This window comes from Rana temporaria, chromosome 1, assembly GCF_905171775.1.
Source record: "Rana temporaria chromosome 1, aRanTem1.1, whole genome shotgun sequence".
Lineage (NCBI taxonomy): Eukaryota > Metazoa > Chordata > Amphibia > Anura > Ranidae > Rana > Rana temporaria.
In genome coordinates, this window is record NC_053489.1 from 271,232,671 (window position 1) to 271,357,846 (window position 125,176).

Consider the following 125,176-nt stretch of genomic DNA (forward strand, 5'->3'; position numbering starts at 1 on the left):
TGTAAAATAGTAAGTGACCGGATTTATATTGTAAAAACGCATGATGAAAGGACATACATTTAAAAAATGCTAATTGTGGTTGGAACTCCGCTTTAATAAAAAATAAATATAGGAGACCTCTAAGAATAATATATTTATATATATATATATATATATATTATATATATATATATATATATATATATAAAAAATATATAATTTTTTTTTTTTATAAAAAAATAAATAAAAAAAGGGGGGTTGCCGTCCGGAGCCCGGGGGCCCTGGAGACCTTTGAACCCCTTAATAATAATAATAAATATATATATATAAAAACATTTTTTTTAATAAAAAATAAAAACAAAGGTGGGTTGCCATCCGGGGGCCCTGGAGACCTCTGGACCCTTTAATAATAATAAAATATATATATATATATTTTTATATATAGGGGGTTGCCATCCGGGGGCCCTGGAGACCTCTGGGCCCTTTAATAATTATATATATATATATATATATATATATATATATATATATATATATATATATATATATATATATATATATATATATATATATATATATATATTTAAAAAAAACATTATTTTTAAATAAAAAATAGATAAAACAAGGGGGCTGCCGTCCGGGGCCCAGGGAACAGGGTTGCATGGAACACATGTGCATCCCTATGCAGGTAAACACGGCCCTTACACGAGGCACGAATACATACGCCCAATGTAAACAAGGCCTAAGGGTCTATTAAAAGAAGAAAATGCAACTCAAACAAAATCTAAATAAAACCATTGTGTATTTTAAATATTTAATGAAAAACAAAGGCCTTTGCACACATGAAATAGATCAAACATAGCTGATTTACAAAACGGGTCCACATCTTGTGGCTTTACATAAAAAGTAACCAGTGCATTAAAAAAGAAAAATTTGTCTTTACAATGGGCCCTGCAGTCACCACCACACACAGACCAAAACCACACTCCATGGACGATGGATTACAGTGTCTTTCCGCCGATTCCTTATACCAGTTTTACTGCAGGAAAGTATTTGTGTGCAGAGAAATCAAACTCGGGTGGAATCTGCATAAAACAATATGGGAAAAAACAAATTTTATTAAAATGAAATACCTTCATTAAGTCAGCAAAAACTCATTAGTTCATTTAAGGCATAGCAACTGATTCATGGGGCCTATACTCATGCACCAGGGGACAAATGGAAAGGCTATTTGTAAGCTCTAAAATCAGTCGGATTAGAACTTATACAGGGCTCACTACCACACTACCACCCTATTCCCCCATCAACCGCACTTGGGTTTAGGAACTGTCCACTCAGCAGCCAGTGCTGCATAGTGGGAGGGTGGCGAAAGTCAGGACGGGTCCACACTTATGTGAATTGGATGCAGGTTTTCCCCCACATCCAATTAGCATGAGAGGAGAGTATGATCGGCTCTCAATGGAGAAAGTCCACACATCTCCGAGGCGGCCACGGTCGGCATTTAAAAAGGGTCCTGTGTATCTTTTGTTTCCGATTCAGGCAAAAATTTGGACCCAATTCGCAACTGAATCTGAACAGGGACGCACCAGACCCCATGCTGTGAACCAGAGCCGCAGCATGCACCTAGGCACTACAGTCACCCAAGAAGATTTATTTTTTCTGCTTTCTGATCAATTGAGGGACACAGGACATCTTAAACCTTCGGAAGGTCCAAATGAAGGATGGGCAACATGACAAACAAAACACTAAGGCTTGGTTCACACATATGCGGCCACGATTTCAGGTGCACATTTTTACCAGAAATCGCAACTGAACTGGACTCAAAATCACAAAACCCTTTTTTAAACTGCACCGTGACTGCCCCACACCTCAGATGAAAAGGCTGTGGTGATTACTAAGGCAGTGAAACTGATCAAATCACCTGTGCAAAATAATGGAAATCCTGAAAACCTGACCTGTTGGGGGGGCCTGAGGACTGGAATTGAGAAACACTGGGTTAAGCCAAGCCCTGTTCTGTGTCTTACAGACACACAGAATAGGGTGCGGGAGCGAGCATGTTCAAGTGTCCCTATAGCAAATGGCTTGCAATGGGGTCATTCAGAAAAGAGGTGCAGCTGCAAGGAGAGCCAGCAGGGGACCTTAGAAGAGGAGGATTGGGCTGCTCTGTGCAAAACTACTATACAGAGCTGATAAGAATAACAATTTTTAAAATTTTAGCCTTTAACCACTTCCCATCCCACCCATTGTCATAGGACGCCCGCAGATGGGATCTCCCATCCTGGGCGGGCGTAATATGACGTCCTCTGCTTTCCGGCTGTATAGGGGACGAACGCCGATGAGAAGCCGATGCACGTGCCCGGCTGCCGAAATGTCCGCCTGGGAAACACGCTTTTGCTTGTGACAGAGTAGGAGCGTAGATCTGTGTGTGTAAACACACAGATCGACATCCTGTCAGGGGAGAGGACACAGATCGTGTGTTCCTAGTATATAGAAACACTGATCGGTCTCCTCCCCTAATCGGTCTCCCCCCGTTAGAATCACTCCCTAGGGAGCTTTTCATTCAAAAGCAACTCCTGGACTGGCGTTCAAAAGAGCAATTGAGGAGTCTGAAGTTTCTCTTGCAGAAGAAACACATTGGCCTGAAAGGAGTCCAGGGCTCTACCCAGACACTCCAAATAAGTCAGTTTCTAGTGATGATCTCTGAAGGTTCAAGATCCACCCAAATAATGGTGACATCTAGACAGACTATAGGCCAATGGGTATGGGCCACAAACTAGTGGTGTAGGAGCTTCATAGAAAAATGCAGGAAATGCTGGTGCACTAGTAACATGGGGACATGCATGTACACGTTACCAATTTCCACAGAAGCTCAACAGTATCCTGGTGAAGGGAGGATATGACAGGTTTTGTGGATTAAATGCAGAATTTCTTGGTTTGAATGAACTCATTCAGAACTTTGAGATCCAAGATAGAGCAGATGCCACCTTTGGGCATGGGAATGGTGAACAGGTAGGAGTAAAAACTCTTGAAACCACTTTAGCACAGAAAATGGGTCAATAACCCTTGGTCCAGAACACCTGAGAGGGCTCACAGATCTGCTAATCTGTGTATTGATACAGGTAGGTTCAAGGTGAGAAACGGATGAGGGGGCATGGAGCAAGACTCCAGTTTCTAACCCCAGGAGACCAACTCCTGAACACAAGCGTTGCAGAAATCAAAGTATAACTAAAGGCAGAGCGGAGATGGCTTAGAATACCTGTCAATTTTTATTGCTGTCTGAATCCCCAAAAATCACCCCATTGGTCCGCAATACCCAATCTTTATAGCACTGGGGAACAGTTTTGTGAAAGAAAATGTTGCCAAGGTTGGGGAGGTGACTAGGGTGTATTCCATGGCGTGTGATTTGTTCTAGCAGTAGCTGCTGTTAGCGCTTCAATCATCCCCACACCATGGTTAAGGTGTCAGGATGATTGAAGCACATTATTTATATTACATTGTAATATAAAATGAAATGGCTCAACTCACCATAGTTCAGAATCAGTGAGGCCTGAGTGTGTCACTTGCCACCTAGATGCAGTGTGTCACTACTTACTATGCTTCTGAAAGCCTCTCTCCAGCAGCGTCCGAGTGGGTAAACTTCCACATGGGCGGGAAGTGAGAGACAACATAGCCATCTCTCTGCTCGCCTGCAGCTCTGTGAGTGGCGAATCAGCGTTGATGCAAAGCGGGCAGTTAGAGATGCTCGCCCCCCACACCACTGAACAGCAACCTTCGCAGCCCGTATATAGAAGCGCCATGGACCAGTTCGCAGCCCGGGGGTTGGGGACCCTCACTGTATACCATTAAAAGTGAGAATAAGGCTGCGTTAACACTAATCTAATTCCAAGTCAGGAGACTGCGGAGTGAATTGCACAGGAGTTCTGTGCGTCTTCAGGTCTGTTTCAGGTCCAAATTCAGCCAAAATAGACTATTTTCTTCATTAACAGGTGCACCATCTAAAGCCTCTACAACATACAGTATACAGCACTTGTTCCAGCTGTGGGATGCAAACATCTCATTCTGCACCCCAAAAAAAAAAAAAAAAAAGAAGAGTTGGGCTGCGAAGAGCTCAGCCATTCATAAGCAGCTTGTATTCTCTGAATGAATACAAAGCTGCCTATGAATGGCTGAGCATCACAGCCGATTCAATTTTGGTCTGGGTGTGGGACAGAAAGTTTGCATCCCACAGCTGGAACACAAGGCTGCACAGTGAGGCTACATACAGTTAACACAATAAACCCAGCTTCACCCAAACTATATAGGCCTCATGCACATGAGAAAACAACTCTAACGTTACAATATGTCTGCGCATATGGTGTTTGAGCATAATACATTCTACTGGCCAGAATAGTTATTTATTCTGATCACTGGAATACAATTATGTGCGTTTATGCACATATGCACTTTTTTCCCTGCCCAAAATCTCCCATCGGTGTGGCTTTTTGTGGGTTATTTTCTCTGTCTTTAAATGCTCATGGGCAGAGCTGCTGTTACAAGAAAAAAAGAAAGCAGAACGCCTGTATAAGCGGAGTTTAAGCTCTGTGTGCACAAGGCCTATAAGTCACAGAAAAGCTAGAAAGCTGCTTCAAGCTAGCCATACACTAAGAATTTCCTTGAAAAACGTTTGGAATATTTATTCTATTTTTGAATCAGAGTTGTCAAATCTACATTCGTTTTCAATCTCAGTGACAAGTAAATTTGAAGGAGCAGGATGGAAATGTATTCTTGAACAAACAGGTTCTTAATAGTGTTATGCCTTGTACACACGATCAGAATTTCTGATTGAAAAAATTCTGTTGACTTTTTTTCATTGATATACCAACCGGGTGTGTGCCCCATCTGAGTTTTTCCTTCGGAAATTCTGACAGACTTAGAGAACATGTTCCCCCCCCCCCCCCCCAACAGAAAACATTTCTATCAAATATTCCGTTCGTCTGTATGGAACTCAACCACGCATGCTCAGAAGCATTAAACTTAATTTTTCTCGGTTCTTCTTAGTGTTGTACGTCACCCCGTTCTTTCATGGTCGGAATTTGGTGTGCATGCAAGACAGCTTGAACGAAATTCGGTCATAAAAATCCGGGGTTTATCCCGACGGAAATGCCGATCGTGTGTACAAGGCATCATTTTTTTTTTATTTGGAATGACATTCATTCCAAAATCTAAAGTTAAATGCGTACAACGTTTTGAAGCATTTTTGAAGGACATTCATCAAGTCAGTGAATGTACAGATAATAACTTTCATAAGAACATTTGTTTATGAATCTACCATTGTATGGCCAGCTTTAGTTACACTTTACAAAAATGTTGTTCGCAGAATACATTTTGCTGTATTAGCAAAGAATCTGATTAGACGGGTGTGCATTACTTCATATCCATGTCCAGCAAATGCTAGAAAGATGCTCCACTATAATGCCATAATACTTTCATATCGTTTGCTTAGTATTTGTCTATTAACCAAATTAAAGCCCTCCAAACAGTTACAATTACATGAAGAAGTTTTGAAATGTCTATTGTCTATGCCCCTGTTGAATTATTAACTACTTCCTGTCCCCGTAATACTATTAAAGATGAAAAAAATTATGTCCAACACTTCTCTATTCAAGTTAAAAAATAAACTTATCTTATCTTCTTTGTCCTTGCTTTCTGTATGTGTCATGTCACCAAGACAGGATGTGAGGGACACACATCACATAAAAACCTGAACAAGACCTCCGTTCAGAGCTGACAGACGTTTATGAAGCATCACATCAGAGGGATAATAAAAACTGTGTACATTAAATCATTATCTAAATTCTCAAAGATTACCTTTGAATCCTTTTTGTGGCCACCAGCAAGTAATTTCATCACTACGATGTTGTTTTTGGCAACCTTTAAAATCTCATTGACCTGAGGAAACAGAAATCCATTTAAGGCTTCTCAAGAAAGGAAGTGTACATTTTTTTCTGTTACTATAAATCTGAAGAAACCTAGACACCTTTATGTTTCGAGAGCTACATTTGTATAATAATGTGTGTACCGCCTAATGTGGCATTGCATCGTGAGATGTAGCAAATAACCCTTGAAATAAGTTTAACCAAGCTTTGACATACGTGGAGCCTCCGCGCAAACAAGGAGGATTGTGAAATCGTGGCACAGTTAAGCAAATCTAACAAATTTCTGCAAGACTAAGCTACATACTGGTTAAAATGTTGTAATGTCCTTGGTATGACCTAAAAGCACTCCTTAATCACCAGCCTGAATCCAGCTCTTGCTTAAGGTGATCTTGTATGGAACAAGCTTGTTTTAGAGGGATGAGAAGGCCTTGTGTACGCCAGATGTTAAAAGCTGAATGTTTTCCAAGTTTATATATTGCTGCTTACTATTATCATCCTAAGATGTAGTGGCTGCATTTGTTTTTTGTAATATGCTTGTAAACCTCTGGAATATAGATAGAGATAGAGATAATAGAGAGAGATAGAGATGGAAATACTAGAAATAGAGATAGCGATGATAGAGATAGAGATGATAGAGATAAATAGAAATAGAGATAATGGTAGAGATAGAGATGATAGAGATAATATAAATAGAGATAGGAGATAGAGATAATAGAAATAGAGATAATGGTAGGGATAGAGATAATAGAAATAGAGAGAGAGATAATAGAAAGAGAGAGAGATAGAGAAAATAGAAATACAATAGAGATAATAAAAATAGAGATAATATAAATAGAGCTAGAGAGAATAGAAATTCGAGATAGAGATAATATAAATAGAGATAAAGATAGAGATAATATAAATAGAGATAAAGATAGAGATAATATAAATAGAGATAAAGATAATAGAAATAATAGAGATAGAGATAATAGAAATAGAAATGATAGAAATAGTGGAATCTCCATAATGAAAACATGGTTTGAATGGAAAATATTATAAGTAAAACAGCACTTCACAAAAACACATGGATACCACGAAGTACAGAGTATTGGATTTAGACACGCACAAATTAACAAAAAAAAATTCAAAATATGGGATTTAATTTACAGACAGAATAAATGGACTTACAACTCACCTTTAATTCCACTTACGGAAACTATTTTTTTTTATACCGGGGAAAGGGACTCGGTTGGGAAATATAATGGGGCATCACAAATAAAGGATATCACACAACAGGATATAAAGGAAAAACAAAAAAACAGGTGGGATATCAATGAATAGGAATACCTACAATTAAAACATCTGGTAAACTCAATACCCTCACCTATAAGAGATGGAAAAAAAAATTAACAGCACTAGAAAAACTATGCACTATACAAACCCCACTAAGGCATGTGATATCGAGAGTATATCGAATTTTGACAGAATTAGAGCTACAAGGAAAACCATATTTTATAGAAAAATTTAAAAAATAAACAAACAAGAAATTTGAGGATCAACAAGTCGAAAGAATAATAGCATCTGTACATAACACTGCAACCGATATGAATACAATTGAAATGAACTATAAATGCATTTCGAGATGGCATAGGACACCTGAAATGATTGAAAAATATAGTAAAGACAAAACCCCATTGTGTTGGAGAGAATGTGGTCAGAGTGGAACAACTACACATATATGGTGGGACTGTCCAAAGATGAAAAGGAAAACTGGCAGGAAATATGGGAATATATGGAAGTGATAATGGGAGAAAAGATATCCAACAGCATACAAGCTTGTTTCACGAATCAAAAGAATCAAATATAAGCTATAGGAAAACATTAATTCCACCACTGATAAATGCTGCAAAATGATTGATACCAAAAAACTGGCTAAGTACAAAAAAAACAGGAGATAAAAGAATGGTTCGAAAGAGTGGAAAACTATAATAAAATGGAATATGTATGTAGTTGCGATGCAGGCCAACTCAATAAATATAATCAGATGGAGACAGTGGAAAGATTTTAAATAATCATTGCTCACTTGGTAAAAATAATAGAGGATAATAGAAGATGAAAGGAGGGAACAAAACAGTAGGGGATAGGGGTGGGTATGGTTTATAATTAATTGATTGGTAAAATAATAATTAACAAAATAATGAAGTAAAAGATAAATATATAAATTAGTATTCAGAAAAAAATAAATAGAAATAGAGATAATAGAAATAATATAAATAGAGATGATAGAGATACAGATAATAGAAATCAAGATAGAGATAATAGAAATGGATATAGAAAAACACGCAGGCACAGTTTACCTTCTATTTTCAGGGTAAAAAAGTGAGTGTTATACACCAATAAATACAGTATATATATGATAGAGATAAATGGATACAGTGTACTTGTCTCAATCCATAGATGGTTGGAATCACAGCCAGTTCAGTAGGTATCAGATAAGATTCGAACCATGTATAGTCAGGCTGAATGTACCCAAGTTGATTGATCTATCAAGTTGGGTACAACCAGCATGTTGGATTTGACATGCAATTATTGCTAGCAGTAATCAATGTGTTCTCCCGAAGGGGATAACACAATCGCGCCGTGGGAGGGATTTTCCCCATCAAAAAAACTCACTGTATTGATAGGAAAGCAAAAGATTTTCTTTCCTGAAACCACGGGTTGCAGGAACTAAAGATGCTTTGTCTATGGCCTGCTTTACATTTCACCTTTAAAAGCAGTGATAAAAAAAACTAAAAAAAAACTGTGCTTTAAAGCTCAAAACAATGGATGCATCCAATACATCTAATCAAGTCAGCAGAAACTATTTTAAGAACAAAGCCACTACGTATTCTGTCTGCCTCCATCATGTCAGGGTGGTACAAGGTGGCAGTCTCATTAATCACTAGAATTTAGAGTGCGATCAGGGCCGGCGCAACCACCAGGCAGACCAAGCGGCCGCTTGGGGCGGGCAGGTCCGCAGCCTGGGATGGGGCGGAAAGATGATTTTTTTTATTTTATTGTCCGGACTCCCGCAGACTCGCAAGCGGCGGGCGCGCTGCACACAGCCGCAGAGTCCGGTCCGCGGCGGCGGCGATCTATAGTGGTGGTAGGCACGGCTCAGGCTGCCTGCGTCCAATAGCAGGCTCCACCGCTGCGGCGCCGTCCTCCTAGCCTTTCCCCTAAAGAAGGCGACGGCAGCCCCAGAGCATGGCGGGAGTTGTAGTTCTCCAACAGAGCACAGGCACACAGACTTCACTTGGCCCTCTGGTGCCTGTGCTCTGCAGTGACTACAACTCCCAGATTGCACTGCAGGGCACTCAGAGAGAGGGAGAACGTCACATGTTGCTTCTCCTGCTGCAAGTAGGGAACCAAGTCACCGAGGCGAGGAGCAGGTAAGTACATTTACTACACACATGCTGTCTGTCTGTACTGTGCCTAATCTCTCTATTGCTCTCATCATCATTGTCTGTACCCTGTCAGTGGCAACTTTTGATGGGCACAGTGGCTGCAGTTGATAGGCACAGTGGCAGAATTTGATGGGGCACTGTTGCTGCCTTTGGGCACAGTGGGGGCATTTGATGGGCACAGTGGTTGCGTTTGGTCACGGTGGCGGCGTTTGCTGGGGCACAGTGGCGGCGAAAGGAAAATATATTGAAATGTGATGGATGGGGTGTGGGGGGCAGTGCTGTGTGTGTGTGGGGGGGCAGTGCTGTGTGTGGGGGGGGGCAGTGCTGTGGGGGGACAGTGCTGTGTGTGTGTGGGGGGGGCTGTGCTGTGTGTGGGGGGGCAGTGCTGTGTGTGTGGGGGGTAGTGCTGTGTGTGTGGGGGGGGTAGTGCTGTGTGTGTGTGGGGGGGCAGTGCTGTGGGGGGACAGTGCTGTGTGTGTGAGGGCAGTGCTGTGTGGGGGGGGGGGGGGCAGTGCTGTGGGGGGACAGTGCTGTGTGTGTGGGGGGCAGTGCTGTGTGTGGGGGTGGGGGGTTAGCGCTGTGGGGGGGGCAGTGCTGTGTGTGTGTGGGGGGGTAGTGCTGTGTGTGTGTGGGGGGGGGGGGGGTAGCGCTGTGGGGGACAGTGCTGTGTGTGTGTGTGGGGGACAGTGCTGTGTGTGTGTGTGGGGGACAGTGCTGTGTGTGTGTGGGGGACAGTGCTGTGTGTGTGTGTGGGGGACAGTGCTGTGTGTGTGTGGGGGACAGTGCTGTGTGTGGGGGGGAACAGTGCTGTGTGTGGAGGGGCAGCGCTGTGGGGGGGGGGTAGCGCTGTGGGGGGACAGTGCTGTGTGTGTGTGGGGGGCAGTGCTGTGTGTGTGTGGGGGGCAGTGCTGTGTGTGGGGGGGGGGTAGCGCTGTGGGGGGTAGTGCTGTGTGTGTGTGTGGGGGGGGGATGTGTGATGGGGAAATACTGTGTGGGGGGGGTATGTGATGGGGGGCAATAATGTGTGGGGGGATATGTGAAGGGGGGTGCATTACTGTGTGGGGGGATATGTGAAGGGGGGCATTACTGTGTGGGGGGATGTGTGAAGGGGGGGGGGGGCATTACTGTGTGGGGGGATATGTAAAGGGGGGTAATACTGTGTGGGGGGGATATGTGAAGGGGGGCAATACTGTGTGGGGGGATATGTGAAGGGGGGGCAATACTGTGTGGGGGGATATGTGAAGGGGGGCATTACTGTGTGGGGGGATATGTGAAGGGGGGGGGCATTACTGTGTGGGGGGATATGTGAAGGGGGGTAATTATTGAAAGAAATATTTTTGCAAGGGAGGTGGGTGGCCGTTGGGGGGGGGGGGGGGCGCCAAAATGGAGCTTCGCTTGTGTAGGCAGAAATCCTTGCACCGGCCCTGAGTGCGATAACCATTTAAACATGGGAGATTATCCCACTAACAAACAATATTGTTTAACACAATAGAATGTGGCCTGGTGCACCCCGTGAAGTGCCTCCATCCCTTCATTAATCTCTCCATGCAATCAATTTATTTGGTCTGAGACTTTAAATGAGGCACAAAACATGTATTTTATTGGGATTTTGTGTGATAGACCAACAAAGTGGCACATAATTGTGAAGTGAAAAGAAATGTTTTTCAAAATTTCATGCAAATAAATGTGTGAAAAGTGTGGGGTACATTTGTATTCAGCCCCCCTGAGTCAATACTTTGTAAAACCACCTTTTTCAGCTGCAGTCATTTTGGGTATGTCTACCAGCTTTGCACAAAAGTGACATTTTTGCCCATTCTTCTTTGCAAAATAGCTCAAGCTCTGTCAAATTGTCTGTGAACAGCAATTATTAAATCTTGCCACAGATTATCAGTTGGATTTAGGTCTGGACTTCAAGTGGGCCATTCTAACACATGAATATTCTTTGATACAAACCATTTCATTGTAGCTCTGGCTGTATGTTTAGTGTCGTCCTGCTGGAAGGTGAACATCCGCCCCAGCCTTTTACAGACGCCAACAGGTTTTCTTCTAAGATTGCCCTGTATTTGTCTCCATCAATCTCCCCATAAAATGACCAGCTTCCCTGTCCCTGCTGAAAAATGGCATCCCCTCACAACATGATGCTGCCACCACCATGTTTCACAGTGGGGATGGTGTGTTCAGGGTGATGTGCACGGTTAGTTTTCTGCCACACATAGTTTTGCTTTTAGGCCAAAAAGTTCAATTTTGGTCTCATCTGACCGGAGCACCTTCTTCCTCATGTTTGCTGTGTCCACCACATGGCCCCTCGCAAACTGCAAACGGGACTTCTAATGGCTTTCTTCTTGCCACTTTTCCATGAAGGCCAGATTTGGAGAGGGCACGACTAATCGTTGTCCTGTAGACAGATTCTCCCCCCTTGGCTGTGGATCTCTGCAGCTCCTTCAGAGTTACCATGGGCCTCTTGGCTGCTTCTACGATTAATGCTCTCCTTGCATGGCCTGTCAGTTGGCCATGTCTTGGTAGGTTTGCAGTTGTACCATACTCTTTCAGTTTTCCGATAATGGATTGAACAGTGATCCGTGAGATGTTTAAAGCTTGGGATATTTTTTATTTTATTTTTTTAAAACCTAACCCTGCTTTAAAACTTGTCTACAACGTTATCCCTGAGCCATCTAGTGTGTTCCTTGGCCTTTATGATGCCGTTTGTTCACCAAGGTTCTTTAATAAACCTCTGAGGGCTTCACAGAAAAGCTGTATTTGTACCAAGATTAAATCACACACTGGTGGGCTCCATTTACCAATTGGGTTACTTGTGAAGGCAACTGGTTCCACTAGACTTAAAGCGGTTGTAAACCGCATAAACTTTTTTTTTCTTCAAACCTGCAAGGCAAAAGGCATAATCAGCTAGTATGCACTGCATACTAGCTGATTATGAAATACTTGCCTCGGAACGAGGTGAAGAACACTTACCTTGTCCACGCCGAGCGAGATGTAATCTTGCTCCGGCGTGTCTTCCGGGTATCGCCGCTCCAGCGCTGTGATTGGCTGGAGCGGCGATGACGTCACTCCCACGCGTGCGCGCGGGAGATTTAAAACCGGCAGGGTCCGGCGGATGCCGGTCCTTTCGCCGTGGATTCCCCCCTACCATTTATCATTTTCCTTCCACTTCACAATTATGTGCCACTTTGTGTTGGTTTATCACATAAAGACCCAATAAAATATATTTAAGTTTTTGGTTGCAACATGACAAATTGTGGAGAATTTCAAGGGGTATGAATTATTTTTCAAGGCACTGTACCAGTAGGTATGTTACATGCCTGATGTTTTATCTTAGCTACTACACATGCATCTACTCCTGAAGAGCGCACTAAGTCACAAAACCATGGATGCAAGGTTTGTGTTAATCATGTATTGCCAGTGGGATTGTCTATGGTCATTATATTCAAGTGCAAATACTCTAGAGCAGGGGTGTCCAAACTTTTTTGAAAGAGGGCCAGATTTGATGACGTGAACGTGCAGGAGGGCCGACCATTTTGCCGGACATTGTTCGATCATTTAAAATTTGGTTTAAGTGTGTTCTTCCAAGCACTAATACACGGCCCAACAAGAATTCCATTTGCCTTTGTGGCTGTGTGTAGTAAAGAGATGAGATTGGGCGTTTTATTTGGCTATACCATATTTAAGAGGGAAGTTTCAGGAAAAAACTAACATTTTAAATAAAGAACTGTGAAGCAACATGAGGGTCAGTGCCCATCAATACAGTCCCACCGTTGCCATGCCTTACCAGTGCCATGAATGCAGCACCCCCATTACCATCAGTGCAGCCTGATCCATGCCCTTCTGCAGCCTTAGGATGGGACAGGGAGGGGGTGGGATGAGCACCAACAGATTACATAAAGGAGAATGTTTTCTCTGCGGCCTCTTTAATACAAAGTCCCGCCTCTTATGATGGACAGAACAGTCGTCCAATGGCAGCGCAGGAGACGGGACTTCCTATTACAGAGGCCACCATGCAAACAGGAAATTGACCTGTATGTACGGCACTCGTCCCGCCCCCTCCCTGTCCCCTCCAAGGCAGCCAGCATGTATATCTTTTGTGGCCCCGGCATTCGGGGATTCGTTGGGGGCCACAAAAGATATACAGGCGGTTCTCAAAAAATTAGCATATTGTGATGAAGTTCATTATTTTCTGTAATGTACTGATAAACATTAGACTTTCATATATTTTAGATTCATTACACACAACTGAAGTAGTTCAAGCCTTTTTATTGTTTTAATATTGATGATTTTGGCATACAGCTCATGAAAACCCAAAATTCCCATCTCAAAAAATTAGCATATTTCATCCGACCAATAAAAGAAAAGTGTTTTTAATAAAAAAAAGTCAACCTTCAAATAATTATGTTCAGTTATGCACTCAATACTTGGTCAGGAATCCTTTTGCAGAAATGACTGCTTCAATGCGGCGTGGCATGGAGGCAATCAGCCTGTGGCACTGCTGAGGTGTTATGGAGGCCCAGGATGCTTCGGTAGCGGCCTTAAGCTCATCCAGAGTGTTGGGTCTTGCGTCTCTCAACTTTCTCTTCCCAATATCCCACAGATTCTCTATGGGGTTCTGGTCAGGAGAGTTGGCAAGCCAATTGAGCACAGTAATACCATGATCAGTAAACCATTTACCAGTGGTTTTGGCACTGTGAGCAGGTGCCAGGTCGTGCTGAAAAATGAAATCTTCATCGCCATAAAGCTTTTCAGCAGATGGAAGCATTACGTGCTCCAAAATCTCCTGATAGCTAGCTGCATTCACCCTGCCCTTGATAAAACACAGTGGACCAACACCAGCAGGTGACATGGCACCCCAGACCATCACTGACTGTGGGTACTTGACACTGGACTTCAGGCATTTTGGCATTTCCCTCTCCCCAGTCTTTCTCCAGACTCTGGCACCTTGATTACCGAATGACATGCAAAATTTGCTTTCATCCGAAAAAAGTACTTTGGACCACTGAGCAACAGTCCAGTGTTGCTTCTCTGTAGCCCAGGTCAGGCGCTTCTGCCGCTGTTTCTGGTTCAAAAGTGGCTTGACCTGGGGAATGCGGCACCTGTAGCCCATTTTCTGCACACGCCTGTACACGGTGGCTCTGGATGTTTCTACTCCAGACTCAGTCCACTGCTTCCGCAGGTCCCCCAAGGTCTGGAATCGGTCCTTCTCCACAATCTTCCTCAGGGTCCGGTCACCTCTTCTCGTTGTGCAGCGTTTTGTGCCACACTTTTTCCTTCCCACAGACTTCCCACTGAGGTGCCTTGATACAGCACTCTGGGAACAGCCTATTCGTTCAGAAATTCCTTTCTGTGTCTTACCCTCTTGCTTGAGGGTGTCAATGATGGCCTTCTGGACAGCAGTCAGGTCGACAGTCTTACCCATGATTGCGGTTTGGAGTAATGAACCAGGCTGGGAGTTTTTAAAAGCCTCAGGAATCTTTTGCAGGTTTTTAGAGTTAATTAGTTGATTCAGATGATTAGGTTAAGAGCTCGTTTAGAGAACCTTTTCATGATATGCTAATTTTTTGAGATAGGAATTTTGGGTTTTCATGAGCTGTATGCCAAAATCATCAATATTAAAACAATAAAAGGCTTAAACTACTTCAGTTGTGTGTAATGAATCTAAAATATATGAACGTCTAATGTTTATCAGTACATTACAGAAAATAATGAACTTTATCACAATATGCTAATTTTTTGAGAACCACCTGTACATGTCCAAATTACCAGGTGGGTCGTCTTCAAAAACCAGAATGCGTGCCGCGATTGGCCCGCGGGCCAGACTTTGGACATGTCTGCCCTAGAGTAAAAGTGGCATTTTAAAGATAATCCCAGACATTACGTTGCAAAAAAGTAAACTAAAAATGTACCTCTTGGTCTTGATTTGGAATATTTTCTAAAATCATCTTTGCTTGTTGAAAATGTTTGCTTGCTGCCATGTACAAATCTGAAGCCTGGGGTGGGGGACTGTACTTGTTTAAATCAGACATTTCCTTGGAAGGGAAAGCAAGACAGATCACGTCAGACCACATTTCAGCAGGGAAGTAACATTTCATAAGGCAACAATTTATGTGCATAGCTAAAAAAAATAAAAATCGGAGGAATAATTTATCTACCTTTCACAGTGATAACACAGAGCACTTAATTACCGTACATAATCTAAGGCCTTGTACACACGATAGGATAGCCAGGGGACACCGGTCTGAAGGACCGTTTTCATCAGTCCAAACCGATCGTGTGTAGGCCCCATAGGTTAGTTAACCTTAGGTTAAAAAAATGAGAACTTGCTTTAAAATTTAACCGAAGGACAGGTCAAAACAGATCGTTGGTATGCAAAAGCATCGGTTAAAAGAAGCATTGAACTTCGTTTTTTTTCAGCACGTCGTGTTTTACGTCAACGCGTTCTGACACAATCGTTTTTTTAACTGATGGTGTGTACGCACGACGGACCATCAGTCAGCTTCATCGGTTAACCTAAGACAACGGTCCTTCAGACCGTTGTCCTCTGGCTATCCTATCGTGTGTACAAGGCCTAATACACAGAGCATTCTGTGCAGCTACCCCCAACATCCAGGGACAGATCAGTATTGATGTATATGATAACACAATGGCTAGCACTTTTTCCTTGCAGCTCTGGGGTCTTTGATTCGAATCCCACCCAGGATACTACTGTGATACATTTGCCTATATGTCTCAGTTTACTGCTCCCTGCTAGCCAGGTTATTGATGTGCTAATGTCCCCTCACTATTTCTAAAGGTTAATTGATCTATTGTGTTGTGTGAAGGAGAGCTGGGTTTAAGTGGCTTGTGTTAATTATTCTGATTGCTTCATTGTGGTAATTATCTCTCTATATGCGGGGTCGAGCGGTCTTGGTTGATGTATTCAGTACAGCTAGTGCTCAGCGTCATTGATGTCATTGTCTAAAGAAAATGTGTTTCAGCATCGGCCCCGTCGTGTCTACCTACTCATCTGTATGGAAGCCCCAGTGTGAGGGGGGCGGAGATTTGTCATTGTAACAGTTTTGGAAATGACATATAAGCTGTGTGTTATGACATAAAAGTCTGTGTTGTTCAAGCAGTAAGCTGGTCTCATGTGTGGCTTTCTGGGCGATTCCAGGGATATCCCTCCTCGTGGAATATTGGGGTGATTTTCGTTATGGGAAGAAGGGAACGTTGACGGGGATATCATACCGATACCGTCACAATTGGTTGGTAGCAGTGGGATTTTTCCCTTCTATTCCCCTTCACACCTGGATTCCAAGCAGACACTGGAAGAACTACTGGAAGTTCGTGGAAGGATTGCTAGCAACAAAACCAAGCGGGTCATCATAGCAGAATCAATGGAGCTAGACCAGGAGGACGGGATTGCAGCAACGCCAGCAGTACAAGAGATGGAGACACCAGTGATTCAGGAGGAGGAATCGCCAGCCAACAAGCTAATGAGAGAGAAGCTAGCGTGGTTCGGCCCGAACCCAACGCCAGATGTGGTACTGAAAGTGATGGACCTGTTAGCAAAGGAGGCTAAAGAAATAAGAGACGCGGAGCTACAGAAGGCTAAACAAATAAGGGACGCAGAACTACAGAAGGATAAACAAATAAGAGACGCAGAGCTACAGGAGGATAAACAAATAAGGGACGCAGAACTACAGAAGGATAAACAAATAAGGGACGCAGAACTACAGTTAAAACTGGCAGCAGTCCAACAAGCAGCCGCACATTCTCCAAACAGTGAGTACAGCACAGCAGACGCAAGGAAGATTCCGTTTAGCGCTTTTAAAGCTTTTGATGAAAAGGACTGTGAGATTGATAACTTCCTGGCGGATTTTGAGCGACAATGTAACCTGCACCGAATAGCTAGAGGAGACTGGGTTGCAATATTGTCAGGCAAACTGTCAGGCAAAGCTTCTGATGCTTTCCGGACCGTGCCAGATCAGGATATTCATAGCTACGCCCGGGTTAAAGAAGTGCTCCTGGCTCGTTATGCAGTAACCCCAGAGTCCCACCGACAGAAGTTCAGGGACTCACGCAAAACCACGAAAGACTCTTATGCGGAATGGGCATGCCAATTGTCCCGGTCGGCCTCTAACTGGGCTAACAGCAGCCAGGCCACCACCGCAGAGGACATTTTGCAACTAATGCTCCTGGAGCAATTTTACAATCACATCCAGACGGACGTCAAAGATTGGGTGAGAGATCGCAGGCCCATGACTCTACCAGAGGCCGCGAAGTTGGCGGATGAATATGCAGATACTCGCAAGACGAACCAGGTCACACCACAGGAACAACCTCCACCACAAACGGTGCCCTCACACCCACCAACCGCTAGATACCAACCTCCTAACAGACCGGTGACATCTAGCCCTCGCTATCATCGCCAGGAGGGCAACGAACAACGCTGCTTCCGGTGCAAACAGCTGGGTCACTTCAAGCAGAATTGCCCCATGAATGACAACACCAGGTCAAATTGGTCTCAACCTGGGTACCGCCCACCAGCAGCAGCCCATTGTGTAGACTCGGCTTGGGATCCAAAGGAGCTGGGTCAGGAAGAACCATTGGGCACCCCTTACGAAGCCCTCATGGTACAATCTGTTATTACGGACAACAGGGAACACCATTGTCAGCTGGTCATGGGCGACAGCCCTGAGCCGGAGGGGCCCTGGAGGGAGCTGGGCAGAAAGAGGCACCGCCGGCCACCCTTCAAGAAGAAGAGGTCCTGGAAGCCGTATAACAAGCTGACCTGGGAGGAGAAGAAGCGACTGGAGGAGAGGGAGTCGCAGCGGGCGTCCCAGATGCGTGCCGAGATGTTCGCCAAGGGCCCACCGGTGGCCCCTTACACCACCACCCAGTTCCTGATGATGAAGGACCACGTGGAGAGCCTGCAGGACATGAGCAAGCAGGAGCTGATCCGTGAGTACATAGAGCTGGAGGAGTGCATAAGCCGCATGGAGGAGGAGAACAACCACCTGAGGTCACAGCAGCATGAACTGGAGATGGAGCTGGAGAAGCTCCAAGAGGAGAACCGGCAGCTGCGGAGGGAGCAGGGGGTGGCTGACCTTATGGGGCTCTGATTCCCCCCCCCCCCCCCGGACTCTGAGCACCAGTGCTACAGCATTTCAACAAATATAACTTTTTCTTTTTATGAATCTCCTGGGATTGTCACTTCAGAGCCATAACCTGCCCCCTCCCATAGCGGGACACCTAGACGGCGGCGCACAGACCCATTCGCTGTCTTCACACTGACTTCTGGTGACTTTGCAGATCGCACAAAGACTTGGGGACTGACCGGCGTGTGATCTGACGACCCGGTGACATACCTGAGTCTGAAGCAGTTGCCAAGGGAGGTCAGTCATGCCAAACGGAGTTAACCTCTGACTAATAGCTCTGAACCCGTCAACCCTACTGGACCAGGGAAGGTCCAACCGGGTTTGCCGGAGCAGGGAGCAAAAGGGGGGCCATTGTGATACATTTGCCTATATGTCTCAGTTTACTGCTCCCTGCTAGCCAGGTTATTGATGTGCTAATGTCCCCTCACTATTTCTAAAGGTTAATTGATCTATTGTGTTGTGTGAAGGAGAGCTGGGTTTAAGTGGCTTGTGTTAATTATTCTGATTGCTTCATTGTGGTAATTATCTCTCTATATGCGGGGTCGAGCGGTCTGGTTGATGTATTCAGTACAGCTAGTGCTCAGCGTCATTGATGTCATTGTCTAAAGAAAATGTGTTTCAGCATCGGCCCCGTCGTGTCTACCTACTCATCTGTATGGAAGCCCCAGTGTGAGGGGGGCGGAGATTTGTCATTGTAACAGTTTTGGAAATGACATATAAGCTGTGTGTTATGACATAAAAGTCTGTGTTGTTCAAGCAGTAAGCTGGTCTCATGTGTGGCTTTCTGGGCGATTCCAGGGATATCCCTCCTCGTGGAATATTGGGGTGATTTTCGTTATGGGAAGAAGGGAACGTTGACGGGGATATCATACCGATACCGTCACAACTACCTACACAGAGTTTGCTTGTACTCCCTGGGTGTTGATGTATGCACATAAGTTAAGGACTGCAGCCTGTAGGTGCCTTGAGGGCAGGGACTGATGTGAATGTACAATATGCAATACATAAAATTGTCACTATACAGATACTACTAACTCCACAAATACAGCCCTTGTAGTTTATGCTCTGTACATAGATCTATATCCAGCATGACAGCGAGTCCTATTGATCCAATAAAAAATGTCATTTTGTTTTCATTTACTCTCGTATCAAGGAGGTAGGCTCTCAATACACTGGAACTAGTAAAATACACAGTTAACACATTAATGCATTTTATTTTACTTAGCATATAGCACCCTTCAACTGCTGTAATGGAGGGCACATACCTGAAACACAGGAAACAGCCAGCAGGATAATATTGTACCATGCTTATAATGCAACAAAGCTGCCCACCCCCACCACCTTTAAAAAATAAAAATAATAATCACACACACACACACACTTTAATTTTATTCCAGCCACACAGTAAGTAGTAACAGTTTTTTCATAAGTCTGGGGTTGGCCTGACAGAAAAGTGTGGGTACTTAGGACCAGTCTGAATAATCTATCTCTGTTACCGACAGGAAAGTGGCATAGTGCACCGCAGCAGGCCAGGACAGATGATAGGTTTGAGCACCCACACTTTGACACTGTGGGGTTTCAAACAATAAACCCTCCATTTTTAATTAGCATATTTATGTAAAAATAGAAACTTACTTTAAACTGTAAATAATGCACTGGTGGTGGAGTGATAACACTGTTGAATGGTGCAAATCTGTGTTCATACCGAACTTGTTCACTGTCCAGCTCAAATTTGGGTTTTCTCACTTTGCCGTCCATGTCAAAGGCAATCATTGTCTAAATAGCAAACGTAAAATTTCACACAATTAAGAAATCACATTTTAGATCAGATTATATATTTTTTTTTTTAAATGTAAACCTCTGAGTTTATCATGGCTGTCAGTAATCCATTTGTAAAAGATTGCTTACGTCAAAAGTGGTTTTAGACCAGCTAGAAAACAGCGATAGTGAATTAAGTGAATTAGAACACTTGTAGAATTGAGCGATAGTGATTCGTGGGGAAATTTGTCATCAGACACCAAAAGTGCCAACAGCGACTGAGCAGATTTCAGTGTTTTTGACTTGATTACATTATTGAATACATTTTTTATAATTATTTATAGTTATTTATTATATTTTATTATGGGTTTCAAACTATTATACCCAGGATGTCTACTAGACTTTTTTGGACAGATTTAAGTGAGCTATTCCTAAGAATTACAGGACTACAATATAAAACACAAAATTGCTATGCAAAACATTGTACCACTTTGACATTCAAAAATCTGACAATCATACTGCCAGGGAAGATAAATATGGCTTGTGCAGCAATCGTATGCGCTATATTTTGGAGTTACCCTTTTGATACGGGGGGGGGGGGGTTACACGCTGCGTATATCTGACAACCAGAATCCTGCCTGTCAGGTGAATGCATTCCCGTGGCTGCATTGCTGCCAGATTGCTTCCACACACCCCTGGTAACAGGTGCCCCCACTATGTATCCTGTGCCGCTCTTGCACAGTTGCGGACCTAGGACTGGCATAGTGGGTGCCACCGGGTAGAGAGGAGAGAGCTGAGCTGACTCACGTCCGCTCTCCTCCCTCCCTTGTTGTCGACTCAGAAAGCAACATCTTTGACTGTCAGAGTTCTCGGCCAGCATTGCCGGGAAAAAATGTAATGCAAGGTGAAAACCATAATTCCCATACACATTACATACCGCCATGAATGCTGGAGTAAAAGCAATATTTCTAGCACCAGACCTCGTCTAATGTTGAATTTATGACCTGTAGGGGCTTTTTAAAGCATCACCAATGTACTGAAGTTTATCTCCATTTCAAAAATGTTAGGTTTGACATGTTGCATATTCATTTACTTGATGCAACCTCATCTTTATTTTGCAAAAAAAATGGGCAATTTACTACTTTTATTACTTTTGTGTTCCCCAAAATAAACTTTAGTGTTTTTTTTAACTGAAATTATGCATTTCCTAGACCTCTGCGGTAATATTGTGTGACATAAAAAAAATAAAATAATTGGAACTACCCCTAATTTGTTCTCTAAGGTGTCTGCTTCCAGAAAATGTATAATGGCTTGGGGGTTTTATATAATCATGATACCCAAAATATTTTTTTTTAAACGTGTGCAAAATTAAAAAACTGCTCTGGTAGTGAAAGGGTTGAATCTTCAGGTCCAGCCAAAAGTTATGCAACTGCATATCCACCCACTAAACGTTTTTTTGTGATTATCTGTAGGCAAGTAATCTTTACAAGAGCAAGAAATGCATGTACACTGTATGTAAACGTGGTTACCTCTAAGCACACAGCTTCTGTTCATAGCACCATCTAGTGGTTAAAGGGGAAATTCACAGCCCTCCTTTACTGAAAGCAATACATATGAGGCCAGGTTTCATTATTTTTGGATAAGTTGTACAAAGATACAAACCATGGTGTATTGAGGTAGAATAGTAGCCATACAGAAATTATACAGTGGGGCAGATCCACGTACCTGCGCGTAATCTTTCGCCGGGCGCAGCGTATCTAAGATACACTACGCCGCAACTTATTTTTTTATTTCGAATCCACAAAGAATTTGCGCCGTAAGTTACGGCGGCGTAGTGTATCTCTGGCGGCGTAAAAGCGCGGAATTCAAATGGATGTAATGGGGGCGTGTTTTATGTTAATACGTCGTGACCCGACGTAAAAGTTTTTTTTTTTTTTTTTTTTTTTTAACTGCGCATGCGCCGTCCGTGGGGGTATCCCAGTGCACATGCTCGAAATTAACCCGGAAAAAGCCAATGCTTCCGACGGTGACGTCATTCTACGCAAATCCCTATTCGCGAACGTTTTACGCAAACTACGTAAAAATTTCAAAATTGTACGCGGGAACGTTTAAGGGGAAAGTGACAAAATCTCTTCAAAACCCATTCACCACCCCACTTACACTCATGTTCACCTCACTTTCCTACTGCTCCTTCAGAATCCTAATGCCATACCCGGTGCTTTTGAGTATGGGAAAGCACGGTAAACTCTTCCCATGATGCAGTGCATGGGCTTAGTTGCCAATCACTAGGCCCGTACAGTATTATGTGAAAATGACAACACTATTATCATCAACGGCATAATATACTGGGTTGACCCTTAACCACTTAAGGACCTTGGCTGTTTTTCAGATTGGGTGTTTGCAAGACAAAACCCCCAAACATTATATATTTTTTTCTCTAACACGCTAGAGAATAAAATGGCGGTCATTGCAATACTTTGTGTCACACCGTATTTGCGCAGCGGTCTTACAAGCGCACCTTTTTTTGAAAAAAAAAAAAACACTTTTTTGAATTAAAAAATAAAACGGTAAAGTTAGCCCAATTTTTTTATATATTGTGAAAGATAATGTTATGCCGAGTAAAATGATACCCAACATGTCACGCTTCAAAATTGCGCCCGCTCGTGGAATGGCGTCAAACTTTTACCCTTAAAAATCGCCATAGACGTTGTTTAAAAAAATCTATAGGTTGCATATTTTGAGCTACAGAGGAGGTCTAGGGCTAGAATTATTGCTCTCGCTCAAACGATCGCGGCGATACCTCACTTGTGTGGTTTAAATACAGTTTTCATATGCGGTTGCTACTCACGTATGCGTTCGCTTCTGCGCGAGAGCTCGACGGGGCGCATTAAAAACATTTTTTTTTTTGTTTTCTTATTTATTTTTACACTGAAAAAAAATGGATCACTTTTATTCCTATTACAAGGAATGTAAACATCCCTTGTAATAGAAAAAATCAGGACAGGTCCTCTTAAATATGAGATCTGGGGTCAAAAAGACCTCAGATCTCATATTTAGACTTAAATGCAAAAAAAAAAAAAAGTAATTTGAAAAAATCACAACTAGAAAATATTGCTTTAAGATGCATGGGCGGAAGTGACGTTTTGACATCACTTCCGCCCTGCTATGCTATGGGGACGGGTGGGGGCCATCTTGCCCTCACTCGTATCCCAGCCGAGCAGGGGACAGGACCCGATTGCCTCCGCCGCTGCCGACGGCTCCGGTAAGCAGCGGAGGGCGCGGGAGGGGCGAATCCGCTGCGGAGACCACCGGTATCGTTTACAGGACCGCTCAAAGAAAAGGTGGATATCTCGGTTGTGCTGCCGTTACCGAGATATCCATCTTTAAAGTACCGACGTAAATGTACATGAGTGGGTCCTTAAGTGGTTAAATAACAGAGCAATGTGGGAGGGTGGGAAAGGAGTAGACTTAAAGACTCACTGCCATGAATAGACAAAAGCAGAGGGTCTTCTTAAAGTTAGGTTCACACTGCACTGGTGTGACCAGAGCCTAAAATAGAATTATGGCAAAAGTATAAATTCACATATGTAGGCTGTCCATACCAGTAAAGCCAATCATACATGGATCGGAATTCTGCCAGTTCAGCCAGGACCAGCCAAATTTCAATCTATGTACAGTGGTTAAAATGTCAGGTTTCTTTGATGTAAAAAAAAGATAATTACATAACTTTTTCCACCTTTAGCCCAGGTTCACACTGCAGGTGCCAATCACATGCAATCTCTGAGCAATGCGAGTTCAGCCATACAGTTGTATGGCTAAACTTGAATTAGATTAACACAGAAAGTAATGCAGGGATTTGTTTTTTTCCCCCGCACTAGAATCGGATCCCATGGGTGTGCTCACCTTTGCGATCCGATTCCTGTGCGAGTTCACAGTTCGCACTGCGATCTGTGAACAAAATTGGGTATTAACTTTGTTAATGACACCCGCAGCGGTTCGCACAAGGCAGTGTGAACTGGAGCAATGCGGGAACCATCGCTGTAATCGAGCTGGTTTCCGCATCGCATCAGTGTGAACCCAGGCTGAATGTGACCTATAAACTGTACAACTCAGTTGGACAACAAAGTGAAATCTTTTAGGGAAAAAAAAAAAAACACTACAATAACCTTTATACTAATATTTTGTTGAAGTGCCTTTTGATTGTATTACAGCACTCAGTCTTTTTGGGTAGGAGCGTATCAGCATGGTACATCTTGACTTCACATGGGCAGGGCATCTCCTGTGCACAACCCTCTTCAGATCACCCCACAAATTTTCAAATCGGATTCAGGTCTGGGCTCTGGGTGGGCCATTCTAAAACTTTAATTTTCTTCTAGTGAAGCCATTCCTTTGTTGATTTGGATGTATGCTCTGGGTCGTTGTCATGCTGAAAGATGAAGTTCCTCTTCATGTTCAGCTTTCTAGCAGAAACCTGAAGGTATTTGGATCTAATCATAATTCCCTCCAAGTTGACTCAGCTCCAAAGCATGATGCTGCCATCACCGCCGTGCTTCACGGTGGGTATGGTGTTCTTTTGGTGATGTGCTGTGTTTTTGCGCCAAACATATCTTTTGTAATTATGGCCAAAAAGTTCAACTTTGGTTTCATCAGACCATTTAACACATTTTCCCACATGCTTTTGGGAGACGTCAGATTTCTTTTTGCAAAATTTAGCCAGGCTTGGATTTTTTTCTTCGTATGAAAATGCTTCCGTCGTGCCACTAATTCATAGCCCAGACATATGAAGAACACGGTAAATTCTTGTCACATGTTTCACACAGCCAGTACTTGCCAGATATTTCCGCAGCTCCTTTAATGTTGCTGTAGGGCTCTTGGCAGCCTCACTGACCATTTTATTTCTCATCAATTTTGGAGGGACGTTGAGTTCTTAGTAATGTCACTTGTGCCATATTTTCTTCACTTGACTAGGTCTTCATTGTGTTCCATGGTATATCTAATGCCTTTGAAATTCTTTGGTACCCTTCTCCTGACTGATGATATTTAACAATGAGGTCTCTCTGCAGACCATGGCTTTTGCTGTAGGATAAGACTAAGAAAATGTCAGGAAAGACCTACTAGAACAGCTGAACTTTATTTGGGGTTAATCAGAGGCACTTTAAATGATAGCAGGTATGTACCAACGCCTATTTACCACAAGTTTGAATGCGATTACTTAATTCTGAACACAGCTACATTCCCCAACCACAGCTACATCTATATTATATATTAGTTTTTTTTTTTTTACTCCCACCCCCCACAAAATATTTTTCTTCAATTGAGTTGTACAGTTTATAGTTCACATTAACACCCCTTTCACACTGAAGGTGCTTAACAGGAGTTTTGGCACTAAAAATAGCACCTGTAAACTGTGTCCCCAGTGTGAAAGCCTGAGTGATTTCACACTGGGGTGGAAAACAATTCCTGCAAGCAGTGCAGGACTTTTTGTCCACAGCGCCCCTGCCATTGTAATCAATGGGCAGTGCTTCGGCAGTGGCGCTTTTAACCCCTTGTTAACCCATTCCTTGGGGTTAAAAGCGCCCCACCCACACAGAGTCTGTGCTAATGCAGCCCGCGCCCCAGTGTGAAAGGGCTCTAAAAAGGTGGAAAAAGTTCTGAAATGATTTCTGTGTCATTTGTTTTACATCACAGAAACCTGACATTTTAAAAACCGAGGGGGGTGTACTTTTTACATACTATATAGGCCAGGGGTCTCAAACTGGCGGCCCTCCAGCTGTTGTTAAACTACAAGTCCCAAAAGGCATTGCAAGACTGACAGTTACAAGCATGACTCCCACAGGCAGAGGCATGGTGGGACTTGTAGTTTTGCAACAGCTGGAGGGCCGCCAGTTTGAGACCCCTGATATAGGCTAACTGGATGTGCACAAGTCGATCAACTTGTGTACAACTAGCCTGTCAGGCTTTTCCCAATCAGTGCCACCGACTATAGCCAGCAACATGTCAGGGATGAGCTCTTAGGGCCCTTTCACACGGGCGGATCAGTAATGATCTGCTCCGTGTGTCCGCAAAAGCTCAGCGGGGATCCTCCGTAAAATCCCCGCTGAGCTGACAGGGCGGTCCCCGCACACTGTGCAGGGACCGCCCTGTCTTTCCTCCGCTCTCCCCTATGGGGGATTGGATGAACACGGACCGTATGTCCGTGTTCATCCGATTCGATCCGGCAGACGGAAGAAAAATAGGATTTTCTACCGTCTGCAAATGCGGATTTTTGCGGAGGCGGACGATTACGGGTGTCAGCGGATGGTCATCCGCTGACACCCGTAATCATATAGGGACCAATGTATGTCCCGTTTTCATCCGCAACGGACAGATGAAAATGCGGACATACGGTCCGCACGTGTGAAAGGGCCCTTAGCATCTCTCTTCTCTATGCTCAGCTGTCGGATAATTGTCAGCACACATTGATTCCTCAGTGGCTCACCTGGTTATCATCTGCTCATCGGTACAACCTACAGCCAAGCCCCTTCTGGCTATTTAAAACTGCCTTGTTCATTCCTTTCCTGCCTTTGCCTGGTCAAACATTCCTGGAGTTTCACTGCTGTGTTCCTGTGAAAGATTTTGCCCGGCTGACATCCCTTCTGGTTCCTGTTCTTCTGCCTCAGACTATGCTGATCTCTGGTTTCCTGATTACTTTGCTGGTCTGACTACCCTTGCCTTGGTTTACGATCCCCGGCTTAGTGGGAGTGATTCCCCTATCTATATCGAATGTGTGTATGGGGGGGGGGGGGGAACTGGTTATTGTTTTATTTTCTTCAACACGCTGGTTGAATGAAAAAAAAAAAAAAAAAAGTTTCTCAGTACTTCCTATAAGAATTTGCAAATATATGTTGATTCTGCTAGAACAATTGGACAGAAACTTCCTTTATTAGGAAGACAACACTCTTTCTGCTATAAAAATCACTGCAGTGTTGTCAAGATGTAGCTACTAATGCTGGCACCATTGATATCCCTCTCAGAGAATAGCTATGCATAGCTCAGACCACAGGCCTTAAGAGTAATAGCACATTGCTCCATCAGCAAGACCTTAGGGAAATGTAACAACACTGCTCAATCCCCCCCAGGCCTTTCAGAACTAACAGGGTGAAGGATTAATTTGCCATTACAAAAAAAGGATATCTAAATGAAAGAACAAAAATATGATAAAAATTGTGGCATATTGGCCTTCGATGCGGTAGCTGCATTCGTTTTAGGTTTCCAGGCGGAGATATTTTTCAGCAGGTACAGAAAAACGTAAATACTTTCCATTTGCCCACGCTTGGATTATGAACGTCCTAGTTGAAATAAATGCTCATACAAATACACTAGTACTAAGAAAAAAAACGGAAAAAAAAAAAAACACACACACATGAATATAAAACTAATAAGGCACCCACTGTTACAAAGGTTCTATAACCTTATATAATGATGTTCAAAACTCAGAGTGCTGCCAATTCAAATACAATATATTAACAAAATACAGATTAACTTCTAAATCCACCTTTGATCGGTGTTTAATGTCCTAGAAAAATACTTGCTGATCCTGGTAACAATCCAGTGTTCTTGTAATTTCCTATGCATAGAACTATAATCTCAAAATGTCATCAGCTTCCCCAACTACAAAACATCTCCACCACCGCTATATAATGAAAATGAGGAGGGAAAGGTGTTTATAGTCCAAATCAGGAGGCTGACAGCGCTGCATCCCAACAGACAGTACAGAAAGTGTGTTACTGTCAAGATCAACAGGTGAAAAAAAATGCAACTACCATATACAAAGACTGGTAAAGAAAATCTTTTTTATTTTGTAAATGCTTTTAAGTGCCAAAACTAGTGGCTGTATATGGTCCTTAAAGTTTTAATGAACAAGCCAGATTTAAAATGTTCCTAGAATATATTGTTATATACAGTACATGTGATGTACATAGCTTCTAGGCAAGTGAAAAGAACACTATAGGCATCTCATTTAATATGCAACATATAGCAATTGAATCCAGAAAGTTATACCAACATTCACAGTTCTAGTGAAGACAGTAAGGTGAAAGACTACACTTACCTTGTACATCCCTGCGCACATATTCTGGTAGGCTTGGCTTAGTGTGATCTCTCTGCTCAGAGGCCGAACTGCAAAACCAGTACCATAAAAAAAAAAGAAAAAGAGAATAAAAACACTACTTGCGACTCAATCTTGGGGAAAAAATAAATACAAAATAATCGGTTTCAAGGGATAAATGTCCTATTGATTTTAGAATGCATTCTGTCATTTTAGAAAAAACACTATTATGTAACTAAATGTTTTTTCCAAAGCAAGGATGAGTACACTTAAAACAATTGTACATTTACACTAAATGCCTCTAACCCACCTTCTTTAAAGAAAAAAAAAACAAACACACCAGCATCAACATCCTTGTCAGAGCCACATCCTGTGCAAGGTCTTCTCCTTGGGCAAAGATCCTTTTAGGACCTTCTAGGCTAGCATGGGGCCATGCTAGATGGTGGAGTCGCTATCCAGGACTGCCCCAAGGAGGATTTTTATCTGATAAGAACAAAGGTAAGAAATTGGGTAGAGGGTATTATTGCGGTTTGTTTGGGAGAATGACTTCGAGGAGTTCAGTATAATAGTGTAGTGCACTCTACCATATTTGGTGTTTCTGACACCAATCCCAGTGGGGGAGGTCAGAAGGGGAAGCTGTCCCAGCCAAGAGAAGACAGTGGTTATTGCTAGCGGCTATAACAGCCGCTTGTAATAATCACATGTAAAATCCAGCAGGCTGGTTGTACCCAAGTTGATCAATCTGACCGAACAGAAGAGCGAGAGCAATAATTTTAGCCCAAGACTTACTCCAACGCTAAACATGTAACCTGTAAAAAAAATTAAGTGTCGCCTCTGGAGATTAAGTACAGAAGTTTGGCGCCATTCCACGAGTGTGTGCAATTTTAAAGCGTGACATGTTAGGTATCTGTTTACTCAGCGTAACATCTGTCACATTATACCAAAAAAATTGGACCAACACTACTGTTGATCATCCCCTGTACAAACGTTTGTACTAAGGAGTTTGAAGCAATAGGCCTCTGAAAGAAGATTGCCAAGGCCGAAATTTGACCCATAATTGTATTTAAAGCCAGATTCATATCCACTTTTTGCAGAAAAGCCAGAACTCTCCTGATTACATATCTATGGGGGTGCCACCTCCTGGCCTAACATCAGGCAATATAGGATTTCCAGTCTCTATAGTAGATACTCCTAGTAACCTGCTTTCTAGAATTTAACATTGTAGACAATACTGGCCCAGAAATGTTGGGCTTTTAAAATCCTGGTAACAGCCAAACTGTTCAATTTAAAGACCGTAAAGCAGGGTGGAATATTGGACCCTGCGAGAGTAGTTCCAGATGGAGTAGAAGAACCCATGGGTTTCCCACCGCCAATCTTACAAACTGTGCGTACCAAGTCTTTCTGGGACAGGGTGTAGCTACTAGTATCACTGGCTTTCTCTCTTCCTGTCCCCTGCGTAGTAGGCTTGACACCTGCCGGATTGGAGGGAAGGCATATATCAGGGAAAACTGATCTCACAGACTTACCAAAGGCATATCTGCCCTTAATGAAAGGCAGCAGATCAATGCAAAGATTTGGGGATTTAGGGATCACTCCCCTGGAAACATTTGCTGGCGGCTTTGAAAGTTCACCTGCCAATACTCCACTCCCGGAAAAAAACACTGCATATAGGGATAGAACAAATCTTTCTGCCCAGGTCAGCATGTGATCCACTTCTTTCTGGGCTGTATGACTTCTGGTGCCTCCCTGGTGATTGATGTATGCCACAGCATTGTCTGACTGGACCCTCACAGGACATGCCTGTAGTCTGAAAGTCCAGAAGCTTAGGGCCAAGCGAGCTGCCTGAATGTTCATGGGCAAGCTCTTCTCCCTCCAGGACCACCCTCCCTGGAAGGTGGCCTCCTCTAGGACTGCTCCCCAACTAGAGAGACTGGCAACTGTGCTCACCACCCTCCAGACCACAGGCAAAAAGGACTTTTCTTTTACCAGATTCTTGGTCATCATCCACCAACTGAGACTCTAATGCACTTTCAGCCGAAGAGACATGTGCAAGTCCAGAGCCTGGACAGTCTTATTCCAGACAGAATGTTCAGTAGTAGAATTGTGCATAAGGGACCGCTTCAAATGAAGACACCATTTTCCCTAGTAGCCTCATACATAGGCGAATGGAGGGATATATTTTCCCTTTTATGACCTGAACGAAGTCTTTCATGGCTCTGACCTTCCATAGTGGCAAAAATAAATTTGCCTTTACCGTGTCTAATATTAGCCCCAGATACTCTAGGCGTTAAACCGGCTGCAATGCCTATTTTGACTAGTTCCAGAATCCAACCCAGACGTTCCAAGAATTGAACCGCCCGGGCTGCGCGAATAGATCGTCCAGGTATCCTGCAACCAATATTCCTTGAGATCTTAGAACTGCCAATACCGGAGCCTGTACCTTAGTGAATACATGAGGTGCTGTTGCTAACACAAAGGGCAGCGCCACAAACTAAAAATGTTGGTTACCTACTGCGAATCACAAAAACCTTTCATGGGATCTGCAGATTGGCACATGTAGGTACGCGTCCTTGATTTCTATGAACGCTAAAAATTCCTTTCCGTGCAAGGAGGCTACAACTGAACAAATTGACTCCATCCGGAAAGAGCGAATGTCTAGAAACCGATTTAGAGCCTCAATTCGGCTTTGGAACCATGAAAAGATTTGAGTAAAAGCCTCAAACCTCTTGTTGGCTGGAAGCTCTGAAATCACTCCTTGAGACCTTGGATGATTTATTGCCTGAAGAAAAGACTTTACCAGATCTATGGGGATGTTGAACCTTAAGAACCGAGAGGGGGGAAGCCCCCGGAATTCTATTTTGTACCCCTGAGACACCGTAGAAATAAAGAGATTTTTAATACAGCTTACCTGTAAAATCTTTTTCTTGGAGTACATCACGGGACACAGAGCGGCATTCATTACTATATGGGTTATATGGAGTACCTTCAGGTGATAGACACTGGCAATCTCAAACAGGAAATGCCCCTCCCTATATAACCCCCTCCCATAGGAGGAGTACCTCAGTTTTGTAGCAAGCAGTATGCCTCCCAAAATGGTCCTCAAAAAGAGGGGTGGGAGCTCTGTGTCCCGTGATGTACTCCAAGAAAAAGATTTTACAGGTAAGCTGTATTAAAAATCTCTTTTTCTTTATCGTTTCATCACGGGACACAGAGCGGCATTCATTACTATATGGGATGTCCCAAAGCAATGCTTACAATGAGGGGAGGGAGAACATCTCCAAGACAAAAGGATTTAATTTAGAGGTATACTCAAATCATAATAAATCCAACTTAGTTGAGAAAAATAATCTTAAATTTAACTCAAAAAAAGAGGAGCCCCCGGAATCCGAGGGTCTCAAACTGCAGCCTGCAGCACTGCCTGCCCGAAGGCAGTATCAGTATTCCTTCTTACGTCCAACTTGTAGAATTTTGTAAATGTGTGGACAGAAGACCAGGTTGCCGCCTTGCAAACTTGAGCCATAGAGATCTGGTGGTGTGCTGCCCAGGAGGCGCCCATGGCCCTAGTAGAATGAGCCTTTAATGATACTGGAGGAGGCAACCCTTTCAAGCCGTAGGCCTGAGTGATTAATTGCTTAATCCACCTAGAAATGGTGGATTTTGCAGCTGCCTGCCCCTTCTTGGGCCCATCCGGTAGAATGAACAGCACATCTGTTTTCCGGATCTTCTTTGTAGCTTTAAGATAGGCCTTCATGGCCCTGACAATATCCAAGGTATGCAGCAACCCTTCCTTTCTGGAAGTAGGTTTAGGGAAGAAGGATGGTAATACCAAATCCTGGTTCAAATGAAAACTGGATATAACCTTCGGTAGGAAGGAAGGATGAGGGCGGAGAACGACCCTGTCCTTATGAAAAATAAGATATGGTTCCTTACAGGATAAGGCCGCCAGTTCCGAAACTCTTCTTGCGGAAACTATGGCAACCAAAAATACTAACTTCCTTGTCAGTAAAACCAAAGGAATTTCAGCCAACGGCTCAAACGGTTGTTTCTGTAAACTTGACAGAACAAGATTTAAATCCCACGGACAAAGCGGGGATTTAACTGGAGGTTTAATACGTAAGACCCCTTGAAGGAAGGTCTTAACCAGCGAGTGGGTGGCCAGCGGCCGCTGAAACCACACTGACAGGGCAGAAATCTGTCCTTTGATTGTGCTTAATGCCAATCCTTTATCCACTCCTAGCTGGAGAAAACTTAAAACTCTATCGATGGTGAACTTGCGAGGAAGCCATAGCTTGGACTCACACCAGCCTACATAGGCCTTCCAGACCCTGTGATAAATCACCCTAGAGACCGGTTTCCTGGCTCTGATTAGGGTAGAGATTACTTTCTGAGACAGACCTCTACCCCTGAGAATCAAGGATTCAGCTTCCAGGCCGTCAAATTTAGATGCCGTAAGGCAGGGTGGAGGATCGGACCTTGCGATAGCAGGTCTGGCCTTAGAGGCAGAGTCCAAGGGTCTCCCACTACCATCCTTAGGATTAGTGAGTACCATGCCCTTCTGGGCCATGCTGGAGCTACCAGGATAACTGGTATGTGCTCCACCCGGATCCTGCGCAGCAGGCGGGGTAGTAACTGGAGCGGGGGAAACGCATAAAGAAGTTTGAACTGATGCCAAGGGCAAACCAGCGCATCGGTTCCGCAGGCCATCGGATCCCTTGAGCGGGACATGAACCTGTCTAGCTTTTTGTTGAGTCTCGATGCCATGATATCCACGTCCGGCACTCCCCATTTTTGGCAGAGTGCTTGAAAGACTTGTGGATGCAGAGACCATTCCCCCGGCCATAGAGTCTGGCGGCTTAAGAAGTCCGCCTGAAAGTTGTCCACTCCTGGAATGAATATTGCCGATATGCAGGGCACATGAGCCTCTGCCCATAGGAGAATCAAGCTCACCTCTCTCTGAGCGGCTTGACTCCTGGTTCCCCCTTGGTGATTTATGTATGCCACGGCCGTGGCATTGTCTGATTGAATTCTCACCGGGAACCCCTGCAATTTTGACGTCCAAGCCCTGAGGGCTAGTCGAGCAGCTCTGAGCTCCAAGATGTTGATGGGCATCTCTGGCTTTGCCCAAGTACCTTGGCGAGTGCAACCATCCAAAATTTCTCCCCAGCCCGTCAGGCTGGCGTCTGTGGTCACTATCTTCCAAGCCACTGGGCTGAAAGACTTCCCCTTCAGTAGATTCTGGGGGTCTAACCACCAACACAGACTTTGTCGGACTCTTGATGAGAGCGGCAACGGGATATCCAAGGCCTGTGGCCTTCTGCTCCATGCTGACAGGATGGCTGCCTGTAGGATGCGAGTGTGGCTCTGGGCGTATGGTACCGCCTCGAATGTGGCCACCATCTTGCCTAGTAACCTCATACATAGGCGAATAGTTGGTTCTTTCTTGCTTAGAACCAGTAGGATTAATTCCTTGATGGCTTTGACCTTCCTCAGAGGTAGGAACACTCTTTGTTGTTCTGTGTCTAATCTCATGCCAAGATATTCCAACTGCCTTGTGGGCAGGAAAGCTGACTTTTCTCGATTTAGGACCCAGCCGAACCTCTCGAGGTATTGGACCGTGAGGGCCACTGCTCGCTCCAAGCCGGGAGACGAGTGGTCTATGACTAGGAGGTCGTCCAGGTATGCTAGGATCGTGACCCCTTGGATCCTTAGCTTGGCTAGGATTGGAGCTAGGACCTTCGTGAACACCCGGGGGGCCGTAGCCAACCCGAAGGGAAGCGCCATGAATTGGAAATGACGCGAAGCCACCATAAAGCGTAGGTATCTTTGATGTGGCTGATAAATTGGAACATGAAGGTAGGCATCCTTTATGTCTATGGACGCCATGAAGTCGTCCTTTTGGAGTGTGGCAGCTGCTGACCGCACGGATTCCATCTGAAATGAGCGGACCTTTAGGTATGCATTTACCATCTTTAGGTCCAAAATTGGCCTGACATCTCCATTGGACTTTGGGATGATGAATAGGTTGGAGTAGAAACCCAGCCCCCCTGTGGCCACTGAAGACCGTACCCACTCGTCGGGAATGCTGGCTTCCCAAATCTCTGAAAAGAGTCGCAGCCTTCCCCCCACCTTCGTGGGTGGGGGCGCCCCTTCATAAGGTTGGCTTGGGGGCTGGTTTTGCTGGTTTGCGAAACCACTGCTTTCTGCCTCTAGCAGCCTGTCCTTGTGACTTGCTGTTGAAGCCGAAGTTTGCTTTTGCAGGAGGCCGTCGATACTGCTTGGCATTAGAGGGCCCCTGCCCAGGGGAATACTGTCGTTTAAACGCAGGCCCCTGATCCTTCTTCTTAGTTGGCAAGAGAGTACTCTTGCCGTTTGAAAATGGTCTGAATGTATTTATCTAGGTCTTCTCCGAAGAGTCGTCCTCCATGGAAGGGGAACCCTACCAGGAGCTTCTTGCATGGGGGCTCAGCCTCCCAGCTCTTTAACCATAAGAGTCTTCTCATATGGATAAGGGATAACGATAAACGTGACGCTTGCTGGATAGAATCCCTGATTGCGTCTACCGTAAAACATATGGCCTTAGGGACATCCGAAAATTCTTCTGCCTGCTGGGCAGGAATAAGTTTAAGCATCTGCTTAAATTGATCCGATAATGCTTGAGCGACCCCAATCGCAGCCACAGCTGGCTGTACTACTGCCCCTGCAGTAGTGAAGGAGTTCTTAAGTAGTGCTTCCAAGCGCTTATCAACTGGATCCTTGAGCACCTGTATGTTTTCTACAGGGCATGTTAACGATTTGTTAACACATGAGATGGCTGCGTCCACTGCAGGAGTAGCCCATTTTTTGGAAAATTTATCTTCCATAGGATATAGGACAGAGAATCTTTTAGGTGGTAAGAAGATCTTATCTGGCTTGTTCCAATCTTGGAACAAAACTCCCTCTAATAGAGGATGGATCGGAAACACAGCATTGCTTTGAGGCGCCCTCAGTGAGCCCAAAGCTGAAACCGTCGATACCTGGAGATCTGGTACTGGCAAGTTGAATGCCTTATGGACCAAGTCCGACAATCCTTGAATCCACCAGCTCTCCCTCAGGGAGACTGCCCCAGACTCCTCTGTATCCGGATCTTCGATCCCTGAACCTACTTGGTCCTTGTCCAAGAGGTCGTCCAATTCCCCTGAGGAAAGGACCTCCTCTTCTGATTCTTCTATTCCGCTTACTGCCCCGCATAGCTGCGGCTATCATTTTTCCCATGCTTTTCTGCATCTCTTTTAAAGAGGTGAGTAATACCTCCTCCGTGACCATCTTAGGGTTGGACTGACCCGCGTCAGCTCCAGCCCCAGATCCCGATGGCCCCAAGGCTCCCTGTGGGGAAAGCAGCGGCATAGCTTTGTCCGAGACCTCAGACTCTCTGGGGGAATCCCCACCTCTTGTACCCTCTGACCCGGATGCCATGGTACAATACCGAGGTACACCTGCTAGCTTGTTGGTACCTGGGACTATAAATAGTTAAATGCCCAAACACCTGTTTGGGGGATAAAAAATGCTTCCTCTCCCCTAGATGACACTTTTTTTTTTTTTTTTTTTTTTTTCAAAAAAAAAAAATCTCTCTCTTTTTCTTTTTTTTTTTTTTTCAAATCTAGGAAAGAAAAAACATTCTGTCCCCCTGAGTAGTATTGCAAGAAAAAACTATGAGATGGAAAAGAAACAGCCTATTCCTAGGCTTGAAAACAGTCTTCTGAAGACTGCAATATTCTTTCTGGCCACTGTGTGTCCTCGGCGCCCCGTGCTGCCGCTCTGGTCTTTCCTCCCCAGTTCCAAAGTATTGAAGCTGTATGGAACAAACAAGGAAGGGCCGCCCCTTCCTTAAGCCACTGACCTGCCCTTCCCCCCCAGCAATCTCAAACAGGAAATGCCCCTCCCGACAGGGGAGGGGGGAGGGGGGTGTTGGGAGGAAGGAACCTCTCTGCTCCAGCAAACTGCAGCCTGCAACCACGAGGAGGTCAGCGTTTTGCCTGCTTTGCAGGCTCTGAGGAGGAAGACTGAATGGAGCATCGCCTGGAGGCTTGCAGGTAAGCACAGCTCTCTGACACACACATATATTTTTATATCACACAGGCCCCACTCAATGCTTTTCCAACACTACAAGGGAGGTCACATCTTATGGGGAATAATACATATAGAGCCATCCTATCTTTATGATATGTGACTAGTTTGCCAGATGCAGTGCATAACTTTAGGCATGTCCCCTGTGACCCCCCAGAAAAAACCTGCTAAGAACCAAGTTCCGCAAGTTTTCCCCTCACTTACCTGCTCCATGCCGCAGGACTTTGCCAAGCAAGAGGCCCAATCTTCCCCCATCTCGGTGGGGATGTCTAGACCTTCAGGCCCTGGGTTCCTATGAAGGATCCACTGTCCTGGGCCCATATAGCACCCTGGCAACAGAAAACATTAGGTACCCAAAGGTTTTCTAAGTTCTGGGCCCAGGGTCCAGCTCTCTAAAAAGAAAAGCATTATGGGCTATACCCCAAGGGTTTGGGGTCCGGTTACTGACCACTTTAGCGCTGAGGCTTTTTTGGACAGAACCGGTTAGCTCACCTAATCCCAAGGATGCGGAGGCAAGCTAAACCATGACTAACACCTAAGACACTGGCGTAAAAACTGAGGTACTCCTCCTATGGGAGGGGGTTATATAGGGAGGGGCATTTCCTGTTTGAGATTGCCAGTGTCTATCACCTGAAGGTACTCCATATAACCCATATAGTAATGAATGCCGCTCTGTGTCCCGTGATGTAACGATAAAGAAAACCCACTTGACTCTTATCTCTTCTTCCCAGGCGTCTGAGAACTCCAATAGCCTCCCCCCACCCGTGTCAGATGGGGGGCCCCTTCATAAGGAGGGCTTGGGACTGCATTTAGGTCTCTGGACACAGGACTTTTTCTGCACTTGGCCTTGATGCTTTCCTCTAAACCCGGGTGGCTGAGGCCGTCAAAACTGCCTGAAATTGGAAGTGCTGGGTACTTAAGAGGAGCAGACAACCTTCCTTTAAGGTGTCTAGTGCTTAACTGGTAGAAGCACAGTTTTACCCCCTGAAATCTTCTGGGTATAAATTAATCCAGATCTTCTTCAAATAACCGCTCCCTGTGAAATGGGAAACCAGCTAATAATCTTTTGCAGGTAATTCCGCTGACCAGTTTTTTAACCAAAGAATCCTGCGCATATGTACCGATAGCAGGGCCAACCGGCACACCTGTTGTATGGGCAGTTTAAAGCCGCATTCACACCTGAGCGTAGCGTTTTCGGTTGTTTTTTCTGGCGTTTTGTCGCGCGTAAACACGTATTCGTGCGTTTGCATACAGCGTTGTCCGACGTTTTTGAACTTCGTCGGTTTTTATTTTAGCTGATAGGAAAAATGCTCATCTCTTTCATCATTTGTTGCTATGTTTGTAGATTTATTTTTATCTTCTTCCTGGGTGAATATTCTATTTCACAAAACAGATTAAAGCGGCGAAACGCTCGTTGTCACGCTAGACGCTTGAATCGAGCGTTTCCATTAGTTTCTATGGGAATACAAATGTTTAAAAAACGCCCAAATCAGCCCGATTCGCGCGACAAAAAAGGGTCCAGACCTTGTTTGAGCTTCAGACGTTCGGCTTCAGGCGTTTTGGAGTGGAGATGTGAACCATCTCCATTGAGAATAATGTATTTTTTCCCGCTCTAGCGTTTTATAGCTTCAGGCTACAAAACGCTCAGGTGTGAATGCAGCCTAAGATAATCTACTGCGAAACATAAGGCACGAGGTAACTCTGCCAAGTCCTCAGCAGACCCCTTTTGTTTGGGGACACTCTTAACTACCCATTGTGACGTAGGTTGAGGCAGAAGCATTAGCTGTCACTACAATGCCCGACAACCGTAATGGCTCAGACTGGTCAGTTGCCTCAGATCTTTCAGGAGAGTTAAACACAGCAGATGTAAGGCTAGCATCCGCCAATACTGATGGTGGTGCACTGGTCGTATAAAAACTAAGAGGCTGTGAATTAGGGAACCAGGCTGTGAAGCCGCAAGGCTACACTTCCTGATTCCCTTACCGAAGATGGCGGCGCCTCCACCCGAGAGCCAAGGGACAGATCGGCTTAGGGTGCCAACATCACGAGCGCCCTGGACAGGCAAGGTTCCATATTTAAAAGTCAGCAACTGCAGTATTTGTAGCTGCTGACTTTTATAAAAAAAAATAAAAAAATCTGCTTTAAGCAAGTGCAAGAGAGGTTATAAAAACACTTACCAGTCCGGCTGCAGGATTCTGCTTAAGCACCCTGCTGGATATCCTTTGGGGTATTTTCTTACCAAGGGTTTGGATCCCAGGGTCCAGTGCCCAAAGGGTCACATTACAGGCAATTCCTCGTAATCTTATGTAGAAGAGGTACGGGTACTATGCATTTTAGTGTATCACCATCCGGATGGATCCGATTATATAGTCCTTTAAATCCTTCAGGATCTGTTCCAGGACCATTCATTTTGCTAGATCATAGAGAGCTTCTCCAACCATGACCATCGCCTTACAAGACAATGGTGAGAAAACTGAGGTACTTCCTATGTAGGAGGGGTTATATTGGGGAGGACTACCTGTCTTTTTGGTTTGCAGGTGTCCATTCACCTATAGGTGGCGTATAATTATGGCTGCTCTGTGTCTATGATGTACGATAAAGAAAAAGGAGTGCTGAAATTCACGTTGTAGGGAAGTGGCCAAGATGCAAATCCAAGAGTCTTAAAAATATCCATACTCCCCGCTGCTACCAATTGTGTGTAGAGAGTTCCACAGCCTTATTGCCCGATAGTGAAAAACCCCCTGCGCAGTTTAAGGTTAAATCGCTTCTCCTCCAATCTCATTGTGTGGCCCTGTGTCCTCTTACACTCCCTAAGATTTTATAGTCTCACCATTGAGGTATTTGTAAATCACCAACATGTCCCCTCTTAAGCATAGCTTCTCCAGCAAGAATACATTTTGTGCTTTTAGTCGTTCCTCGTAATTGAGGCCGTAAAGTCCCCTTATTTTGTTGCCCTTCTTTGGACTCTCCAGTTCCAGCACATCCCTTCTGAGGACTGGTGACCAGAACTGAAGTACTCTAGATGGGGCCAACCAGAGTTTTATAAAGTGGTAGGATTATCGTTTTATCTCTGGAGTATATCCCTTTTCTATACATGCCAAAATGTAGCTGGCTTTGGTAGCTGCAGCCTGACATTGCATGCTATTGCTCAGTCTGTCATCTACTAGGACCCCCAAATCTTTCTCCATCCTTGGTTCTCCCCCTAGTGAGTAGTTTGCATTTTTGTTTTTTGCCCCAAGTGCATTACTTTACATTTCTCCACATTAAACCTCATTTGCCATGTAGTTGCCTGCCCATTATTTTATTCAGGTCTGTCTGTAAAAATGTATATATCTTGATGTGAAGTTATTGTCCTGCTTATTTTTGTGTTGTCCGCAAAAAAATGAGATTGAGCCATTTCTCCCATCCGTTATCATTTATGCATAAATTGAATAGAATTGGTCCCAAGACAGAACCTTTGGGTACCCCACTCACCACTCCAGACCAGTCTGAGTGCACACTATCACCACCCTTTGGACACGCCCCTGTACCCAGTTTTTTACCCAAGAACAAGCTGTAAACCACTTTCACACTGGGGCCGCAGCCGCATTCGCAGTAAAGCGCTGCTCGTTTTAGCTGCGCTTTACTGTTTAAGCGGCGCTTTTCACCCCATAAAAGGGGCTAAAAACTCCCATTTTGCGGCGCTTTCAAAGAGCTGCCCATTCATTCCAATGGGCTGGGGGTGTTTTGGTAGCGCTGTATACAGCACTCCCAAACCGCCCCAAAGATGCTACTTGAGGGACTTTTTCCCATCCCGCAAATGAAAAGGCAAACTGGAATGAATGAGAGGCGATTTGAAAGGCAGTGTGAACGGGGTCCTATGGTCCATGCCTCAGCTTGTAAATTTAGCATTTATGGGGAGTGGCATTAAATGCTTTTGCAAAATCCAGATACACCACCACAGGCCTTCCCCTGTCTAGATGGCAGCTCACTTCCTCGTACAATGTTAGCAGATTGGTCTGGCAGTAACGACTTTTCGTAAACCCATTGCTGATTACTACGAACGATACTTTGTAGTTCAGTACATTTTTGGATATAGTTGAAAATAGTGGTTGTTGAAAATAAATATGTTGCAGGATTCAAGATTACAGACAGGGTTACACATTTACAAAAAAAATAAACAGAGGGTGAATGAGAAATGGTGCTATGCTCACAAGCAAAGAAGTGCAGTCAGCGTGCTTGAAATGTGCAAGTTTACATTTTTTTTAAAATAAATACCTTTCTTTTTCTTCTTTGTCTTTTTGCTGCTCCGCCCTTTCTGTTGCTCCTCCAATATGCGTTCTTCTGCCATTTGTGAGCTATCTGCCCTACTCAGTGTAGACATCAGCCATGCATATAGAAATTCAGAAAGATACCTGTAAAAGTTTACCAAACATGTGAGTTGCTTAAACAGGGGGTATTTGCAAAACATGTCCAATCAGAATATATACCTGGATTCAAAACCTATGTTAGCGCAAAAAAAAAAAAAAAATCTGCATTACATGTTTCAATATGTTCACACTGCAGTTACACAAAAAAATGCTGATGTGCCAGAAATAAGTGTGTCCCTACCTTCCCCTTTGACATAATACAGTACATCTTTAGGTCAGAATTTCAAAGCATGTGGTGTCAGCCCTGCCCACTTCATTTCTGATGCAGTACAAAGAACCAATACCTCTTATTCAACCAACCCCCCCTCTTCCAAACTCATTTCCCTAACCGCTCCTTGTGCACAAGCAGACAGGACGTTATCAGCTTATAACATTTTGGGGAAAATCACCAGGTATATTTTGCACTTTTCTGAACAGAAACATCACAAAATCTTAGTCTACTGAAGAAAAAGGGAAGTTTTAAACCTTTAAATTATGCCGCCTACAGGAAGATTGGACACTGGCAAAAAGAAAAAAAAAGGAAAATAAAGAAAAACTGTGGGCCAGTCCAGGGTGCCCCTCTTGGTTCCACGATACCTCAGTTTGGTAGCAAAGCAGTACCATGAGCATGATCATAAAACAGAAGGGTCGGGACCTCTGTCCCTCAATGAACTCCAATGAAGGGGAAATTTGACTTGCCTTTAAAATTCCATATCTTGTATGGATACAGGCAAAGTTTTCATAGAAGCTGGGTTAGGCTTCTTGCACACGGTATTGATGTTTGAGCATCTGCTTTTTTGGATATAATTTCAAGTGTTTGTTTTGCGTGTATTTGCGCACACAATACATTCCTAGAGAAAAATAATGAATATTTACGCTCATATGAGTGTATTTACACCTACTGGTGCAAAATACTGAGCTGGCGCGCAGATTTTTTTTTTTTACTCAACACAAAATGCTTGTTAATGCACCTGTGTGTACAGGTACATTGCAAACATTGGGCTGCATTCTAGATCAGTAAAAAAGCTACTGAGCCTTTTCAATCTGCAGTGTGCAAGACACCTTATAGGCTTGTACCTTTAGGTGACTGGACAGTGGCAAGCTTTCGGAGACATGCCCACTGAGTGCCCCTATAACCCCAACCCACTTTGCGAGTCCTCCATTTTATACAAGCAATGTAGTGTAATCAAGAAATGGAAGGCTGAGTGGCCTGTATTCTGTACACCAAGGTATGGAATTTACAGGCAAGTCAAAATATTTCCCATCTTCTCTTACCGTCCACCCACCATCAGCACAAGCGCCCCACCCTCCCCCCAGGACAAACCGTTACCCCATCAGCACAGACCCCCCAGGACAAACCACCCCCACCATCAGCACAAGCGCCCCACCCTCCCCCCAGGACAAACCGTTACCCCACCATCAGCACAGACCCCCCAGGACAAACCACCCCCACCATCAGCATGACCTTAATTCTCAAGCATAGGCTCCAAGATAGAGGATTTTATTTTCTGGAAGGAATCCCTTTTGATTGTTCTGGTCCTGAACACATCCCAAAGTATTCCAAATGCAGAGAAGGCTGAAGAGCGGATTTTGGAAAAATTGATCACCCAACCAAAGGCCGGATTGTCCTGTGGAAGTTTGCAGATAGCTGGGGAGGCAGGTGAGTATCATGAGAAGGTCGTAAAGATAACCTGTGACCTGTAGTCCTGAGAAGGGCATGAAGAGGTGCCAAGACCTTTGCGAATACTCTTGGAGCAGAGAGGCCAAAAGGCAGTGTGACAAACTGGTGCAGAAAGCACTGATAAAGGAGGGTAAATGGGGACATGCAGATGGGCATCTTGGATGTCTAGAGATGCTAGGTATTCCTCTGGTCTCAGAGAGGCAATGACCGACCTTGCGCATTCCATGTAACATTTTGTAATGTGAAGCCATTTGTTGAGGGATTTTAAGTCCAGAATAGGAGTGGAGTAAAAACCCTTCAACCCGTTGAGGTACTGGCACAACTCCTCCCTGGCATTAGAGATGGTTCAGGTCATTGTGCAAATCTGACTGTCTTTGGGCAGATTTTGGTTGGTTTCAGAGAAGAAAACTGAGGGGGTAGAGCTTTGAACTCTTTTGTAACCCTCTATAAGCATTGGATTGAACCCACAGGTCTGGGGTGTCCAACTTAGAAAAAATGTCCCCCCATTCTTAGGAGTTGCGGACCAAGTCTTTCCTGAAAGCGAAGGGCTGAACTTAGGTTTGGAAGTTGAAGCCTGGGTAGAGCAATTAGGTGCACTGAATTTTGCAGAGGTAGAGGCTCCTGAGGAGGGCGTTTTGAGATCGTCCGCTGTGGAAGTAAAACCTTCCCTGCCTTGATATTTTTAATGAATTAGTCAAGTGTCTCCATAAACAGACATGTTCCTTGAAAAGCCATACGTGTAAAGGTTCTTCAGTCAGCATCAGCTGTCCAGGCTTGTAGCCACAAGATTCTGTGCATGTACATGCATGTGCAATTTGCCTTTTGACATGTTCTGGTGAATCCACACAAAAAAGAAAAGCAGAAGGCAATTGCTGTAAATACTCTGTTAAAAGCACAATCCTGCAATCCTGGTCCAATTAGCTGCAGTTTGACAAACTGAAATTGCAGTGAGAGCTGGTTGCAGGGATGGGCCTGCGAGAGTAAAGAGCCTTTAAGAGCATCTCAAACCTTCCATCTGCAAAATCTTTGATAACGGCTTCAAAAGGAATAGTAAAATGTTTAAGACATAGTTGCCAGGATCAAATAAAGCAGTGGTCTACAAACTGCGGCCCGGTGGCCAGATGTGGCCCTTTTCTTGCTTTTATCTTGCCCTTGGGGCACTTTTCTTGCCACTGATGCAATACACTATTTCTCCAAGTGACATCAGCAAAGGGGCATATTTACAGTTACCAACATCAATATTCTCCCATTATCACCAACGATGGGCCACCATTTCTCCCACTGACACCAGAGGTATATTTCTATATTGGTGGAGCACTATACATCTTTGTGTGCTGGTAACCAAGAACATCTAAAGTCATGGTCTGGGGTGCCATAAACTTATCTATAAGAACACTCAATGCAAGAGAAATGTCATAGAATTACATGGGATATATTGGAAAAAAAGTCTGGTGTAACTTACCAGTAGATGTAATAGTACTCATGCATGCTGTACAGTTCCAGTTCAAATCCACTGAGCAGGTACTGAATCATTATCCGCAAGTTATGATAGAGGATCCAGGTTCCCAAGCATGCCAGGTGTTGTCTCTGGGGCTCCTGCTTTAGCAGCATGCTGTGGAGAGCTGCATCTACCTTCTCCGCCTTACAAAAAGTTACAGCATGACATTACAAATGCTGCATGGAAAATAAACACTAAGTATCTATAAAAAAATAGTTTTTATCATAACATTTTGTAGGACTTTGTCAAACATTATATTTTACTTTGCATATCATTAATGATATTCAATACGGCCAACTTTCAGTTTTACCAGATGCATACAATTGTACTTAGAGCGATTGTAAAGCTTGGTTTTGTTTTTAATTAACAAACATGTCATACTTCCCTTCACTGTGCAGCTTGTTTCGCACAGAGTGGCCCCAATCTGTGACTTCTGGGGTCCCTCTGGGGCTCTTGCGGATCCTCCCCACATCAGATAACCCCTAGGAGTAGCGCTCTTCCAGGGGGTTACCTTCCAGGAGCGCTCCCAAGTCATTCATTCGGCGTCCATAGTCGCAGAATGTAGGACTCTGCCCCACCCCCGGCCGGAAGGAAAGAGTATGTCATGTGACATTCCAGCCAGCCATTCAGGAAATGCCTTGTCTTTACATCAAATAAATACAAAGCGTTCTGTGATGTGGCTGAGATGGAGACGGATGGATGAGGTCACAAGATCCCCCTTGGTCAACATGCAATTCATTGATGAAAGTACAAGGCTCTTCCTGAATGGCTGAGATGCCTCAAGACCGATTTATCCTTTCCAGTCACAGAAAGAAAATGTGTAGGTTTCAGCCAGGATGGCAGAAAGGCTATGTAGCACAAGCTGCTGCACTGTATTAAGGCAAAATGAGGTTTGCAGGCACTCAGGGGGTGATGCTGCCACCTCCTGATGCCTGGTTTTTTTTTTCAATTGAGGAGCAGCAAATTTGCTTCATTCAGGAGGTGATGCTGGCACCTCATGCCTGTTTTTTTGGCTTAAAAAAAAAATATATATATTACTTGTGATAGCAGCACAGCCCCATTTATTTACAGTGGATATAAAAAGTCTGGAAAAAAATGGAGACAGATAAATCATTTGAGAACTTTCCACATTTGTGACCTATAAACTGTACAACTCAGTTGAACAAACAGAAATCTTTTAGGTGGAGGAAAAAAAAAAAAAAGTTGCATAAGTGTGCACACCCTTAAACGAATACTTTGTTGAAGCACCTTTTGATTTTATTACGGCACTCAGTCCATTTGGGTATGAGTCTATCAGCATGGCACATCTTGACTTGGCAATATCTGCCCACTCTTTGCAAAAACACTCCAAATCTGTCAGATTGCGAGGGCATCTCCTGTGCACAGCCCTCTTCAGATCACCCCACAGATTTTCAATCGGATTCAGGTCTGGGCTCTGGCTAGGCCATTCCAAAACTTGAATCTTCTGGTGAAGCCATTCCTTTGTTGATTTGGATGTTTGCTTTGGGTCGTTGTCATGCTGAAAAATGAAGTTCCTCTTCAAGTTCAGTTTTCTAGCAGAAGCTTTAAGGTTTTGTACCAATATTGACTGGTATTTTTAACTGTTCATAATTCCCTCTACCTTGACTAAGGCCCCTATTGCAGCTGGAAAAAAACAGCCCCAAAGCATGATGCTGCCATCACCATGCTTCACGGTGGGTATCGTGTTCTTTTGGTGATGTGCAGTGTTTTTGCGGCAAACATATCTTATGGAATTGTGGGCAAAAAGTTCAACCTTGGTTTCATGAGGCCACAACACATTTTCCCCACATGATTTTGGGAGACTTCAGGTGTCATTTTGCAAAGTTTAGTCAGGCTATGTTTTTCTTCGTAAGAAAAGGCTTCCATCTTGCCATTACCCATAGCGCAGACAAGAAAAATACGGGAGATTGTTGTTACATGTACCACACAGCCAGCACTTATCAGATATTCCTGCAGCTCCTTTATCGCTGCTGTAGGCCTCTTGGTAGCCTCCCTGACCAGTTCTCTTCTTGTCTTTTCCATAAATTTTGGAGAGACGTCCAGTCTGTGGTAATGTCACTGTTGTGCCATATTTTCTCCATTTGATGAGGACTGTCTTCACTGTGTTCCATGGTAGATCGTATGCCTTGGAAATTCTTTTGTACCCTTCTGCTGACTGATACCTTTTAACAATGAGATCCCTCTGATGCTTTGGATGCTCTCTGCAGATCAAATAAAGACCTACTAGAACAGCTGAACTTTATTTGGAAAAAACACAAGGCAACAGCGCTCAGAAAAAAACAAATGACAACAGTCAGTAGCAAGGGTTAATAATACAAGATAAGGTGACAGCAACAATTATAAAATCAATAGTTAAAAGTTCATGGATAAAAGTTCAAGTAAGGGAATACAATCAGTCCATATAAAAGAGCTGTATTCTCGGGGTGAATTCTAATAGGTGACCAAGGGCTGCTCTCCAGGAGTGAAGTCAACTCAGGTATACATGAAAAAAAGAAAAACAGGAAAAAAGCGCCTCTAGGTCATCTGGTTTATTTACATAGATGGGAATAAGTCTCCAACACTTACATGTAATATTGCAGGAACAGGGGTGCAAGTGAGGATGTGTGATGTGAAGATGGCTCGTGTCTCAATCCTGGTGATGGACGAGCAGATCAGCTGGAGGAGAGGCAGGGGCTGATGGCTGTGTAGGAGCGGTGCTGGAGCAAAGTGCTCAATCCATTCGAGTTAGCCGGACGGTTGCCGATAGAGGCCAACACAGGATAATGCAAAGTACAGAATAATGCAGGTGTACGGCTCTCGTTCCGGAGGCGGTGACGTCAGCGGGACGGTGGCCGACAAGGGCCAATGTAGCACACAACGCGTTTCAGAGCCTAGCGTCAGTCAGTATCAAGACAGCGCGCTCCTTTTTCAAGTGAAAAAGGAGCGCGCTGTCTTGATACTGACTGACGCTAGGCTCTGAAACGCGTTGTGTGCTACATTGGCCCTTGTCGGCCACCGTCCCGCTGACGTCACCGCCTCCGGAACGAGAGCCGTACACCTGCATTATTCTGTACTTTGCATTATCCTGTGTTGGCCTCTATCGGCAACCGTCCGGCTAACTCGAATGGATTGAGCACTTTGCTCCAGCACCGCTCCTACACAGCCATCAGCCCCTGCCTCTCCTCCAGCTGATCTGCTCGTCCATCACCAGGATTGAGACACGAGCCATCTTCACATCACACATCCTCACTTGCACCCCTGTTCCTGCAATATTACATGTAAGTGTTGGAGACTTATTCCCATCTATGTAAATAAACCAGATGACCTAGAGGCGCTTTTTTCCTGTTTTTCTTTTGAACTTTATTTGGGGTTATTCAGAGGCACTTTAAGTGATGGCAGGTGTGCGCTTGCTCCTATTTAACATGAATGTGATTGCTTAATTCTGAACACAGCTACATCCCAGTTATAAAAGAGGGTGTGCACACTTCTGCAACCACATTATTTTGTTTATTTTTACTTTACACAGGTGCCACCTGTCAATTTCAACATCTAGCATTAAAATTGACATATCACAATACAAAAGCATCACAACAATGTGTAATCCTCCAAGTGGCACCATCCTCTGAGAAAGGAGTCTTAGAATACATTAAAAACCTTTTGTGTAACAAACTGTTTTGTTATTGTGTAATAACAGATTTTTAGGGACATATTTTTTGACCAATGACACATTCACATATTCTAGACATAAAATAAAGAGAAAATACCTCATCCTGTAACGTGGCAAAATCTTCAAGGATATGACCAAGTTTATCTCTCTGCCGAGCTCTGTTGTGCCCATGGATTTGAATTAGACTACAAAAAGGCTTAAAAAAAAAGACAAATGTGGCATGATTTTTATTTGATAATTCTCTTGTATAATGCCTCCTCCCTACCCCCTAAACAAGGTAAACAGGCAATATACCATAGTAGTCCTGATCTGGCCAATTTTGTCTCGATCTGACAATATTCCTGATATTTTAGGGGTTCCAGCTTAACTCTTGAGGAATTGTTAAAAGATCAGGTTTATTTTTGCTGACATACAGTCAAGAACATTGTGGTGTGGATTTACTAAAGGCAAATAGTCTTTGAAAATGCAGTTGCACTCATTTTCCCCAGTTTAGTAAACATGGCAAAGCTGCACTTACCCAAGCATGTGCAAGGAAAAAACAAAATAACAAAAAACAGCAATCAGATGCATACACCCGATTGGATAATAGAAAACAGTAGACCCTTACCACATTTTCTGAGCTCTGGGGAGATGGAGTGCAACTGCACTAGCAAAGTGCAGTGTCTTTTCCTTTAGTAAATTCACCCCTATGTTTACTGCAAAAACACTATGGACGACTCTTCCATCGGCCAGAATCTCAATTTTAAAAGTAGATGCTGACCTTGGTTAACGCTTGAATAAAAAATAAAATAAAAAAAAGGTTGGCCTTCAAAGAGAAGGGCAACTGGGAAGAATACATTCTTTTCAAGGTGTAACAAAACCCACATGTTCTACATTTACACGTCACAGAGCTCAAATGTACTTAGAGAGAAAAAAAAAAAACACTTATGATGTTAGGTCAGTTGCAAGAGCGAAAATAAACCAATATACTCACCCGTACACAGTGCGTCACAAAAGAATCAATGTAGTCTTTTGCTTGATGATTATTGTATAAACAGCACCTAGAAAAAGGGCACATTCAGTAAAGCAACTCCATCAATTACAAACTAACCCACAAGGAAAAAGGTTATCCTTACTTAGAAGAAAGGACAGGGGGGCTCACAAAGGAGCGTAGTGCATCTTTTATCATATCTTGCATCAGATGCGTGCCAAACACCTTCTTGTTATCCACCAAGAATGTGGTCTGAAGTGAGAAGGAAAAATATAGACTGGTATTAATGAACAGACGTTTGCTGAATAACCTCAGAACATACATATCAACTTTAGGTTAGGTCTATATAAAAAAATAAAAAAATTTTTTAAAAAAAGAATGCTGCCCATAGCAATCAAATTCTATAGACTGCTCTTCTTAATCAGGTCTCCAGATGAAGAAAGTATTCGGTACAGTTGCAGCACGTCCACAATCAACTACCAACTCAAGCAGCGGTCTTGAAAGTTCCATTATATAAAATAAAGAACCTCTGCATAAACAGAGGTTCTTCTTTATTGCTCCTAAAATATATTCTAGCTACAAGCAGTTATTGAGTATACCAAATAACTGCAGAATCTTGTTTTTATTATGTTTAGCAGTAGCCAACATGAAACCTCAGCATCCTTGCCTGTAGTGTGGGTTTTATAACAGAGAAATGATAATATATTTTAATTATAGTATGAATATATATATATATATATGAATATATATATATATATATATATATATATATATATATGAATATATATATATATATATATATATATATGAATATATATATATATATATATATATATATATATATATATATATATATATATATATATATATATATATATATATTTTCACAGCCCCCTGCGTATAACACGCAGACACAGTTTACCCTCTATTTTCAGGGTAAAAAAGTGAGTGTTATACGCCAATAAATAAATATATATATCAATCATACATATATATATCATACATACACTTTGTATAGTGTTTACAGGGACACAACTGCCATTAAGACTAGGATGCCCGCTCGGGTGGCACCTTTGAAGGGAACCAGTCAGGTCAGAAACAGGTGTAGCTCCCAAAACAGTGTAAAAGTCTGGTCAACTTGTGTAAAAAGCAGTGCTTTTTCCAGGGCAGCCATATTACTGTACGATGCTGTGGAGCTGCACTCTACTTAAAAAGAAGCACATCTGAAAAAGAGTAATGGCAGCCTCCAGCACTGGATGAAAGACTTGGCTACAACAAATAGCTCTTCTGACAGGCTCTCACTGAGGGGCAGGAGAGGCAATCACACATACATTTAACTGAATATTTACCTGTAAGAGGGATCTTGAAAGAACACAAGGTGACTGTTCACTGAACTCACAGAAAAAGTCCTAGAAAGCACATCAATTGTTAGTATGGCATCCCCAAGTCATATGTACTGCACTTCAGATTATAAAAAGATTTTTTTAACAGCCTATTCAAATAGTATATAGAGTTCTAATGAACCAGGCCATCAAGATGAGGCAAGAATTTAGTCTCCTGCAGAACGTTGCAAAGGCAAACTTCAGCATCTGGTCACTTAACTGCCTCCCAACAAACACTAGGAAAACACTTAGTGTGTTACTAAATTCACAACAGTAAAAGCAGTCTATATATGCAGTAAAGCATACTCGCTTAATCCTTGTGTATAAAGGCTGTTTGATCCCGTCTCTCTGATCCTCCTCTTCCACCGTCTTCAAAAAATAACCCAATCTTTACAGAGCCAGGGGACAGGCTGCACATGCTCAGTTTGGTGTGTATAACTATGGATAGATAAGGGGCAGATGACTGGAGGTAGCCCAGTCCTCATTTAAGGGGCAGGAGCACACTATTCATCAGCAGTCATGTGCTCCTACTGAGTAGACTTAAAATGCAATGTTATAGTTAGGACTGCAGTATACAGAGAGCCTTGACGGGGCCTGCAGCTTACACATGCATTTGCAAATGCGTGCAACTAAACCTCTGTTTTTAACGCACACTGTTAGACAGGTGAATTTGGTTGGTTGCTGATTAGTCGGTAAGTTTGAGCATGGATATTCTATGTTTTTGTACTGTGGGAGACCAGATATAGCCGGGTGGATTTGATTTAAATCACTAGTAAAAGGGCTTCATTCAATTTAAATCATAATTTGCAAAGAGCCACTGACATGTCTGTCCCGCAGCTGCTCCTCTGACGTGCTGTTGACTCACTGACAGTCCCATTCTCTTTAATGGGATGGCTGGTGATACAGCAGTGACAACAAGGTGAGGGACATGGTAACAGCAGGTGAGTGGATTCCCGCTAAGAGGGGCTGCCATGATGGATCGGAATTGACAGGTGCTCCTTAAATGCAAGGACTTATTCTTGCTGGTAGTTCGAATCTTAATTAGCAAACAAAATGAGGGTTTCCCATTTAGAATAATAAGCTGCCAGATTAGTAAATATTCCCAAACTGCCTCCCTTTTACAGCCTGCTGCCATTTTGCTCCTTGAGGAATAACCCACTTCAAGCTATGTGCAGAAAGATCACAAGGTTCATAAGCTGCTTAGAAAGTTTCACTTATTTTTTACTGCTTGCCCTTCCTCACACTTTGAGCCAGGTACAGATGCATTTCTAATCAATCATACAGTTTGTAGTGTACATAGATTTGCAAAACAATGGGATAAAGGAATATTCCTGAACTTTGTTTTATCTTATAGTTGTGAAATTGTGTGAATGCATCAATGCAGTGCATGTTATCTCAGCTTGCAGAGCTTGGATTCATTGAATGAGTTTACCAAAACTTAAATATTGCAGAATATACAGCCTCATGCTACATAACTAAGCTCCATTTCATGCTGGAATTTTTTTTATGCATCTTAAATAGATTTTTACTCCAAAAGCATTTCATTAAAATACATTTGATAAAAAAAAAAATCAAATTGACATAAAAAGATTAGTTTATCTTTTAGCAATTTTTATCCATCCTAATATATAGTGAATGCAGGTTCTGGGTTTAGAAACCTTTAAGTGATTTAAAACTACTGTACTACACAATCACCAGTGTCCACAATTGCAGACCTGGCCACACCAAGACAAAACTGGGAGGCAGCATTGGGAAAAAACAAAAAAAAGGTAAAGACCACTCCTGTCTATAGGCAACAATACAAGAGAACAGTCTATAAAAAAAATAAAAAAAGTGAAAAAACATATCAGCGCAGTAATCCAATAACCAAAATTGTGATTGCTGCCAATATATCAACCAGCGTTTTTAACTACACCACCTTCTACATATACCGTACATTAGCGCAATCCAAATAAATAAAACACAAAATATAAAAAAAACTCTTTAAATAATATCACAAGTGTCCATAAAGTCCTCCACCAATAGGTCATGCTCTTAATTTTTCCTCTTGACGTCCAAGAAATACCATCCAGGTGTCACATGCAATCATCATGTGCTCATATCACACGCTCACCTTCTTTTATTGACCCCAATAATATATTAAAGGTCATAACACACATTTTGCCCCACCATGGGCTAATAGGTCTCTGCTCGTCTTCCAAGTAGCATGTTGAAAACTTAAAGCAGTTGTATAGGGTTTTTGTTTACCTTTACCTACAGGTAAGCCTAGAAAAAGGCTTACCTGTAGGTAAAAAATAAATAAAAAATCTCTTAAACCTTTACGGTTTAGGAGATATTCCCCTCGCAATGAGCCGCTAAATGCAGAGGCGCATGCACACAGGGGATTTTCGGCTTATGGCCCGGCAGACGCTGGACCTTGCCGGAAAGAAGTCTCCTGCGCGCATGCACGGGAGTGACTGCATCGCGGCTCCAGCTACTCACAGCGCTGGAGCGACGATACCCGGAAGACACGGCAGGGCAAGAGGTCATCTCCCTCGGCATGGACCAGGTAAGTTACTGATGCCTCATTCTAAGGTAAGTATTTCATAATGAGCTTGTATGCGGTGCATACTAGCTCATTATGCCTTTTGCTTTACTGGGTAAAAAAAAAAAAAAGTTCAGCGGGTATACAACCGCTTTAAAAACATGAGTCATGGCCAATGCATCCACATCCCCACAGTGATAGATCACCAATGTGGCTCCAGCTCCTACACACGTTATGCTCCTATTGTGAGCTCTTCAGTGTGATATGAGCACATGGTGACTGCATGTGACACCTGGATGGCATTTCTTAGAAGTCAAGAGGAAATATTAAGAGCACGGCACAACAGTGAAGGACTTTAGGGACACGTGATCTTATTTGAAGACCAAATGTTTAATATTTTGTGTTTTATTTGTGCTACATCAAATGAAAATAAAATAAATAACACATAATATATATATATATATATATATATATATATATATATATATATATATATATATATATATATATAATATAATATAATATATATATATATATATATATATATATAATATAATATATATATATATATATATATATATATATATATATATATATATATATATATATATATATATATATTATATAATATAATATATTACCCTGACCCCAAAAAAAAACAAAAAAAACAAACAGAAAGAATAAAAATAAAAGCAGCATATAATCTGCATAGGTTCCCATTGTCAACATTTATTTTTCAGTTCAGAAAATATAGGAAATTCTGAAATTAAAAACATTATTGAGAACTTACCAAAATACTGTGAAGGTTTGACAAATTGACAACTTCACACACAGTTTTTATCCGATCTATTAGTTTATAAAAATAAGTCACCATTTCTTCTTTTTTAATTATTTTTGCGTAGCGTGGAAATGTTGGTGGAAGTAAACGTTGGTTGACCAAAGGCTCAAATCCCATCATAATTGGATGATCTAAAAATGAGAGCAAATTGTTGGATTCAACTAAATATACAAAATGTATAAACTTCTCAATTAATCCTAAAATCCCAATCATGAAAATAAAAAAAATAAAATAAAAAAGTATATTTTTTTCCCCTTACAGAATTTCTTCACACCTGTGAAGTAGGAATGCTTTCAAAAATATATATTTTAAATGGTTTTAATTAAAATACAACATGTCAAGTGAACAGCAGACAAATCTAAATCAAAATATTTGGGATGACCACCCTTTGGCTTTCAACTAGCATCAGTTCTTCTAGTTACACTTGCACAAAGTTTTTGAAGGCACTTGGCAGGTAGGTTGTTCCAAACATTTGCAGATGTTCTTTGGATATAGGCTGCCTCAAATCCAGGGGTCTCAAACTGGCTGTTGCGAAACTACAAATCCCATGAGGCCTTGCAAGACTGACAAGCATGACTCCCCTCAGGCAACGGCATGTTAATTGATAAAAATAAATCTATTAACCCTTCTATTTCTGAAAGCATTCTTATTTTACAGCATATTTCACACCTGGCAAACTTTTGCACAGTACTGTATGTATGTATGTATGTATGTATATATACACACACACACACACACACACACACACACACACACTATACATACAGTAACAGGAAGAATCTAGCTGCCATGATGGGCAACACCAATAAAAAAAAACTTTGCATATGAAGCAGAATGTGGTACACTAAACATTCCTATAAAATGTGCCAGTAAAGTAAAGAAGTTTTTCACTCCCATGTGGACCTGCATAAACATCTAGCTGAGGTAAAGATGCAGTGGCATACATAACTATTACAGTCTTGTATGTAAAGCTGTGTAAACTGAACTGCAGTTTAACAAAACATACTCATCAGTGAATATAGTACTGGTCTCAATTGTATGCAGGCAATAGGTTGAATCCAGGGAGCCAATTGTTTAGGAAGGCATACAAAAAAAATCTATATCTATCTATCTATCTATCTATCCATCTATGAATGAATAAAACTTGAAGCAAAAATAGCTGCCACTCAATATGTGAGAACTATTCATTGTTTTATATGCTTTGAACTGCAAAACCACTACTAATTTTGTCAGTACACTATTCTGAGGTAAAGGTGGGCCACGATCCTCCACTGCATTATTAACTCAAATTCTGCCAAAATAAAAGGATATTTAACTGCTTACAAAAAAAAAAAAAAGCGCACACTAAGTGCAGTAGCGTTAATGTTAAAATCAAATGCAACTTGGACACTCAGTGCTGCCAGATGGAGCAATAGCTGAAGGACAGCCAGAACTCTGTACACAGGTACAGTATGTTGCAGGGGTGCTCTTGGATGAGGTCACATGTGCTCTAGGGTGTTGTGTCAGGAGCATTGAGCGCATTTTCCATTTTAAATGTTGTGAATGGACAATTTGCATTTGATTTTAACATTAAAGCTTTTAACACTACTGCACTTATTGTGCGCTCTTCTTGTTTGGGGAAATCTACAAATGACATGCAATCTTGTCAGAAGCAGCAGCAAATGCCAATGCCTGGACTAAGATTTGTAGTGCAATCAACTTATGGACTTTTTTTTCTGATGGACTTGAACGTTGTTTACCATTCCAGTTCTCCCATTTACATTTTTATAGTTACAAATAATTTGAGTACATGAAAAAGGTTTTGCGTTTTATTTTAACTGCTTATTGGCATTAGAAAAGCCTCGTGTAGACAACTGTGTAATAATGCAACACAATTATTGTAATTCCTGAGGCATTTGTAAAGACGCTAATGATATGGTAGTAAGCAATTAAATAAGAACTAAACGAGCCGGGCCATCCTATTACTTCTATATTGAACGGTGTTGTAATTGTACTGCCCCCCGTTATATTGTAAAGCTCTGCGCAAACTGTTGGGGCTATATAAATCCTGCATAATAAAAATATCTCTGGATTTAACCAAGAAAGAATATACATTTGACCATGCTGTGCAAATCAATTGTAGTAAAAAATGTTTTGTACCTTCTGAGATATGCCTATAAGTTCCCCGGCAAACGCAACAACCAGAATAATTAGTTGTCAGCATATGAGTCATGGCTTCACTCTGGGGAAACGAAGGAAGGGAGTTATGTGAATTCTGGCATCTCAGCATCTCTAGAATGTAGTTTTCCTATTGGTGTTGAGGATCATAGGCCTGTTATACCCACAGCACCATCTAGTTTTTAAAGCAGATCTTTTCATCTCTAGGGAAGCAAGGGATGCCAGGTTTCATCCATTTCTGTATAACTCTGTGTTCGACCCCTTTCACACTGAGGGGGTTTTCAGGCATTTTAGCGCTAAAAATGGCACCTGTAAACCGCCTCCCATTCATTTCAGTGTGACTTTTCACACTGGGGCGGTGCACTTGTGGGACATTAGGAAAAGTCCTGCAAGCGGCATCTTTGGGGCAGTTTGGGAGTGCTTTTAACCCCTTCTTCGGCTGCTAGCAGGAGGTTAAAAGCGGCCCGCTAGTGGCCGAAAAGCGCAGTTAAAACTAGCCAACGCACAAACAGCACCAGTGTGAAAGTAGCCTTCTACAGTATTCACAAGAAACAGGGAAGCCACACATACATGCTGCATATTTTAAGTTTTTAGCATCTCAGGAACGGTTTCAACTATGTTGGATTTTGTTGAGGTTAGTCTAGCTCAGTGTTTCTCAACTCCAGTCCTCAAGGTGCCCCAACAGGTCATGTTTTCAGGATTTCCCTCAGATAAAAAATGGCTGTGGTGATTACCAAGGCAGTGACACTGATCAAATCACCTGTGCAAAATAATGGAAAGCCTAAAACATGACCTGTTGGGGCGCCTTGAGAACTGGAGTAGAGAAACACTGGTCTAGCTACACTTCTTCCTGGAGTATTACAAGGGTCTACCTAAAGAAGCTGTTCATTTCAAATCAAGCAGCCCCTTATATCAAATGGTTTCAGATAAACACTGGAAAATCAGACAAAGCGTGTAGCCATCTTTACAAAGCAGCAGCAGCATCTGCTCTAAAGCTAAGCCATGGGAACTGTATATTAATGGCTGCAGAGAAGAGAACATATTGTGGTCAATCTATAAAATTTCACATTAAACGTATTCTGCAAAATAATAAAAATTGGGGTTGTGTTCTTTACATAGCGCTGTCACTTTGCACTAAATTGGCAAAACAGCAAAACTATCCTGAATTATATCATCCTCCAGAAGCAGGTATAGTTTAATTGTATAACTTGACAATTGTACATTTGACATAAGCATTCTCACCGCCTTTTGTGGTATCGTTCTGAGCTTGGATGCCAAGTGAAAGTGAGTGTTGAATAGCAGAGAGGAGGTCAGCAGCTTGGATTATTAGCTTTGATGCTTCTACCACCGCACTTGTCTAGACAACAGGAATAAATAAATCTAATTAATGTACACACTACTGCCACAGACCTAAAAACAAAGATAAACCCGCCTTACCTCTTTTTTGGTAAAAGCTATAAGGACAGTCAGTAGAACTCGGGTAAACTTTACTCTGCTAAATACTGCCAAGCATTGCTGGTGCTGAAAAAGCAAATACAAAACACAAGAATAAATGCTAAACATTGGTATGCTTATCCAAATATGTAAAATCAAGCACGGCATTCCAGGCAGAAATAAAAATAGAACTAAAAGTGATAGTAGGGGAAAAAAAGAGGTAATACTTACCTGCTCTGTGCAGGTGCCTTATCACCCCTTCTTGCAGTCTCTACCCAGTGCTGTTCGCTCCTCCTGCTAAGGAGTACTGGCAAGCCATGCCCCCAATCAAGCATTTGACTGACAGCAACAAGAGCCTATACCTCCCACTGCGCTTAGTGTTTCCTGTGAAAGCAGGAAGTGAGAGGGTAGGTGCTGCAGCCAAGAAAGCACAGGAGTAGGGTTCGTTCCTCTGCTGTCAGAACCAGACAGAAACTGGGTATCTTGACTACAAAGCCTTTGACTGTAGTAGAGGCCCAGGCTGACAGGGAGGACTCTGATGATCAAGACCCTTAAAATCATAGGGTAACAGAATTCCAGATGCTGGTACCTTCATAAAAAGGTACAGGACCGCCCCCCAAGTGTCAAACAGACAGGTTGCGACTGCATAGTGGCAAGACAACCAAGCCCCAGGTATGAAGCATGGCCTCAAGCACTCATGAAATCCAGAAAGCCAGTAGCTTGCCCTATAGTCCGAGATTACCAAAGTCACTGTAGGAGGGCAGTAGGAATGTACCAGAGATCAGATTTCCCACATTGCAAAGAGCCTTGTGGAGCAGAAGAAGGAAGATGATTCCTTCATTGCTGAATGGCAGGAAAGGTAGCCCATAGACACTCAACCTAGCAGATGTCAGCACAAAGTTCCTCAGAATTTGTTGCTAGCGGTTTATACATTAATGGCTGTGTGTTGAGTTATTTTGAGGGGACAGAAAATTTACACTGTTATACAAGCTGTACACTCACTACTTTACATTGTAGCAAAGTATCTTTTCATGTGACAACACTGAAGAAATGACAATCAAATATTTACAAAAAATGTGGAGGGGTGTACTCACTTTTGTGAGATACTGTATGTGTACACATGTTGCCATACATAGATCACTTACTTGCTTCCGCCTCTCACCTTGTGACTTACTACAAAGCTACAATAGTGCAATTTCATGAACGGAGGAAAGGGATGACTGAGGGTTGGGTTCACACCAGATGCAGTCCAGTGATTTTTTAATCTGCATTGAAAACACATGCAAAATGTTTTCCATGTATTTCAATGGCCCTAGCTGACACCAGTGCAGTTAAAAGTAAAATATGACGCTTTTCCATATGGAATGCATCTAACATGGCAAAAGCATCCAAAATGTGCCAAAAAGCACATCCCAAATTGAGATGGAAAAAGGAGGGAGAGAAAAGAAAACGCACTGGAATGCATCAAAAACACAAATTGTGGTGTGAACCAGCCCTAAATCAATGATTCTTCTTGCCTACAGTAGACTGAATACATTGGGCCAGATTCATAAAAGAGATACGATGGCGTATCTCCTGATACGCCGTCGTATATCTGAGATACGATTGTCGTATCTATGCGGCTGATTCATAGAATCAGGTTACGCATAGATAGCCCTAAGATCCGACAGGTGTAAGTGACTTACACCGTCGGATCTTAGGCTGCAATTCTAGGCCGGCCGCTAGGTGGCGATTCCTTTGCGGTCGGCGTAGAATATGCAAATGACTAGTTACGCCGATTCACGAACATCCGCTTTGCCCGTCGCTCTAAATTTACGTAGTTTCCGTAGAGATACGCCGCGTAAAACTAAAGCTGCCCTCTAGGTGGTCTAGCCAATGTTAAGTATGGCCGCCGTTCCCGCGTCGAAATTTGAAATTTCACGTTGTTTGCGTAAGTCGTCCGTGAATGGCGCTGGACGCCATTTACGTTAACGTCAAAACCAATGACGTCCTTGCGACGTCATTTAGCGCAAGGCACGTTGGGTAATTTTAAGGACGGAGCATGCGCAGTACGTTCGGCGCGGGAACGCGCCTAATTTAAATGGTCCCCGCCCCATTTGAATTAGGCGGGCTTGCGCGGGGCGGATTTACGCTACGCCGCCGCAAGTTTACAGGCAAGTGCTTTGTGAATCAAGCACTTACGCTGTAAACTTGCGGCGGTGTAACGTAAATGGGATACGTTACGCCGCCGCAACGCAACACATTTCTATGTGAATCTGGCCCATTGTTCCTCCCCTCAGTCCAAAAACTGGACGTTAAACTTGTTTTTAACCACTTCAATACCAGGCACTTGAACCCCCTTCCTGCCCAAGCCAATTTTCAGCTTTCTGCGCTGTCGCTGTTTAAATTACAATTGCGCGGTCATGCTACACTGTACTTAAACATTGAGTTTTTTTCATTTTGTTCCCACCAATAGAGCTTTCTTTTGGTGGCATTTGATCACCTCAAAAAAAAAAGACTGAAAATTTTGAAAAAAAATACGTTTTTGTTAGAAAATGTTGTAAATAAGCAAGTTTTCTCCTTCACTGATGGGCACTGATAGGGCAGTCACAGATGAGGTGGCACCAATGAGGTGGCACTGATGGGGATCGACGATGGGCATTAATATGCGGCCCTGATTGGAAACACTGATGGGCACTGAAAGGCTGCAATGATGGGTAGCACTGATATGAATCCCTGGTGGCACTGGCAGGCATTGTGCATGGGCACCGATTGGCAGCTGCCTGGGCACAGATTGGCATTTTCCTGATCGTCTAGGGAGCATACCTGGTTGTCCAGTGTGGTGGCCATCCCTGGTGGTCCCGGTGGCATCCTGGTGGTCCTGCGCTGATAATCTATCAACACAGACCCCCCCCCCATCAGGAGAGCAGACGATCGGCTCTCCTCTAGTAGCATGTGTCAGACACGAGTGAGGAAAAGACAATCAACAGGTCTTCCTGTTTAAATCGCGATCAGCCGTGATTGGACACGGCTGATCAGGTGGTAAAGAGCCTCCGTCAGACTGACACACCTCAACACCAATCACCGCGATGCACGCCCCCACAGGCGTGCGGTGGCTGTTATACTGCTGGAGGTCATATGACATCCAGTCAGGATAACTAATCCACCGCCCGGTCGTCATTTTGCTATAGGCAGGGCGGTAAGTGGTTAACCACTTCCATACCAGGCACTTACGCAGCTTCCCGCCCAAGCCAATTTTCAGCTTTCACCACTGTCGCACTTTGAATGGCAATTGCGCGGTCATGCTACACTGTACCCAAACAAAATTGGCGTCCTTTTTTCCCCACAAATAGAGCTTTCTTTTGGTGGTATTTGATCACCTCCGTTTTTTTTTTGTTGCGCAACAACTAAAAAAAGACTGAAAATTTGGAAAAAAAAATTACGTTTTTATTTTTTTCTGTTAATTTTTTTGTAAATAAGCTTTCTCTTTCAATTACGGGCACTGATATGGCGGCACTAATGGGCGCCGATGAGATGGCACTGATGGACATCGATGAGGTAGTACTGACGGGCACAGATGAGGTGGCACTGATTGGCGGCGCTGGTATGCGACACTGATGGGCACTCATAGGCGGCACTGATGGGCACACATAGGCGGCACTGATGGGCACACATAGGCGGCACTGATGGGCACACATAGGCGGCACTGATGGGCACACATAGGCGGCACTGATGGGCACACATAGGCGGCACTGATGGGCACACATAGGCGGCACTGATGGGCACACATAGGCGGCACTGATGGGCACACATAGGCGGCACTGATGGGCACACATAGGCGGCACTGATGGGCACTCATGGGCGGCACTTATGGATACTTATGGGTGGCACACATGGGCACTGGGCATGGATGGGCACTGTGGGGTGGCACTGATGGACACTGTGGGGCAGCACTGATTTTTCCAGGTTGCCAGTCAGTGCCCATTTGTGGGCACTGATTGGCATCTTTTTTTTAATGCTTTTTTTTTTTTTCTGGCTTTTTTTTTTTTTGCCCACCCTGGTGGTCCAGGGTGGGCATCCCTGGTGGTCCTGTGTGGCGATCCGAGGGGGGGCTGCGCTGATAAACAATCAGCGCGAACCCCCCCTGTCAGGAGAGCCGCCGATCGGCTCTCCTCTACTCGCGTCTGTCAGACGCGAGTGAGGAAGAGCCATCAACGGCTCTTCCTGTTTACATCGTGATCAGCCGTGATCAGCCGTGATTCGACACGGCTGATCACGTGGTAAAGAGTCTCCGCCGGAGGCTCTTTACCGAGATCGGAGATGCAGGGTGTCAGACTGACACCCCGCATCACCGATCGCCGCGATGCGCGCCCCCACGGGCGCGCGCGGCATGAAATCCTGCAGGACGTTCTCGAACGTCCTGTCAGGATTTCATAACCACTTCCCGGACGTAAATCGGCCATAGGCCGGGCGGGAAGTGGTTAAACAAAAAAAAAAGGACACCATTTTTCCTGAGACTACATGTGCTCCAATTTGATTGGAGATATAAAAACTGGTAGTAACAAAAAATAGTGTATATTTTATTAATTTATCCTACAGTCACAACCTGATTGTTCGCAAGACGATATTGACGTTAGACCAATAATTTCATGACACACCACCACCAGAAAATGCATAAAACAAAAGCACATATCTAGAAAGAGTTTTACCTCGAGCTCCACTTCTGGGTCTCGTGCCTCTCCTTGCCGTATTCTTGTACTCTGGAACAACACGCAAGTTGCAGACTGATGTTATTGCAACACAAAAGGCATTTTGATGTTACACAACGGGTAACACAGAAACATGTTTTTTTAGCCAAGAAACATTACAGCCTACAAGAATGCAGTGGTAACAAGCAAACTGATTGACCACAATTCAACTGTAGCTCTAGACCCACACACCTCCATGCATTAATCCTGCCCCACACCCCAGTTCACACATTAGCACCAAAAGAATGTCACTGTGTTGCAGCTATTTTTTACCTACCGCTCAGGAAAATTATATAAGGCAGAAGGGGAAAGGCACTGCCCTGTGACAGGACACATTTGCAAAATGCCACAATACGTTATACATGTACACAGCTAAGAAGAGAAAATGACAAGAATGAACTGTCATCTGATGCTTTTATTTTCCATGTCAAAGTAACACTTGCTTGTGAATACCAAGGTTAGAAGACTCAGCATATTTAAACATGAAGCCCAGTCTTTAGGAAGAAAGTAATGGCAAAAGCCAAATGGATCTAAAAAACACTAATGAGTTAAAAGTAAGGTCCTAGGTTTTTTAGTGAAAACACAGCTAAAATATTTTTGCCAATCTTAATTAAGAGGGAAGGTTAGAACTGTCAGGATCTTACTGCTGCCCATGTCCTAATAAGTGATAATTATCAATTTTTCCTGAAAACACAAGAAGAATTTTAGAAAAGATCCCACCTTAAACAGTTGTCAATAGAAGAGGTGTCCACCGAGGGATATTTCCCCTCTACCTTTGTTTTTGGAACGCTAAAATGTTAGATTTTCCTTCAGTTTCTTGTTCTGATGAGAGTAGTCATACAAACACCGAGCCAATTTTCACAGACAGCAATAGAACATTTGACAGATGTTCTAACCCATCCTGACCATATCCCAAACTAGGAATAAAGTTATTTGCTCGAGTCCCACTTTAATTGTATATTAGCATTTAGAAGAAGTCTCACCATAAAAACATTTAAGTTTCTTCTGTCCCAGAGAGGACAATGTAGCACATTGTCCCTTTTTTTTTATAGGTGGTGTGGATGCTGAGCTAGTATGTTCAGAAGAATGCCCCCACTACTTTGATCACGCTGCTTGGTACAAACAGCTAATGAGTTTTGACTGACAGCTCTTGTCCATGGCACCAGACATTGGCCAAAACAAATTTGCTGTCACTAGGCCCCTCTACGGTGAGAGGGAAAGTCAGGAGAATGCCAGAAAAAAAAAAAAACACAGAAAGATAGGCTAGTTACCCGCAGAAAAGGGCAACAAAATAAATTAAATAAAAATAGAGCTCTGCTTGAACTACCCAATAGTGATGCCCAAAAATGGCAATGACAGGCTAACACCACATTTGTAATGCCAGCATATGGTTCCTCCAAATCTAGAAGTAGAATTAAATGGATGTCAGACATACCTTTACTCTCCTCTGTAAGTCATCTTCAACATCTTTTAACATTCCTAAAAATGCAATTCCAGAGACAGTCAGTATGGGAAGAAATGTTTGCACATATAGTACATAAACAAAAAAATATGTATCACCTGTAACTCTGAGATCTGTCACACTGTTGGCCATTTTAAATCCATATGTCATAGACTGGAAGTCTTCCTAAAAGATAAAAAAGGTTTACAGAACTTGTGAAGTTCCTTCATGATACACGGACTATTTGGCTCAAAGATGATGTACCTCTTCAAACACAGCAGCCTTGTTCACTTTCTCTCTGGCAATATCACAGATCTTGAGGATTCCTAGTGCAAATGCTTTCATAGCTGGGTCTTCTATGAGATCCGGATTATGAACATATAGGCAAGTGAAAACCGTCTGTGCCAACGAATGACCTTCTAACCAGGTAATCTGCAAAAATAAAGATTTTTTTCCCCACTTCATTTAAAAATTAAAGCGGGAGTTCACCCATTTATAAAAATTTTCCCCTTTTCCCCTTAGATTCCTGCTCGTTCGGTCTAGGGGAATCGGCTATTTGTATTAAAATATGATCCGTACTTACCCGTTTTCGACATGCATCTTCTTCCGTCGCTTCCGGGTATGGGTCTTCGGGAGCGGGCGTTCCTTCTTGATTGACAGTCTTCCGAGAGGCTTCCGACGGTCGCATCCATCGCGTCACTCGTAGCCGAAAGAAGCCGAACGTCGGTGCGGCTCTATACTGCGCCTGCGCACCGACGTTCGGCTTCTTTCGGAAAATCGTGACGCGATGGATGCGACCGTCGGAAGCCTCTCGGAAGACTGTCAATCAAGAAGGAACGCCCATTCCCACAGCCCATACCCGGAAGCGACGGAGAGGATGCATCTCGTAAACGGGTAAGTAATGCTCATATTTTGAAACAAATAGCCGATTCCCCTAGTAAAAACGAGCAGGAATCTAAGGCTAAAAAGTGCCCTCTAAGGGTGAACCACCGCTTTAACTCGACATACATACAATGGGTACGGAAAGTATTCAGACCCCCTTACATTTTTCACTCTTATATTGCAGCCATTTGCTAAAATCATTTAAGTTAATTTTTTCCTCATGAATGTACACACACAGCACCCCATATTGACAGAAAAACACAGAATTGTTGACATTTTTGCAGATTTATTAAAAAAGAAAAACTGAAATATCACATGGTTTTAAGTATTCAGACCCTTTGCTCAGTATTTAGCAGAAGCCCCTTCTAAACTAATACAACCATGAGTCTTTTTGGGAAAGATGCAACAAGTTTTTCACACCTGGATTTGGGGATCCTCTGCCATTCCTCCTTGCAGATCCTCTCCAGTTCTGTCAGGTTGGATGGTAAACGTTGGTGGACAGCCATTTTTAGGTCTCTCCAGAGATGCTCAATTGGGTTGAAGTCAGGGCTCTGGCTGGGCCATTCAAGAACAGTCACGGAGTTGTTGTGAAGCCACTTCTTCGTTATTTTAGCTGTGTGCTTAGGGTCATTGTCTTGTTGGAAGGTAAACCTTCGTCCCATTCTGAGGTCCTGAGCACTCTGGAGAAGATTTTCGTCCAGGATATCTCTGTACACGGCCGCATTCATCTTTCCCTCAAATGCAAACAGTCGTCCTGTCCCTGCAGCTGAAAAACACCCCCACAGCATGATGCTGCCACCAACATGCTTCACTGTTGGGACTGTATTGGACAGGTGATGAGCAGTGCCTGGTTTTCTCCACACATACCACTTAGAATTAAGGCCAAAAAGTTCTATCTTGGTCTCAGACCAGAGAATCTTATTTCTCACCATCTTGGAATCCTTCAGGTGTTCTTTTTAGCAAACTCCATGCAGGCTTCCACCACTCTGCCATAAAGCTCCTACTGGTGGAGGGCTGCCGTGATGGTTGACTTTCTACAACTTTCTCCCACCTCCCGACTGTATCTCTGGAGCTCAGCCACAGTGATCTTTGGGTTCTTTACCTCTCTCACCAAGGCTCTTCTCCCCTGATAGCTCAGTTTGGGCGGACGGGCAGCTCTAGGAAGGGTTCTGGTCGTCCCAAATGTCTTACATTTAAGGATTATGGAGGCCACTGTGCTCTTAGGAACCTTAAGTGCAGCAGAAATTTTTTCGTAACCTTGGCCAGATCTGTTCCTTGTCACAACTCTGTCTCTGAGCTCTTCAGGCAGTTCCTTTGACCTCATGATTCTCATTTGCTCTGACATGCACTGTGAGCTGTAAGGTCTTGTATATACAGGTGTGTGGCTTTCCTAATCAAGTCCAATCAGTATAATCAAACACAGCTGGACTCAAATGAAGGTGTAGAACCATCTCAAGGATGATCAGAAGAAATGGACAGCACCCGAGTTAAATATATGAGTGTCACAGCAAAGGGTCTGAATACTTGGGGCCATGTGATATTTCAGTTTTTCCTTTTTAACCACTTGGTATCCGCGCTATGGACGAAAGACGTCCACAGAGCGGCTCTCAAGTGCCGAGTGGACGTCTTTGGACGTCCTCTTGTTGACATTCCCCGTGCATCGCTGGGAAGCCGATGCGTGTGCCTGTCGGCCGCGATGTCCGCCAGGTACCCACGATCGGCGGTGACAGCAGGAACGTGGAGCTCTGTGTGTAAACACAGAGCTCCACGTCCTGTCAGGGAGAGAGGAGACCGATCTGTGTCCCTTGTACATAGGGACACAGCATCGGTCACCTCCCCCAGTCAGTCCCCTCCCCCCACACAGTTAGAACACACCCAGGATACACATTTAACCCCTTCCTCACCCCCTAGTGTTAACCCCTTCACTGCCAGTCACATTTATACAGTAATTAGTGCATTTTTATAGCACTGATCGCTGTATAAATGTGAATGGTCCCAAAATTGTGTCAAAAGTGTCCGATACGTCCGCCGCAATATCGCAGGTCTGACAAAAAAAAAAAAAAAAAAAAAAAAAAAATCGCAGATCGCCGCCATTGCTAGTAAAAAAAATAAAAAATAATAAATCTATCCCCTATTTTGTAGGCGTTATAACTTTTGCGCAAACCAATCAATATAAGCTTATTGCGATTTTTTTTAACAAAAATATGTAGAAGAATACCTATCGGCCTAGACCGAGGGAAATTTTTATGACCGCGCAATTGTCATTCAAAATGCGTCAGCGTTGAAAGCTGAAAATTGGTCTGGGCACAAAGGGGGTTTAAGTGCCCAGTAATGAAGTGGTTAATAAATCTGCAAAAATTTCAACAATTCTGTGTTTTTCGGTCAATATGGGGTGCTGTGTGTACATTAATGAGGAAAAAAAATTACTTAAATGATTTTAGCAAATGGCTGTAATATAAACAGAGTTAAAATTTAAGGGGGTCTGAATACTTTGCGTACCCACTGTACTTTCATTGAAATATAATCCCCAGTAGCCACAAATTATATAAAACCAATATGAACAAATTAAATGCATTTTGTAATGCCAGATAATTGTGTGCAACTGTAGAAGTGACATCATAAATGGGCTGCACATAACATATGCAGACAGCAGAGCTGTAGGCAGGACACCACAGGTCAAACCACTATAAGCTGCTTACAATTCGCCTTTCACAAGGACAGACAACAATAGTAGCTAGTCTGTGTTCTACGTAACTCTAGCACAAAGACAATTTAAAAAAGCCAAGTTAGACTTACCGGTAACTCCTTTTCTGAGAGTCTTCCAGGACAGCCCATGAGACCTCGGGCTCCTCCTACCAGGACAGAAAACACGTTACCCCCACCAGATAAAAGGACAGTCCTCCAGGCCCCATATTAGTTTTCTCGAGAACCGTAGGACTTCCCCGAAAAACATATGCATAATACACATAACTTCCATACAAAACCGGGTGGGAATCCGGCTGTCCTGGAAGACTCTCAGAAAAGGTGTTACCGGTAAGTCTAACACAGCTTTTCTCCCAAGCGTCTTCCAGGACAGCCCATGAGATGATGAGCGAGAACTTACCAGTCTAGGGTGGGACAACTGCCTGAAGGACCTTTTGACCAAACGCCTGTTCTTGAGCAGATAGCAGATCCATGCGATAATGTTTAATGAAGGTCGAATAACTGGACCATATGGCAGCCTTTCAAATTTGTTCTGGTGAGGCACCAGCCCTCTCAGCCCAAGACGCAGACAAAGCTCTTGTTGAATGCGCACTGACAAAAGGTGTAGGAACTGCTCTAATTTTGTAAGCTTCCGAGATGGCTTGCTTTATCCATCTAGCCAATGTGGCTTTAGATGCACTCTTGCCCTTGTGCGTACCTGAAAAAAGGACAAATAAAGCGTCCATTTTCCTAAAGGTCTTGGTGACCTCCAGATAGACGAGAAGCATTCTACTTACATCTAAAAAACTAAACTTCCTTTCCTGATCGCCCTGTGGTGAACTACAAAAGGATGGCAGTACAAGGTCCTGCGATCTGTGGAATGTACTGGCCACCCTAGGCAAAAAACCCGGATCCGTTTTCAAAACAACTCGATCCTCAAAAATCGTGAGGAAAGACTCCCTTCACTGATAAGGCCTGTAACTCGCTTACTCTACGAGCTGAGGTAATTGCTACCAAAAAAATGTTTTTTAAAAGTAAGTAATTTAATAGAAATATCCTCCAGGGGCTCAAAGGGAAACTCTACCAGAGTTTGAAGTACCAGGGACAGGTCCCAAGTTGGACAACTTCTTACCACTACTGGCCTGGCCCTAGAAATGGATTTGAAGAATCTAGCTACCGCGGGATTTTCCAAAAGAGAAAACTGGAAAAAAACACTGATAGCTGCCGCCTGTACCTTCAAGGTACTAACTGAAAGACGCTTGTCGACACCCTCTTGAAAAAAATCCAAAATAGAAGGCACATCATGCGTTGATCTTTGGTTTTCAGACAACCATGAATTAAACTTTTCCAAACTTTGGAATATATGGCTCTAGTGACTGGTTTTCGGCAATTCACCAGTCTTGATTACTTTGTCAGAAAACCCCTGAGCCCTCAGTATCTTTTCTTCAGATACCAAGCCGTCAAGTTTAAGGAAACCACCTGTGGGTGTGCGACTGGACCCTGCAATAGTAAGTCCTTTCTCTTTCGAAAGCCTTATTGGAGGCTCTGAGACCAGAGTCTGTAGCAGGGAAAACCAAGGCCTCTTGGGCCAAAAAGGGGCGATCAGAATAAGGTCTGTTTCTTCTAGGAGAAACTTCCGGAATAAGTCTGATCGGCAGGAAGGCGTAGCAGAGGTCGAATGGCCACAGATTCGCCAGAGCATCGATCCCCAGTGATTGATCTGCTGGGTTCAGAGAAAAGAACTCCTCTGTCTTGCAGTTGTCCTGATTTGCGAACAGATCTCCTTCGGGACAACCCCATTTGTCGGTGATCTCCACAAATACCTCTGGATGAAGCGACCAATTGTCTCGCTGCACCTTGTGGCAGCTGAGATAGTCTGCCAGATAGTTTTGCGTCCCCTTCAGGTGCACTGCTGTAATTGAGGCTAGATTCTCTTCTGCCCATGATAAAATTTCCTGGGCAATCGATTGAAGAATCCGACTCCTCGTGCCTCCCTGTTTGTTGAGGTACGCAACTGTCGCAATGTTGTCGGACAGGATCTGGAGATTGTGACCCCCGATTTCCGACTGAAAACCCTGCAGGGCTCTCTGAACCGCTAGAAGCTCTCTCTGGTTCGATGAAGCTTTTGCTTCCCTCAAGGACCATTTCCCCTGTGTGACTTTTTCGCTGAGGTGAGCTCCCCATCCCCAGGAACTTGCATCCGTCGTGATCCTCTTGGATACAGGATTGGACCATGGCAGGCCTCTTGTTAGGTAAAGATTTGTCCTCCACCACCACAATCTTCTTTTTACCTTGGTAGGTAACAAAACTCTTGACTCCAGAGACCTTGCGTCTCCATCCCATTTTTTCAGAAGGAACATCTGCAATGGTCTTAGATGGAATCTCGCCCATGGTACTGCAGGGAAACACAAAGTCATCAGACCCACTGTTTTTGAAACTTCCCTCAGCGAGACCGACTGATTGGTCTATAAGGCTGAAACCGCTTGCACCATTTTTGAGACCTTTTCCTCTGGGAGAAAAACATTTTGGTCTACCGAGCAAAAGTTGTAGCCCAGATACTTCACCTTCTGGGCCAGATTTAGGGAAGACTTCTCTCTGTTTATCAACCAGCCTAGGGACTGAAGGAAGTCCTGCACAGACTGGAGATCTGTTAGCAATTTTTGATAAGACTCTGCCACTATTAGGAGGTCGTCCAGGTAAGGGATGATAGTTATCGCCTTTAACCTTAGCGGAGCCAGCGCCTCCAACACTTTTGTGTTAAAATGCGTGGGGCTGAGGACAGACCGAAAGGGAGGGCTTCAAACTGAAAGTGCAGAATTTCTGTTTCCGATTTTGACTGCTATTCTCAAGAATCTTTGGAATGCTGGATGGATCGGGACATGCAGATAAGCATCCCTTAAGTCCAAAGTGGCCATGAAGCAGTTTGGGTAAAGCAGGTTTTTGATTGTAAACACTGTCTCCATACGGAAGTGCTTGTACCTGATCGATCGTTTTAAAGACCGAAGATTCAGAATAAGCCGATACTTTCCTGACGGCTTCCTGATAACAAAAATATGGGAATAAAACCCTTTGCTCTGACCTGAGCGGGGAACAGGAATCAGGACTTTCTGGTCTGGTCTGCTTTTTCCTGATCTTTGGGAGGGGAGGTGATCACTAGTCGCTCTGATGGTTGGCAGGAGAATTCCAGCCTGTACCCATTTGCTACTAGATCCAGGATGAAGGGACTTGAGGTGACTGCTGCCCACTGTGGGAGAAAGGCCCTCAATCTTCCTCCCACTGGAGGATGCTGGTCACTGTGGTTTGGTAGGAGGTTGAGGTGTGTTAAACAAAACACCCCCTCTACCTTTGCCCTTGTGCCCGGCCCAATGTTTCTTGGGCTTGTTGTCCTCTATAGGACCTTGCTGCCTGTTTTGGCCACAAATTTTTTTTTTTTTGGCCGTCTTCTTTTTCTTATTTTCTGGAAAGGTCTTTTTTCTATCGCTGTACGTTCCAGTGCTTCCTGCAGACCTGGGCCAAAAGGATGATCCCCTGTTAAGGGAAGCCCACACAGGCGCAATTTAGAGGCTGCATTACCTGACCATGTTTTAAGCCAAAGGCTTCTTCTGGCTGACTGTCATTCTTACCGACTAAAAAGGAGAGGAAAAGATTTTAGAATCTCTTCTCTAGGGGTACCTGCCAACAGATGGGTTTGAATCTGTGTCAGCCATTCTTCCAAGTTTCTGGCTACACAAGTGGAGGCCAGAGCCGGTTTAAAATTCCCAATAACTAAATGCCAGGCTCTGTGAAGGAGGATATCTCCCCTCTTGTCCATCGGGTCCTTAAGCGTGCCCATATCATCAAACGCCAGGTCCGAATTTTTTGAAACCTTTGAAAGAGGAGCGTCTAATTTTGTTCTTGTTTTTGTTCCACGGCTGCGCTGCATCCTCACCAAATGGAAACCTTTTTAGGTTACCCGAAAATAAAGTTGTTCTCTCTGGATTTCCCCACTCCAGCTTGATAATACTGTGCACAGGAAAGACTTTAGATTTCTTTTTGTGCAACCCTTTGTACATAAGATCATTGTACCTCCTCCTCTTCCATTTCAAGAGTTGTATAGACAGCATTTAATAAGTCATCCACGTCTTCCAAAGATAACTTAAACCTTGAGCCCCTAGAGGATTCTCTATCCTTGGGCCCTTTATCTGATCCCGATTCGTCTGGAGAAGAATGGGTAGATCTGGCTTCAGCCTCAGAGTCTTCACTCTCCACACCCTGTTGCAGAGTGCGACCAACAGAAGCCTTTCTATTTGAAGACGGACCCTCTGTGGGAGCCTGAAATTTATCAATTAGAGTTTTGAAAGAGCCAAAAGTAGATTTAAGCTCATCACTAACTGAAGTCAGTATTCTCTGACATGAGGCTACCGGGTCATCTTTTACTAGGCCTGAAATACAGGAGCGGCAAACTGGTTTACTCCATGAGGAGCTCAGTTTACTTCCGCAAACCGCACATTTATTTTTTGGTGGCTGCGCTTGGGCTTAGTCCTGAGTCTTGGCCTGCAAGAGAACAAATGACCCTGTAAATCTCCTTGCAACATACCCTCCATTACACCCTGTGCAGGAGAAAAAGAAAATGTGCCCCCTTCACCTAGTCCCTACTAGTTACAAGGGGAAAGACACTCACAGGATGTGCAAGAAAGTACCTCCATTTCAGGCTTACCTGTGAGGAGCTGGTGTTAGGGCTTGATTCCGCTGCCTGTGCAGGTATCTCAAAGGAGTCCATCCTGCCCCCTGTAGTGGTCCGCAGCCTTTGCTGGGATTCACTTTCAAACGACCAGCCTCCCAGCGTCCCTGTTTGCGTCTCCGGCGCCCGTCGATGTCACACGCCCCGGAAGTGACCCCTCTGGGAACTTCCTGTGAGCCAGCTTCGAACCCAAGTTCCGCCCATCCCTGCGCGCGGCTTCCTCCTTCCCCTGCATGCTCCAGCCTGGCTGTTTGACAAAAAAGCCGACACCGCCGCTGCAACAGCAGGAAACCATGCGGTTTTGCAGAAGGGAGCTCAGACGACATCATGGTGCTGACATTCCCCATGTACCGAGAAGCAGGGACAGCAGCCACAAACCAACTCCCCCCGGTGGATGTGCCGCTCTGGGACCAAGGAAGAGGTAGGAAAAACTCACCCCATCACTCAGGGAGCCATGCTCTTGAGACCTAGGGGAACCAGTTCCAGGAAACATGTTACCCCCCGTCTGGAGGAAACACTAATACTGACATGGGGACTGGAGGACCGCCCTTTTTTCTGGTGGGGGTAACGCATTTCCAGTCCTGGTAGGAGGAGCCCTAGAGGTCTCATGGTCTGTCCTGGAAGACGCTTGGGAGAAAGAGTGCATTTATACAACATTTGTCAAAACACAATATAAAAACAGTGACAGATAAAAAAATAAAAATAAAATAAAACACCATCATTAGGTCAAAACCACCACCCTAATTAGGTCAATGTCCACTCCAGCACCCTCTAAAAATGAAAGCATCACTTTTTAAATAGGCTAACCCTTTAGGGTTCATTCACATTGTATTAATGCAAATGTTAATAAAACACATGTATTAAAATCATTTCACCTAAAGTACTGAAATTAAAACTCACCAGACAACAAAAACAAGTGTCCATAATTCCTATCAGTTCAGGCCACGATAAATCTTTAATTCTAATGGTACCATCCTTTAAAATAAGAACAGAAAAAGCATTAAAAAACAAAAAGGTTATAGTGGTTCATGCACAGTTAAAAAAAAAAAAAACACAACTGGTCAGTCTTAACAAATTCATAATTTTCCTTCAACTCCAATAACAAAATCAGAAAATAAATTACATTTAATTCTGTAAATATTTGCTATAGAGCTGCCACTAACCTTTATTGCTTGTTCAAAGTTTAAAATCTTGCGATTAACCTGATTGCCAATCATTCCTGCATCCATTTTAGGATCCATCATCTCAATAGCTGACATAGCCTCAAACAGGCCAAAGCTGGAAGTCCAATACAAAAAAAAATTAAAATAATTATGTTGCTGGTTAAAATTTTTTAACAGAGCCTTAAAAGAAACTATAAATGGCAAAGAAAAGATTTGCTTTAAAGAATATGAACTATACACTGCAAAGCTACATTAAAAGAAAAACATTAATGTGACTTAATGGATCACTTCCCACACTAGCATATATTCACGCTTCCTTGCTTCTAACTATCCTGCTGGCTGCTGTGACAGGGCAAAGAGCCATGTGCAAAGCACTAAACCAACATGTTAGAGCTTACACAAGATTAGGGTCTCCTAACACAATCCATGTGACAGCAACTATAAGGCATATACTGTAACTTTGCTCCTAGGGCTCTTCACACTGGTGTTAAAAATGTGCTGGTTGGGCCATGTTATTGCTTCCTGATTGCCTATCAATACCACACGAAATTGTTACAATATGGAGCGGATGGAGGTGTTCACACTGCAGAGCTAGCATTGCTTCAAGTTGTGGCGAGGCAAAAATAATGCTGCATACAGAGTTTAGCAAGCATTGAAACTTTGTAACTGCCTCCATTCACTTTGATTGAAACACACCACAATCGCACTGTAAGCGCACCTATGACATTTACAGTGCATTTGCTGTGTGGTAGAAAAACGTCAAAGGTGATTATTTTCCTTTCTGAAAGTGCATAAAAACTGTGGGACATAATAGAACTCTATGGAAAAGCGCAGCTAACCCACACAGAACCCATGGGTACACCGTGCTACACCCATCAGTGTGAAAGGGGCCTTAGAATTAAATCTCACTTGTTGCCATTTGTGGCACCATTAAGAGAGATTTACCCTCTTTATCTTGCTGCAAATCCACCACTGTAACAAAGACAGAAATACAAATCTGACAGGGGTTCTATCCTTTCCCTACTTTACTATATAAAAAAATAAAAAATTGTTATAATTGTCTGTGTTGCTGTTGGAGAGTCCCCCTCACTTCCCACCAGGTAAAACCTTATCAGCAGGAAGTATGACTAACCAACGCTGGCCATACACAATAAAATCAGATTGTATGATCTCTTAGATTTACCAAATGATGTAATAAGGACATACCACATTTCAGCCCCATACGCACAGGCTTAATGTCAGAAAACAACGGACAGTTCAAAAAGTAAATAAAAACATCCAACATTCAGCCCGTGTGTATGTCTGTCTGTTTGGCCGGCTTCTGATGGACGAGCATGCTGAAAAACCATTAGCCAACCGACTCACAATCAGCGCTCTCAGCCAATGGCGGAGTGTTCTGGTGGGGGGGGGGGGACATACCAGCTCAGCAGGGGAGATCGCTGAACTAACTTTACATGGTTAGTACAGAGACTCCGACTGAAGCTGTCAGGTTTTCTGTTAGTGTGTACGAACCTTTAATTTGGTTCCAGTCAGGCATGCCCTTGATTTTTAAAAGGAAATTGTCCAGATTGCATAGCTTAAAGCCTAGTACACACGATCGGATTTTCCAATGGGAATTGTGTGATTTTCCGACAACAAATGTGGGATAACATGCTTTAAAATGTTTCGACAACAAACGTGTGATGTTGGATTATCCGAACGTGTGTACAGAAGTCCTGTTGGAAAAAAATCCAAAGTACAAACACGCATGCTCAGACGCAATGCTAACCATAACACATTAGCAGAAGTTGCCCAAAGGGTGGCGCTAAAGAGTTGAAAAACACGTAGTTTTGTGCTTGTTGGACGACAATTCTTTGCCGTTTGTATGCAAGACAAGTTCACGGTCAACGCCCTTCAGACAAAAGCCCTACGCTTTGTCCACGGAAAATCCAATCGTGTGTGCCAGGCTTTAATAGAGCCCTAGATAGCACCAAAATCAGATAGGAATTCTAATCCTTCCCCACTCTGTCTAAAACATTTCTTACACTAACAGTTTGCTGCAGAAAGATACATTTAAATTACGTTCCTAGTTTACCAGGCATTACCAAAGTGGGGTCAAACCTTTACACATGTGCAATAAGAATGTGTAACGCACAATGGTTCACCAAAACCTTACTGCACATTTTCTGAAGTTGGAACAGTTCAATTCTAACTAAAGACCATTTGGACAGAATGCCAAGTTTTTGTGCTTTTGGGAGTTATGGGGTACCCATACTTACAGTTTGTCATGAAGGAGTTCTCCCAGCCTCAATTCTGTAAACGAAAGGAACATCTTTTTCAGTTTACTTTGTACATATCCTCCAATACCATTAGATTGGTACTGGACCCCCAGGCCAATTCGGACATTTGTCACATACATGTAAAAATATGCATTTTTGCTAGAAAATTACTTAGAACACACATTATATATATATATATATATATATATATATATATATATATATATATATATATATATATATATATATATATATATATATATATATATATATATATATATATATATATAAAATGTATTTTGTAAGCAGAGTGCCTGGAAAATTAGGGCCAATTTCCATGTTTCCTGTTACTCTTAATGGTTCATTTTGACCAAGCAGGTCCAAACAAAGCATTTCCTTCACAAAGTGCTGCACTGGCTCCATATGCTGTATGAATTGTATCTAGCTTCAGCTACATATAGTACACAGTGCTGGGTTCCGGCTGCGAGGCAAACTTTACTTCTCACACCCGGTACAGAATAGAGCCGGTCTGAACAGCGCTCATCGGTTTAGAGGCAGTTTTGTATTCTGTGAAGACTTGGCCAATCAGAAAAAGCCTTGTATTCTTTCACGGAATACAAAGCTGCCCCTGAACGACTGCTCAGACCAACTATTTGGTTTTGGGTGTGAGAAGGGGAAGTTGTCTCACAACCAGAACCTAGCACTGTATGCGTTACAGTTCATATAATGCTTAGAGCCAGTGCAGCACTTGGCAAAGGAAGTCATTTAGACAAGCTTGGGGTCCTATCCACCTTCTGTAAAGTGATCAAGGGGCCCATTTATAATGGAGAACAATTACATGTTTCTTTTGGAAACCACAGGGTTTACTCTACCCTAGAATTGCCTTTATTATTTCTTCCATGTATTATTAAAATGCAGGTTATGGTGTGCAGCCCGTGATGTCCATTGGAACGTCTTCTTCATAACATTGCAGTCTATGATTGGAAGAGAGGCCGGTTACGCGATTACATTTTTTTACCGTAGGCATCAAGATCCCTGATGCCTCCTCTGTGTCCTGCAGATAACGATCGGAGATAGTATTTCTTATCTGCATTAGAGCAGATTCCGACACACACTAAAGTGCAGAACCTGGAAGCACTCAGTGCTGGTTACCTGCAGTTTGTGTGTGTAAGGGAGAGCAGTGATGTGCCATTCATGGATCTCCTAACTTGGTAACCTGATCACTGAAAGCGGTCAAAACACCTGAGACCCGCACAATACATGTCCAGGACTCAACCGTCACTTGATAGCCAGTATCGGTGTGTTTCAGGAAGTGCTGTCATTGCTGCATACACAGCAGGCAGAATATGAAGCCAATGGGCGGAAACACAGCGACATGCAGGAACCGTATACAAGTTGCAGCGTTTCTGGTTTTAGTCAACTTAGATATTTTTTTAAATACATATATAGTTAGGACTACAATTACCACTACAAGCATTTCTGAATTCCTGAGTGATTTCTATCCAGTTGGAATTGCTCTTCCCCATCTTCTCCCGCATGGTAATGTCCCATCCTGCACCATCTTCATCCAGGGTAGTCTTCATTCCAAGGGCAGTACGCACTAGTAGAACACAAACGGAGCATTAGTCTCTGCCCATTTTGAGGGCATATCTATATGACCAATGTAAAACAGACATAGTAGCACAATCTTTTTTTTAAGCCAACAACATATTTCTTCCCATCAGCTATGCTAGAAGTGACTTTTTTGTTACATACGTAATGCATCTGATTTTTATTTTCAATGTTTTTGTTCAGATGAATAAATGAAAAGGCAGAATCTGAATTCACTGGCAGTTCTTCCTTTAGACACTTTAGGGTTGAGATTTACTAAAACTGGAGTGCAAAATCTGGTGCAGCTCTGCACAGAAACCAATCAGCTTCCAGGTTTTAGCCTAGGTTCACATCGGAGCGATTTGTCATGCGATTTGAGAGATCAAATCGCATGACAAGTCGCAGCCTATTGGAGGCAATGGCACTGTTCCAATCAGTGCGGCACAGATTTTGTGGCGCCGCACCGATTTTCTAAAGTAGTTTCTGTACTACATTTGCCGATTTCAGGTGCGACTTCAATAGACATCTATGCATGAAGCCACAAAGATGTCTATCAAGTAGCACCTGAAATTGCTCTGACCTTGCTACTTTGAAATCGCGCTTCTTCAAGTGAAGTAGCGCGATTTCAAAGTAGCATCAATGTGAACCAGGGCTTACTGTTAAAGCTTAATTGAACAAGCTGACGTTAAAAGCCGATTGGCTACTAATGGCAGAGCTGCACCAGATTTTTTTACTCTCCAGTTTTAGTAAATCAACTCCATTTTAATTTATTCTTGTAGATGTGTTATATAACAGAACCATGGGACAGTGTAGAAAAATGTATAGGTTTTAGTTTTTGTCATGTTTCCGAAGGGCTAATCAGTCCCTGTGTAACGGGATGACTGACTCCTGCACAGGAGTTACGTCATCCTACGCTGGCCAATGGAGATGCCCAAAGACCGGTGATCTGACAATATGGTTTCAGCTATCGAGATGGTTCCTGTAAGGATTGCGCAGGCGCAATCCTTGCCGACGGAAATCTCCGAACTTCAGCCGGCATCCAGGGCATCGCTCGGCCTCCTGGCTCTTTTTTTAACATCCTCCAATCCACGGGGATGTTAAAGAATGAGCCTGGATGCCAGCCGAGGTTCAGGGATTTACGTTGACAAGGATTGCGCCTGCACAGTCCTTACAGGAACCATCTCGATAGGGGAACCTTAACGACAAGTCACCGGCATCCAGGCAGAAGATGCCTGTAAGGGACTTGGACCATTAGAGGGAGAAAGGCAAGAAAGCCAAGTTCAGTTCCTTAAAGTAGTTCTAAAAGGCAGAAAGTTTACTTTTTTGCATTAAGATGAAAAACATTCTGGGTGCAGCTTCTCCCCTCAGCCCCCCCCCCCCCATACTTACCCGAGCCCTTTCTGGATCCAGCAACATGCATGAAAGCAGTGGCTTTCCCAGGTCTCTCTCTCTCTCTCATCTCATAGGCTCACACAACAGTGGAAGCCAACGAGGAAAGATCGGGAGCGGGGCTGAGCCACGCTCTGTGTGTGAATGGAAAATTACCCTTTACAGGAGCGTGGCTCAGGATCGAGCATGCTTGAGTGCCCCCAGAACAAGAGGCTTGCTGTTGGGGCACTTGAAAGGGAGGGAGCCAAGAGTGCCAGCAGAGGACAGAGAAACAAGAGGACTGGGGCTGCCCTGTGCAAAACTATTGCACCAGTAAGTGAGAAATACCCTGGGGGTGGGACCTTGAAGGCACTCAATAGTAATACAATAAAGTATTTAAAAGATCAAATTGATTGAATAGAAAAAAAATCTAGTGTGAGCAGCGGTCACATAACCGCCTCTGTGACCCTTATTTTAGTTTTTAATAAAACATGGAATTTACACATGTACATGACTGAAATAAATACAATTGATACCCTATCAACCCTGATGAAGGAGATCACAAACTCTGAAACGCGTCGGCGACAGGATGTCAACCTGTATTGTCCAGTATCATTGTTACGATGTACTTGATTTGTCCATGATTTCTTTAACAATTATTTTTCTATTCAATGAATAGATCTTTTAAATACTTTATTATATTACTATTAAGTGCTTTCAAAATCCCACCACCAGGGTTTTCAAAATCTCACCCCAGCGGATTTCTCGCTTTCTATCCATCTAGGAATTGGGCACGTTAGGGAAATTATAATCACCAATATCCTTCCATACACGACTGATCCGTGCCACGGTGATACGACTCCCGTGCGCATTTGCGGGAGTGGCATCGCGGGCTGGCCTATCATGTAGCCGAAGGCACGGGACCTAGACGGAAGACCGGGCAAAGATGGAAGTGCCGGGGGCTTGCCAGATTGGTCCCAGCGCTGCGCTGGAGGGCACCATATGACAGGCAAGTCTGCCATAATGTACCAAGATGCTGTGCATACTAGTAAGCTATGGCATAACCCATCTGGGGGGGGGGGGGGGGGGCAAAAAAAAAAAAATGAAATGATACTGGACCCTACTTTCGCTTTAAATATATAGTGTCACAAAATACCAATACATTACCAAAGGTGGAGCAGACACGATCTGAAGCTGCTGTACATGGCAACCAATCAGCTACTACCTTCAGCTTGATTCTTTAAGCTGTGGCAATGAATGACAGCAGCTGATTGGTTGCCATGTACAGCTGCTCCAGTATTGAGAAATCCCTCTCAATACACAGTGCCCTGTGTGATTAGAAATGTGTCATGGAATCTTTTGTGTCCCATGACAAGGTGGTTGACAGGGACACAAGGTATAGTAGAAGAAGCAATAACTGTGCCCTTTCTAGTGACATAAATGGACCCTGCTCCCCCTTTCCCTGTATAATAACACCCAATACTAAACCCCCCCTGAAATAACCCCACATCCCCTCTAGCAGGCACGAGCCCCCTCACCTCCTTCACCGGCTTACCAAGCACTCTGCCTCCACGTTACGCTAGGGGCAGCGTGATGACGTCACGGGGGTGAGCGGCGACCCCAGTCACTCATGAGCAGAGATCAATACTGGCATACAGTCCTCCACCGAAGTCAATGGCGACGATGTCGTCCTAATTAGCGACATGCAGGAAATTAATATTAGGGGCTAGCAAGGGGCGCACGCTGACTGTATGCCGGACATCGCGAGGTTTCCTCTTCTCGCGATTCCTTGCGGTGTCATGTGTAGAATGGTTGGGTCTGCCCTGTCAGTGACGTCGCCAGGTCAGAGGAGAGAACAGCTGGTGGAGGAGTGCTGTGAATGTCATTGGCTGTCAGCGTAGGTGGGCGCGGCTATCGCATGGTGCTGGGTGATGTGACAGCTTGGCTGGAGCATAATAAAGGATCATGGGGGCGACACAGCATATAGAGAAGTATCGGGGGGGGGGGGGGGCACACAATATAGAGAGGACCATGGGGGGGGGGGGCAGCATATAGAGAAGGATCGTGGGGGGGGGGGGGGGGAGACACAGCATATAGAGAAGTATGGGGGGGGGCACAGCATATAGAGAGGACCATGGGGGGGGGGGGGAGAGAGACACAGCATATAGAGAAGGACCATGGGGGGGGGAGAGACACAGCATATAGAGAAGGACCATGGGGGGGGGGGGGAGAGACACAGCATATAGAGAAGGACCATGGGGGGGGGGAGAGAGACACAGCATATAGAGAAGGACCATGGGGGAGGGAGAGAGACACAGCATATAGAGAAGGACCATGGGGGGGGGGAGAGACACAGCATATAGAGAAGGGCCATGGGGGGGGGAGAGAGACACAGCATATAGAGAAGGACCATGGGGGGGGGGGGAAGAGACACACAGCATATAGAGAAGGCCCATGGGGGGGAGAGAGACAGCATATAGAGAAGGACCATGGGGGGGGGGAGAGACACACAGCATATAGAGAAGGACCATGGGGGGGAGAGACACAGCATATAGAGAAGGACCATGGGGGGGGGAGAGACAGCATATAGAGAAGGACCATGGGGGGGGGAGAGACACAGCATATAGAGAAGGACCATGGGGGGGGGAAGAGAGACACAGCATATAGAGAAGGACCATGGGGGGGGAAGAGAGACACAGCATATAGAGAAGGACCATGGGGGGGGGGAGAGAGACACAGCATATAGAGAAGGACCATGGGGGGGGAGAGACACAGCATATAGAGAAGGACCATGAGGGGGGGGAGAGACACAGCATATAGAGAAGGACCATGGGGGGGGGAGACACAGCATATAGAGAAGGACCATGGGGGGGGGAGAGACACAGCATATAGAGAAGGACCATGGGGGGGGGAGAGAGACACAGCATATAGAGAAGGACCATGGGGGGGAGAGAGACACAGCATATAGAGAAGGACCATGGGGGGGGGGAGACACAGCATATAGAGAAGGGCCATGGGGGGGGGGGGGAGAGAGACACAGCATATAGAGAAGGACCATGGGGGGGGGAGAGAGACACAGCATATAGAGAAGGACCATGGGGGGGAGAGAGACACAGCATATAGAGAAGGACCATGGGGGGGAGAGACACACAGCATATAGAGAAGGACCATGGGGGGGGAGAGACACAGCATATAGAGAAGGACCATGGGGGGGGGGGAAGAGACACAGCATATAGAGAAGGACCATGGGGGGGAGAGAGAGACACAGCATATAGAGAAGGACCATGGGGGGGGGAGAGACACAGCATATAGAGAAGGACCATGGGGGGGGAGAGACACAGCATATAGAGAAGTATGGGGGGGGGCACAGCATATAGAGAGGACCATGGGGGGGGGGGAGAGAGAGACACAGCATATAGAGAAGGGCCATGGGGGGGGAGAGAGACACAGCATATAGAGAAGGACCATGGGGGGGGGGAGAGAGACACACAGCATATAGAGAAGGACCATGGGGGGGGGGGAGAGACACACAGCATATAGAGAAGGCCCATGGGGGGGGGGGGGGAGAGACACAGCATATAGAGAAGGACCATGGGGGGGGAGAGAGACACAGCATATAGAGAAGGACCATGGGGGGGGGGAGAGACACAGCATATAGAGAAGGACTATGGTGGGGGGAGACAGCATATAGAGAAGGACCATGGGGGGGGCAGCATATAGAGAAGGACCATGGGGGGGGGGGGGACAGCATATAGAGAAGGACCATGGGGGGGACGACAGCATATAGAGAAGGACCATGGGGGGGCAGCATATAGAGAAGGACCATGGGGGGGCAGCATATAGAGAAGGACCATGGGGGGGGGAGAGACACAGCCTATAAAGAAGGACCATGGGGGGGGAAAGACACACAGCATATAGAGAAGGACCATGGGGGGGAGAGAGACACAGCATATAGAGAAGTATCATGGGGGGACGGGGGCACAGCATATAGAGAAGGACCATGGTGGGGGGGAGACAGCATATAGAGAAGGACCATGGGGGGGGGCAGCATATAGAGAAGGACCAGGGGGGGGACAGCATATAGAGAAGGACCATTGGGGGGGACAGCATATAGAGAAGGACCATGGGGGGGGACAGCATATAGAGAAGGACCATGGGGGGGGGACAGCATATAGAGAAGGACCATGGGGGGGGGACAGCATATAGAGAAGGACCATGGGGGGGGGACAGCATATAGAGAAGGACCATGGGGGGGGACAGCATATAGAGAAGGACCATGGGGGGGGGGACAGCATATAGAGAAGGACCATGGGGGGGGGCAGCATATAGAGAAGGACCATGGGGGGGGGGGACAGCATATAGAGAAGGACCATGGGGGGGGGACAGCATATAGAGAAGGACCATGGGGGGGGGACAGCATATAGAGAAGGACCATGGGGGGGGAGAGACACAGCATATAAAGAAGGACCATGGGGGGGAGAGACACACAGCATATAGAGAAGGACCATGGGGGGGGGGGACAGCATATAGAGAAGGACCATGGGGAGGGGACAGCATATAGAGAAGGACCATGGGGAGGGGGAGAGAGACACAGCATATAAAGAAGGACCATGGGGGGGAGAGACACACAGCATATAGAGAAGGACCATGGGGGGGAGAGACACACAGCATATAGAGAAGGACCATGGGGGGGAGAGAGACACAGCATATAGAGAAGGACCATGGGGGGGGGGGACAGCATATAGAGAAGGACCATGGGGGGGGACAGCATATAGAGAAGGACCATGGGGGGGGACAGCATATAGAGAAGGACCATGGGGGGGGACAGCATATAGAGAAGGACCATGGGGGGGGGGAGACACAGCATATAAAGAAGGACCATGGGGGGGAGAGACACACAGCATATAGAGAAGGACCATGGGGGGGGGGGACAGCATATAGAGAAGGACCATGGGGAGGGGACAGCATATAGAGAAGGACCATGGGGAGGGGGAGAGAGACACAGCATATAGAGAAGGACCATGGGGGGGAGAGAGACACAGCATATAGAGAAGGACCATGGGGGGTAGAGAGACACAGCATATAGAGAAGGACCATGGGGGGTAGAGAGACACACAGCATATAGAGAAGGACCATGGGGGGTAGAGAGACACACAGCATATAGAGAAGTATCATGGGTGGACGGGGGCACAGCATATAGAGAAGGACCATGGTGGGGGGGGGGGGGGGGACAGCATATAGAGAAGGACCATGGGGGGGCAGCATATAGAGAAGGACCATGGGGGGGGGGGCAGCATATAGAGAAGGACCATGGGGGGGGGGGAGACACAGCATATAGACAAGTATCATGGGGGGGGAGAGAGAGACACAGCATATAGAGAAGGATCATGGGTGGGGAGAGACTGCATATAGAGAAGGATCATGGTGGGGTGGGGGGGGGGGGAGACTGCATATAGAGAAGGATCATGGGGGACGGGTGAGACAGCATATAGAGAAGGATCATGGTGGGGGGAGACTGCATATATAGAAGGATCATGGTGGGGGGGGGGAGACTGCATATAGAGAAGGATCATGGTGGGGACGACGACTGCATATAGAGAAAAATCATGGTGGGGGGGACGACTGCATATAGAGAAAGATCATGAAGGGGGTGGGAGACAGCATATAGAGAAGGATCATGGGGGGGGGAGAAGACACAGCATATAGAGAAGGATCATGGGGGGGGGGGAGAAGACACAGCATATAGAGAAGGATCATAAGGGGGGGGGGGGAGAAGACACAGCATATAGAGAAGGATCATGGGGGGGGGGGGGAGACAGCATATAGAGAAGGATCATGGGGGGGGGAGAAGACACAGCATATAGAGAAGGATCATGGGGGGGGGAAGACACAGCATATAGAGAAGGATCATGGGGGGGGGGAGAAGACACAGCATATGGAGAAGTATCATGGGGGGGGGGAGAGACACACAGCATATAGAGAAGGATCATGGGGGGGGGAGACACAGCATATAGAGAAGGATCATGGGGGGGGGGGGGGGACTGCATATAGAGAAGGATCATGGTGGGGGGGGGGGAGACTGCATATAGAGAAGGATCATGGGGGACGGGTGAGACAGCATATAGAGAAGGATCATGGTGGGGGGAGACTGCATATATAGAAGGATCATGGGGGACGGGTGAGACTGCATATATAGAAGGATCATGGTGGGGGGAGACTGCATATATAGAAGGATCATGGGGGACGGGTGAGACTGCATATATAGAAGGATCATGGTGGGGGGGGGGGGGGAGACTGCATTTAGAGAAGGATCATGGGGGACGGGTGAGACTGCATATAGAGAAGGATCATGGTGGGGGGAGACTGCATATATAGAAGGATCATGGGGGACGGGTGAGACTGCATATAGAGAAGGATCATGGGGGACGGGTGAGACTGCATATATAGAAGGATCATGGTGGGGGGGGGGGGGGGAGACTGCATATAGAGAAGGATCATGGTGGGGACGACGACTGCATATAGAGAAAGATCATGAAGGGGGTGGGAGACAGCATATAGAGAAGGATCATAGGGGGGGGGGGGAAGACACAGCATATAGAGAAGGATCATATGGGGGGGGGGAGAAGACACAGCATATAGAGAAGGATCATGGGGGGGGGGGGAGAAGACACAGCATATAGAGAAGGATCATGGGGGGGGGGGAGAAGACACAGCATATAGAGAAGGATCATGGGGGGGGGAGAAGACACAGCATATGGAGAAGTATCATGGGGGGGGGGGGGAGAAGACACAGCATATGGAGAAGGATCATTGGGGAGAAGGGTTGTCACCCACTTCTTAGAATTAGCCATACCTGGGATTTATTTACCTGTGTGAAGAAGACGGTGACACTTTGTTGGTTGCCGTCACAATAGAAATTGAATTATCACCCTATTAATACCCATTGTACCGTACCATAGCAACATACCTGTGTTCACATTGCGTCGGAAAAGCACTAATACTTTGCCGCGTTTCATGTGCATTTTCTGTTTGCCTGCCATCAGCCTGCGAAAAACAAAACAAAAAAAAAAGGACATGTGAAGTTAATGCGTTTTCCATTCATTTCAATGGGAAGTTGCGTTTTTTGGTGTATTTTTTTACCACACGGAACATACATCAAAAATGCAGTAAGTGAACTTTGAGGCTCCATTCACACCAATGCGTTAATTTTTATTTTTTTACTTTTTACAAAAACGCAGGATTATTTTATTTATTTTTTAACATGGGTCCCTGTGGAACACGTTCACATCAATGTATATTTGTGCCTCCGCGTTTTTAGAAAGGGTCAGGGTCTTTTTTTTAAAAAAATGCAAAACGCTGCTTTTTTGGTTCAATAGACTTCAATAGAGATGCTGCAGAACAGCATGTAGTGCGTTTTTACCACAATTTTGCCAAAATTTGCATTTTTAAATCTGCCCAACAGATTTGCCTTAAAAATAAAAAAAAAACACGGAAAACCCCTGTTAGTCTTACTGGTAACAGTATTTCCAGGAACCTTCCAGGACAGCTACTTGAGATGATTGGCTCCGCCTTCTACAGGAAACACAAATCAGATACAATTTAAAAGGCCCCTCCCTTTCCTCTGACCCTCAGTTGTTTAGAAGATCAAATAAACCTCCAAAGTGCACTAGGCAGAGGAAAAAACACAAAAACAGAAAACACCACCAGGTGAAAGTAGAATAGGGTGGGAATATAGACGCTGTCCTGGAAGGTTCCTGGAAAGACCAACGGGGGTTTTCCCTCCTCACCTTCCAGGACAGCTACTTGAGAGGATAAGCAAGATACTTTTCCTTAGGGAGGGACAACAGCCTGAAGCACTTTCCTACCAAAGGAGAGGTCATGGCTGGTAAGCATTTGAACTTCTATAATGTTTGACAAATGCATGAGAGGAGGACCAGACAGCAGCTTTAGAAATTTCTTCCCCCGCTCTTTCTGCCCATGACGTAGCCATGGATCTCGTAGAATGAGCCCTAATTCTAGAACGAGGGATACGACCCGACGCTTTGTAAGCTTTGCAGATAGCTACTCTAATCCATCTAGCAACAGAGCTTTTAGACGCTTTGGACCCCTTCTTGGGGACACTGAACAATACTAACAGCTGGGAGGAACTCCTAAACCCACTGGATTTCTCTAGATAAAGCAGAAGACATATCTTTACGTCTAAAAAAACGAAATCTTTCCTCCTCCGCATTTTTGGGAGAGGTACAGAAACTAGGAAGGACCTATGAAAGTTAGAAGATACTTTGGGTAAATAGAAAGGACCAGGTCTAATCACTACCCTGTCCTCTAGAATCCTCAGGAAGGAATCTTTACAGGAAAGGGACTGCAGATCAGAAATCCTTCTCCCTGACAGAATAGCCAAAAGGAAGGAAATCTTCAAGGAAATACATTTCAGGGAAGCTTCATGCAAAGGCTCAAAAGGAGCCCTTGTTAGAGCATTAAGCACTAGATGACAGATCCCAAGGAGGCACATGTTTGACGATCCTGGGAGCATGTCTAGATCTGGCAGAAAGGAACCTCCTTACTAAAGGATCTTCTGCTAGCCTATTGTCTAAAAACACAGACAGGGCCGCAACCTGAACCCTAAGGGTGCTGACAGATGGTCCCTTCTCCACTTCTGTGTGTAAAAAAATCCAATACACAGGGAGTGGAAAAATAATCTAAACCGGATTTCCTTTGCCAGGAATAAAACTTTTTCCAAACTTTCCCATAGATTCTTCTAGTTACCAACTTGCGGCTGTCCAGGATAGTCTGAATAACTGTCTCTGAACACCCTTTCAACTGTAAGATGCGCCGGATGCAATACTGGCCCCTGATGGAGTAGATCCTTCCGATCTGGTAGGGGCCAGGGAAGATCCACAGAGAGGGTCTTCAGGAGAGGAAAACCAACTCCTCCTGGGCCACCAGGGGGCAATCAGAACCACTTCTGCCCGATCCTGAATAATTTTCTGAACTACCAGAGGCAGGAGGGGAAAAGGAGGGAAGGTGTAGGCCAGAGCAAAATCCCACGGGAAGGAGAGAGCACCCGTCCAAGGACCCCGTCTCTCTCTCCAATGAGAAAAATGCTGGCAGCTTTCTGTTGAGATTGCAGGCAAAATGATCCACTGCAGGAAGACCCCATCTTAGCACAATCTGCTGTAACGTGCCTTGATGTAACTCCCAACAGCTGGAATGGACGCTCACTCTGCTCAGATAGTCCACCAGTGTATTCTCTGAACCCCTGATGTGTACTGCTGATTGAGGCGACATGGATTTCTGCCCAGGACAGAATCTGCTGTGATCGCGTTAGAAGTGACTCCGAACGAGTGCCCCCTTGCTTGTTCAGGTATGCCACCGTAGTGGCATTGTCTGAAAAAAACAATAGGTCTTTCAAACCGAGCCTCTCTTGCAGAGCCAAGAGAGCTTTCCCTACAGCTAGTAGTTCCCTGAAATTTGAGGAGTGGCCTGCCTTCTCTGGTAACCAAGCTCCCTTGGCCTGCATGCCCTGAGAGTGTACACCCCAGCCCCACAGACTGGCGTCCGTAGTAACCTTCACCAAAGCATGTTGCGCCCAGTTCTTCCCTCTGATCCCACCAGAAGAGATTGAGAAAATCCTCTCTTGGTAGCTGATCTAGATCTAGAGAATCCTTCCTGCAATCCCAATGGCGCAAGAGAAATGCCTGAAGTGGCCTGGAGTGTAATTGGCCCCAGGGCACCCCTGGGATGGCTGCAGTCATTAAACCTAATAACTGCATGATCCGCCGAAGTGAGGTCTGTGGGAGCAATTTGAAGACCTGCACGGCGAGAAGAAGTTTCAAAATGTTCTGCTCTGGAAGAAAAATCTTCTGAGCAACAGAGTTATTAGATAACCCAGAAAAAGTATGTTCTGGGAGGGTACCAGACAAGACTTCCGTTGGGTTGACTTTCCACCCCAGATTCTGAAAGGTCCGCAAAACCAACTGCAGATCCCGGATAAGGGACTCTGTCTCGGGCAAAGATCAGAAAATCGTCCAGATATGGGACCATCGATACACTCTGGAAAAGAGAAAGTTAGTAGGAGTTGGCGCCTGCCTGGCAAGTACTATTCCAGTATGTGTAAGAATATATAGATATATATATATATATATAAATAAATGTATAAGTGTGCTTCCAAGGGCGTGCTAATAAAAAAATAAAAAAACGTATATATTAAATGATATTACAGGATAAAATATTCCAATAGTGCACGTGAAGGTGCTAGTTAAAATAAAAATAAAATTACGGTGAACAGTCCATGTGCAATAATATCACAAAAGTGCTGGATGTTGCATAAAAAGTGCTTTGTGCCAGTTTCAACACTGTTGCCGTGTGCCACACAGTGCCCCCTTCTTTTGTGTTCTGATATTACCCGCACTCACCAGATCCTACACCCCCTCTTGGTTGAAAAGCTTTCAGTGTATGCCCTGTGCTGCACTCTGGCAATTTCTTGTTCCCCTGTATTCCTCTTCAATTTCCAACGTTAATTCATATGCAAAGAGAGAGGGATCCCAATAGCGTGAAACCATCAAAAAAGCATTTGCCTTTATTGTTAAAAACTGGGTACTCACAATTTGGCAGATTAAAACAAGCGGTGAAAAGATCGTATTTTTCGGAAGTGTGTCGTGACAGCGTCTGTTTGCTCGACCGGTTTCGTCATCAGACGACGTCTGGAGCTGTTCACCGCAATTTTATTTTTATTTTAACTAGCACCTTCACGTGCACAATTGGAATATTTTATCCTGTAATATCATTTAATATATACGTTTTTTTTTTTCTTAGCACGCCACTGGAAGCACACTTATAAATTAATTCATTTATTTATATAGTCTTACACATACTGGAATAGTACTTGCCAGGCAGGCGCCAACTCCTACTAACTTTCTCCATTCCATTCATTACCCCACCTAGGTGGGATAAACACGTAGAGGCAGCCACCTTTAAACTATTCCACTATTACTTTATTTCTACATGAACCAGTTTTTTAGGTTCCGATTTTATAAATTTTGGCTACGCATATATTTATCAACTTGGTTCTGTTGCGCGGACTCATTTTACCTTTCCAGATCGATACACTCTGTATCCGAAAAAAGGCCCTGACTTCGGCCATGATCTTTGTTAAAATTCTGGGCGCTGCCGAGAGATCGAAAGGGAGGGCATTGAACTGCCAATGACTCAGCCCGTTGTCCATGAGAATCGCAAATCTGAGGAACCTTCAGTGGTTCTGGCAGATTGGAACATGAAGATAAGTGTCCTGAAGATCCAGGGTAACCATGAATACCTCTGGCCACAATAGATTCCTTACAGAATAAATGTTTTCCATCCGGAAATGTCTGTAGAGAATATATTTGTTCAGGATGCTTAAATTGATGACCATCCGGAAGCCGCCAGAGGCTTTCTGAACCAGAAAGACGTGGGAATAGAATCCCCGGAATGTTTGATTTTCCGGAACAGGGGAAATGACCCCTTCTGTTTCCCACATGGAGACTAGATTCAACATGGCTTGCCGTCTTTCTTGGTTTCTCAGCAGATGAGCAAGAAAAAAATCTCGGGGGGGGGGCACTTTTGAATTCTAACCTGTAACCCCTTTCCAACTTTTGAAGGATAAAGGAATTGTCAGAAATCTCTGCCCATTCTTTGATGAAATGGGACAACCTTCCACCTACCCCTATCCTGGCGTCACTGGGGATTTTTGTAAGGGGCTGAAGGAGTAAAGAGAGTCCCCTTTTGCTTATCTTTGTTAAAAGACCACTTTTTCTTCGCCTGTTGCCTCCAAAATTAACTTTGTTCTGAAAACCGCGAAAAGGCTTCTTATTCTGTGGCAATGTATTTTGAGAAGGGAACCGTTTTACTCTTCTCAGAGGAACGAGCTAGGACCTCCACCAAGGAGGAACCGAATAAGAGCTTGCCTTCAAAGGTGAATTTGCAGAGCTTGTTCTTGGAGACCAGGTCCCCCTCCCAAGACTTGAGCCAGATCGCTCGCCTGGCTGAATTAATGAGAGCAGAAAACCTAGCTGCAGCTTTCACAGAGGATGTAGCTGCATCAGCCAAGAAGGCTACTGACTTGGCATTGAGTGGGAGGGACTCCCCAATTTCTTCTTTGGGGGTGTTGGATGAAAGGAGATCATCCAGACGCTGAACCCATACATCCAAATTCCTAGCCACACAGGTGGATGCTACAGCTGGACCCAAGGACAAAGCTGAAGCATCCCAGGCCTTACGCAGCAAAGAGTCGGCCTTCCTATCCATTCTTTCAGGTTCTTTCCATTCTGAATCATACCTTTAAGTGACTGGTGAACAGGGAAAGTCCTTGACCCCCGCCCCTGAAGACCTCTATACATTCCATACTGCACAGATTGGATTTGCTGTGGCATCTCAATCTGTTTCGAGGCATAAATTGATTTTAAAAGTTCATCAATATCCTCTGATGGAAAAAAACTTAGGGTTACTCCCCTCCCCCACTGATGCAGAATCCCCATCAGATGAGGCACTCGGGTTCTCCCCTTCTTCTAGATCTGAGGAATAGTGTGAATCGCTGATCTCGGACCGAGGAGGGGGTCTAACTGAAGCTGAAGGCTCTTGAGTTCTGGGACCAGAGGAAGAAGGCCCCAGACCTGCTGCCCCATCATTGAAAGACCGGAAGGCGGCTACCACCTCCTTCATAGAAGACATTAACTCTTTAAAAGAGGTAGTCTCTGAACTAGCCCTAGATGGATTACAATCTTCACAAAAAAGCCTTTTATATCCATCAGGCAACCTGGCTCTACTGTTTCTGCATTTTTTCATCAGTCTATCCTAGAAAAAAAACAGAAACAAGATCCATAAGAAAAGAAGGCCCATACCAAAAAAGTTCCCCTGCTGCATAATTACAAACAAGGGCTTACCTTGGAGGTAGTATGGGAACCGGAGGCTGCCTCTGGTTCCATCCGAGCAGGTGCTCCCTCCTCAGGCCTGTCCTCAAGCTCCATTGGTGAGTGGAGATCGGCCAGGGAAAATAGGCTGCTGTCCCAGTCAGCATGTCCTCAGTGTACTCTGCTGTGTTCCTTATGAACACGGAGCCAGAAAGTGCGTCATGTGACTTCCGGTTCCGGCGCCATCTTGCCGCGTCACCGGAAGTCCTCAGACGCCATTTTGGTACACATCGGTGAAGCCGAGGAAGACAAGGCTTCCACCAGGCAGAGCTGAAAAACCTGAAGGAAGTTGCCACCACCTACACAGGTAAGCAAGTACCTCCAACAATAGGGAACCCTTCTGGCTGAAAAAACAGGGACTGAACACACCAAGGACTTGGCCACAACCAGTACTGGATGTTGCCAGAGCAGGGGTGTCCGCCAACCACAGTTACCAGACCTAGGAAAAACGTGTTGGTGCTCCTGGAGAGTCTGGAAACACAAAACTACTGAGGGTCAGAGGAAAGGGAGGGGCCTTTTAAATTGTATTTGATTTGCGTTTCCTGTAGAGGGTGGAGCCAATCATCTGAAATAGCTGTCCTGGAAGATGAGGGGGGAAAAGCACAGCAGAAATGCTCAAAAGCAACATGCATAGGTGTAAATGGAGCCACGTAATTTCAAATTGGTGCAAAACACAGGACACGCTTGCGATGCCATTACTTCTAATGACACCCCAATCATGCCATGATTTTGCCACAATTGTCTCTTGTGTCCACTATGTCTGGTCTCCCACAGTACACAGAACATGGAAATGCAATTACAGTAAAACCTTGGTTTGTGAGCATAATTCGTTCCAGAAACATGCTTGTAATCCAAAGCACTTGTATATCAAAGATTTTTTTTTACAGGGTATAAAAGAGAAGAGAGGCACCTCTAAGTGTAGCAATAAGTTGCTAAATGTTGTACCTTCATTAAATGTAACCATATTGCTACACTTAGAGGCTCCTCTCTTCTCTTTTATACTCAGTTGTGATATGACGCTACTCTTATAATCAAGACATCGCTTGTATATCAAGGCAAAATTTATTAAGACATTTTGCTTGTCTTGCAAAACGCTCTCAAACCAAGTTACTCTCAAACCAAGGTTTTACTGTACAAGGTATAAAAGGATCAGAAGATTTGAAAAAAATCCTGACAACACCATACCACAGAAACCCTTGGGTTTAGGTATATCCCAGGGCATCAGAAGAGTATGTCCTTACACACATTTTATCCATGGTTCATGAATTTGTTATAAACTAGTAAAATATACTTTGTGATGCTGCTTTTAAATATGCGTGCAACAGTGGCGGCTGGTGCTCAAAATTTTTTGGGGGGGCGCAAACAAATGAAAAAGAAAAAAACAATTGCAGCCTCACTGTGCCCATCGATTGTCGCCACTGTGCCCTGTAAAATGCTGCCACTGTGCCCTGTAAAATGTCCCCTCCCCCTGCCCGGCACTTACCTTTCTTGGGTCAGCCGTCCGGCTTCCACTGTCCCTCAATGTCTTCTCCCGCCCTCAATGTCTTCTCCCGCCCTCAATGGCGCTTCAGCCAATCAGGCTACCGGTAACCAGAACCGATGAACCTGATTGGCTGAGACGCCTGTCTGTGTTAACCAGGGAACGCACCCGTGCGTCCCCTGGATAACTATTTGGAAGCCGATTACAGCCCTCAGGCTGTAATCGGAAAGCCTTTCGGCACTTCCAAAGCCAACCAGCTGCCATTAGTCAGATGGCCGGTGCTCACCAGGGGGCTGGCCATCTGAATAGTGGGCGGCAGCAACAATACATAGATTCATGCAATGCATGAATCTATGTGTTGTATTTCAGTGGCAGTGCAGGAGAGAGAGGGGCGGCGCTCCTGCGCACTCTATGGACGCACCGCCACTGGCGTATAAAGTCCATTCTTTCCAAACCCAATGTCTTCAAATTAGGCTATAGGACGAGGCATAGAATACTCTGCCCTGCCATCCACAATGCCACCCTGTGGTGATGGCATGAACAATAATCGTTATTGCACATATATACAAGTCATGTTCAGCTTGCTGCTATAAAAGTAAAGGTGAGTAACTAGCGAACATTTGGTCAGTCTTTACCAAAACTTTGTCCCTTGTCCTCCAGATCTCGGGTTGCTTGTATCAATCATATACCAAATCTTGCATACTTTTCTTTCAAAATGTGATCATTCATTATCCAAACCTCACTTGACTTTGTTCAACTAAAGTAATCTTCATTTTATCTTCAAAAGTCTGATTTTTCACCCTGATAGCTGACTTTAGTACTTTGGTCCGATGCTCAGTTCTGATAACACCTGCCAACTGGACCTTACCCCAATGGATGACTGGCACATGATTATAATACCTTACTCTGCTACTTGCCTCTGACACTCAACTTATTCCTGACTTGCATGTTTTTGATGTCTTTAAACTACATCTAAAAAAATATCACTGCAAACCTTATTTAGGGCAGGTTCTCACTAGAATTCCCTGCAAATTCTCACTGCATCAAAATGGCAACCTGTTCATGCAAACTGATTGCAGAGTGTATGTTAACCACTTCAATACCAGGCATGTTCCCCCCCTTCCTGCCCAGGGCAATTTTCAACGTTCAGCACCGTCGCACTTTGAATGACAATTGCGCGGTCATGCAACACTGTATCCAAACTACATTTTTATAATTTTCTTCCCACAAATAGAACTTTTTTTGTTGGTATTTGATCACCACTGGGGTTTTTAGTTCTTGCTAAACAAAAAAACAAAAATAAGAAGTTTTCGGTTATAAAATGTTGTTTTCTCCTTCACGGACAGGCACCGATATGTAGAATTGATGGGCAGTAATATGCAGCAATGATAGTGCCCATCAGTGCCACCTGTCAGTGCCCACTGATCAGCATTGATAGGCACTGACAGTTATTGGTATCTTTGAAAGACACAGATTGGCAGATGTGGTGGGCAACTCTGATGGGGGCCGAGCTGATAATCAATGCGCTGATTATCAGTGCAGACCCCCCCCTCCTTTGACAGGAGAGCCCCAGATCGGCTCTCCTGTCAGCGCAAACCAAGGAAAAACATTTAACGGCACTTCCTGGTTACACGCCGTATTCGGACACAGCTGATCACGTGGTATAGAGCCTCCCGTCATAGGCTCCTTACCACAATCGGAGTTGCGGTGTGTCAGAGTGACACCACCAATGGGAGCGCGATCCTGCTCAACATCATACAACGTTTAGTCAGGAGAACTTAACCACTTTGTGCACATCATTCTGTTATATGGTGGGCAGGAAGTGGTTACATTAATGACACCCCACAGTCAGTTTGCAAAATGCAGCGCAATTTACAGAATCGGATTGCATGGGTGTGAACACGCAATTTGATTTTGGTGCAGACAAAAAAAGTGTCCTGAACGCGTTTGGCCTGAATGCAATTCAAATTCAGCCAGTTTGTATGGCTGAATATGCATCACACAGACATAGTCTGTGATCTGCACAGCAATGCAGTGAGAATCACATGCGATGTCTGGCATCGCACTAGTGTAAACCGGCCCTCAGTCTCAGTTCACACTAGGTGTGGTGAGAATTTACAGAAAATTCTGCACCGTGGAGTGCATGTTAAGTTACCGACACCTGAAAACGCAGTGCGATTTGCAGAATCCGATCGCATGGGTATGAACACCCATGGGATCGGATTCTGGTTGCGGACAAAAAACGGTCCTGCACGAATTTGGTACAAATCCATGGTTCAAATCGCACCCAAGAGATACCGCACTTCGCACAGAAATGTACTGTGATTTAAGTGCAAATTGCGTGCGGTGTCCTGCACCACATCAGTGTGAACCCGGGCTCAGGCATAAAAACAGCAGATCTGTATTATAGATTTCTCTATGAAGCACATGATCAACCAAAAATATCATGCCATGTTTCAGTAACAAGACAAGACGATGTAGAATAATCCCCTATGGCTGGTAATATTTTTTTGTCTCTCAGCTTTCTGTAATCTTGTTAAATTTCTGTAAATAAAGAATTAACAGTAAAATGCCTTTGGTGTTCCTTGTGCACCCATGCACACAGTCCTTGCCTATTCCCTTCTATACGAGTGCCGATAGAAGCTCCTATGTCATAACCTGATACAATGTTTACATCAATATTTATGATGTAAAGGTTGTTACAATCTTCATTCACTAATACATTGTAACACAGTACACTGCAACAATACTGTTACAGTTTTCCTTTTTCTCAGTGTCAGTGCCAGCAAACTAACCTGATGACATTTAGTGCCGGTTCACACAGGGGCAACACGACTCTGGGCGCGACTTAGCCAGTGGCCAATCAAACAATAATCAGCTCTGTGGGAGGGGTTTGCCTGAGAAAACTATTTTCTCTTCCTGTAAAGTTGCTTCTGTTAAGACAGGTGATCCAACTTGGAGGCAATTTCAATTGAAATCTATGGGTACAAGTCACCTTGAAGTAGTTCAGGAACCTTTTCTGAAGTGCGAGCGACTTCAGTAGTGTACATTAAGATGGCTCCCATTCACTTCCATGTAATTTGTCATGTCGCGCGACTTGAAGCGACACAAGTAGCCCCCCAGGTCACGGTAGTGTGAACCGGCTCTTAGGCAGCAGTGTGAAGTTGGCACCCCATGTTTGTAAAACCTGAATAAATATATACCATTTGTTGTTCCCGCATTGAATGTTTAATATCTCAGAAACCGAACTGGCACAAACACGGCACAAACAAATGGTATATTTTTATTCAGGTTTTACAAACATGGGGTGCTCATTTAGTCTCTGTTCACAATGCCGCCACACGACCATGTCAGGCAACTTTCTGGCGATTTGCTAGCAACAAGTATGACTTTGAAGCAACTTTCAGGGAATGTCTGGGTTAATCTACCTGTAATGTCCAAATCGCATCACACCGGGGGGGGGGGGGGGGGGGGTTCGGGCACGGTCAGTGGAGTGGCGCGGGGTGACCTACCTGACACACGTAACCTGACCTACGTGTGTGTGTGTGTGTACACACACTGACATAACCTACATACACTGACCTGACCATGAATTTTTCAAGAACAGACAGGTGAACAGAACAGGTGATCTTTTTTTAAATGATATTACTTGTAAAAGCTCTTCATATAGGTTCACAGTGAACCTATATGAAGAGCTTTTACAAGTAATATCATTTAGAAAAAGATCAGTAACAGATCCACACGGTGCACTGACCTACCTTAGCAGCCTCAGCCTTGGTGTGCGGTCACAGCAAGGCAGGCACTGGCAGTCAGAGAGGAGCCAAGGAGAGCCACCCGCCTGAGCGGGGATGTGGTGACGTGGCCAAATTGTAATTCCCGCCGTGGAGCCTGCAGCGCCTATGATGGACGTCACACGTCCGTCCATTGGAGCTGCAGGCTCCAGAAGGCGGGGCAGCATCCGATCACATTGTTAGCCCCGAGCCAACTCGGCCACCTTCGGCATCAGGTCCCGACTCCCAGACGCTGGGCTCGGGGCTAACAATGTGATCGGATGCTCCAGCCCCCCAAGCCACGCCCTAACGACGCCCCTGCTTGGAGGCAACTTCCATTAAAAGTCTATAGGCACAAGTGAGATAGAAGTTGCCTTGAAGTAGTACAGGAACCTTTTCTAAAGTCGGAGCGACTTCAGTAGTGCCAATTTAGGCTCGGTTCTACTGTGACCTGAAAGTCGTGCGACTTAGCCAGATGACTTCAGCACTACTTGAATGTGACTTTGAAGGGAGGGGCTGCACCGCAAGGAATTCCTGAGTAATCTTCCTGTAATATCGGATCCAAATTGCATCAATTAAAATTAGGATTTAAAGGAGTTCCACCCATAAATATAACATTACATCAGTAGTTTAAAAAAAATGTCATTAGTCCTTTAAGAAAAAAAAAAATTTTTTTTGATGCCTTCAACGTGTTGTAGCTAGGCAGAATAGTTAATCTTCCCACTTCCTGCACCTAGGTGCTTAAGCTTCCTAACCTACACCGCACAGACTCCTGGGAATGTAGTGGGTGTAACTTTCCAGGAGTCTGTGCACTCCCCAGTCTCGAAGAATCATGTGACTTGGACAGTACAGGTGCTGAAACCTGATCTGAAACCTATTACACTGCTTGTGCAGCACTGAGCATGTGCAAGATCTGCAAGGCTGAAATCCAGGAAGTCATACAGTCTGGCTTCATGATGCCCACACTTAAGATGGCCGCAGTCCATTTCTATTTTATAAAGTGTCTAAATGCTGTAACAACCTAACAAAACGGACCTTAGTTTACAGACTAACTTTACTAGAATACATTAAGCTTGTGTATTACAGGGGTATTTATATATAAAAAGTGAAATTGTGGCCGGAACTCCACTTTAAGGCAACTTCCATCAAAGTCTATGGGTACAAGTCTGATAGAAGTCACTTTGAAGTAGTACAGGAACTTTTTCTAAAGTCAGAGTGACTTTAGAAGTGTTAATTAGGACAGCTCTCATTGACCAATATGGGATTTCACATGTCATGCAACTTGGGGTCTCACAAGTCAGATCCCAAGTCGCTGCAGTGTGAACTGAGCCTTAGTTTGCTAAAGCACTGTGTATCATAAACCACAACCAAGTATTTTCTTTTAGACACTGTCAACCCTTTCTCATTCTATAAAACCCTGATACTGTCTCATCATGTGTGGCCTGTCATACCATGGGAAGAGACTTCAACTATTATGCACCTTAGGGTACTTGCAGAGATGCAGCAGGGTGCCAGGGACCGAAAAGCTCTGTGTGCCAGCATCTGGCACAAAAATAAAGACGATACAGAGTGATTTCTTCCCTATAGGATAGAGAACAGCATAGGAGCATGTGATTAGATAACTACCAACTGACCACAAGTGCTGGGGGATAAATATTACTACCAATGACCAATCTTTGTGGGCAAACAAAGGGGGAATATTATTTACCGTAATACTGCCACTGTCCACAGTTGGAGGGGGGGGGTTTTAAATAGCACTCCCATAGACCAGCAATGTTAGAAGTGGAGGTGTTCACAGCACTGTAACTGACCACCAATGCCAGGGGGTTAGTATTGCCGTCACTGGCACCAATGCTGATCGTTAATGTGGCCACTCACACCAATGCTGGGTGATAAGATGGCATCCACCAACACCAATGTGGAAGGTTTTGATTGCGGCCACTGATACTATTACTGGGGCTTGCCATTAATATCACTGGTACAAATACTGGCTATATTTTACCCCCACTTTCTCTTTAGTGTGCGTTGCTAAAAAAAAAAAAAAAGCATCAGGACTGGAATTTAAGTACATTACAGTCTATTCATATGGAGTGGGCTTTCTAACGTGACGCAATGCACCACAATGTACAAACACACACCACTGTTGTGCCATCACCTTGAATTGTTGGGGGCTGCACTTGAGCCCCTTCATAATTTTCAAGTTAGTTACCATTGATTTATTGCATCTAAGAATTCAGAAGTAAGGATGAGCTCCAGCGTGTTTGCACAGTCCACGTGCAGAGTCCGCCAGGAAGTCGGCGCTGCACTAATCACAGGCAGGGAGACATTGTTCCGATGCTTGGCTGCAGAGATGGGGAATTGTCTCCCTTCCTGTGATTAGCGCAGCATGGTGCCGACTTCCTGGCGGGCTCTGCGAACACTATGGAGCTCATCCTTATTCAGAAGTCAAAGATCACCGGGCATAGTGTCGCTTCCTCACACCTGATTTAAGCCTCTTTCAAGCTTCTCATTACCGTACTACCCTGTTGCAATCGCATGCATTGCACGGCAATCATAGGTTTAAATCAGGTGGGGAGGAGGCAACATATCACCTGTCAAATACACTCGGATCGCTTTTCAGAGGAGTGAATGAGCTCTTAGTTGCATTTCGCAGTGACACCCTAAAGCTGGACACACACTATACAATTTTAGTTTGATTTGTTTTATCCTTTAGACTTACCAAAACCATATAACACAAGACCAAACCTAAACACTGTAAATTTGTATGCAATCAGGCAAGCCCTTGCATTACATAGTTGAAGGTAAAGTAAATTGAGCAACAGTTGTATAGTGTGTATCCAGCTTTAAGGCTTATTCACACAAAGTTGGGGGGCAGTAAAACCCTGCAGTTGAGTCACACATTTACCGCCCCCTTTAACTGCGGAGGCAGCAGCAGCAGGTATTAAAGCTCCTGTTGCTTTTGGTGGGTGCTACCGCCTGTCAAACATTCAAGTAAATGACAATACTCTGCAACCGTCCAGCAAATTCATGCTTCTGCAGACTCCAAGGGGTTAAAGAAGGTGTTGACAAAGCAATACAACGCTGCCTGCTTTAACCCCTCATTTCCTGTACTGCACAAGGTTGCAGGGCATTTGCAAAGCATCCTCATTCACTTAAATGGGTCATGCATGGCAGGTGGTACACCCACCAACCATGACCGTGTATAATTGCTGCAGCATCTGTACACCCCTGGCACTGTGGATAAAAGGGGTGCGAGTGGTAAAAACAAGTCTTAACTATGGGTTTTTACTACCCCACAAACTACAAATGAAAATGGAACCTTATTGCTCTGAGTCCCCTATAAGGCTGCTTTCACACCGATGTGCTATAATTTACCTGCACCGCAGGTACAATGCATTGGACCTGCGACTTTCTTGGGTCTTTTTCTTGCCATAGATTTTTTTTAATATCCTGCAGGTTTGGTGCACATTCTGGAAGTGCACCAAACCTGCAGGATACAATAGAAGTATATGGCTAAACACAGCAAACCCACAGGAAATCTGCAGGAACACAATTCTGCACCCGAGAAGTGGGTAAACTGCAGTACATCAGCAGGGCCGGGACAAGGGGTGGGGAAGCTGCCCTGGGTGCAGAGAAGCAAGTGGGCAACAAATAGATGCAGAGAGGTACACCCATTCTACAGCATGTATTAACAGAGGGTGACGGGGGGGCTCGATTCTGTATTCTTGCCCTGGGCGACCCTGTCCCAGTACTGCACATCAGCTTGAAAGCTGCCCTATACTATTTTACCCAGCGTATTGCCTTATACTGACCTGAAGATCTCCTTTCCTGCTGCTGGCACCACTCTGGAGCTCAATAGCCAGGATAAGAGGTGGAGTGCAGTTGGTATTTCTCCCCATTGGACAGGGGCCAGCACTACAGAGGAGGCATCAGCTCTTGCTCCTTACTACAGCTCCAACTTTACTAGTAACCCCTCTGCATTGCACTTTATTTGATGCTCTGGAATGGTGATTTAGCAAGCCCAGACTCCAATCTACTGGTTGCTGACCGCCGCACTTCAGTGACAACTGCATGTCATGGCTTGGAGTGGTCTTCAGAAAGACAACAGCTTAACACATCTTCCCGATGAGCACTGGCTTGGTGATTATTAGTCTCCACTGAAAACACATAAGTAACAAAGCAGACCAGTTGGGAGAAGGCAACAGAATCTCTAAACCAGTGGTTCTCATCTCCTGTCCTCAGGACCCACTAACAGGCCAGGTTTGCAAGATAACTGAAATACATCACAGGTGATAGCAATTGCTGCTCAGTGATTGCAGTGTTCTAGTCTGCATCTACCTAAGGTAATACTTAAAATCTGGCCTGTTAGTGGGCCCTGAGGACAGGATTTAAGAACCACTGATCTAAACCCTTTAAACCACCAAGCTCCACTCATAAGTGAGAAACAGTTCTTACTTTTAAGTACTTCCTCCTAGTGACAACAGCAATTTTTACATTTCAGGTGTAATTAGGGAGAAGTCTAGGTGAAGCTCAGTATGTAGAGATTAGGCAGTCATAGTCTTGCAGGATTAAAGCGGGGGTTCACCCCAAAAAAAATGTTTTAATATTACATCTAGCAGAGCCAGCATACTAAGGACATTTACTTTCAGCGTTTTTTTTTATTTTTTTCTCCGTACATACCTTTATATTCTGATTATGTCCAGGGCTTCCAGGTTCCGATGACTGGGCGTGTGGTGCGCTCCAATAGAAACGAATGGAGGTAGTTGCAAAGCATCAAACTCTGCAGACAGCATTATTTTTGCCTCACCGCAACACAAACGCTGTAGTGTTAACACCTCCATTCGCTCCCTATTTTAACAGTTTTTAGTAACATTGAAAGGTGTTCAGGAAGCGCTAAAAACGCAACACGACAATCTATTTTCAATGCCTGTGTGAAAGAACCCTTAGACCCGGTTTCCACTGGTGCGACTTGAGACTGCAAAGTCACATGACAAGTCATACCCCATGGTTTCCAATGAGTACTGTTAATGTCTGTGCAACTTCAAGTCGCAGCAACTTCAAAGTAGTCTCTGCACTACTTTGGCCCACTTCGATGCAACTTGAGGTCCATAGACCTCAAAAATGAAATGTACAGGCATTGCTTCAAGTCACATCAAAATCACGGCAAAAAATCACGCGATTTTAGGGTTGCAATAGTGGAAAAAGAGCTTTAAGCCCCATACACACTTTTAGATTTTCTGCCGATTTTTGTCTTCAGATTTACCAAAACCATATAATATGAGGTCAAACCTTAAGAGTTTCAATTTGTATGTAATCAGGCAGGCCCTTGCACTACATGGTTTTGGATTGCAGACAACAATCTGCAGAAAATCTAATAGTGTGTGTGTATGTGGTTTAAGGCTACATTCATATGGGCAATTAGGGGTATAAAGCGGATTCCTGTGGCTACCATCAGTGGTCGCTTGAACCTGGGAGAACAGGTACATGCAAAAGCCTGTACAAAGCAATGCTAGGGCAACAGGAGCTGCCGCTGTACATCCAGTGGGTTACCTGTTGTGATTAGTCACAGATGTCTGACTCTGGGCACAGTGGGGTTGATTTACTAAAACTGGCGCGTGCAAAATCTGGTGCATTTCTGAAGAAACAGAACCCAATCAGCTTCCAGGTTTTATTGTCAAAGCCTAATTGAACAAGCTGAAGTTAGACGCTGATTGGTTACCATGCGCAGCTGCACCAGATTTCGCACTCCCCAGTTTTTTAATCAACCCCACAGTCTTTCTCAGACACTGAAAGGAGAATTGTTTTGTGAATTCTCTGCACACCTAAAGATGACGCTTGTCACTCATCCATTACCTACTAACACACCTTGAGGTATTTTAAAGAAAGTATTAGGCCCAGTGTAGCCTAAAATAAGAGAGGATTAGTAAGTGTACATATACAATCAATAAGATAGTACCGTTACTTAGATTTGGTTAAATACCTGCAGTATTCTGATTACAATAAACAAAACTGAGCTGAATTTACCTAGTATACAGTATAAAAACAGTCCTAACTTGCTATATAACCAGTGTTAATTTTGACATCAAATTTCAATTTAGTTTTAGTCAAAGTCTTTTGACTAAAATGCCATTTTAATTTTAGTCATCTGAATTGTTTTCCTTTTAGGCTCAGTTCACACTGCTGCGCTGTGAATTTATTCAGGTTTTTTGTCCTGTGTGAGGTGCGAATTTACAGCAAATTTCAGGCTGCGATTGATGTTCTAACCAATGGAATCATAATGTAAAAAAAGGTGGTAACTTCCTGTGTACTTCCTGGTTTTTGTGGAGAGTAGTGTGGTGGAAAAGGCACACATGTGAACCATCAATGTGATTCCAGAACGATTTACATTGATGTCTATGGAGACTAAATTCACAACGCAACGCTGTAAACTCACGTTTTTTTTACTTCAACTTTTTTATCGCATTTGTAGAGGAATTGCAACGCATGTATGTGAACGACTGTCATTGAAAACGATGACTTTATGGATAACATGCAAATTTAGAATGTTTTTGACGCATCACATTCGTTATGAACTCGCATCAGTGTGAACCGGGCCTTAGTCATATTTTTGTTGACTAAAATCTCCAGTATGTGGGATCATACCCATAGACCCCATTCATACTGAGGCAGTTTTCAGGCATTTTAGCGCTAGAAATAGCACCTGAAAATGGCCTCCCATGCTGTTGGAATGTGAAAGCCTAAATGCTTTCACACTGGGGCGGTGCACTTGCGGGACATTAGAAATAGCTGTATACAATGCTCCCAAAACACACCTGCCCATTGCAACATGGGTGGTTTTAACCCCTTCTTCGGGCCGCTGACAGGGGTTAAAAGCACTAAAACGAGCGACGCTTTAGAGCGAACGCTTGGGTAGCCCCAGTGTGTCTTACTGTTCCGGTGTCCACCCACAATTTTGTGGGTTGACAAGTACCACGTTTTTGCTGCTATTTTCAGTTTGCGTTTTTAAATTTTTATTATTATTGATATATATTTTTTTTTTTTTTCATTTTTGATAAGAGAAACAAGACAAATAGAGAGGGGCGGGCCACACATGTTCAATTTTCTTGTACATTTTCTTTCATTTTAGATTTAACTTAAATTTTGTAGTGCATGTATGGCCAGCCTAATAATTCCTCTTAATGGGGACATCAGACAGCAATAAAAACCTGACAGGTGTTCTAATCCCTTTTGATTCTATCCCAAAAAAATGCCTTTAGTTAACCCTTTCATTGCTTTGGCATTTTTTTGCACACGTTACAATGCACATTTTAGGTCTGAAGATTGCATCAACCCCCCCAAACTATGATATATTTCCTGAAATGGAAACCCTGGAGAACAAAATGGTGGCAGTTGTCATTTTTTTTAACATCATGCATTGGTCTGCAGATCAAAATTTCCTGTAAAAAATGCATGTTTTTTTTTTATTTTCATGCACACAGACATAAGGCTCCATTCACACTAATGCATTTTTTGATGCATTTTGCAGAAATGCAGGGAATTTTTTTAACATGGTTTGCTATGGAACATGTTCACATTAATGCTTTTTTGCAAAGGGTCAGGGACTTTTTTTTCTGCAAAAAGCAGCGTTTTGCATGCAATAGAATTCAATGGACTTGCATCCAAAATGCAAGTACCACGTTTTTGCCGCTATTTTCAGTTTGCGTTTTTGTTTTTTTTAACTTGTTTATAGCTGGTTGTTAAAGGAAATGTAAAAAATTAATAAAAATTGGCAGCTAAAAAAAAATCATAAAAAAATAACACAAATCGCAGTAAAATCGCGGTAAAAACGTGTGTCAAAAATGCAGCAAGCACTGCAAAAGCAACATGGTGTGAATCGAGCCTAATACCAAACTTTTGGGGTAAAATATAGAAGATTAGGTTGCTTGGAGTAAATAGTTACCAACTTTGCCATGCCTTAAAATTGTACGCCTGTGAAACGATGAATAATTATTGTATTCAAAATTGTCTTTAGGCAACACTTTAAAAGTCTTTACAGGTCATCAGTTTATAGTTAAAGTAGAACTACAAGTAAAACTTTTTTGTTTTAGATGGGGTGGAGCCCAGGTTCACACTGGGTACTATTTTGTTTCGATTTGAGATGCGATTTCAACCACAGCAAGTTAAAACACCTTACTATTCCCGCAGCACTCGCGCGGCCCCTGTGGGTAGGAAGACGTCGGCGACAGCGGTGATACCATTTGTTTTATATGTTCATTCTCGTTGGATATACTGTACGGGCATTAACTATTAGTTTACCTAAATTGGCCGGGTCTTTGTTTGTGCAATATTACACTATGCAAGGTGTGTGTGTTTTTTGCCTTACATGTGTCTCCGTCTGAGAAGTTAACCCCATACAGTACCTGTTGATCTGATGGTCTGAGTGTAGAATTTATTCTACTGTGGTAAGTCTGCACCCCAATTGGGGGAGTATTCCACATTCAGGTGATTTTCTTGGTAGTGCGGTGCACCTGTACCATAATTTATCACCCATCACCGATCTTTGGGATTATTATTTCTGAGTGGTCACATATCCACTCATATGCGCTGTTTTTGATCTTTTTGAACACCAGTTCACATTTTACTGATAAACTTATTTTTATACTTTTAGATGGGTCACCCTTTAACTTAAATAGCTGCTATATTGAGCAATACCACCTTTATTGTGGGTATTTTCTCATCACTTTTTAATAGTATTTATCACTTCTCCACCACTTCGGTTGAGGAAATTGACTACCACTGGGCGCCGGAAGTGCAACATTAGGCCTTTACTCACTGCACCCTCTTACATGCCCATATATACACTGTGATTTTAGTAATAAACTTACCTTTAAGATCAGTATTCTATTCTATTTTTTTTCCATCCCAGAGCAGGAGGTCGCGGGCCACATCAGAGGGCTCCACGGGCCACATGTGGCCCCGGGCCACTGGTTAGGCACACCTGGCCTAAAATGAGGGAAAAAAAATGTTTTTTTTATATATTTTTGGGGGATATTTATTATAGCAAAAAGTAAAAAATATTGATTTTTTTTCAAAATTGTCTCTTTATTTTTGTTTATAGCGCAAAAAATAAAAACCGCAGAGGTGATCAAATACCACCAAAAGAAAGCTCTATTTGTGGGAAAAAAAGGACACCAATTTTGTTTGGGAGCCACGTTGCACGACCGCGCAATTGTCAGTTAAAGCAACTCAGTGCCGAATCGCAAAAAGAGGCAAGGTCCTTAACCTGTATAATGGTCCGGGTCTTAAGTGGTTAAGCACAAATTTCTGCTAAATTTCTGTAGGACTAAGAGGATATTACCATGCCAGTGGAGCAGCAGAAAATATGTAGCGCAGTGATGAAGGTATGTGGTCTAAGCAGTGAGCAAAGGAAGGATTGGGGGCAGGAACAAATTAATCCATCTGTTTTTTTTTCACATCAGCAATCAACAGAAATAAAATTAAAATTCCCTAATGTGTACACCTGACAAAAGCAAAGGATTGCAGGAGAGTCCTACTACCTAACTGACAGGTATAGGTGACCATGTCAGTGTTCCTTGTGTCTGCACCATCCCTATCCTACTTGCAGCAGTGCTGCCGCTTTATGGGGGCACCAGACCGATTTGTGTTGTGGCCCAGTCCACCTCATAAGACTGGCGCTGCACTAAAAGTGTAGCGCAAGGCGACGGGGACTCTTTTCATGCTGCTTCCCTGCAAAGTGCTGCCCTACGCCTAGACCTTGTTGGCCTAGGCCAAGATACAGCATTGAGTACATATGCGTTCACTTCTGCGCGTGAGCACGGAGGGATAGGAGCGATTTACATTTTTATGTTCTTCAACTATGCGCTGTCCCCGCTGAAGGTGCTTCCACCTTCATCCAGTTTTCCTTTGAGTTTGAGGACCCCGGCTGTAAGTGGCCATAGCCGCGATGATGTCACTTCCACGCATGCGCGTGGGAGACGCTGTTCACAGCACAGGACTTTGAAGGAATGGCACAGTATGCTGTTCCCTTAGAGCGCATGCCCTGGTGACATCCACGGATTCATCAAAAGTAAATATCACCGTTTGGGAGATATTTACTGTACCTATAGGTAAGCTTTATTGTAGGTTTACCTATAGGTAAATGTCATGCATGGGAGTTTACTCCAACTTTAAAAACTATCCTCTGTGTTCAATATTGTGGAGTCTGTGAGATTACATGAAGAGGCACAAGGATATGAGGCAGCCTACATCCACGGAGGATGTTTGGAACCACCTACCTACTGAGTTCCTTCAAAAACTGTGTACCTAGAAGAATTGATGCTGTTGTGAAGCCTAGGGTGGTCAGTCACACCAAATATTGAGTTGATTTGGATTTATCTTCTGTTCAATTACTTTCCATGTTGTTTAACCACTTGCCGCCCGCCAATGACAGATTGACGTCGGCAAAGTGGTTGTAGAATCCTGACTGGACGTCATATATCGTCCTCAGGATTCTGAGCCGCTGCGCGCCCCCGGGGGCGCGCATTGCGGCGATCGTTGTTGCGGGGTGTTTGACACCCCGCAACACCGATCTCGGTAAAGAGTCTCTCACGGAGACTCTTTACCACGTGATCAGCCGTGTCGAGTCACGGCTGATCACGATGTAAACAGGAAGAGCCGTTGATGGCTCTTCCTCACTCGCGTCTGACAGACGCGAGTAGAGGAGAGCCGATCGGCGGCTCTCCTGACAGGGGGGGTTCGCGCTGATTGTTTATCAGCGCAGCCCCCCCTCGGATCGCCACACTGGACCACCAGGGAAGCCCACCCTGGACCACCAGGGAAGGGCAGATAAAAAAAAAAAGGCTGCAAAAAAAAAAAAGCATTTAAAAAAAAAAAGATGCCAATCAGTGCCCACAAATGGGCACTGACTGGCAACATAGGTAAATCAGTGTCGCCCCAGTGTCCATCAGTGCCACCCCACATTGTCCATCAGTGCCACTCTACAGTGTCCATCAGTGCCACCCCACAGTGCCCATCCATGCCCAGTGCCCACCTATCAGTGCCCATCTGTGCCACCCATAAGTAGCCATCAGTGCCACCCATCTGTGCCGCCTATGTGTGCCCATCAGTGCCGCCTATGTGTGCCCATCAGTGCCGCCTATGTGTGCCCATCAGTGCCGCCTATGTGTGCCCATCAGTGCCGCATACAAGCGCCGCCAATCAGTGCCACCTCATCTGTGCCCGTCAGTACTACCTCATCGATGTCCATCAGTGCCATCTCATCGGTGCCCATCAGTGCCGCCATATCAGTGCCCGTAATTGAAAGAGAAAACTTACTTATTTACAAAAAAATTAACAGAAAAAAATAAAAACGTATTTTTTTTTCCAAATTTTCAGTCTTTTTTTAGTTGTTGCGCAAAAAAAAAATCGCAGAGGTGATCAAATACCACCAAAAGAAAGCTCTATTTGTGGGAAAAAAAGGACGCCAATTTTGTTTGGGTACAGTGTAGCATGACCGCGCAATTGCCATTCAAAGTGCGACAGTGCTGAAAGCTGAAAATTGGCTTGGGCGGGAAGGTGTATACGTGCCCTGTATGGAAGTGGTTAATTGATAAAAAAACAAAACCTTAAAACTTCTATTTCTAGATACTTTAGGTTGGTCTTTATTAATTCAAAATAAAAGAGATATACAAGGTATTCTAGATACTTTTTTAGTTTACAGCATTTTTGCACACCTGCCTATAACAGGCATTTTTTTAAATAGAGTAGAGAAGGGTTAGAACAGCTGTCAGGCTTTTTATTGCTGTCTGGTTCCCTGTTAGGGAGAGATATCCTCTCTAGTTGTTCTGGGAACTTTTATTACCAAGAGTTTAAAGGGGTAAGAAAATCCCAAATTTGGAGTTGGCACCAGGACAGGAATAGAGGGGAAGATTTCCAATGGGGACACTAGTTCTGGTTATCTGTGACAATTAGAGATTTCCTTCACTTTGGAGGGATTTTCTCTGGCTTTCTATTGTGGCTGTGGGATAGGAAGTGAAGGGAAATCTCTCCAATGAAATACAGATGACAGGCACCTCTAAGTGTAGCAATATGGTTACATTTAGGCCCCTTGCACACTGGGGCGTTTTTCATGCGGTACAGCGCTAAAAATAGCGCTGCTATACCGCATGAAAAATCATGCCCTGTAGTGTTCAATGTGAAAGCCCAAAGGCTTTCACATTGAAGCGGTGCGCTAGCAGGAGCGCACCAAAAGTCCTGCTAGCCGCATCTTTACCGCGGTATAGGAGCGGTGTGTTCACCGCTCCTATACCGCGCCTTCCCATTGAAATCAATGGGAAAGCGCGGTAATACTGCAGTATTAACCCTTTTTCGGCCGCTAGCGGGGGTTGAGGCCAGGTTCACACCTATGCGAATTGAGTGCGGTTTAAACCGCATCTAATTCGCAGGACATTTCAAAATACATTGTTTTCAATGAGGCTGGTTCACATATGTGCGATGCATCCGCACTGCGTATTGCCTCCAAACCGCATGCGGTTTTTATGTCTTGCGGTGCGGCTCAGGTGCGAATTCAGTCCCATTATCTTCTATGGGTACGCATCTAATTCGCACATGTGTTCAGTTCTCTGCAGGAATTTCTCTCATTCAGCTCAATACAATACTCCCCCACTCTCCTCTCACCCGGAACTTCTCCCAGGTCTCCAAATTCGCACCTGATCTGCAGCTAAACCGCAGTTGATCTGCAGAACACCCTCTAGAGAAATTTGCAATGACAACGCAGCTCAAAAAAGCAACGCACTAGTGTGATTCCGGCCTAAAACCTCACTGCTAGCGCCCGAATATCGCGGTAAATACGACGGTATAGCCGCGCTACAAATAGCGCGGCTATACCGTCACCGCGGCTGCACGCCTCAGTGTGAAAGCAGCCTTAATGAAGGTACAATATTTAGCAACTCACATGGTTGATGATTTAAACGGGTACATCTAAGTATGTAGGCATCCGGGAGAAAGCTGTCCACATAGACCAGGGGTGTCCAAACTTTTTTCAAAGAGGGCCAGATTTGAAGAAGTGAACATGTGTGAGGGCCGACCATTTTGCCTGACATTCTTTGAACCATTAAAATTAAATGAAAATGAACTAATACGTTTCCCAACTAGAATTCTCCTGCCTTTGTGGCTGTGTGTGGTGAAGAGTCTAATGGCCCATACACACGATCCGAATATCGGACGAAAACGAGAGCCAATCACGACAGTTCATCCGATATTATTTGATCGGAAATGCATGAAAATTTTCCTCGTACGATGTCAGATCGTACGATTTTCGTTTAGTCAGTACAGTTGTCGTGCGAAAATACAATACAAATACATTACAACACATGACATCACTTCCGATTATTTTTTTCGGTCGTACGAGAATTTTCGTGACTTTAATAACCTAATTTCATTTTACTTGCGACTATTAAGCGAAAAAAGTTGTACGATTCGTCGTACGATATTCGGATCGTGTGTACGGGCCATAAGTATGAACTCGGGCGTGTTATTTGGATATACAGTATTTTATAGGCGTATAACACGCACCTTCACTTTAAGAGGGAAGTTTCAGGAAAAAACGTAAATGTTTAAATGAAGAACTGTGAAGCAAAATAAGGGTCAGTGCCCATCTCCAGCCTCACAATTGCCATGAATGCAGCCTCACAAGTGCTATGAATGCAGCCTCACCATTGCTATCAGTGCAGCCTGATCCATGAGCATCTGCAGCCTTGGAGGGGACAGGGAGGGGGGTGGGTAGGAGAATCTCCTGTTTACTCAGTGCCCTCTTTAATACAAAGTCCCGCCTCCTGTGATAGACAGAACAGTCGTCCAGTGCTTGCCCAGGAGACAGGACTTCCTATTACAAAGGCCGCCAAGTAAACAGGAGATTCTCCTGTATGTAATCTGAGGGCACTCGTCCTGCCTCCTTCCCTGTCCCCTCCAAGGAATGATAAATAAGGTATATATCTTTTGTGGCCCCCCAACAAATCGCTGGGAGCCACAAAAGATATATATATATATATGAAAGCAAGGCTTGAGATATATATATATATAAGAAGGCCAGTATGGTGGCCTGAGTTTATGGGAGGAGCCCGGAGGGTATTTAAGCAGCCCACTCACACATGCTCTTTGTCGGTTCAGTGTGCGGTACTACACGTCACTGGGCCGACTCTTCCCAGCTCACCTCATGTCCGTGAGTCTGCACATTCAATCGCATTCGACATCGCAAGCGCTTTGCGGCTTCTCCCTTCATGGTCTTCGCCGGCGGTTCCCGCTTACTGTCGCAGGTAGGATTCAAACCTTTTCGAATCTTGTGCAATCTTACAATTCGTTATGCTTCCTATCCTGCATCCCTTTTGGGAAAAAATCTGCCTGAGTTACTTTTGCTCATGTTCCAACATCATTCGGCTCAGGCATAATACATTTGCAACTTCCTTCTGCCAAACATACGATTCATTTGTAAATCCATTTGGAGATTGACATGTGTTTGTATGGCTTCTTTGGCAGATTGAGGTGGTAATTGGACTCACATGGTGCCTTCTCTGCACTTGATTAGCCTGGGGGGATGGGTGGTTGGTAGGTGTTCGGTTTCAAAGCAAGGGGTAGCATACACTCTACAACCAATTCGTATCATATTCGTTCAATACTCCTTACTATCAATTCGTATCAGATTAATTTCATGCATTTTACAACCTTTTTGTATCAGATACAATTGCATACTTTCTACCGTTGTCATTCATTGTTTCCCCCATGCCGTGTGTTTTAGTTCCCACAGTGGAACTTACGAATTGCTTGTACACGGTTCTTCTCTCTCATTTATTTACTAAAGTTATTGCCTGTGCGTCATGCATGGCCACACTCTTGGGATGTGTTGCACATCCACTCCAGTCCAAAGCAAACCCAGTCGCACTTTACTGTCCCAGGTAGGATTCGTTAGCTTGTTTGTCATGTCAAATTTGTGGCCACTCATGGTGTCACCTGTACCATATGTTTGGTTCCCGCAGTGGAGCTTACAAAGCATTGATACGCACTTCTCGTGTTCTATTTTCTACACCAAACCTCGTTGTTTTGCCCCATGCACGGCATCACACTACACGTTCCCGACATGTTTCACTCCAGCCACAGTCCGCCGCAAACTCACTCGCATGGCCCACTGTCGCAAGTAAGATTTACACATGCTTTATGCCTTATCAATTTGCTACCATTCATTCTCTCCCATATCGTTCATTAGTGGCCCCTATGGAACCTACGATTCAAACAGGCGTTGTCCTTCTACCTTCTACTGCTTGCTTAAGGTACAAACAAACCAGGTGTTTCTATCCTTTCTCAGTAACCCAATTCTTATTGATTGAGACCTTGCAACCATGCAAATCATCTCGGCAGTCTGAGACCCTTGCAACACATGACCCTTACAAAATGCAAAAAAAAAAAAAAACCGCAAAAAGTTAAATATATAAAACGCAAAAAAAAAAAAAAAAAAACTATTGCCACCACGTAATCTCAGCCCAGCAACCTGACACCTGTTGAGACCGTTGCAACGATGCAAAATTCGTCTCCACAGCCTGACACCCTTGTTAAGACCCTTGCAAACGCAATACCGTCTTAGCAGCCCCACACTCATCGAGTCTTGCAACCACACTAAATCGTCTCAGCAGTCTGACACCCTTGTTAAGACCCTTGCAACACATGACCCTTACAAAACAAAAAAAAAACAAAAAAAAACGCAAAAAAATAAAATAAAAAAAAAAAACGCAAAAAAAAAAAAAAAAACGCAAAAAGAAAAAAGAAATATAAAAGTGCAGAAAAAAAAAAATAATTGCCACCACACAATCTCAGCCCCGCAACCTGACACCTGTTAAGACCGTTGCAACGGCGCAAAATTCGTCTTCGCAGCCTGACACCCTTGTTGAGACCCTTGCAAACGCAATACCGTCTCAGCAGCCCCCCACTCATGGAGACTCTGGCAAGCACAGAAAATTGTCTCAGCAGCCTGACACCCTTGCAAACGCAATACCGTCTCAGCAGCCCCACACTCATGGAGACTCTTGCATGCACGCAAAATTTGTCTCCGCAGCCTGACACCCTTGTTGAGACCCTTGCAAACGCAATACCGTCTCAGCAGCCCCCCACTCATGGAGACTCTGGCAAGCACAGAAAATTGTCTCAGCAGCCTGACACCCTTGCAAACGCAATACCGTCTCAGCAGCCCCACACTCATGGAGACTCTTGCATGCACGCAAAATTTGTCTCCGCAGCCTGACACCCTTGTTGAGACCCTTGCAAACGCAATACCGTGTCAGCAGCCCCACACTCATGGAGACTCTTGCAAGCACACAAAATTGTCTCAGCAGCCTGATACCCTTGTTAAGACCCTTGCAACACATGACCCTTACAAAAAAAAAAAAAAAAAAAAAAAAACGCAAAAAAATAAAATAAAAAAAAAAAACGCAAAAAAAAAAAAAAAACGCAAAAAGAAAAAAGAAATATAAAAGTGCAGAAAAAAAAAATAATTGCCACCACACAATCTCAGCCCCGCAACCTGACACCTGTTAAGACCGTTGCAACGGCGCAAAATTCGTCTTCGCAGCCTGACACCCTTGTTGAGACCCTTGCAAACGCAATACCGTCTCAGCAGCCCCCCACTCATGGAGACTCTGGCAAGCACAGAAAATTGTCTCAGCAGCCTGACACCCTTGCAAACGCAATACCGTCTCAGCAGCCCCACACTCATGGAGACTCTTGCATGCACGCAAAATTTGTCTCCGCAGCCTGACACCCTTGTTGAGACCCTTGCAACACATGACCCTTACAAACGCAAAAAAAAAAAAAAAAAAAAAAATATGCAAAAAAAAAAAAAAAAAAAAAAAAAAAAAATTGTCACCACACAATCTCGGCCCAGCAACCTGACACCTCTTGAGACCATTGCAACCATGCAAAATCGTCTCAGCAGCCTCACACCATTGTTGAGATCCTTGCAAACGCAATACCGTCTCAGCAGCCCTACACTCATCAAGACTCTTGCAACCACACAATACCATCTCAGTAGCCTCACACCATTGTTGAGACCCATGCAAACGCAATACCGTCTCAGCAGCCCTACACTCATCAAGACTCTTGCAACCACCCAATACCGTCTCAGCAGCCTCACACCATTGTTGAGACCCTCGCAAACGCAATACCGTCTCAGCAGCCCCACACTCATCAAGACCCTTGCAACCACACAATACCGTCTCAGCAGCCTTACACCATAGTTCAGACCCTTGCAAACGCAATACCGTCTCAGCAGCCCCACACTCATCAAGGCCCTTGCAACCACGGAATACCGTCTCAGCAGCCTCACACCATAGTTCAGACCCTTGCAAACACAATACCGTCTCAGCAGCCCCACACTCATCAAGACTCTTGCAACCACGCAATACTGTCTTGAGCAACCTCCCACTCGTCAAAGACCTTTGTGACCATACAGTCTCGCCCCAGCAACCTGGCATTCATTGAGACCCTTGCAGCCAGACAAATCATCTTTGGCCTCATGTACACTGCTGTTGGTAAAAAAAAAAAAAAAAAAAAAAAAAAAAAAAAATGGGTTCAGGCGGATGTTCAGAGGCATTCGAAACGCATTCGAAACGCCAATGCCTGTAACAGCTTGTAAACACTGCCAGATGCGGTAACTCATGTTTACCAGCGTTTCATTCACAGTCATTTTCATAAAAAATTAAAATAAAGGGGAATATTGTCTCAGCAACTTGACACTCATTTGAGACCCTTGCTAAATGTAATATCATCTCAGCTACCTCACACCCTTCTAGACCTTTGCAACCACACAATCTCATCTCAGCAACCTGACACCCGTTCAGACCTTTGCAGCCATACAAAGTCATCTTAGCAACCTGACACTCATTTGAGACCATTGCAAATGCAATATCGTCTCAGCAACCTGACACTCATTTAGACCCTTGCAGCCATACAAAGTTGTCTCAGCGGCCGACACTCATTTGAGACCATTGCAAAACGCAACATCGTCTCAGCAACCCCTCACTTGTTGAGACCTGTGCAACCACACCATGCCATCTCAAAACAAACCTCATAATCATCGACACCTTTGCAACCATGCAATATCGTCTCAGCAAACGACTGAGACCCTTGCAACCACCAATACCATCAAACCTTCATACTCAAGGCCCCTGCCATCACAGAATATCGTCCCAGCAACCTGACACCCTTGCAACCGCACAATATTGTCTGCAGTAGTATAAAACACGTAGCGGCACGCACCTACGTGCAAACCCGAATACAAACTAAACTTGCAAACACACCTCAGTGACAAACAATCAAACACACAGTGGCACCCAGTTGGCCATTCATCTTCAGTGGCACGCGGGCCACTCATCTTTTCTCAGTTTTTTCCCTGCGGTTAGTTCAGGTTTTCATCCAGCACCAGCGAGTGCACGTTGGCCTGCGAGTGCACGTTGGCCTGCGAGTGCATGTATATCGTCTTGTTGAGCACCTGTGTATTGTCTTGATTTTCTCACACCAATGCAAGATCCAGTCCAAGTTCTCAAACTAGACCAAGCATCAGTAGCAGACTTAGCTATGTGGGACAACTTCCCCACCTGATAGAACATCATTTCAATCTTCATCCCGGCAGTGTCAGCCGAGCCACCAAAGGCTTTTGCAGCCATTTTTTAGGCCGCCACTGGTTCTCCAAACCTTGGCCCCCAGAAATTCTCTTAAATTTTTGCTTCACCCAGTCTTCATCACGCCTCGTGCTGCACCCCATCGTGGCAGCTGCCCAGGTCTGGGACCACACTTGAACAGGACAGACACTGTTCTTCACCACAGCCGACATCATCAATTAAGATAGATCTAAGTCACTCCCCATCACTTCCTGCGCAGGCTCGCGCAGCTGTCACTCCGTCACCAGTTAATATCTTATGTAGACCTTTTCCAGGCAAATGCAGCAGCTGATGCGCTTTCCTATTCCAACCTTGGAATGTATGTTTTTTCCAGCAAGAGCCTGGAGCCGACCCAACAACTATCCCTGTCCCACCATGGACATTGCTGACGATGGACTGAAGTCGCATCTCGCCAACGCAATCCAACTTATTAACCACTCCTTGGCACGCAACACACTGAAGGCCTATCGCACTGCTTGGAACACTAATCGCAAATTTTTGGCCCCTTGCCCCGAAGCAGCAGTTGGACACATCCTAGCCTTCATATCGTATTGCCACATGCAGCTGACCATTTCTCAATACTATCACGCCATATCTAGATGGCATCCAGCATTTCCTGTCCCTGCAGGACCCCAGTAAACCGTCAGTATTCTCGAGCCCATGCAGTCAAGTCCCTCCTACAGGGCATACAGAAGCACCAACCTGTAGTCAGTGGCAAGCGCCTACCTTTCAAGAGTCCCCTCTTTAGGCACATGTCTAAAATCCTTACTCGTTCCCTGTTTAGCGCTTTGCCCAGTCTAGTCACCCAACAGCCATCTACCAGGCCTTCTACGGTTCCCTACAACCTAGTGAATTTAGTCAGCGGCTCCGGCAGTCACACACTGCTCCGACGCCACCCGACTCGTTTTCGAACCACTACACTCTCACAGTCTGCAAACGCAACAAACCAGCCCCTGGGGTTGACATCAACCTGTTTCAGACTGACAACGCCTGACGCCCAGTGACGGTGTTCGACCCACTACTGCTCCATCTACCCAGCCACTCTGATGGTAGCTCGTTGCTACCCTTTCTAAACCAGCTCCCTGAGTGTCAGCCAGTGTGTCAAGCATGTCAGAATCCTCCTAAGTAACTTGGGCTTCAAACCCCAGTCAGTTCTCTGGACATTCTTTCCGAATTGGAGCAGTCTCAGTTGCCTCCCAACAGGGAGTACCAGACTACGTAATCAAGATACCAGGCTGATAGAAGTCTCCTTGTTTTGCCACATACATCCCAAATCCTCATGAAGGAATGGCACAAGCCTTTACCAAGCTGGCTCAATAAATACAAGAAATCAATATAAACTATTTCCCTATCTGAGTCTTTTGCCCCCTTTTCTTGGCATACTGACCAGACCACCAAGGCACACTTCAGGTCTATTTATGTTGTAAGTCTTGTCGCGTGTTTATGTGATCCACATCTCTCTCGGTCAGAGGGTAACGACCATAAATAAGAAGGCCAGTATGGTGGCCTGAGTTTATGGGAGGAGCCCGGAGGGTATTTAAGCAGCCCACTCACACATGCTCTTTGTCGGTTCAGTGTGCGGTACTACACGTCACTGGGCCGACTCTTCCCAGCTCACCTCATGTCCGTGAGTCTGCACATTCAATCGCATTCGACACCCTCCCGCCCTTCCCTTTTTCAGGGCACTTCTCAGCATGTCCTTCTTCAATTAACTACCCATTACTTACCTTGGGTATGCCCCCTTTTCTTGGCATACTGACCAGACCACCAAGGCACACTTCAGGTCTATTTATGTTGTAAGTCTTGTCGCGTGTTTATGTGATCCACATCTCTCTCGGTCAGAGGGTAACGACCATAAATATATATATATATATATATATATATATATATATATATATAATCTCCAAATTATCAGTGGGGCCGTGTTAAACCGGACCATGGGCCACAATTGGCCCACAGGCCAGACTTTTTGACATGCCTGACATAGACCATTCTCCTCAACGCCATTGATGTATGCCCTTCTACGCTGTGTTCCATGAGCGGTTCAAGCCTTGCTTTCAGATCGCTTTACTGCAGGGTAGTCTTCCCAATCACTATTGCAGACTGACATAGGTGAGAGCCAGCGGTGCTGTCTATGTGGACAGCTTTACCCCAGATGCCTGCATACTTGGATGTGCCTCTTTTAATCATCAAGCATTTGAGTTTCTAAATGTTGTACCTTCATTAAAGTGGATGTAAGCCCTCACACAGGGATGAAACAAATCTCCCTACATAAGTTTTACATGTATATCTGCTGTCTTCATCTTACTACTGTATATTCTTTAGAATTCTCACATCGGGTTAGAATTTTCACTTCCTCATTCAGAAGTAGGAGTGTCGTTCTGACATACTCTGTGTGACAGCTGATTGGAGGAAAGGCACACACCACCCTCCACATTGGCAGAAGGAAAATGCTTTCTGAGCTGTGCAAGGCAAGGCAAGCTCTCTGCTAATCTATAGCAACCTCCCACACAAATTTCCAGCTGCTTTTATCTCGTCTCAGGGAATTTGTCAGAAGTTATCATGCTGATACGGAGCATGGGAAAGCCTCAGGACTCAGTGCTTTGGAGAGAGATAAGAAAAAAACTACAGATATATGTGCTTAGGTCAAATTTTATGAATCAGGTTTACATCCATTTTTAATATAACCATATTGCTACACTTAGAGGCGCCTCTCTTCTCTTTTATACTCTGTAGCTCCTTCTGGATTTTACTTCTTATCCCCTTGTGGAGGATTCGATTTGTGGATGGACATTTTATGGTTACGCAACCTATCGCATTATATTGAATGAGGGGTTTTGCACAAAAACTACACGCTATCCGAAATAAGTAACAGTGATGAGTATTACTCAATCAAAAACAAATGAGTGATAAACTGTGCACATAATACAAATGCATAGAGAAAGAACTCTAAAATATAAAGTGAAGTGAAAAATTGTGAAAAGTGTCCCATAAATAAATGCAGTGATGAGCTGCCGAATGGGAATAGGATGCAGCTGAATGTCCACTAGGCCAGGTGTAAATAAATGACTGACAGATGAATGGTCATATCCGTAAAAGGGCTCCCAGAACTCTCACCTCAATGACAAAAGTATGGGGCATCAAAGATATCCTCAGTGTCAACCACCTCCTTGCAGCCACAGCGTCTTCCAACCTGTCACACTTCAATGGAGCTTCTCCTCGATCTATCCCTTTAGAAGAAAGATGGTGATGTGCTGGTATACAGAACTCAATTCTGTGTCACAACTCTGTCAAATGTCTTCCCTCTGTCAGTTCTTATAACAGACAGTGGTTTATATATTATCAACTCTGTTGGAGGGGCTTTGGTGAGATATCAGACCTTTGATATCTCCCCTTTGAGACAGGGAAAGGTGTTGGCTGGTGCAGATGATGCAAAGAATAATCAGACATATATGGATGGCTGTAGTTTACTTGGATTAATTTGTATTGAAGAGACATACAGCAGAGAGCATGGTGCTCATGTTAGCACACGAGATATAAAAGAACAACGACCATAGATAACAGGAAAATGCAGTAACAGATAGTTAACACAAAGAACATTATGATAGAGTATCTGTGTATAGTGACATCTAGTGGACATACTCCAAATACACAGGGAAATAAACCAAGCAATGTATAACATAGCATGAAACAATGTTCAGTCTCCAACACCCCTTCTCATTGTGAAGTGCTTAATTAGACAAACCGATTCTTCTCGTTAGATCCATATGTCTCTTTGCAGGCAAAGGCTTAGTAAGGATGTCTGCTAACATTTCCTCAGTGGGACAGTATTGTAGATCCATCTGTCCTTGCTCTTGTAAGTCTCTTAAGAAGTGATATCTCACGTCTATGTGTTTGGTTCTCGGGTTTATCCGCTCTGTCTGTGCGAGTGCTATACATCCTTGATTGTCCTCATAGATTGGCGTGGACTCTTTCTGGATCTGATCTAGATCTTCCAGCAATTGTCTCAACCAGATTACCTCTTGCCCTGCTTGTGAAGCGGCCACGTATTCTGCTTCGGTGGAGGACAGTGTCACTGTGGACTGTTTTCTGGTGGTCCAGCTGATCAGGCCGTCTTTAAATAGAAACAGGTGTCCACTGGTGGATTTCCGATCACTGGGGTCACCTGCCCAGTCTGCATCCACATATCCAGTCAGACCACTCTTCCCTGTTGATGAAAATTTCAGTTTAAAGTCTATTGTTCCCTTCAAATAGCGTATGATCCTTTTTGCTGCGTTCCAGTCCATCTGGGTTGGCTGGGATACTTTTCTGCATAAGAATCCCACTGCTGTAGCTATGTCAGGCCTTGCCACTGTAGCAATGTATAGTAACTTCCCCATTGCCCTTCTGAATTGTGAGTCATTTTGCAAGGGGTTAATTGAGTTGTTTAGTTCTTTAAGATAATTTGTCTCCATAGGCGAGTTGACTGGTTTGGCATCATTGAGCCCAAACGTTTCAATTACTTCCTGTATTTTGTGACTCTGGTTAATAAGAAAACTACCATCTTCTTCTCTTTCTATCTGCATGCCTAGGAAGTGTTTGACATCACCTAGATCTTTTGTTTCAAAGTCCATGTTTAAGACCTCCAGCAGTCTGGAACAATCCCCTTCTTGCTCATAACATACTAACAGATCATCTACATAAATGAGTACAAAGATCCACCTACCATTTAGTTTCTTGGTGTATAGGCAGGGATCGGCCTTGCTCCTCTGAAAGGATTCTCTCAAAAGCACCTCATTAATCTTCATGTTCCATGCTCTGGCTGCTTGCTTGAGCCCGTAGATCCCCTTCTTAAGTTTACACACCTGTTCTGGCTTTTGTGGGTCTACAAAGCCCTCTGGTTGCTCCATGTAGATGTCTTCTGTTAAGTCACTGTGTAGGAAAGCGGTTTTTACATCAAAGTGCTTTACTAGCATTTGTTTTGTAGTTGCAACTGTGAGTAGAGCTCTGATTGTGGTATGTTTGACGACTGGGGCAAATGTCTCGTCGTAGTCTTCTCCATATTTTTGGGAGTATCCTTTGGCTACGAGTCTCGCTTTATATCTCTCAACTGTGCCATCAGTGTTGTACTTGACCTTGAAAGTCCATTTACACCCAATTGCCCTCTTTTTGGCCGGCAGTTGCGTTAGTACCCAAGCCTGCGTGTCCTGTAGTGAGATGATTTCTTCCTCTGCTGCCTTTATCCATCTCTTGGCTTCCCTCTCTGGGAGTTGTGTTATGTCTTTCCAACAAGTGGGTTCTCTTACGCAGGATGTTTCTACTTTGTACGAGAGTCTGTTGGGGGGTTTACCTTTGTTTTCCCTCATTGAGCGTCTTGGTTCAGCGTCATTAGCTGGTTCAGTTTGTTCCAGTCTTTTCTGTGACACAGTATCACTTTCGGGGGTTCGTTCCATAGGAAAGAAAACCTGCTCAGCGTTATTTGGTTCTTCTGCTCTTGGCATGGCTGGCTCCGTTACTTCATTTCTCGGGTCCTCGATAAATGTTACGCTGCTGCTGATTGTCACTTTATCGGTCTTCGGGTCTATGATTCTGTATCCTTTGGTGTTGTCGGCATAACCAACAAAGACACCTTCAATTGCTCGATTCTGGAGCTTGCTGCGCTTTTCTCCCGGAATGTAAGCAAAAGCTTTGCTTCCAAATACCTTGAGGTGTCCTATGCTTGGTTTTCGACTGTGCCATAGCTCGTATGGAGTTTTGGTTGTTGCCTTGGAGTGTAATCTGTTTTGTAAGTAGGTGGCCGTTTGTGCTGCTTCTCCCCAATATTTTTCAGGGAGTCCAGAATCAGTCAACATGCATCTGATCATTTCAGTCAGGGATCTGTTTTTCCTCTCTGCTACCCCGTTCTGCTCTGGAGTATATGGGACAGTCTTTTGATGTTCTATTCCTAGTTCCCTGAGTGTATTCTCAACTTGAAACCCGGTGTACTCCCCACCATTATCACTTCTGAGTACTAATGGTTTTCTGTGAAATTTATTGCTTACTTTGGTAACATAGTCCTTCAGCTTGTCGAATACTTCTGACTTATTCTTCATTAGGTATGTCACTGTAAACCTTGAGTAGTCATCTATAAAAGTTAATATGTATTTATTTCCTCCTGGGGTGGTTGTTCTCATAGGCCCGCATACATCTGTGTGTATTAGGTCGATCGGTCTTGTTGCTCTGCTTTCACTTGCCTTTGGTGGGGTTACTCTGGTGGCTTTGGCCTTGATGCAGCATTCACACCTTAGCGTGTTTGGGCAGCCTGTTAACTTGAAGCCTTTCGTTAAATCCCGTCTGGCCAGCTCCTGTATGCTGTCAGGGTGCCTGTGGCCCAGACGTCTGTGCCATAAATGAATACAGTTCTTGTGTTTATGTGTGCAGAGCTTTGTTTCTTGCTCAACAACATCAAGTTCATAAAGGTGCTTGCCCGCTTTAGCTGTTGCTATCACTCTTTCCCCATCTTGGATAGTGCATTGGTCACCTTTAAACGTTGTGGTTAGTCCTTTGCTTGCCAGTCGCCTGACTGATATAAGGCCGCCATTGAGTCCGGGAACATACAGTACATCCGTCATTGGTATTTTTAACACTTGTCCATTCTCATTTTTACAAGTGACTATTCCATATCCTGTTCCTTCAGCAGTTGTGCAACTCCCGTCTGCAAGATATATGGCTTCTTTCTTGTCTGGATTGAGCTCTACAAAGAATTCTCTGTCGTTAGTCATGTGACTTGTTGCTCCAGAATCTATATACCATTTATGGTTGGTGACGGCATCTGTCACTTTAAAAGTTCCGTGCCACGCTGCTTGGTCGTTATTTTTCATCATGGTTATGAGTGCCTGATTGGGATCTTTTTCCCTCTGCTCATTCCTCCACAATGGACAGTCGCGCTTGAAATGCCCGGCCCTGTTACACCGGAAACATAGTTTGGCCTTCCAGTTTGGCATCTTAGTGTCTGTTGCTTTAAGTGCTGCTCCTGTATCGCTCTCTTGCCTGTGAGAAGCTTGCTCCTTTCTGCGCTTGTATTCATCTGAAAGTCGAGATTTCACTAACTGTAATGTGAGTTCTGCTTCAGATCTTGTCTCTAATGCATTAATCAGAGGGTTGTATGACTCTGGCAGGCTGCATAAAAGTATTGCTGTCACATGGTTATCTTTGATCTCCTCTCCGAGGTCCCTGAGTTGTGCAACAATCTCCAGCACGCTTCTTATATGTTCTTGCATATCCCCTTCTGGAGTCATTTTTGACTGATACAGCTTCCTTAGTAAATATAACTTGTTGTTTAAGCTAGAGCTCTCATGTAATCTACGGAGTGCATTCCACATACCTTTGGCAGTATCTTCCCCTTTTATGTGGATAAGCTGTTCATCTTCTACCAGTAGGGCTATTGTAGCTCTTGCCTGTCTGTTTTTCTTATCCCACTCCTGGTTGTCTACATCCGGCCTGTCTGTGGTGAGGACATCCCATGTGTCATCTTTGCTCAGCAACATCTCCATCTTGAACTTCCACATCTGGTAGTTGTCACTATTTAGCTTAGTGATCCCCAGTTTAAGATCCCCGCTGCTAGCCATGATTGATGTACCTTGCTCGTATTCCAAGTGCCTGGATACCTCAGAGCAGATTTCCTCCGCAGCTTGATCAAAGATGGTGTGCAGGTGAAGACTAGGCCTCTGTTCCGGCTGTCTGATGATTCACGTTGTCTGGGCCCATAACCTTTGTTGGCTGGTGCAGATGATGCAAAGAATAATCAGACATATATGGATGGCTGTAGTTTACTTGGATTCATTTGTATTGAAGAGACATACAGCAGAGAGCATGGTGCTCATGTTAGCACACGAGATATAAAAGAACAACGACCATAGATAACAGGAAAATGCAGTAACAGATAGTTAACACAAAGAACATTATGATAGAGTATTTGTGTATAGTGACATCTAGTGGACATACTCCAAATACACAGGGAAATAAACCAAGCAATGTATAACATAGCATGAAACAATGTTCAGTCTCCAACAAAAGGGACTGAGGATACAGAATATATCCCTAAAGATGAATGTATAGGAGACAGAGGCTATTCTCCATCCATAAACATAAGCATCGTAAACACAGTTTATGATGCTCAGTTATGAATGGACAGTCAGTGATCACTGATTGTTTTTTTTTTTTTTTTTTTTCAGTTGAAAAGCCTGTGGCGTGCAAAACACAACCCAAAAACTCCACCCGGTGCAGGGAAAAATGTGCACACACATAAAGAGTGACATCACAAAAAACTGCGACGGGTGCAAACGTCAGTGGTCCTCCGAAAAGGACCCGTCTCTGATCCCCCGGGGCGTTAGGCTCCTGACAGGGAAAAGAGTTACTGTGGTCCATACAGCCGAAGCCATATGGACCCATCTTGGTCCAAGCAGCCGAAGCCACAAGGACCCAACATCCTCGGAGGGACTGCCGAAACAGAACCCTCCTCTGTGAGGCTCCCCCAAAGGGAGACCCCATGAGAGCCGGTGAACCTAACCAGAAGGCCGAGTCCACCAACTCCCAAGACTTTCAGAGACCGGCCCGAGGACCAGCACCCTACTCGCCACACTAAAAGTGCAAGCACCAAACAGAAAAAGTGACAAAACAAGACAAACAGGGGAAAATAATAAAAGAAAGTAGGGAAAAGGAAGATGGGAAAGTGAGGAAAGTGACCAATGTGAAATACATTGGCCGGCCCTCCGGCCAGGATAAAAATTCCACTGGTCCTAGCCAAAAGGCCCGGCCCAAGCGGCAGGTGTGAAAAGTGTGTTGTGGAGATCAGTGACCTGAAGGTGCCACACGATGAGTGCCCCTCAAACACTCGTGCAATGTATGGCACCCCTGGGCTGCCACTCCAGGGGCACAATCTCCACAGGCTTTTCAACGGTCCCTAGCCCCCAGGTCCGGACCGGCAGCACCCTTCCCAGCCAGGAAGGTGGGAGAAGAGGTCGGGGAGAGCCTACTGACGCAGACTCCACCCACAACCCCTAACTCTCCCACCTAATCACATTCTGGAAGTACTACCCGCTCCTTCCCGGTTAAAGGAGAAGCAAGGGTTCCCTCCAGAACAACTGACTGGGGCAGATACCACCAAATCCAGGCCAACGGCCAGGGACCCGGCCTCTTGGCTTCGACCTCATACCTCTCTGTCCACATCAGAAGGCTTCCACCTCCACACCAACAGGCTTGGCGTCCGCCGACTGCCATCCCTTTCCCCCTGCCACAGGGTACCGGGGACAGTCAGCTTAGCACCACCTATTGGCAACTGATAAGAACAGATACTACACTTGATCTTAGCCAAAAGGCCGAGAAGCGATCACTGATTGTTGATTCAGAATACTAGCATTTTATAAAACTATAATCTTGCCACTATAAAACTCTGGTTAGACCACATCTGGAGTATTCTGTCCAGTTATGGTCACCAGTCCCCAGAAGGGATGTGCTGGAACAGGAGAGAGTCCAAAGAAGGGCAACAAAACAGGACCTCAATTGTGAGGAAAGACTGCAAACACTAAATGTATTCTCGCTGGAGAAAAGACGCTTGAGAAGAGATATTTATAGTGATTTACAAATATATCAATGGCGATCCAAGCATAGGAGAAAAACTAATACGTTTCAGGGAGTGTAGGAGGACATGGAGCCACACAATGAGATTGGAGGAGAAGCGGTTTTACCTTAAACTGTGCAGGGGGTCTTTCACTGTCAGGGCAATAAGAATGTGGAACTCTCTTCCACAATTGGTGGTGACTGTGGGGAGTATTGATAGTTTTAAGAGACTTTTAGATGTGCATCATAAGAAACATGACATACAGGGATATGGGAAATAATTAAAAGACACCGACACAGTTTGAACTGGATGGACTATTGTCTTTATTCAACCTTACCTACTATCATACTATGAAAAAGAAGGAGTCTGTAAATTGCATATTTACTGGCTCCTTCCTCCGCTCTCCATCCTGAAAGATCTGGGATGGGGGGAGCGGTGGAGGACACGGAGGGGGAGCGGAGGAGGACACGGAGGAGAAGAAAAGGGGAGCGGAGGAGGACCCGGAGGGAGCGGAGGAGGACCCGGAGGGAGCGGAGGAGGACCCGGAGGGAGTGGAGGACAGAGGCGAAACAGAGGAGGAAGATGAGGAGAACATGGAGGAAGCTAAGGAGAACATGGATGGAGCGGAGGAGGACAGAGGGGGAATGAAGGAAGACAGTGGGAAGCGGAGGATATGGAGTGAGCGGTGGAATGGAGGAGGACATGGAGAGGGACACAGGAGACAGTCAGGGGTGATCAGTGCGGCTGTAAGGGCAGTTGCAAGCATCAATCTCCCTGTATAGATTTTAATAAAATAGCTGAAAGCCGCTGGAGGGTAGGGATGAGCCGAACACCCCCCTGTTCGGTTTTCACCAGAACCTGCGAACACACCAATGTTCATGTGAACTTTAGTACCCCGTTAAAGTCTATGGGACTCCAACGTTTGAAATCTAAAGTGCTAATTTTAAAG

The 125,176-nt window shown here is 44.4% G+C and overlaps 1 protein-coding gene and 1 pseudogene across 3 annotated transcripts; both read right to left on the reverse strand.

Moving 5' to 3' along the window:
- Positions 1 to 776: 776 nt before the first annotated feature.
- On the reverse strand, positions 777 to 101,617 carry NAA35 (N-alpha-acetyltransferase 35, NatC auxiliary subunit). 3 transcript variants are annotated; one of them, XM_040355513.1, is made up of 24 exons: positions 101,524 to 101,617; positions 84,747 to 84,823; positions 76,287 to 76,421; positions 74,822 to 74,855; positions 72,564 to 72,678; positions 72,301 to 72,375; positions 63,381 to 63,548; positions 63,236 to 63,302; positions 63,111 to 63,154; positions 61,637 to 61,687; positions 56,952 to 57,035; positions 56,757 to 56,871; positions 53,310 to 53,488; positions 49,963 to 50,022; positions 48,759 to 48,865; positions 48,617 to 48,683; positions 47,741 to 47,839; positions 43,941 to 44,119; positions 40,667 to 40,803; positions 28,310 to 28,377; positions 20,098 to 20,238; positions 15,229 to 15,351; positions 5,827 to 5,907; positions 777 to 1,064 (listed from the first exon to the last, which is right to left on the reverse strand). In XM_040355513.1, exons 1-24 carry the CDS (start codon positions 101,604 to 101,606, stop codon positions 1,005 to 1,007), a joined length of 2,349 nt encoding a protein of 782 aa, XP_040211447.1. In that variant the 5' UTR covers positions 101,607 to 101,617; the 3' UTR covers positions 777 to 1,004. The 3 variants fall into 3 exon arrangements, with proteins under 3 accessions (XP_040211447.1, XP_040211448.1, XP_040211449.1); XM_040355514.1 differs by lacking the exons at positions 84,747 to 84,823; positions 101,524 to 101,617 and adding exons at positions 7,225 to 7,257; positions 79,335 to 79,580 and having other exon boundaries at positions 28,310 to 28,386; XM_040355515.1 differs by lacking the exons at positions 84,747 to 84,823; positions 101,524 to 101,617 and adding exons at positions 7,225 to 7,257; positions 79,318 to 79,580 and having other exon boundaries at positions 28,310 to 28,386.
- A 22,249-nt stretch (positions 101,618 to 123,866) lies between these two features.
- Positions 123,867 to 123,997, reverse strand: LOC120925158 (annotated as a pseudogene).
- Between the last annotated feature and the right edge of the window lie 1,179 nt (positions 123,998 to 125,176).

Coding starts and splice junctions, on each gene's coding strand:
- NAA35 (XM_040355513.1), bottom strand. CDS start 101,606: ATGCACCAGATTTTGCACGCGCCAGTTTTAGTAAATCAACCCCACTGT. Junction 56,872..56,951: donor TAGCTTTTACCAAAAAAGAG/GTAAGGCGGGTT, acceptor CCTGTTGTCTAG/ACAAGTGCGGTGGTAGAAGC. Junction 48,684..48,758: donor CCCCCTGTCCTTTCTTCTAA/GTAAGGATAACC, acceptor CCCTTTTTCTAG/GTGCTGTTTATACAATAATC.